The 131,412-nt window shown below is 43.8% G+C and overlaps 1 protein-coding gene and 1 long non-coding RNA gene across 2 annotated transcripts; one reads left to right on the top strand and one right to left on the bottom strand.

The window, feature by feature from the left end:
* Window positions 1–19,847: 19,847 nt before the first annotated feature.
* TOP1 (DNA topoisomerase I) lies at window positions 19,848–39,351 on the bottom strand. Its single transcript, XM_072112161.1, has 21 exons — window positions 39,124–39,351; window positions 38,906–38,930; window positions 29,766–29,853; window positions 29,271–29,547; window positions 29,125–29,177; window positions 27,783–27,875; window positions 27,617–27,692; window positions 27,443–27,540; window positions 27,234–27,349; window positions 26,228–26,349; window positions 26,026–26,148; window positions 25,450–25,637; window positions 25,219–25,363; window positions 24,961–25,104; window positions 24,514–24,699; window positions 24,356–24,424; window positions 24,129–24,243; window positions 23,268–23,395; window positions 23,082–23,176; window positions 22,535–22,684; window positions 19,848–21,371 (listed from the first exon to the last, which is right to left on the bottom strand). The coding sequence occupies exons 1-21, from the start codon at window positions 39,154–39,156 to the stop codon at window positions 21,269–21,271; spliced, it is 2,427 nt and encodes an 808-aa protein (XP_071968262.1). The 5' UTR covers window positions 39,157–39,351; the 3' UTR covers window positions 19,848–21,268.
* A 46-nt stretch (window positions 39,352–39,397) lies between these two features.
* LOC140064865 (uncharacterized) lies at window positions 39,398–127,810 on the top strand. The gene is made up of 3 exons (XR_011847821.1): window positions 39,398–39,507; window positions 84,651–84,745; window positions 126,502–127,810. It is a non-coding gene; the product is annotated as an uncharacterized lncRNA (long non-coding RNA).
* Window positions 127,811–131,412: the final 3,602 nt, after the last annotated feature.

Genomic DNA, 131,412 nt, shown 5'->3' with positions numbered 1-131,412 from the left:
AAAAGGAACACTCCAACGCACCAATGCAGACTCCGCTGATCAGCTGTACAGAACAACTGCGCCCTTTTACACTTTTAATCCTCCTGTCCTGTGTTTCTCTTGTTTGTGCAGAAATTCCATTTGCATCTGGTTACTTGGCCTAAATCTCTGCAAGATCAGTGCGAGAAAAACTAGCTCCGTTCGCTTACGGAGCAAACCTCAAAGCCTCCATTTATCAGTGCTGCTACGCTATAGAATCGTATATATTCTTGCACTGCGACTACGCCACCTTCACGACACGTGGGCATGGAGGGGGCTTTAAGGGGCGGAGCTACTGGCAGAGTGGTTTGGCGCAGGGGAGTGTTCCTACCCGTGCCCTCGCAATTTATAGAAATCTGTGAACATTCACCACTAAATGTTTGGAGATTTTTATTCAAAACTATGCCAAGTTGGACCTGGCATAGTTTTGTCCATACATCCCCCATAGACGGCATTGGACACACGATGCGGCACCGTACCGAAGCTGGGAGAAAGATAGGACATGTCCTATCTTTCCCCGTAATACGGCGCTGTGCCCCATGTTTCTCTATGGAGAGGGGTGGGGATGAGCAGCGCTCCTCCTCTTCCCCGGCGCCGACGTGTGCCCCCCGTGCTACGGTATGGCGGGCACACATTAGCCTTAAACTGCTTTTACACTACCCGTGTAGGGCTATGGCGCCCTACGGAGATACGGTGACCACATACGTGTGGCACAATACCATACCATGTACGGGGAAAAGAATGTTTCCCTGTAGGTACAGGTGGGCACCATACATGGCTGCTCACGCCTCCTCCTCTCCAGCTCGGTGCTGTGTGCTCACCTGGGCCACGGCCGGGCCAACACATGGCAGTGTGAAAGTAGCCTTATGATGTATCCGCCGTTGTGGCGTGGGGCAGGGCTTTCTCCGTGCACCAGTGTATGATAAATCTCCCCCAAGGAATGAGTTTCATGAACTGTACTTGCTGGTAGCCATCGGGCTTAATATTAGGTAAAGGACCCATGAGAAGATGTGGCAGCCACTGCCTCATGCCTGCCCACATTTGTTGCATTTGGCATCATGAGTCGTGGATGTTCCCATGGGATTTTATATACATGTAGTCTCCCTATTACTGCAAACATTATGATCGCTTGTTTCACCCATATAATACAGAATAAACCGTGTCCAGGGAAGTTATTAATAGTGGTAACCTTATCTGATGAGACCACTTGTATCCTGACCCTCTCATGGTGGCAGAAATTGGGGAAACTGATGCCACCGTCAGTATTTGGTCAGTATTTTGTTTGCCAAAACCAGGAATGGGTCCAAAACAGGGAACAGATGTAAATATTTCCATTACATTTTGGGGGTCATTTACTAAGGGCCCGAATCGCTTTTTTTCGTCGGGTTTTCCCAAAAATTATCGATTTGCAGCAAATTGCCCTGGGTTTTTGGCGCGCGCGATCGGATTGTGCCGCATTGGCGTCGGCATGCATGCGAGGGAAATCGGGGGGAGTGGCCATCGGAAAACCCGACAGATTCGGAAAAACCGTGGAATTTTTTTAAAAAATGTGTCGCTTGACACACGTTTACCTGCACTCAACAACGGATGGTGAACTCCAGTGAACTCCGATGGACTTCACCGCAGCAGCGACACCTGGTGGACATCGGGCGCACGACCTTAATGAATTGCATGAAGACCCGAATCCTCGACGGAGAACGCGCCGCTGGATCGCGAATGGACCGGGTAAGTAAATCTGCCCCATTGTTTGTGTAGGTTTCACTTCTGGTTTTGGCTTACAAATACTGATCGTCAAGGCCGGAATAAGGTTGGTGGGGGCCTCTGGGCACAAAATCTGGTGAAGGCCCCCACTGAATGTAGTACATTCTCCTTCTCACTATACACTAGTCATGTGACCCTGGGATTGTGATGTAACTGACGTGAGAGGGACTCCTGCTCAGTATTCACTAGTCATACAAGGCTTAGTGGTGAATTGGTGGGCACTAGCTCCAGAAGCCCAACGGATAATCCGTCTCTGCTGACAGTTTGAAAGTGGCCTGAGAGTTCGACATGTTCAATGTGAGCATGTTCATCCATTTCTCACGGTACTGAGATTGAGCCATTTGGTAGTGGTGTCCTGAATATTGAGAAACCATACATAGAAGTGTATGAAGCGGGGGAAGAGGGTTTCTCTATAACTTGCTATAGCTAACACCTTCATTTCATTAGACAAAACTGACTTCTTTACATTTCAATTGGTGGTGCTAAATGGAAATGAATCCCCAGATTGTAACCCCTCACTGGGAGTTTCTGTTCATTCTCGGTACACCCTATAATATACTCTCTGCTGCCTGAGGCAAGCTATAGAATGGCTCCCCTTTTCCCCATCTAGTTGTAAAATATCACATTTTTTTTTAAGTTAGTTCTCCATGTCTCAAGCCTATGCTGATGTTGGATTATTATCATTATTTGTCAGGTCCTGCTTTGTAGCATGTGACTGTGCCTCCTATGCTGTACCCTATCATGCTGCAGACTCAACTAGCCTCTCACTATGAAAATAAGTAGAGGAAATGTAACATACAATATTAAAAAATAATCAATCTTAAAGTACATCTATCATCAAAATGAAGCTTTTAAAATTATGCTAATGAGCCACAAGGGCTCTGGGGTGGCATTACCAGAGCCCCTCTGTGCTGCATCTTCACAGGTGTATATGTGTGTATATGTTGTATCCATAAATGGTGTGCATATACTGTATGTATGTTTATGCTGCATTTCTGTATATGGTGTGTGAGTATACAAAGGTATATTTTTTTAAGGGGGAAGTCAGAAGTCTGCTATGTGGCTCTGTATCTCCTAGTTACACCCCAGCACAAGTTAGATACTCTTTTAAAGGCAATTTTGAAGGAATTTTACATACATTTTTTCCATTTTGCCATATATATACATATAGTACCTTCCAGTCTTACTTTTTGCACATTGTAATTTCATTTTCTCCAATTTATTTTCGTGCACCGATTATAAGGTGATCCTGGAGCAAGATAGCTTGTAGTACATCTATAAGGCACAGTCATTTCCTAACCACAGACCACAGCGCGGGGGGAGTCAAAATCTTAAACACAAACTCATAAAATAGATTTTAGGAAATAAATAAGCTCTTCTGTCCTGAAGTAGTTCAGTGGTTCCTATAAGGGCATGACATTGGGTAATGGAGATAGTTTAACTAAAGATGATTCCCTACAAAACATAATCCCCAGTCACTAGTAACCAGCAGCCTGGCAGGGGCGTAACAGGTGCAGAGGTTGCGATCGCACCCGGGCCCAAGAGGTTTAGGGGGCCCTTATGGTGTCACTTTCCCATATGAGAAGACTATTACTATAAACCATACATTATAGTCGGGGGCCCGGCATAGACTTTGCCCATCAGCTTCTAGTTACGCCACTGCTGTCGGGTTTACCAATAAACCTGTGTGGCTTTAGGATATCCATAAGAACAATGCTGCTGGTTAATGTTTAATGAGTGATCGGCTATGTCTTCATGATCTTCTCTTTATGGCCTTTCAAATGAATTTTAGACCATATGGGTGCTCAAAGTTCATAATTCCTGCTCCCATAGTGATGCAACGTCGACTTGTTTGCAAGCCATACTGTAATATAGACAGCAGCAAATACAATATATCTCTGTCATTGAGACCTCTGGCAGTGCCAGGGCAGTGTGCCACTCAGCATGGACTGATGTGTCACCATATTTATGACAAATGTCAGATGGTCACGGATGGATTGAATATAAATACAAGATTTGTGGTCAATGGGGATGAGGTGTGGGGGCTACAGTTCACTGCAGGCATCTCATAATAAACTGTATACAGTAAGCTCCCCCTAGTGGTGACTGCAGACAGCCAGCATGTTATCTTTCTATATCTATGTAGAAGATTTAAAGTTCTGTATCAGCAGGAACAGAGTCAGTGTGAGTTTTTGATCTATACATTTTGAAGGATATTGGACAAAAGACTGCAATAGCATCATCACACCTTATCCCCAAACTCACTGCTGTGCTTAGTCCAGCTACAACCTATCTCATCAACCCAGGGGCATACCACCCCTAAAGCGATGTGTAATGTGTAATACTTGGGGGAGGTTTTGCTGTGATTTGTAGCAAAAACACAATGTAACCTGTACAGTTCATCTACTGCATTTCCCTGTTGGGCCTGTGATGCCTTCATCATCATCATCACATGATCCACAGGGAAATATAGCGTACAAGAGGCAGTCTGTGGAAGTAAAGAGACACAGTGAGGGTGGAAGAAGAAAAAAAGGGGTCTCACTGAGGGGAAACATGGGGGGTTGTGTCAGGAGAGGGTGAAACATGGGGTCTGTGTGAGGAGAGGGGGATACATGGGGGCTGTGTGAGGAGAGGGGGAAACATTGGGGTCTTTGTGAGGAGAGGGGGGAACTTTGAGGGGCTGTGTGAGGAGAGGAGGGAACATGGGGGTTGTGTGAGGAGAGGGGAAAAATGGGCCTGTGTGAGGATAGGGGGGAACATGGGGGTCTGTGTGAGGAGAAGGGGAAACATGGGGGCTGTGTGAGGAGAGGGGGGAATATGGAGGGGCTGTGTGAGGAGAGGGGGAAACATGGAGGGCTGTGTGAGGAGAGGGGGAAACATGGAGGGACTGTGTGAGGAGAGGGGGATACATGGGGTCTGTGTGAGGAGAGGGGGATACATGAGGGGCTGTGTGAGGAGAGGGGGAACATGGAGGGGCTGTGTGGGGAGAGGGGAAAACATGGGGTCTGTGTGAGGAGAGGGGGAAACATGGGGTCTGTGTGAGGAGAGGGGGAAACATGGAGGGGCTGTGTGAGGAGAGGGTGAAACATGGGGTCTGTGTGAGGAGAGGAGGACACAGGGGGGGCTGTGTGAGGGAGGGGGAAACATGGGGTCTGTGTGAGGAGAGGAGGACACATGGGGGGCTGTGTGAGGAGAGGGGGAAACATGGGTTCTGTGTGAGGAGAGGGGGAAACATGGAGGGGCTGTGTGAGGAGAGGGTGAAACATGGGGTCTATGTGAGGAGAGGGGGATACACGGGGGCTGTGTGAGGAGAGGGGGAAACATTGGGGTCTTTGTGAGGAGAGGGGGAAACTTTGAGGGGCTGTGTGAGGAGAGGAGGGAACATGGGGGCTGTGTGAGGAGAGGGGAAACATGGGCCTGTGTGAGGATAGGGGGGGACATGGGGGCTGTGTGAGGAGAGGGGGGAACATGGAGGGGCTGTGTGAGGAGAGGGGGAAACATGGGGGCTGTGTGAGGAGAGGGGGGAACATGGTGGGGCTTTGTGAGGACAGGGGGAAACACAGGGGCCTGTGTGAGGAGAGGGGGAAACATGGAGGGACTGTGTGAGGAGAGGAGGATACATGGGGTCTGTGTGAGGAGAGGGGGAACATGGGGGCTGTGTGAGGAGAGGGGGGAACATGGTGGGGCTTTGTGAGGACAGGGGGAAACATGGAGGGCTGTGTGAGGAGAGGGGAAAACATGGAGGGACTGTGTGAGGAGAGGGGGATACATGGGGTCTGTGTGAGGAGAGGGGGATACATGAGGGGCTGTGTGAGGAGAGGGGGAACATGGAGGGGCTGTGTGGGGAGAGGGGAAAACATGGGGTCTGTGTGAGGAGAGGGGGAAACATGGGGTCTGTGTGAGGAGAGGGGGACACATGGGGGTCTGTGTGAGGAGAGGGGGAAACATGGGGTCTGTGTGAGGAGAGGGGGAAACATGGGGTCTGTGTGAGGAGAGGAGGACACATGGGGGGCTGTGTGAGGAGAGGGGGAAACATAGGGTCTTTGTGAGGAGAGGGGGAAACATGGGGTCTGTGTGAGGAGAGGAGGACACATGGGGTCTGTGTGAGGAGAGGGGGAAACATGGAGGGGCTGTGTGAGGAGAGGGTGAAACATGGGGTCTATGTGAGGAGAGGGGGATACATGGGGGCTGTGTGGAGAGAGGGGGAAACATTGGGGTCTTTGTGAGGAGAGGGGGAAACATGGAGGGGCTGTGTGAGGAGAGGGTGAAACATGGGGTCTGTGTGAGCATAGGGGGGAACATGGGGGCTGTGTGAGGAGAGGGGGAAACATGGGGGCTGTGTGAGGAGAGGGGGGAACATGGTGGGGCTTTGTGAGGACAGGGAGAAACACAGGGGCCTGTGTGAGGAGAGGGGGAAACATGGAGGGACTGTGTGAGGAGAGGAGGATACATGGGGTCTGTGTGAGGAGAGGGGGATACATGAGGGGCTGTGTGAGGAGAGGGGGAACATGGGGGCTGTGTGGGGAGAGGGGAAAACATGGGGTCTGTGTGAGGAGAGGGGGAAACATGGGGTCTGTGTGAGGAGAGGGGGACACATGGGGGTCTGTGTGAGGAGAGGGGGAAACATGGGGTCTGTGTGAGGAGAGGGGGAAACATGGGGTCTGTGTGAGGAGAGGAGGACACATGGGGGGCTGTGTGAGGAGAGGGGGAAACATAGGGTCTTTGTGAGGAGAGGGGGAAACATGGGGTCTGTGTGAGGAAAGGAGGACACATGGGGTCTGTGTGAGGAGAGGGGGAAACATGGAGGGGCTGTGTGAGGAGAGGGTGAAACATGGGGTCTATGTGAGGAGAGGGGGATACATGGGGGCTGTGTGAGGAGAGGGGGAAACATTGGGGTCTTTGTGAGGAGAGGGGGAAACATGGAGGGGCTGTGTGAGGAGAGGGTGAAACATGGGGTCTGTGTGAGGATAGGGGGGAACATGGGGGCTGTGTGAGGAGAGGGGGGAACATGGAGGGGCTGTGTGAGGAGAGGGGGAAACATGGGGGCTGTGTGAGGAGAGGGGGGAACATGGTGGGGCTTTGTGAGGACAGGGGGAAACACAGGGTCCTGTGTGAGGAGAGGGGGAAACATGGAGGGACTGTGTGAGGAGAGGAGGATACATGGGGTCTGTGTGAGGAGAGGGGGATACATGAGGGGCTGTGTGAGGAGAGTGGGAACATGGGGGCTGTGTGAGGAGAGGGGGGAACATGGTGGGGCTTTGTGAGGACAGGGGGAAACATGGAGGGCTGTGTGAGGAGAGGGGGAAACATGGAGGGACTGTGTGAGGAGAGGGGGACACATGGGGTCTGTGTGAGGAGAGGGGGATACATGAGGGGCTGTGTGAGGAGAGGGGGAACATGGAGGGGCTGTGTGGGGCGAGGGGAAAACATGGGGTCTGTGTGAGGAGAGGGGGAAATATGGGGGGCTGTGTGAGGAGGGGAGGACACATGGGGGGCTGTGTGAGGAGAGGGGGAAACATGGGGTCTGTGTGAGGAGAGGGGGAAACATGGGGTCTGTGTGAGGAGAGGGGGAAACATGGAGGGGCTGTGTGGGGAGAGGGTGAAACATGGGGTCTGTGTGAGGAGAGGGAGATACATGGGGGCTGTGTGAGGAGAGGGGGAAACATTGGGGCCTTTGTGAGGAGAGGGGGAAACTTTGAGGGGCTGTGTGAGGAGAGGAGGGAACATGGGGGCTGTGTAAGGAGAGGGGAAACAAGGGCCTGTGTGAGGAGAGGGGGAAACATGGGGTCTGTGTGAGGAGAGGGGGAAACATGGGGTCTGTGTGAGGAGAGGGGGAAACATGGAGGGGCTGTGTGAGGAGAGGGTGAAACATGGGGTCTGTGTGAGGAGAGGGAGATACATGGGGGCTGTGTGAGGAGAGGGGGAAACATTGGGGTCTTTGTGAGGAGAGGGGGAAACTTTGAGGGGCTGTGTGAGGAGAGGAGGGAACATGGGGGCTGTGTGAGGAGAGGGGAAACATGGTCCTGTGTGAGGATAGGGGGGAACATGGGGGCTGTGTGAGGAGAGGGGGGAACATGGAGGGGCTGTGTGAGGAGAGGGGGGAACATGATCGGGCTTTGTGAGGACAGGGGGAAACATGAAGGGGCTGTGTGAGGAGAGGGGGGGCGTGGGGGCTGTGTGAGGAGAGCAGGGAACATGGGGGCTGTGTGAGGAGAGGGAGGAACATGGGGGCTGTGTGTGGAGAGGAGGGAACATAGGGGGCTGTGTGGGGAGAGGGGGAAACATGGGGGCTGTGTGGGAAGAGAGGGGGAAATATGGAGGGGCTGTGTGAGGAGAGGAGGGAACATGGGGGTTGTGTGAGGAGAGGGGGGGACATGTAGGAATTGTGTGAGGAAAGGGGGAAACATGGGGTCTGTGTGAGGAGAGGGGGAAACATGGGGGCTGTGTGAGGAGAGGGGGGAACATGGTGGGGCTTTGTGAGGACAGGGGGAAACACAGGGTCCTGTGTGAGGAGAGGGGGAAACATGGAGGGACTGTGTGAGGAGAGGAGGATACATGGGGTCTGTGTGAGGAGAGGGGGATACATGAGGGGCTGTGTGAGGAGAGTGGGAACATGGGGGCTGTGTGAGGAGAGGGGGGAACATGGTGGGGCTTTGTGAGGACAGGGGGAAACATGGAGGGCTGTGTGAGGAGAGGGGGAAACATGGAGGGACTGTGTGAGGAGAGGGGGACACATGGGGTCTGTGTGAGGAGAGGGGGATACATGAGGGGCTGTGTGAGGAGAGGGGGAACATGGAGGGGCTGTGTGGGGCGAGGGGAAAACATGGGGTCTGTGTGAGGAGAGGGGGAAACATGGGGGGCTGTGTGAGGAGGGGAGGACACATGGGGGGCTGTGTGAGGAGAGGGGGAAACATGGGGTCTGTGTGAGGAGAGGGGGAAACATGGGGTCTGTGTGAGGAGAGGGGGAAACATGGAGGGGCTGTGTGAGGAGAGGGTGAAACATGGGGTCTGTGTGAGGAGAGGGAGATACATGGGGGCTGTGTGAGGAGAGGGGGAAACATTGGGGTCTTTGTGAGGAGAGGGGGAAACTTTGAGGGGCTGTGTGAGGAGAGGAGGGAACATGGGGGCTGTGTGAGGAGAGGGGAAACAAGGGCCTGTGTGAGGAGAGGGGGAAACATGGGGTCTGTGTGAGGAGAGGGGGAAACATGGGGTCTGTGTGAGGAGAGGGGGAAACATGGAGGGGCTGTGTGAGGAGAGGGTGAAACATGGGGTCTGTGTGAGGAGAGGGAGATACATGGGGGCTGTGTGAGGAGAGGGGGAAACATTGGGGTCTTTGTGAGGAGAGGGGGAAACTTTGAGGGGCTGTGTGAGGAGAGGAGGGAACATGGGGGCTGTGTGAGGAGAGGGGAAACATGGTCCTGTGTGAGGATAGGGGGGAACATGGGGGCTGTGTGAGGAGAGGGGGGAACATGGAGGGGCTGTGTGAGGAGAGGGGGGAACATGATCGGGCTTTGTGAGGACAGGGGGAAACATGAAGGGGCTGTGTGAGGAGAGGGGGAAACATGAAGGGGCTGTGTGAGGAGAGGGGGGGCGTGGGGGCTGTGTCAGGAGAGGAGGGAACATGGGGGCTGTGTGAGGAGAGGGAGGAACATGGGGGCTGTGTGTGGAGAGGAGGGAACATAGGGGGCTGTGTGGGGAGAGGGGGAAACATGGGGGCTGTGTGGGAAGAGAGGGGGAAATATGGAGGGGCTGTGTGAGGAGAGGAGGGAACATGGGGGTTGTGTGAGGAGAGGGGGGGACATGTAGGAATTGTGTGAGGAAAGGGGGAAACATGGGGTCTGTGTGAGGAGAGGGGGAAACATGGGGTCTGTGTGAGGAGAGGGGGATACATGGGGTCTGTGTGAGGAGAGGTGGAAACATGGGGTCTGTGTGAGGAGAGGGGGATACATGGGGTCTGTGTGAAGAGAGGGGCATACATTGGGGGGCTGTGTGAGGAGAGGGGGAAACATGGAGGGGCTCTGTGAGGAAAAGGGAAACATGGAGAATGTGTGGAGAGGGGGAAACATGGGGGTCTGTGTGAGGAGATGGGGGACATGGGGGCTGTGTGAGGAGAGGGGGAAGCATGGAGGGACTGTGTGAGGAGAGGGGGGGACATGTAGGGACTGTGTGAGGAAAGGGGGAAACATGGGGTCTGTGTGAGGAGAGGGTGATACATGAGGGGCTGTGTGAGGAGAGGAGGACACAGGGGGGGCTGTGTGAGGAGAGGGGGAAACATGGGGTCTGTGTGAGGAGAGGGGGAAACATGGGGTCTGTGTGAGGAGAGGGGGATACATGGGGTCTGTGTGAGGAGAGGGGGATACATGGGGTCTGTGTGAGGAGAGGTGAAAACATGGGGTCTGTGTGAAGAGAGGGGGAAACATGGAGGGGCTGTGTGAAGAGAGGGGCATACATTGGGGGGCTGTGTGAGGAGAGGGGGAAACATGGAGGGGCTCTGTGAGGAAAAGGGAAACATGGGGAATGTGTGGAGAGGGGGAAACATGGGGGTCTGTGTGAGGAGATGGGGGACATGGGGGCTGTGTGAGGAGAGGGGGAAACATGGCGGCTGTGTGAGGAGAGGGGAAAACATGGAGGGGTTGTGTGGGAAGAGAGGGGACAAGAACTAATTGTAACCGTGTCCCAAATGAATGCAGCAGCAGGACGGACATAGTATATAACTATATCACCAGTAAAGGTAGAGGGGCTTCTGTCTATAGTCCGCCCAGGGGAGGCTAGGTTCACCTCTGCAGGAACCTTTTGCTTTTTCACACTCACCCAAAGGAGACATCTCTAGACACCTTTTACCTGCTAAACTAACACTCTATTTGAATACATTAAATTGCTTCAAAATCCTGGAACAACATGTCCACCTGGAAATATTCTCCTGTCTTTACTTCAACTTACTCTTTGTCGAGCTACAATCTGGTTTCCGACTACGTCACTCCACTGAGACTGTCCTAACCAAAGTCTCCAATGATCGACTGTCTGACTCTACTTTGCTCTCGTCTTTGATCTGTCCTTTGCCTTTGATATGCCTGACCATTTACTCTTCGTACAAAGAGTATCCTCTCCTCTTCTCCATCTAAGCCTCTGGCTCAGGACCTCTTCTCCATCAAAAACTCTGGCTTAGAACCTCTCCTCTTCTCCATCCAAACCTCTGGTGTAGGACCTCTCCTCTTATCCATCTAAGCCTCTGGCCTAGGACCTCTTCTCTTCTCCATTGAAACCTCTGGGCTATGACCTCTGCTCTACTCTATTGAACCCCTGGCCTAGGACATCTCCTCCTCTCCATCAAGACCTCTGGCCCAGAAAAGCTTATTAAGTCACATGGCTTTCAATACCACTCCTATGCTGACACACAAATCTATATGTCTTACCCAGACATGAACTCTCTACTAGTCAGAATTCCACAGTCTTTATCACCCATATCCTCCTTTATCTCCTCCCGCTTTAATATGGACAAAACTGAAGTTAAAATCCTTCAGATCCCTAACCAACCAACCTAACCAACAGTTACTCCACGTCTCCACACTCTCCACCAAAAGTTCCCTGCCTTGGAGTAACCTTTGACTCTGACCTATTCTTTTATCCATCCTTCAAGACCCTAAATACCTCCTGCCACTTCGACCCAAAGAACTTCTCCCACATCTGATCCATTCTCAACTCATCCATGTCCTCAACATCTCCCACTTGGACTTCTGCAACGTTCTTCTCTGTGGTCTCCAAGTGTCTCATCTGCCTCTCCTCTATATAAGTCTGTCTACTGGTTGCCAATTGTACACAAATTCAGTTGTTGGATATTAAAATTTAACATGGCCCTTGCTATAAGAGCCCCCTACTACAGACAGGAGGTCCCACCGAAATCATGTTGCAGTAGTCGCTTTTTGGGGAGAAGCTGCATCTGTCTAATACAAAGTGCAGGAAGTTTCTTAGAGCTTGTAACTTCCTGCAGTGCCGGAGAACCTTTCAAGGTATTGCCTTGGTTTTGTTATGCTGTGGTTTTGACAACTGGGACAGGGGCTATGTACAGAGACGCAGTATATGATATAATGTACTGTGTGCATGTCACTGCTCTATGTAAACGTCCGAAGTGACAAGTTCAAGAGAAGCTGGGATTGTCTTCCTATGTTACATCAAATGCTTAGAAGAAAAAAATATTTATGTCCTGTGTATAGAGATGGACAATTTATGCTGCACGCTACGTAAAGATATTGATCACGTATGACTATTCTTTCCTTCTTGCTATACCATTTGTCAGAACAAAACCTCTCAAAGGGAATACTACCGTTTCAGGAAACAAATCTTATTGTTTGCATGATGTAAACCAATATACAGTACTTTCCGTATCAGTTCCTTTTCTAGATCTCTGCTTGCTGTCATTCTGTAAGAAGCTATAATGTTTATTTCCTGTCGATAGAAACCTGTCCCTGGTCATGTGATGTCACACAGGTGCATAGCTTGTTATATATCCCTGGTCATGTGATGTCACACAGGTGCACGGCTCCTTAGTATTACACAGTTCTGATTTCTCTGTTATATAATGAGCCGTGCACCTGTGTGACATCACATGGCCTGGGATATAACTAACTGTGCACCTGTGTGACATCACTGGACCAGGAATATAAGGAACCGTGCACCAGTGTGATATCACATGACCAGGGATATAAGGAGCCGTGCACCTGTGTGACATCACATGACCAGGGATATAAGGAGCCGTGCACCCGTGTGACATCACATGACCAGGGGCCTGTTTCTATCCACTGGAAGTAAACAATGAATGACAGCAAGCAGAGATACAGAAAGTAGATTAGAAAACTGTATAACTTTTCATTTTACAAACAAGATTCATTTGCTGAAATGGGAACACCCTTTTAAAGGACACCTGTCACATGAAATAACAGTCCACAACAAATCAGCCCAAACCATCTCCTCAGCCCCTTTCTAAGTATATGCATTATATGCATATGTGTGTTCTATAACTTTTGCTTTAACCCGGGACCCATAGTATGCTAGTTAGATATTATGGGGCTCATTTACTAAGGGTCCGAACATCGCACTTTCGTCGGGTTTCCCAAATATTTCCGATTTGCGCTGAATTGCCCCGGGAATTTGGCGCACGCAATCAGATTGTGGCGCATCGGCGCCAGCTTTCGCGCGATATGGGGGGGACGTGGCCATCGGACAACCCGACTGATTCGGAAAAAACGCAGAATTTAAAAAAGAATTTGTGTTGCAAGATCAGCACTCACATGCACCGGGACGAAGAAGGTGAACTACGGCAGACCTCGGCGCAGCAGCGACACCTGGTGGATATTGGACGCACGACCTTAGTGAATCCCAGCAGACCCAAATCAGCGTCGGACAATGCGCCGCAGGATCGCGACTGGACCGGGTAAGTAAATCGTAACCTCGGCGTAGTCATGAGGTGCTCTTTGCACGCCCTTCTCCACCCTCAACCCTGATCTCAGTTCTCGTGTCTGCGTGTTGGACGTTGCGTCCGTCTTTATTGATGCACATGCGCCACCACCTTGTAGAGTCTCCTGTGACATAACTTACAAACCACAACGGGCAGTGCATGCGCAGCCATTGGGAGAGGAGCTAGCTGAATGCCAGATCAAATGGGAGGGTAGGGGAGAAGAGGGACCCATAGTAGCTTATTAGCATACTTTGGGTCCCAGGTTGGAGCTTAAGTTATAGAACACACATATAAACATAATGCTTATGCTTAGAAAGGGGCGGAGGAGATGGTTTTGGAAAGGTGCTTTGTTGTGGGCTGTTATGTGATGGCTTGTTTTTTGCGGGACATGTACTTTGCACAAGTATCATTCTAGAGTACATATGTTTTTTTTAATCACTTTTTATTGCATTTTTTGTAAGAATAAATAGGTAAAAATGATAATTTTTGGTGGGTTTTCAACTTTTTTTTAACGGCATTCATCGTTCGGGTTCAATAATGATTTACTTTTATTCTACGGGTTTTTACGGACGCGGTGATACTATATATGTGGGGTTTTTGTTATGATTTAGACTTTTTTGGGGGGGTTATATGTCTCTTTATATGTTATGGGGCTCATGGACATTTTTATTGATTTATTACTTTATTTTTTATTGAATACATTTTTTTTTTTTTTTTTTACTTTTTAACTTTTTCCACCATGGGACATGAACAAGCAATCATCTGATTTCTTGTTCATGATAATATCCTGCATTACTCATGTATTGCAGGGTATTAGCAGTGTCAGCCTATGCACATGTAAGATGACGTCACAGACACCATCTTACCGGCAGTGCCTGCAGGCAGTGCTGGGGACCAGATCGGACCCCAGCACTTCCATTGCAGCGATCGGCGCCCCCCGAAAACGGTGACATCTGCCAGTATATGTCCAGTTTTACTGGTGTATATGTTGAGCATACCAAAAGAACATGATATGAATGTAGCCTAAGAGATGATAGTAGTCTCCATCCCACTCGTCTACACATGCTTTTGCAGCCAGATCTTGTTGCAGTGAGCTCTGCAGATTTTTGTGGCAGATAACCTTTAAAAGAAGCATCAGAAAAGCGAGTGTATGAGCTTGGCGGCGAGTGTGCATTGATCCCAAGTGTGTGCAGTGTCTTAAGTGTGACTTAGGTTTAAGGGACTTAAGTTTGAGGGGCTTTAGCAGGTAACTGCTGTGTTTTGTGTTACTTTGACTGTAGATTCTTCTTTCTGTGCATATTTCTATTGTAATCCCCATTAGAATAATGGACTCCATAAGTGGCATTGCTACACGGTGTACATCCTGTGCCATGTATGCTTTCCTTGAACAGCCGTTCGAGGGGGAATACTGCTGTGTGGGGTGTGTGAAAATTGCTCACCTGGAAGCCCAGATTCTGGATCTAAATGAGCAAGTTTCAAGGCTGCGGGCAATTGATAATATGGAACGAAGTTTGCTGCTCCTGGAGCACAAACTCTCTGGGGAAGATGGGTGTGGGGAGGGAAGTATGGAGGTGCAGAGTGAGGGGGCAGCTAGTTGGGTAACATGTAGAAGGCGGGGTAGAGGGAGTTGCAGGGATTCTAGTCCTGATCTGGCGCACCCCAATAAGTTTGCCAGGCTGGCGGATGAGGGGGATATCAGCTCTGGGGTAGCAATGCTGCAGAAAGACGTGGCCGCTAGCAACCAGGGGAATGTCTGCTCCAGTAAGAAGGGTAATGGGAGCACAGGCAAGGTCAGACAGGTGCTGGTAGTGGGGGATCCGATTATTAGGGGAACACACAGGGCAATCTGTCACAAAGACCGTGCATACCGAACAGTGTGTTGTTTGCCGGGTGCTCGGGTTCGGCATGTTGCGGATCGGGTTGACGGATTACTGGGAGGGGCTGGTGAGGAACCAGCGGTCATGGTCCACATTGGCACTAATGACAAAGTAACAGGTAGGTGGAAGGTCCTTAAAAATGATTTCAGAGATTTAGGCCATAAGCTCAGGGCAAGGACCTCAAAGGTAATTTTCTCCGAAATACTACCTGTACCACATGCCACACCAGAAAGGCAGCGGGAGATCAGGGAGGTAAATAAGTGGCTCTAAAGTTGGTGTAGGAAGGAGGGGTATGGGTTCATGGAGAACTGGGCTGACTTTTCTGTGGGCTACAGGCTCTACAGTAGGGATGGGCTGCACCTCAATGGGGAGGGGGCCGCTGTTTTAGGGGAAAAAATGGCTAGAAGGTTGGAGGAGTGTTTAAACTAGAGACCTGGGGGGAGGGCAACTACACTTGTGCAGGGCAAATAGACGGTGTACATAGAGAGCTGGGAAGAGCCATAGTCCATGGGGGAGGAAGGGGGGCTGGAATGAGATTGGGGAATAAGGACAAAAGGAATACGGACAGGGAAAACCATATAAAGTGTATGTACACAAATGCCAGAAGCCTCACAAACAAAATGGAGGAACTGGAACTCTTGATGTTGGAGCGGAAATATGATATAGTGGGTATCAGCGAGACATGGCTGGACAGTAGCTATGACTGGGCTGTTACTATAGATGGTTGTAGTCTTTTTAGAAAGGATCGTATAAATAAAAAAGGGGGAGGGGTTTGTTTATATGTGAATTCTCGCCTCAAGCCCGTCCTGCGAGATGACATTAGTAACGCAAATGTGGAGTCCCTATGGGTGGAGATAAGGGGAGGGAAAAAGAATAATAAAATATTACTAGGGGTCTGTTATAAGGCTCCAAATATAATGGAGGCAGCAGAGGAAATGCTGATAAGTGAAATGGATGCGGCTTCAAAGCATGGTGAAGTACTTATCATGGGGGACTTCAATTACCCAGATATTGACTGGGGGGCAGAAACCTGCAGGTCCTTCAAAGGCAGCAGGTTCTTGTCAACAACAAAAGACAATTACCTGTCGCAACTAGTCCTGGAGCCAACAAGAGGGGGGGCACTGCTGGACCTTATCCTTACCAACAGACCTGATAGGGTATCAAAAATACAGGTTGGGGGGAACCTGGGGAATAGTGATCATAATATCATTGATTTTGTATTACGCTTTACTAAGAGCGTTAGTGAAGGGGCAACCAACACTCTAAACTTCAGGAGGGCAAATTTTCAGCAACTAAGGGAAGACCTTAAAGGCATAGACTGGGATAATGTTCTCAAAGACAAAAGTCCCCCCCAAAAATGAGACTCTCATATATTCTGAAAAAGTCCTGTGAGAAACACATACCTTATGGGAAAAAGCATAAAAGGAGCAAGAAAAAGCCTATGTGGCTAACTAGTCTTGTAAGGAAAGCAATAAGCGAGAAAGATAAAGCGTTTAAGGTGCTAAAACGTGAAGGTAGCGATGAGGCATTACAGGATTATAGAGAGAAAAATAAATCCTGTAAAAAGCAGATAAAGGCCGCAAAAATAGAGACAGAGAAATATTGCCAGGGAGAGCAAAAATAATCCCAAATTATTTTTCAAGTATATAAATGATAAGAAACTAAAAACAGAGAGTGTGGGTCCCCTTAGAAATAACATGGGGGTCATGGTGGAAGGAGATGAGGAAAGGGCCAGTCTACTGAATGTCGTCTTCTCAACTGTCTTTACCCAGGAAAATTCCCTGGTGGAAGACACAATGAGGAATAATGTTAATTCTTTTTATAATGTCAACAGTTTAACCCAGGAAGAGGTACGGCACCGCCTCGCAACCACGAAGATAGATAAATCACCGGGGCCAGATGGCATACACCCCCGGGTTCTGCATGAATTATGTACGGTGATAGACAAACCTTTATTTTTAATATTTGAAGATTCACTGAGGACTGATTATGTTCCACAGGAATGGCGCATAGCAAATGTGGTACCAATATACAAAAAAGGATCAAATAGTGATCCTGGAAACTACAGACCCGTGAGTCTAACTGCTGTGGTGGGGAAAATATTTGAGGGGTTTGTTAGAGATGCTATCCTGGAGTATCTCACTGTGTACAACCTTATAACCGACCGTCAGCATGGGTTTATGAGAGATCGGTCCTGTCAGACTAATCTGATTGCTTTCTACGAGGAGGTAAGTTCAAGACTGGATCTGGGGGACGCTGTGGATGTTGTATATCTGGACTTTTCAAAGGCATTTGACACCGTGCCGCATAAAAGGTTGGTATATAAAATGAGACTGCTGGGAATAGGAGAAAATCTGTGTATTTGGGTAAGTAATTGGCTTAGTGATAGAAAACAGAGGGTGGTCATTAATGGCACATTCTCAGATTGGGTTGATGTTACCAGTGGAGTGCCACAGGGGTCAGTATTGGGACCACTTCTTTTTAATATTTTTATTAATGACCTTGTAGTGGGTTTACACAGTCAAGTTTCAATATTTGCAGATGATACTAAGCTGTGTAAAGTAATAAATACTGAGGTCGATAGTTTAGCATTACAGAGGGATTTGTGGAAGCTTGAGGGATGGGCAGAGAAATGGTTGATGAGGTTTAACGTAGATAAATGTAAAGTTATGCACTTGGGCCATGGTAACAAAAAGTATAATTATGTTCTAAACTGTCAATTACTTAGTAAAACTGAAGCTGAAAAGGACTTGGGGGTATTGGTGGATGGTAAACTTAATTTTAGTGACCAGAGCCAGGCGGCTGCTGCTAAAGCAAAAAAAAATAATGGGATGTATCAAGAGAGGAATAGATTCTCATGATAAAGACATAGTTTTGCCCTTATACAAATCCCTGGTCAGACCACACATGGAATATTGTGTACAGTTTTGGGCACCAGTGTATAAAAAGGATATAGTAGAGCTGGAACGGGTGCAGAGGAGAGCAACCAGGATTATTATGGGAACAGGGGATTAGAATACACTGACAGATTAAAAAATTTGGGATTATTCAGTTTAGAAAAAAGACGACTGAGGGGAGACCTCATTACAATGTACAAATACCTGAACGGACAGTACAAGGATCTCTCCAAAGATCTCTTTATACCTAGGCCTGTGACCAGGACAAGGGGGCATCCTCTACGCCTAGAGGAGAGGCGATTTTACCATCAACATAGACAAAGGTTCTTTACTGTACGAGCAGTGAGACTATGGAACTCTCTGCCGCAGGAGGTTGTTATGGTGGACTCTATGTACATGTTCAAGAGAGGCCTGGATGACTTTCTGGAGGGAAAAAATATCACGGGTTATGGGGATAAAACATTTATTTAATTCTTAAAGGTTGGACTTGATGGACTTGCGTCTCCTTCCAGCCTTATATACTATGATACTATGCTACAGAGAAAACAATCACTTTATAGCGGAGGGTTAGGGAGGACTCTCACCATCTACTCTAGGTGTCATGTTCCTCTCCAGGTTTTGGCTTCAGACCTAAAGACTGACATCTGAATGGATCCTTTATTTCAAAATCCTACACCAAATCAAATAATGTTATATCACAGCTCAGCTCCTATCTACGAAAGAACATCCTCATCGCACAAGACAATGAATACTGGAATAATGGATATGGGGGCTAAGGACATCTTATTATGTTCAAAGGGATCCTGTAGTAAAATACGATTCACTTAAAGGGGTTGGACCAAGATCTCAAGAACTGCTAGGGGTGAGCTCCACTTCTGTGTTAGAAGCCAGCATTGTATCAGATGTGCAGAAGAGCTGTATACCAACTGCTGGCCTATTAGCGCCCTCTTGTGGCTGCATAGGGTTTTACCCAACTCCATACTGGAAGACATTTCATTTCTTAATATGCAGAGATATTAAAAGGAACCTGTGACAAGATTTTACCCCTTAAAACTACCAGCTCTGAGGTTGGTGAAACGTCCTTTCTGGAATTCCATCTTATGTGAAGTTTAAGCAGTTTGCTCATTGTCACATGCCTTTACAGCAAAGACTCACATTTGGCCTGGAGAGGAGGCAAATTTAAAGGCAGCATGGAAAAAGTCACTCCAGATAACCACCCCCTCCTCCCATCTTTAGGGGGCACCTGAATTGATGTGGTTTGTGATCCACAGAACTGGATATAGGAAGTTTTTTTTAATTTAGCTATATGTATCTGTGGTTCTGTATCTTTAATGCAAGTTCCCAAAAAATCCAAGATTCTAAAAAAAGAATATGCTCTAACACATACTGGCAGGATATTATACAATTTAATGCAGAGGCCATGTATAGGGTACATCCAGCAGAGGCCAGCTGTGGAAGCCATACAGTGACATCTGCCTCTGGCCTCCACTGAACATATACTTAGTTTTCAATCATGAAGCAAAGTTATATTGCATAGTCTGCATTCCTTTCTCTTTATTCTGTGTTGTCCTATGAAACTTTGGCCTTTCAGATTAGGCCAAGCCTGTCCTGGTGGAGTTTCTGCTATAGTCTATCAGACTAAAGTGAACACAAAGTGGTGCGTGGGGTCAAAACTAAAAATACACTGCCACTATCTGTCTAAGGACACTCAGCTTCTACAACAGGAAAGCTTCTGGTCTATATGCTGAGGGTTTCCAGTAAATAAGAGGTTAACATCCTAAATGGTGCACCCCTCGCCTGTACATATTGCTCCCATTCCACACAAATAACGACAGAGGCCAATGCAAGTTGTAGGGTTTTATTTTAAATAACCTACACAAGTTAATGGCAATTCATGATAAAAATAGAAGATAGGGAGGGGGATAAAAGGTCCAAAAAGAAAAGGGGACTCTTCTGAACACTTTGCTTTCATTTTAAAAAATAAAAAGCAATCTAAGCAAAACAAATAAAAAGTCACAATTCCATTTACAGGGCATTATTATTCATTTTTTTTTTTTAAAGCAAATCTGCACAAAAACACTCACCACTCTCTCACAATTGATGTTACAAACATGAGGAAGTCCATAGTGTAGTTGCATTCAAGTAAAAATTTTTTTTTTTTTATAACACATCAAAATTCCTTCCAGGCAACGATGATCATACAGAGTCAAGTCTTGCTGTTAACCCCTCAGGTCCTGAAAACAGGCTCCCAAAAAAATGAAATTCAGAGCCGAAATGCAAATCCATCATCGGTTCATTATATATATATTAGAAAAAAAAAAAGTTACAACAAGTTTGGTCTTCATTGCACTTCTAAAAAGTTACTCTTCACATTAAATACAATTTGTCGTAAAATTTTGCTGAAATTAAAATTCAGATGTCCCTATAATTGTACAGCTTTTTTTTTTTTTTAAAAGATTAAAAAAAAGGATTAAATATGTGAAATAAAAATGTTACAATAGATAAGACTGGGCAGGAAAAAAAAAAAATTCACATTTATAAAAAAAAAAAAAAAATTAAGAAAAATTCCCCCTTTCAGAATCACATTTCATGTTCATCTCCAATCCAAGCTCAGGGATTGGCTGGAAATGTAGGTTCACTTTTACTGGGAAAAATGAGGAGCCTGAGCACCCCCACACAGCTGCCTCAGCCCCCCCTCTCTTCAGTGTAACTAGGGTAAGGGGATATGTTCAGATGAAAGGGAAGGGTAAAGTTTATATTTCCTATTAAAAATAGAAGTTGAAAAGAAAAAAAAAAAAAAAAAAAAATCTTGAACTGTAAAAACACACAGGATAAAATTTTCTTAATTCTATAATACAGACTTTTTTGAAAAGCGGATTTTTTTTTTTATGCCTGGTGAAAACCTCCCATCTTAAAAACGCAACAAAAAAAATTTAAAACCTAAAAAGGTCATCACAATTTCAGATATCCCACTTTGTACATATGTATATACTCCTTGTCCATGGGACAATACAGAAGGCAGCACGGGGATACTATCCAATGTTTGTAGAGTAGGCCGAAAGCCTTTGTGGGGTTTTTTTTTTACATTTTTTTTTTCTCTTTTCCCCCTTAATCTGCTGCATATCCCCTTCCCGTCTTAAAAATTAAAAGTTGATAAAAGGTAAGGCTCAAGAAGCTCTCTAGAAGACCCCCTTTCTGAGGCGACATCCAGGCTTAAAATAAAATTAACAAATTATAAAAACAAACATTGTCTCTCGCACTCGTTAAAACTCGTAGTCGTCTTCCGCCATGTCGATGGCCCACGCAAACTTCTCCCGCTGAGTTTTGTTGTAGATTTTTTCTATAGGAATACCAAACTTCTTACACCTGACAGGCAATACAAATAAAGTTAGTTCAAGAAAAAAAAAAAAAAAAAAAAAAAAAAAAACACAACTCATCAACCCCACAGACTCATGAATTGATGTTCAGCCAGGGTAAGGATTTGCAATCTATAAACCAGGGGTGGAGGTCTTTTAGAATAAACACACTAATAAATTATTAAAAAGGAACATCCCAGTCAAAGCAAATTTGTTGAATTCATGGTTTAGGACTCCTTTTCATTGTATTCCTAGAAACCCCTTGAACCATGACCCTCCCCCGACAGGCCCCACACAAGGTAAGGTACAATTCAATGAAAAAGACTGGACACTTCCTCTGTATGGTAGTTGTGCATCACTATTCCACCACTCCACCTTTATACAATTTAGGCCGATGACACTGACCAAGCACAATGCCGGGTAGGGGACTCCTTACCTCATATTTCATTAGGATGTAAGGAGTCCCCACAGAACAGCAGCGAGGTAGTGCGATCATGATTACAGTTCAGCTTTGCCGACACCACAAATCAAGGACTTCATGCATCATATTACATATTGTGATGTGTCTGTGGAGTCGGTCCGAACCCCTGCCCATTGTGCAGAGAAAATTCAGGCTCCCTGGAGCTATGCGATGAGTCTGCATGAGGCTCTAGTGTATCCGCTGAACCTCACTTCAGTTGCCCACAATCCAGCGCATGTGTAGTGAAGCCTCCTTCATATGCATCACAGACTCAAAGACCCATTTAATAGAATCCAAAAGAATCTTGCCACCCGGTTTTCTAAGTTATAGCATACAGCAGACAAGTTAACATATTGGGGCCCAAATTCATAGCTTGTAAGGGCACAAATGCTGTATTGGGGTCTCATTTTGTCTCAATACCATTAACTTGTCTCCCATTCATAGTAGTTTGACCCCTAGGGGTGCAGTGTTCCCCTATGAAGTGTTAAAAGTGTAAGTGTCTACATGAGAAAACTCATCACTAGGTTTACTTAGCATCTTGAGACACTGCAGAAAACACAAGGCGACTGCTTGTCTGCAGCCCCGCTATAGAGCCCCATCTGAATATTTACCAGAAACGCCCTTTAAATGGAGCAACCACTATCGTTCTTGTCATCACTCATCTCCTTGAAAGCATGCATGTAATTTACAATGTATAAGGATAATATTCTTACCAGGCTACAGAGATTCTCGGGTCCAAGTAATTGAGCTTGGAGGTTCCCAGAGCAATCTGTTTGTTCTCTTCTCTGTCAGTCGCTTGAACCTCCAGCTTCATCAGCTGCTCCTCTATCCTTTCCACGGCTTTCTTCTTGCTTTCCACAAGCCTGCGCACAAGAAAAAAAAATAATTTTAACCACAAAACGTAGTAACAAACCTTCAAGATCTGTGTTTTACAGCGCATAGCCTGGGTTTTGGCATTTGGACCATTCTGCTCGACTATATGTAAGAGTTGATCAAGACCAAGGGACCAAAAGAATGAAAGAGCCCCTGAGGCCAGTTTTCATCCTTTACCCTGTTGGTAGATTCCCTTTTAAATGGGTTGTTTACTTTTAGCAAATTATTTCTATGGTTTATATAAAAGTTACACAAATTTTCTAGTACACTAATGAGCAATGCACCCAAAGGATAGAAACAACCCACGCATCAATTCACCAAATTGGAAGCGCTGAAAATACTTTTACTTTATGACACCAACTGTAAAAAGGTGAACTCTAAACATACTTTTTGGTCCTCTCGTCACGCTTGACCTTAGCGTCTGCCTTGGCGCTCTTCAGTTCACGGCGTGCGTCTGCCAGCTGATCTTTCTTGGCATCGATCTACAAAACCAAATTAAAAATCCAGTGTTGGTACCGTGTCAAGATGTCAATAGGTTAGTCGGTGGCCATACTGCATCTAGAAGGCTCCTACCTTGGCTTGTAAATTCATCATGGATTTTTCAAAGGTCTTAGGAGGAGCGCGCTGATGGTTACACAAGATGGCCACAGCCCTGTTCGCACGATTGTAAGACAATATTTTGGCAGCAATATTATCGTCCGCTGCAAAGGGGAAAAAAAAAAGTTGCGTAGGTGAACAGTAACTCTTGAGATAGTATAAGAATGCCAAAGTCATATATAATGACTGCCCATGGCCAAGTTTAATGAAGTGCTTAAAATCAACTGTTATAATTATGCTAAAGAGTCTGAAAGGGGGGCTGAAAGTGGGGTGTTACCAGAGCCCATCTGTGTTGTAGCTTTACAGGCTGCTTTATGCACCCCCCCTCCGGCACACTAAGCTTGTGAAACTAAGGCACAGAGGGGCACTAGTGACACCCCTCAGAGTCCTGCTGGCTCACTAGCATAATTTTAAAAGTAATGGAACAGTGCATGGATCTAAGAGTGTCCCGCGTTGAGCTGGCTTGAATTTGATGGTAGATTTCCTTTAAAGGAAACCGGTCAGCAGATTTGACAGCTCTTCAGTCATACTAGCGAGGTAGGAGCAATAGGACTAAAAATATATTTTATTCCAGGAATGAAGCTTCTCCAAGTGCAAAGGAACATATCCTCGCACTGCTGTGCTCTTAGTCCTCCACAGAAGATCTGCTCCACAGCCATTCACCTGCAGCATTTAACCAGAAGAATGCTGGATCCATTACTCAGCAGAGAAGGAGGGTCATGCAGCAGTAAAAGGCAGAGGACACACAAAGCTACAATGCTGGAATAGAAATCTAATTTTAGTCCTGCAGACACATTCCCTTTAAGACAAATGGTTACAGTAAATCTCTGCCCTTACGGTTGGTAAGTTCTTTTAGCTGCTGCTGCAGGGTGATGGAAGCGTTGTATGTCCTGAACACTTTGGCTGTCAGTCCTTCCATGAGATCTTGTAGATGCTTATTTAAGATACTTGTCTGGTGTCAGAAGAATAAAAAAAAACTAAAATTAGTTCCATTTTAAAAGGGGCAGATGTTCTCATACCAAAACCCAGGATGACTATTGAATGAAATCCATTGAGAAACTTACATTAAGCCTATCGAACAAGTCATCTTCTGGCTGTTTGTTTTCCATGAAAAGTTGCAGATTCTTGAAGACCTGATACAGGACAGACATAGGTGTGAATAGGGCTGTAGCACATCACGCACGCTCCTTTTATGCGGCAAATGTTGGCGAGCAGTACATACCCTCTTCTCCACAGGCACCGTATTGTAGTAGCGGATGGAATCTTTACCGAGGAAGTCGAACTCCACCACGTACTCCTGGCCGTCCTTTTCTGGGTAAAGCTTTATGTGCTCTACTCTCAGTGAGCAGCAACCTACAGTGTCAGCAGTCTCCCCCTCTTCCTTTTCATTACCAGCTCTCAGAGCCAGCTAGAAATACACAAAGTGAGGGTCATTCACAGAGCAAACTTTAGCTGCAGAACGTTATACAGTTCATGTCAAGCACACAAGTTACCGATAACTAGCTAATCAGTGAGGGTCAGGACTTCCAGCTCTCGTCATTCTCACTAATGGGTGGAGCAGCAATGCTTTGGACGACCCCTTTAAGCCTAAATTCCACCCTCTATTGTAATTTTATGAAGTTTTTCAGAAACAGAATATGATGCATTGTCCCAGCACCGCCGGCCTCACCTTGTCAATGAAATACAGTGCAACAGATCTCTGCCTGGCCTTCATCTCCTTGGATTTCCAGTCTTCCCGGTATGTGTTACGAATCTTTTCAACACATTTCTTAAGCCTACGGGCCGTCTCGTATTTCTGCCAGTCCTTCTCACCCTGATTACGGAAAAACACATTGAGTTATATAGGGTCAGGAAGACAAATTTTTGTTACAACAAGGAAGGGTTTTATGTGACATGCCTACAGCACCTGCACGGATCAAGTCTTTACCTTAATGCGGGAACTGGAGTTGAGCATGATGTATTTGATGGATCCTTGAATGTTCTCCGTCCAGGACACTAACCAGGTGACCTTGTTGTCATGTCGAACTTCTTTCCACTTGTGACCCGGAGGAGCAGTGGGAATTTTGGAATCTCTAAATAAGAAATTTAGTGAGTTAGCCAAAGCTAGAGACTATTTAATGGCGCATTATTCAGTCCATATGACAAACCAGTGACATACTTGCTGCAGTTTATGATGATGTCCTCTGGCATGATTCTCTTCTTTAGCTTGCCCATTTTTGGATGGTTTCCTCTACCTCTGAACAAACCAGGAGGTTCTATCCTGAAGTTGGCAATCCTTTCTTTATGGTTGTCCATAATACAAAAGCCATATTCCTGAACCAATCGCTCATTCTCCTCTTTAATTTTCTACATAAGATTTGTGGGGAAAAAAAAAAAAAATTATGCAAGTGTAGTCCAGCTTTCTGTGTGTCTGGTTTTGCAGTGTGGCTTGGATATGTCAGGGAGCAATAGACCAGGTGCAATCTATTACAATTTAGTGTAGGAGTGACTTATAGGGCAACTGCAAAGCTGGAGGCACACTACTATCAAGGACCGGATTTCAAGAAGCAAACCAAGAGGATAGGACTACGTGCATCAGTGATATGCTACAAGGAGTCACTTCTTCCCACTGCAAAGCAGGACTATATCACACAGTTGGCCCTTAACCTGTTCAGCTGTTATGGTAGGACAAGTGGCAGTACACAAGGGATAGGGGCTTGGGGGAAAAAGCCATGCAAAGAAATGGTGACAATACCAGTTTCTCCTCCTTGGTCATTTGCTTCCTGGCCTCGGACTGGGCTTTGAAGTATTGGCTCATCTCATTAAAGTCACACTTGTTCAGGTTGGTAATGATATTGCGTTCGTCACTTGTCATTTCCTAGAAAAATGTGGTGTGTAAATAGTTAAAAGCTGGAACAGGTTTATAAAATTAAAAAAAAAAATTTTTTTTACTATACCTTCTTCCAGTCTTTATAGAAGTTTTTCCTGAAGATGTCCTTTGTAGTGTATTCATGATCTAACATTTTTGCAAAGAACGTGGCCACCTCCTCAGCTTTAGGACTGAGCTTCATGGCTTTACCTGTGGTCCAATAAAAGAATTTACTCCTTTGATTAAAAAAAGTCATAATTTTATGTACATTTACTTTTATTTTTAGCTAAACAGAATAACTCAGGAGCAATGTATGATGTTTGTAGAGTAACTATAATAAGGTGTATATTGATAACCATGTCCTTAAAGGACACCTGTCATCAGGTCTGTCACTAGTCCTGCCACCTCTACCTGTTTGAGCAGCTCAGAAGGATCCATCCCAGCCTTTATCTAGTCAATTCATACATTATTCATTGTAAAATCATCTATTCTTTATTATGTAAATGAGGCTGGTCACATGGTCAGAGGCAGTGATGTCACTCCTGTTCCCCCTCCCCTCTCCCTGCTCATGTCTGTGTAATGTATAGTAAAGCATTGCTAATGTGTGTGCTGCATCTGCTGACATGCTGCATCCTCCTAATATACATGTGAGGCACAGATATCAGCTACACAAGTACCTGACATGTTCTGCTATAACATGGCTGCCTGGAGCTGTTATATCTCTCCTATACACACACAGGCTGCAGGGGCGCTAGCACCAGGAAGCACATGGAGCAGCCATTGCATGGAGCAGCTGTCAGTCAAGCACTGGGGGTATGGCTGTGCCTCCCACTCATGAATAAGCTGGACAGCTTGAATATGCTAATGACTCATTGGACATCTCACAGGTCATTTGCATACAGCTTTAGGAGCTTATTGCTCAAGTCTTTAGGCATGTAAAGGGACAATGAAAAGAGGCAATGCTCTCTAATGGCAGTTTATGAAAATATATTTAGTTTAAAAGAGTATGAAACATTTAGAAATCAACCAAAACCATGAAGTTTGGAAACGACTAATAGATGCTGTATAAAATCTTGTCAGAGATCAGCCTTTACCGTCATAATAGAATTTCACATTGCTCGGGAGAGGTTCGTAGGGGGGTGCAAATACAGGGCCCTGGTGTTCCAGAAATTTCCATTTAACACCATCGGAGTGACGCTCCTCTTCCCACCTATGGGTGAAGAACATCTGGGTATAAAGCACTGGCAAGTAACAAGAGAAGACCACCCAAGTGTATACAATGTAGAAGTAGGTCCCATGTTACCATTTCCATTTCTCCTCCTCCTCTTTCTTCACTTTTTTCTTTCTGCCTCCTACTTCCGGTACTTTGCCCTTGGTCTTTGTTTTCTTGGGTTTGACATCCTAGAAGGAACATCACATCAATGTAACAGACCGTAATCACCAATCCTTGAAAATGTTCATCCAAAGGGAGACTTACTTCCTCTTCTTCTGGTTTTCGTTTTTTGGCTTTTTTAACATCTTCAGTTTTTATTTTTTTGGGCTTGTAGTCAGAGCTGCAAAAGGGAGACAAGTGGTTTAGGGGACACTTTAGGAAGGTCTATACCTGCTCTACAGAGGAGCAATGAGCACAAGACGCCACATACTCTTCATCATCCCTGGATCTCTTCAGGGCCTTGTTCTGCTCCTTTGGAGATAGTGTGTATCCATCGTCGTCTGGCTCATCCTTAATATGGGGACTGGGAAAGAAAACCGCTAAGAATTAGTTACGGAGGTAAAGTAACTGGTCTATAGGATCAGAACAAAATGTATAATGTAAGTTACATTTATTCTCCATTCGTGTGGGGGACATTTATTATACACCTCACAGGATACATCAGGAGGCTCCACCTAATGGGCTGGAGGGGCAGAAAATGGAATGCCTGGGCCTGCCTGATGAAATGGGCTATTCCCTTTAAGTCCTGAATGTTAGCAAGCTATAGATAATTTGGGGACAGGAACACCTGGTGGTGGCTCACTACAAGGGGGAAATAATTGCAATTGCTGGTGGTTCCCTAAGAAATGTGGTTATTTCATGGCTTCTACACTAGAAAACAGCCATACAAGAACACACACACACAGCCATACAAGAACACACACAGCCATACAAGAACACACACACACAGCCATACAAGAACACACACACACAGCCATACAAGAACACACACACACAGCCATACAAGAACACACACACACAGCCATACAAGAACACACACACACAGCCATACAAGAACACACACACACAGCCATACAAGAACACACACACACAGCCATACAAGAGTCTGACAGAAAGCCTTTACTAGCACAGTGGCTGTACATGGGTGCGGTGACCTGTTCTTCCATGTGAAGTGCTATATACCCAATGAGACCAAGTTTAACATGAGCACAACTGAGTTATAGCAGCATACACACACATTAACAGCTCCCGGATCAGATGGTGGGTTACTCATGACCGCCGTCGAAAAATTCTGTAGATGCCAACAAATAAACCCATGTGTTTTATTCATGTACAGCCCCTTCAACAGGCATTCTACAGACCCAAATAAAAGTAACTACAGGCGGTCCCCTACTTAACAATCCCTAGTTACAAACGGCCCTGTGGTAATTGATAATTTACTGTACTTTAGCCCCAGGCTACAATGAACAGCTATAACAGTTATCACAGGCGTCTGCAATGAACCTTTATTGTAGATCCTGGTTCTGACGACAATCCAACATTTTAAAAATCCAAGTGTCAGAGACCAAAAACAATTCAGCTGGGGTTACAATTCTAGAATATACAGTTCCGACTTACATACAAATTCAACTTAAGAACCCATCTTGTACGTAACCCAGGGACTGCCTGTACTCAATGAGGAGATGCTCCCACAGCATTGTACACTGGATACATATCATACGGAGCCCATGACCCCTCTAGATACATCACATTGCGCCCACAATTCAACCTACCTGGAGAAGCCATTTTCTTTTTTAATTTTGACACCGTCACTGGAAGATTTTAGCTGCAAGGCAAAAAGTCACGAGGATTTAATGAAGTTAATGGTGAATACTTTGGTTATAATAATTCTATCTACACTCCAGTTACATTCCGCTACCTTTTCCTCCTTCCTCTTCTCTTTATCTCGGTGTTTCTCTTTATGCTTATCTCCATCTCTAGGTTTCTCGCCGTCCTTCCGCTTCTCTACATCTTTGTCCCGGAGCTTTTCTCCATCTTTGTGCTTCTCCCCGTCCTTCTCCCGATGTTTCTCCCCATCTTTTACCTTATGCTTCTCACCGTCCTTCTCTCGGCGTTTTTCCCCATCCTTCTCCCGGTGCTTCTCGCCATCTTTGTGTTTGTCCTTGTGTTTCTTTTCAGAAGGATCTCTGTGTTCACTGAGGGCAAGAGAGGCATCAGTAAATATCTGCACAAAGGTTTATATTGTACAATAAATAGGTGTCCGCACACCTGTATATGATATACAGGCCAATGTGTATGGGGCCTTCACAAAATGTAACATTTAATTTAACATTGACACATTGAATTTCGTGTGAAATTTTGTGTGAAACAAGACTTAAAGGTCCGAAACTTCAGGCCGACATCATTCACCAACCTGTTGTTGTGCTTGGACTTTTCGCGATCTTTGTCTTTCTTGTGTTCTTTGTGACGATGCTCCTTGTCCTTCTTATGTTTATGGGAATCTGAAAGAAGAAGAAGAAAAAAAAAAAAAAAAAATGATAAAACTTCAGAGATCTACTTATGGCGGCAGCAAAGATAATCAATATCTGCCAAGGTTGTAAAGGTCTCAGTATCATTGCCCACATGGAGGATGATGGAAGCGGCTACTCTGTGCGTAGTTCCCAGATATATACTTACCACAGATGCGGATCGAGCTTCCCGCTACACTCATGGGATCGCTACAATATGATGGTGTCGATATAAGGTTTGGCACAGGAGTTCTACGTAATGAATCCTCTGATCCATCCAGGAATGTAGTGATAAGAGCAAATAATAAAACCACTATAAAAACTTCTATACAAGTCAGTGAGAGGCTAAACTCTTGAGGTTGGGGCCAGTTAACACTTCGGTTATGTTCCATTAGTTGTGATGAGTTTCTATGGAGACTACATAGAGATAAGGAACAATGGGAAAGAGTTGCACGAGTCGTTTGTCCTTAAATATAATAAGGTTTAAATTGGCCCTTTCATTATTTCCCAAACTGATCCGTTTTGTGCGGTGTAGGCGTCAGCCAAATGTTCTGATGACAGAACACTGGACCGAGCCTAAGGGATCATAAACAAGTGAACTCTGAACAGCCAAGTACTATAAAAACCAGAAGGCCCAAATCACTTCCATATGAGACAGACTTGTAAGTGCAATTCAGGACAACCCCTTCTGGTTCATAAAATAATCTACACAATTCGCTGCATCGACATCCCCCCCCCCCCCCAGCTTCTATGACTGCCATTTTCTTATTACTACATGATATGAAACATTTATAGACTAAACTTAAGACACTTCCTGCATTTTGTCCAGTCTGCAGATCACTCGCGTTTTAGAAGTTATGTCCAAATGTAAGATGTTTCCAGGAAGAAAAACTGTACTTTGTACACAGCCCATTATATACACGTCATGTGTAAGTGATAAGAGGTGGCGCGCTGCACCGGCACTATTTATAGCCGCCTGTATATGTCCGCAGAGATCGCTAGTTTACCTAGTGTCACAACGTAACAAGAGCGGGACAACACCAAGTGTCAGGTTATATCCTCCCCAGGGCATGGATTTCTACAGTCCTAATGGTTACACGCTCAGGGCCGGCACTGGCTTTACATTCCACTTGTTATGCTACATTATATAGATAAAACTCCAATATTGAATATTGTCTGAGCCATTAATAATAAAATCTACCATCAAAACCCAGCATAAACCAGGGATATTACTCAGATCCAGGCACCATCACTGTGGGAACTGTCATATATTTGTTATCCATGGCCTCCTACCTTCTAAAAATCAACTTTTACAATGATGCTAATGAACCTGAAGGGGAGTGGGGTGTTACCATTGCCCCTCCATGGTGTAGAATACTCTTTACAGGAGCACTTCTCCCATCACACTGTGTGCGTAAGAGGGGTTTGGGGAGGGAGACATTGTAGCTGCAGCACGAGGGGCTCCGGTATCAACCCCAGGGCCCTTCAGGTTTAATAGCATAATAAATAAAAGTGGTTATGCATGGCCCTTTCCTTCCAAAATCAAGTTTAAGATTACCACAGTCAGTATGCCTGGATCCAAGAGTAAGTGCCCCGGGTTGATCTTTGATCACTTAGTTAAGGCAGATTCTCAGACACAATGAAAAGGTTACTGAGGTGTGAGCTTCATACAACTACTGCAGTTGATATATATATATATATGACAAATGTATCAATCCGTACATATTCATAATCCAGTAGTAGACTTTTCCATTATCCAACAGAGCAACAAAATAAGTTACAATTCTAACCAAGTATATGTGCATTATTTGTAGTCTGAGGTGTAAGAAAAAAGTTTTTTTTTTCATGCTTTATTTATGATGCGATGAGTTAGGGTGAAATCACCCTTTAAAAGGGGTTGTACCAAATTTGACCTGATCGGAGGGGGTTACAAGATATGATCAGAACCGATTACAAGGACGGAAGTTTTGTTCTCGCTAAGGGACAGAACGGCAGGTTGGGATGTCTCCTATTATACGATCATACCATTATATGGGAGCGCTGGAAATTCCTGAGCTAAGCGCTCACATTCAGCATCTGAGTGCAGGAGATATCCAAGCGCTATGCTCCACAATTTCCAACACTCCTGAGCATTCACCCTGCTATATGAAACCTGGACCATCCCACATAAGTAGTTGTGGAAGTTACCACATTGCTGACGTATCTGAAGCTCACAAACATACAGAAGACTAACCTGCAATAGTCACTTATGTGTAGACACAACTTCAAGCATCTTACTATACATATTACATACAGGAGACATCAGCACCTCCAGAGCACAATACCTGGAAATACTATCACTCCGCTCATCCCATTATCAGGCTCAGCCCGGCCGCCAGTACCAGAACCTAATGTCCCATATACTTATGTGGTTCTACATGAGCGGTCAGCAAATATCCAACAAGCTGCTTTCAATAGTTTCCATTCAACTCCAAGTATAACGGTGAACATTTCATTCTTCTACAATCTTATTCCGTTCTGTAGAATTAGTTTCCCCAATACTAGACCTGGCACCCGGGAAGGACATTTGTGTGCGACTTACACCCAGACGGCAGATAGCAGATCACTTCCATACGGTTTCCTGCAACGTTAGAGACTACACAGAAGGCTGTAGGGGCGAGATCTGGGGACTTTAGTTCATAAGTTATTCATTGGAAGACTATGGGACATGCACTGGGGGCGGCCAATGACAAACACATAACTACTCGCCAGACCAGGGAAACAAAAGCTCAGAGGAATCCTGGTACGACATGTGTAGACGGTTACATAGAAGGGTCAGGCTGGGTCGCAGGGTCACTTCCTAGACTGACCAGGGGTCTTATGAGGCAATGGGCAGCATTAGAGCTCCATGAAGAGGATAGTTTGGGACAAAGACATGTATTATACTCATGAGAAATATGGAAATGCTGAGCTCTGCAGTTTCTGAGAATCCAATATTTCTGGATGGATTCCCCTTCCCACCAACAGCTTGTTCTTGGCAAATTTAATTTTGTGACTCCAGCAAAATATCTGGAAGTGTTTTATTTCCTGCGTATATTGCTATGGGGTAACCCTGCAGCATAATATGACATGTCCGGTCTGGAAGATCTGCAGCAGAGGTCACTCTGTACTAATCAGTAAGATCTTACCCTTAATGTTCATCCCTACAATGCAGGGTGTACAAAGACTTAGATTGCACGAAGCCAAACTTGTAGTTAAAGGGCTTGTCCACTTTCAGCAAATGACAGATACGGTTTGTGTAATGAAAAGCTTACAATTTTCCAATATACTTTGTATCAATCCCTCGTGGTTTTTCTAGATCTCTGCTTGCTGTCATTCTGTAGGAAGCTTTTAGGTTTACTTCCAGTGGATAGAAATCAGTCCAAGGTCATGCGATGGGCGTGCAGGTGCACGAGCAGATAGTATCACATAGTAATCAGAGCCGTGTGATACTAATGGCTCGTGAGCCTGCGTGTCCATCACATGATCACGGACAGGTCTATGCACTGGAAGCAAACAGAAGACTTCTAGATTTCTGCTTGCTGTCACTATAGAAAACGTTTAGAAATTGGTACAGCAGTTCCATTGGAAAGTTTTATAACTCCCTTGCACAAACCATACAAGTTATTTACTGGGAGTGGACAACCCCTTTAACCACTGTACTACAGAAAACATCTGAGTGATACCCTGTCCTATGTCCAGCATTGTGTCCCAGCTCACAATTATACAGGAACTTTCATAAAGAACTCGGCAGGTGCTCACTATCCACCATTCCTTTACAATATGTATACAGGACTAGTTATTCTTCCATGCAGAACCTTCCCCTAGTCTCTAGTAACTCAGTTAAGGTCCCAAACACATGGAAAACTGTCCATTTCAACCATAAGTAATGTCCATCAGGTGAAGGCAAGTAACACTTGCTTTGTCCCCACCAGGGGAAGAGGCAGCGTTCATCTGAAAGTAAAGATCTTTACTACAAAGAACGTTCCTGGAAAGTGTGTTCCCTCTTCTCCCGATGCCACCCGCATCCAGGACGGTCTGAACAGCTCAAGACTTGCAGAACTGTTCCAGATGTGGCGATAGCTGAAATGTTGCAGATGTTTTACGTTCGTGATGCAAGTTCAAGTTTTTGACAACAATTTAATTACATTTGACATCCCAAAGGAACAGATTAGTAAATGCAATCACAGCTTCTACATACAACCAGCGCCGACTCAACGATCCAACAACTGAGAAAAAGTAACCGGAGCATAAACAGTTACCCCACAACTTTCTAGGTAATTCTAGTTACATGCGACTCCAGTCATTGTGACAGTAATGATATAAACGGGGCCAGATCTACACCCACTGTCAGTCTACAGGTTAATCCTTTCTTTCCGTGTATCACAAATTCTCCATACATGACAGATGGCAACAACATCAAAGAGCTAAACACTCATGGACTTCTAGGAACACGTGCACACTCCCGGAAGGGCCATATGTTACTAGTCACAGACTACTTGGGCCACCGCTGCTCACGTGTCGGTGTGAATGTGACATACATTCATCTACAACACTGACAAAGCCCACAAAAAAAACTACTATGAAGTTTCAGAAGACCTCATGGTGCCAGCGTACATGGGAGTCATAGCACAGCACAGGGACAATGACTGCATAGAAATATTTGGGCGCTCCTGACAGAGAAGCTCAATACAAACATGTTCAGCTCCGGGCAATGGCAGCTCCTAACCAGTTATATGGCTTTTCCTAAAAACTTGGTGTCTCTTCACACCCACAAGATACACAAATTTTTTTTTTATCCTGAATGACTCCAGTATAGTCAATGGGATCCTAGCACTTCAGTCATTTAGTACAATGAAAAGGACTTTAAAAAAAAAAACACCGCTAAAATTTAGGGACAGTGATGACTAATATTATCTAATCAATTTTAATTTCATCAGGGTCCCACATGGACAGTTCGAGTGGTAGTCAGAACATCATAGATAGTAGCCACCAGGCGGCAAGGGGCAAGTACAGCGCTCAGGATCTTCCCCAAAATTATCACAATAAAGGCAAAGTCAAAACTGTATACTTTATAATTGTAGATCCAGACAAAAAGTTTTTTCCCCTCAGTGACAATTGGAGTTTCAAAATTTTTAGCTGTAATTAGACCTAGGATTATCTATAAAGCTTCATTACAGACACCTTACAGCTGATTATTGCAGCCTGAGACTATAGTAACATCCAGAGACTTCACCAGAGGTCACAGTGGGCAGAGGGGTCCGTCTGTAAGTCAAGTGTCTAAGTAGGGGACCGCCTGTACTCTCAAATCACGATATAAACCAAGTTATAACAAAATATTATTGGGAGGACACAAACTTCTAATACAAAGACTCTTTCTTTGGGGGTGTCTCATCACCCACCCCTCAGATTTCTACCTACATCAGCTCATTACTTCCTAGATCCAATGTATTCCGACTTATCTCACTCATTTAGGAGAAACCACATTGTTTTACTATAGAGCCTCCAATAGTCAGGATTATAATAGAATATAATTTCTTAAACCAGAATTTGGAGGGGCAGATTATATGCGCAAATACAACCTACTGAGCCTTCTCATTCACTGTAGAGTCTAGAATAGTGGTGACAAGCCTACGACATTATTTCCCTTACATCTCCATAACTCAATAATCTTATATTACATCAGAAGCCCCATGGCCAGCCCCTCCCCATGTGCCATTCCTTTAATGTCATGTGACCAGGGTGATGTCATCCAAGGTCCTGTTACATTTGCTGTGGCTCTGATCAAATGAAATCACAGCAGCCTCCATGGACTTCCACTCCTCGCCATGGAAGCTGCTGTGATTTCATGTGATGAGATACAGACATGAGGGTAGATGTTGCAAATGTAACAGGACCTTAGATGACATCACCCTGGTCACATGACATGAAGCGTTCTCAACGTTCCACACAGCAGCGTGTCCTAGTAGAGAGTCCCGTCTATGGGGAACAAGTAACCACTGTATATGCAGGGCCTCACTGGATACGCATCAGACGATTTGTATACAAGTTTACAGATTCTTTAGTATTGCAGCCCTGGAAGGGGACCATTTAGGGTCAAGGGCAATAATGCTTGAAAAAAAAAATAAAAAAAAATTTTAATTAAAGTTTTTATTTTGGGTGGGTTCATTTGCGTGGCAGGTTCTCTTTAAGGCTTCCCTCTGCAGCCCTGGGTAACCCAGGATGCACTTCCTTGGCTCCCTAGCGATTCTTCCTGATCTAGGGGAACCTGGAGAGAAGCTTCGATAATCCAAATTTACTCAAGACACCAATAGGAGTGAAAGCCGTGGCACAGCAGGGGGGTAATAAGTTTGAGTCTAAGGCTGTGTGGGCATTTTGTGATAAGAGGGCCTGGGCTGTAGTTTGGGCACTGCCTCTGTATTTAATCATTTGGTTTAATAGTGCACCGGATTATCTCAATGTTATGTAATGAATGTGTATCCCCAGTAGGGATGATATAGTCTATATGCAGCACCGAAACTACCTGCCGAGTATTCACACCCCCGGTATATTCTGTATTTGGTAATCTGGTATCGTAGCATTCTAGATTATCGGCAATTTTATGGTAATGAATATATACCTGGAGGAGAAGGTACTCATACAACACACAACATATACACACACACCTACCGTATTTTCCGGGCCATTAGGCGCACCGGACTATAAGGCGCATTAGTAGTCAGCGCCTTATATATGGAATAATTCCATATATAAGGCGCAGGGTCGGGGGCGTGGCAGAGCGGAGACCGGAGAAGGGGGTCCCTTCAGGTGCAGGATGGCAGTGGACCCTACTTACATAGGTCCCCGCTACCGGAGACAGCAGATCTCCAGCGGGAACTGCAGACCACGCGGCAGAAGTTGGTTCGCGCTATGGCGCCTGTTCCCGCTGGAGATCTGCTGTCTCCGGTAGCGGGGACCTATGTAAGTAGGGTCCGCTGCCCTCCATACATAGGGCGCACCGGACTATAAGGCGCACTTTGGATTTCTAAGGAAATCCTAAGTTTTTTTGTGCGCCTTATAGTCCGGAAAATACGGTAACCTATATACAGCAAACACAACCTGTCTCATTCACTGTATAGTCTAGATTATACGATGATCAGTATTGAAGTGCTCTGGATTATATCAATGATATTATAATGGGTATGTATATGTATTGTCTGGTTATAATCTGGTTTAGACACTGCAGGATTATATCAATGATACTAATGAGCATGTATACAGAGAGGAGCAGGTATGCCTATAACCTATATACCAGGAATACACAGAACGAATCTATATACAGCACCAGCTCTCCCTGCTGCATCTTCTCATCCACAGTTTAGTCAGGATTACTTGATAATCTATATAGTGGTGGCCTGAATTATAGCAATGATATTACAAAGTGTATGCATACCGGGAGGTGTGGGTACAGTTACACTCAACCTATATACCAGGTAGACACACACTATATAATTATTTACATAGCACCAAATATACAGCACCTTCTCATCTACTGTATAGTTGGGATTATTTGATAATCTGGATTATTTCTGATATTATAATGAATGTATATCTCAGAAGGAGCAGATCTATATTTTATATATATCCTATATACCAGGTATACACAGAACTACCTTATATACAGCACCAGCACTACCTGCTGCATCTTCTCATCTACTATATAGTGGGGATTAGATGATAATCTGGTATAGACACTGGATTATACCTGATATTATGAATATTATTTCAGGAGCAGGAGGTATATGCATACCTATATACCATGTATACATAGAGCTACCCTGTATACAGCACCAGCACTGCCTGCTGCGTCATCTCACCCACTGTATAGTGGGGATTATATGTAATCCAGTCTGTCTATACCAGATTATCATCTGATATGATGATGAATATAATATATCATCTCAGGAAGAGCAGGTATATGTATAACCCATATACCAGGTGTACATAGTACTACCCTATATACAGCACTACCTGTTACTTCATCTCACCCACTGTATAGTGTGGATTATATGATAATCTGGCACAGCAGTGTGCTGGATTACATCCACGTTACTGTAATGACAGTATACATTATATACACATTACACCCGGCGTGACTACAGCATTTATCATTGTAGTTACATCCTCTCATCGTAAAGTATAATTAGGGATCATCGTCACGTAACCGAAAAACTATCCCCTTATTTTGACAGTAAATATATTATCAGTTCCTGGAAAAGCTGGGTGACAACCACATGAGAAAGCCGAGAGCACATTGCAGTTGAGGAGTTTGGAGAAGCCGCATGGCAGTCACACATCACTCAGCTTTCCCTGGAGACTGATAAGTCTACTTCATAGATGATGTGACGCTACACCAGGGCACAGTTCACACTTGTATATCACCCGGGTGTAATACTGAGAGGACGGGACTTGTAGTTGCACAACAGCTGGAGTCACAGTCGTAGCAGAAATTTCCAGAACTACAAGTCATTTGAGGTGAAAACCCCCCCGCGATAAATGGTGGCCCCCTGTGGTATAAATGGGGGGCCACACGACAAGTTGTGAGGTGTTAGCAGTGCGGAGGAGCCGCAGCCATGTCCCCCGCAGCCCAGGCCCGAGCCTCCCTCACACACACTGAAAAAGAAAATGGCGCAGAGACTAAGTCCCCACCGACTGATCGACGACTTTCACACCGGGAAAACACAAGGGAAACGCGGCCTGAGCCGCCCGGGGAGGCGGGAAACGGGGAGCTGGGCTCGGACTGAAGCCGAATCTGCCGTCACATGGCAGCTATCACCCGGGATGGGCGAGATGTGAGGGGCTGGAGGTGAACAAAGGAGCCGGTGAGCGAGGAGACGGGACTTAGTCTCTGGACGCCATGTCTGCCCTTTCTAGAGGAGGAAGGAGAGAAGGAGGAGGGGGAGGGAAAGGAGACACTACAAGGGGCCCCACACCCCACCAGGGCACACACATGACACCCCAACACACCCGGGGGAACACAGCTACTTACCGTTCGCCCGAAAATTTGCGTCAATCTAAAAAAAAAAAAAAGGAAAGAGGGGAACAAGACACAAGATCAGGGGGGTGAGCTGGTAAATTAGGGGGATTTTAGGATAAATAGGGTAATGGGGTATATAGGGAAGGGGGGCGCCATGGCCATAGACTACTATGGAGGTGGATAAAGTTTATGGAGCCGGTGCTGGCGGCCATGTGCAGGACACTACTTACCTGTGAGTCGTTCTGGCTGTTATCCCCGCTCATGGTGACTGAGGACAGGCGGGGGGCACTGAATGAATGAATGGGGGGGCAGCTGCTGGCGGGCGGAGGGGCTGCTGAGCGGTGTGCGCTGCGGGGAGGGAGCCGGCTACAGCCACGAGCAGCACAGGCGGAATGAGACACACTGGCCGGAGACACTCCGACGATTGTGTAACGACTAAGTCCCGATTTGGCCGCACTGCGCAGGCGCTGGGAATTTAAAAGGCCGGGGCGGAGTGTGGAGCGGCCAGGGCACGCCTCTTCCGCGCTCCAGGTCTTGTCTCCCGGTTACTCGTGTGACCGCGTCCTCACATCACGGAGAGCGGGGGGCGAGGTCACCGTGTGAAGTATCAGCAGGTGCCCATCTATCAAGACTACATATCAATCCCGGCTCTTTATAATTTACCAAGCACAGCGCCCTACACTGTATAGTGGCTCTGCTTGCTAGTGCAGCCAAGCCAAATCTACCACGGGGAATCTCTCAGGAAGTAGATTCCACATGGTAGATTTCCTTTAAGTGGATTCTGGCACCAGATTGTAGCCTATTAAACTACAACCCCCGTAGGTAGGTCAAGAAATGTCCTTTCTGGAATCCTCTCTTTTATGCAAAATCTCACCTGTTTACCTGTAAAGTAATCCCCAACCCCCTCATGTAAAAATGATCAGAGAAGAGTCATGTTTGCCAGAAGTGAGTTAAATTTGGAGGTTACCCAGGGAGTGTTACTTCAGACTCCCATATCTGGAGTTGTTTAGTATCTAGAAAGATGATGCTGGTGTCATATTAAAGATAAAAATCTTATTTCCTCTTCTAGATCACATCAGGCTTGTGAGCTAAAGAACTGGAGATAATTAAAGGACATCTACCACCAGGATGAAGGATTGTAAACCAAGCACACTGACATAATGGTGTGTTCCCCCCTCTAGCAGGATCTGCTCTTCTTTTACCTTCTTCTGTCCTTGTTTTTACAGAAAAAAAAGCTTTAAAAAGTATGCAAATGAGCCTGAGGGGCTTTGGGCTCCGTAGCTGTTAATTGAGCCCAGAGCTAGTTTGCATAATTTTAAGCCTTTTTTTTGTTGTAAAGAAACAAGGGCATAAAAAGCTAAAAGGAGCAGAGGGGACACGCCAGTATGTCAGTGTGCTTGGTTTACAAACCGTCATCCTGGTGGTAGATGTCCTTTGACGGGAACCTACCACCACGGATCTACCTATAAAGATAGATCGGGTGGTAGGTGGATCTATAGGACGTGAGGATAGCCCTTTTAAGGGCTAATCCTCACGCCCTTGCAATATTTTGCTAACTTTTATTTCGCTAATATGTAAATTTTGTAAAGAGGCTACTGTGGCGTGGAGTAACCGGAGCTGAGGCTACACGGCGCGGCTACTCCACACCCCAGTAGCCTCTTTGTTCCTCCTACCAGAAGTCTTTGAGGCACAGCTACTCATTCCGAGAAACCTGCCGTCTGCGCATGTGCAGAACCGCAGACTGGCGGCTGCCCAGCTCCGGCTTCGGAGCAGTGACCGCGCAGCCACGGGCCTGCTGTTCTGCTTATGCGCAGATGGCAGGTTTCTCGGACGAGGGCGCACAGCTACGAGGAGCTGTGCGTCAAAGACTTCTGGTAGGAGGAACAAAGAGGCTACTGGGGTGTGGAGTAGCCGCGCCGTGTAGCCTCAACTCCGGTTACTCCACGGCACAGTAGTCTCTTTACAAAATTTACATATTAGCGAAATAAAAGTAAGTAAAATATTGCGGAGACGTGAGGATTAGCACTTAAACGGGTTATCCTCACGTCCTATATGAACCTCCCACCCGATCTACCTTTATAGGTAGATCCGTGGCGGTAGGTTCCCTTTAAGAAAAAAAAAAAAAAGGGCTGAAATTGGATCTTTATCCTAATCTTGCATTTCCAAATATGTCTTTTACTGCTCCAATCTCCGGTTCTGTAGTTCACAGAACCACAAGCCTGATGTGATCTAAAACAAGAGAGTCTTATCTTTAATATGACACCAAGTGCCAGATGTATCACTTGTTTTTTCTGTTGTTTTTGCGCCTTTTCATACTCTTACTGTTTTTGTGCCACTTTTGCTACTAAAGACCAAACTAGCCGCGCAGCAAAAATAACCGTGTTTCCCTCAATTATCCTACCAATCCAGATGTTTTGCTGCACCTAATAATCATTCATCATTAGCAACTTGTTCATTTAGGCACATAAAGGGGTGCACATAAACGGGGGCATAAACGGGGGCCGTACATGCAGCTTCAAATTTGCGGCCGCATGTACATCCCCATAGACAGCAATAGCGGGACGGCGGGGATCCGGGCCGCACACCGTAAAAAGATAGAGCTTGGTCTATCTTTTGGCGAGTGTGCGGCTGTGTTCCGCTGTTTTCTATGTAGGGAGGAGGGGTCACCTCCTCCTCCTCTCCAGCACACGGCAGTATGCCCGCACGGCGGGCATACCACGTGTGAATGAACCCTAACTGCAGAAAACTGATACAACTGGCCCCGTTGATTCTCCACTTGCAGCCTTTAATCTGACTCTTCTCTGCTCATTTTAACATGATTTTGGATGACATTTTTTATATGTAAATGGGTGAAATTTCACATAAAAGAGGGAATTCTGAAAGGAACATTTCATCCCCTACCTACCAGTGCTTCCAAGCACACTTATTTGCTGTGCTGTGCCTCCCAAAACAGGATGTCTTCCTCTTTTTGTAAAAATCATCTTTTTTAAATTATGCAAATGAGCCTCAGGGGCTTCTGTCTACATCATAATAGCCCCTTCTGGCTCCGTCGTCCACTAATTATTCACATCTCCATTCAGAGTTTCTGACTGGCCAGAAACAACGGGCAGAAACACTGAATTGAGGTCTGAATAATTAGCAGACGACAGAGCGAGACGGAGCTCTGTTGATGTAGACAGGAGCCCCTGAGGCTCATTTGTATAATTTTTAAAGACATTTTTCTCAAAATTTCTCTGCATCTGGCAAAGCTTTCATGAGCCCAGGCAGGGCTGCTGCCTGAGGCAAGCTATATAGAACTTCGCCGCCTCCACCTCATCCAGAAATAATATATCAGATTATTTACTTTTAGTAAGTGGGTTCTCCATGCAGTGTCTCACACCTGTGTTAGGAGACACTATTTTAGGTGTCAGATCCTGGTGTATAGCAGGTGAGTGCGTTCCAGTTGGTGTTGCCTGAAGCAAAAGACTCAAGTTGCCTCTTCTCCTACCACAACTTATAGCCAGAAAGTGTGATATCTGGTCTTGGCATCTTGAGACAATGAGGGAAACACTTAAAATGTTAGAGAGGAAGATGTTGGGGAAGTTTCTAGTGATGATCTAGTGATGATGGAGATGCATCCTGGGGATTTCCCACTAGTAATGAAAGACACAATTTTATCTTTGTGATATAATTCATAGGGAATCTGGAGCTGAGGGGATGACACAACGTAATATCACCTGATTCCTTTAGACACAAAGACAAAAGGGGAGATTTATTAGATATATCTGAGGCAAAACTGTTCTAGTTGCCCATGGAAACCAATCAGAGCTCAGCTTTCATTTTATAAACAGCTGTGGGAAAATGAAAGCTGAGCTCTGATTGGTTTCCATGGGCAACTAGAACTGTTTTGCTTTCAGACACTTCTGATAACTCTCCTCCAAAGTAACTATCCATTCTTAGGCTATGGATTGGATTTTTAGGTGGCTACAACAAACCTAGTATATTATCTGCAGCTTCACATTGCAAAACAGCCGACTTTTGACTCAACACCTGTTTTATTAATTTTTCTTATTGGTTCGCACTACAGATAACTTGTGTCTGACCCGATGGTTCTAAGTTCTTTGAGAACCTAGGCTGTAAGCACCAGGACTATTTATTGGACAATTACAGTAAACATCGAAGCACATTCACTAAGAGCCGTGCGCCATTTTTCTTTCGGACTTTGCACATTCTTTCTAGTCCAATCTGCTTGCACAGGAATTTAAGAAGTGTCCGCATCACATTTGTGTTGCACGCAAACCTTTTGTGGCACGGCTGGACTAGTCATCATACAACACATGCCCCATGTTAAAGGTGCACCAAAAAATAAGTGGTGCACTCTGTCGGAGCAGGGCAGGGGACACCAGATTCATGCAGAACCTGGGCCAGTAATCCTGAATCTGGCGCCCCCTGCACTATACACAGGCAAACTGCACCTAGTACACATTTACTTAGTAAATGCCCCATAGTCTTATTTAGGTAACATATCGCATATTACTTAGAATTGGATACTATTTGGTATAACTAGTTGTGCTTTGTATGACAACACATCATATAGGCAGATGCAACGCAATCTACTGAATCGGACCCCATTCATAGTACTTACAGGCATTTTTGCTTCCTCATCAGGATCCTTGATTCTTTGTAGTTTTCACAACTTACATTGTCATAATATTGTCCATATATTGTAGTGGCTGATGCTGGATTATACAGACGGTACATCTTTAACCCATGGGGTCCACGTTTATTACATCCATTAGTTGGCTTAGATTGCACCAGAAAACTAAAACTAAATTCTCATGGATGTATGCCTGTCTGCCACTGGCCGTGTCCAGGCCAGCATATGGTAGCGCACTGGAGAGGAGGAAGGGTGACCCCTCTCCTCTCCATAGAAAATAATGCCGCACGACTGTTCTAACAGTCCTATCTTTTTTGCAGCCATGGTACTTTGTGTTCACCGTAACGAGCACGGGTGCCATAGCCGTCTATGAGGGCGTTTGTCGGGCAGCAAATTTTCTCCCGTGGTCGTGTGAATGCACCCTATGCAGGGCCGAGTGAGGCATTTTGGTGCCCTAGGCAGACAAGTAGAATTGACCACCCCAAAATGCGGCAAAATAAGGGCTGCTCCTAATGAGAAAAATGGTTTACTGTAATTGTCCAATAAATAGTCCTGGTGCTTACAGCCTCAAAGAACTTAGAACCATCGGGCCAGACACAAGTTATCTGTAGTGCGAACCAATAAGAAAAATTAATAAAACAGGTGTTGAGTCAAAGGTCAGCTATTTTGCAATGTGAAGCTGCAGATAATATACTAGGGTTGTTGTAGCCACCTAAAAATCCAATCCATAGCCTAAATTTAATCCCTCCATTAAAATTAATAACAAAGGCCAACTGGTATGGATACATCTACCATAAGGTCTCCCAGATGTGAATATAGAGTAAAATAGAAAAATATGTCCCTGCAGTGAAAATACCTGTGATGGTTATACCAAAAAGAATGTTGGAAACACATAAATATATTCCAGCAGTGAATATACCAAACACATAGATATCAATGGCTGTCCCGCAAATATAAATATTCACCAGCAATGAATAAATGGTACAAAGGGTATTAATATCCTGCATCCAAAAATGTATTTACTACACACATGAATATATACCAGCATTAGATGTACTACACACATCAATATATATCAGCATTACATGTACTGCACTTCTGGGCTGCACTTCGTCACAGACATCACTTACTGTTAGGCTGCTGCTATCTCCTTCTATGTCTTTGTTGGTCCGGTCCATCCCTCTCTTCTTCCTGTAGTCTCCTCCTTGTTGCCAATCTTTCTCCATCAGGTAGAGAACGTCATGGAAATTTTCCCAGGCCGTGACTTATCTCTGCAGAATTTGCCACACGGGTGATTGTGGCCTCTGAAAAAAAACACACTCTGTCCCTAAAAAAATCACAGTCAATATAATATCCCCTAGATAACAGCTAAGTGCCCCCTCCATATACAGATAATACACTGCCACTCGACTTACATACGACCCCTAGTTACAAACGGACCTCTGGATATTGGTAATTTATTGTACTTTAGTCCTAGGCTACAATAAACAGCTGTAACAGTTATCACAGGCGTCTGTAATGAAGATTTATTGTTAATATTGATTCTTATGACAACTCAACATTTTTAAAATCCAATTTCACAGAAACCAAAAAAATTCTGTCTGGGATTACAATGATAAAATATACAGTTCCGACTTACATGCAAATTCAACTTAAGAACAAACCTACAGACCCTATCTTGTATGTAACCCGGGGACTGCCTGTACTATAATATATACTACCGTATAATTTCCCCCTCATTAATACGGTAGCCCCAGCACACTTCCCCAGTATATAGGTAGCCCATGCCCTCAGTATATAGCCACCAATATATATCCAACCAGCCCCATAGTGTATAGCCAGTCACCTGCCCTGCCTGGGTCCTAGAGGATGGCGGCTCTGTATCTTAAAGATACGCATATCGCTGGTCGCTACGGGGGCCCATGACAGCGCCTACCTCTCGTCCCTATGACATGGTTTAGGAGGAATTCTGCCCACATTCTTGCCCATATCTGGTCTACCATGACTCCCTGTGGTTCCCAACACTGTTGAGATATTGGGAGGTGGAAGTGTCTAATGAAATGCACTATTCTCAGAGTCATACACATACACACAGCTGTCAGCTATTGCATATCCTAGACCGGTTTATTGCTCTTCCTGCATGTAGGAATTATCCAGACAGGAGAGATACTAAACTCCTGGCAATATTCCGGAAGTCATTGAAAGGTTACAGATTGTTTTACAGCAGACTATAGACTGCCATAAAGAGAGCACTCTGCAGCTGAATATCCAGATCTAAGCTCAGCCATTGGTAATAAATCCTGAGCCATTGGTAATAAATCCTAACTTCCTGAGACTTCTTATATTTTTGCTTCTAATTCTGGCCCCCTGGGGGTGTTTCATACTCCTATGCATATGCAGCCATAGAAGAACGTATCCATGTAAGAGTGGAGACAGCATATTGTACAAACTCTCAGCCACATCCTACAACTCTCCAACACTGCAGGTGTCACAGCCTGCGTGATGTATCAGAAGTACTGTTTCTCCTGAAAATGACCATTTCATTTGATGAATTATAAACCAAACATACCTTGAGAATGCTGTATCTACACTGATGCAGAAACATATCTTGTTTAATCACTGAACTGAGTGATTTTGCTGAAAAAACTATTAGAAAATTCAGGATAATGAGACTCTGTAGCTCCTTTGCCTGGATCAGTGCTTCTTCTCTTACACTGCTCAGGAGAATGATGTAATCACTGACAGGCAGAAGTAATCAATCGCTGCACCATCTTCCAGCTGCTGTTTATAAGTGATCCAGCTCAGGTTGATTAGTCCTCTCTAGACAGTGCAGACAGCTTGTGTAATGTGTTTATGTACTGCAAGAAGCATTCATTCCAGCTTTCCCAAGGTCCTGAATGTTATAATTGTTTTTTCAGCAAAACCATCCAACTCAGGGATTAAACAAGATATGTGCCTGCATCAGTGTAGCTACAGCATTCTCAATGTATGTTTGGTTCATAATGCATTGAATCAAATGGTAGATTTACTTTAAAGAAGTAGTCAGAAGGGTGGAGCCAAAAATATTAAATCCCATCCATTTACATAAGTGTAGCTCATGTTACATTAGATCTCGGGATGCTACACACCCATATACCTGAGACATAACACTTTAGTCTGGAGAAGTGATGTTAGATGCAGAAGAATTCGCTCATGGAATAGCCTAGAATACATGACATAGCTCCTGTGAGTCATGAAGACATCAAGGCATCTGACAGCAATTAGGAGACAGGTTATTTAGGTTCAGCTGGAGTGGCTGAATTTACACTTTCAGGAATTGCGATGCAGTTTTTAGAGTCACAAAGGGAAAAAAAACATAAACAGGACACATTCTCCAATTTTTTTTCAAAATGGAATTAAGACTTATTTCCAGATACAAAAATCCTAATTTATTCTTATTAAAAAAATATATCAGTATTTTTCCAAATATAATTACAGTATATATTTGTGTATAAGCCGAGTTTTTTTTAGCACAAAAAATGTGCTGAAAAACCCCACCTTGGCTTATACACAAGTGTATGAAAAAATAAACTTCCATACTCACCTTGTGATGCTCCTCGTAGCTCCTCTTCCTTCTTCTCCATGTGCGTCCATGTGCTCGGCTTTTACTAAGGTCGTCATATACATGAGTATATATGATATGTCATCATATTCTAGATCTAGAACATCATCACAGATCTTCAAAGCTCTCTGAACAACCTTTTGTTGTGAATTTCGGTGATTCTATAGCCTTTAGAATCATTGGTTCTATGATCAATGGCCCCTCTTGTCTATGTAGCTGCTTGTAGTATATTGCATTTGTCAGCTCCCTCTTCTCTGCAGCTCCCTCCTCCTCCATGCTGCCTTCATTTGACAGGCAGGAGGGGGGAAGGGGCACATTTCAAACTGTTATGAAACTTCTGAACTGTGGTACCTAAAAGCATAGTTCTGGTGTTTTAGGTTTGACAGGCACCCAGACATCCACAGTAAAGTTTCAGCCAGGAGTGGGAGCTGTATATGGAAATGTAAATGATATCTCTCAGTGTCTATGTCACCAAAAGTCCCAAACCTTATGTGGTTTTATAGGGGACATTCTTCTCTTTAAAATGACACAATTACTCTGTTTCAAGGTGACATGGTTAGTCGTTTGTAACAAGGGCTTATTGCCAGAATAAGTCTTGTTGAGAAGAGGCAAGAAAAATCACTCTAGGGATTATTTTCTGGTGGTAAAACACATAGATATATGTAAATGAGTCTATTCAAAATTCACCTAAAATAAAGGTAAAGAGCATTAATCCTTTGCACAGTGTTTCTCCATCTGACTATCCTTGCTATACCCACTTGACCAGGGGCAGATTAAGACTGGGCTGTATGGATATTGTAGCCCCTACAAGTCTGGAATCACTTCCTACATGTGGGACTAGAATCAGCTTCTTGGGGAATGGAGGATGTGTCCCTACTGCTGCTTTCAGTCTTCGTATTCAGGACCTTTGCGAGGACCTACAAAGGTCCTGAAATGACTCTGGTGTACATGTGTATTGACAGCAGGAACAGATGTACAAGGATTCATCAGTAAAGATCTCACTATAATATTTGGAAGGTAGTTTGGGTGGCTCCAAACCTGTCTCCTAATTGCTGTCAAATACCTTGATGTCTTCATGACTCACAGGAGCTATGTCATGTATTCTAGGCTATTCCATGAGCAAATTCTTCTACATCTAACATCACTTCTCCAGACTAAAGTGTTATGCCTCAGGTATATGGGTGTGTAGCATCCCGAGATCTAAAGTAACAAGAGCTACCTAGAAGGCTTGTGTCCCAGGCTACCACCCTAACCACCTGTATTATAATCCACTTCTGCACTTGACTGCTCTTTTTGGCCAGGGCTGGCGTCAGCACTTGGTATACCCAGGCAAGTGCTGGGGCCCAGAGCTGCGGGTGGGCCCCACATAAGGCTTTACATAAGGAATCCATGGGGATGAGGGGAACTGTATCAAATGAATCGATAGGGTACATGCCCTATGAGGGGGCTGTATATAAAATAACCATGAGGAGCTGTATATAAAATAACCATGAGGGGGCTGTATATAAAATACCCATGAGGGGGCTGTATATAAAATAACCATGAGGGGGCTGTATATAAAATAACCATGAGGGGGGTTATATATATAATACGCATTAGAGATGATAAACTAGGGAATATTTTAGGGAACAGGAGACTGTTTTAGTTTCGGAATTTTTAATGCCGACATGTAAGTTCACTGCAAAGTGGCCCACTGAGGCTCTGTCACCCAGGGGCCTACTGAAACCTGGAGCCGACCCTGTTTTTGGCAATGGGTGCTTTGTTCCAGTCCTTGCCTTTAGAAAGAGCTGTAAACCTTACAGTCTGATCCCAGTCAGTTTCCTTTCCCCTTGGGCTGTATAAGGAGTTACTCCCATCCTCTGTATTTCTGAACTTCCTATAGGACAGTGATGGCGAACCTTTTAGAGACAGAGTGCCCGAACTACAACCAAAATCCACTTATGGCACCGTTAAGTGCCAACATGGCATTTTAAGCAATGACTTACTGCTACCTGTTCTTCCACTTCTTTCAATTGTATCGGCCGCCTGAGGCCACCAATACAGTTGAAAGAAGAAGGGCAAATTCAGACTTTCATTATAGCTTCTCTACAAGTTGCCTGGGACAGCAGGAAGATTTGATGGGTTTGGTCCTGTTTGGTTCCCCACCACTGCTATACATGCACAATAGGTGCAAGTCCTACACCTGACCCACTTCCTGCAGCCAGAGAGTTGATGCATGGGCGGCCGGAATCCATTCCGGAATCCATGTCTATGGAAGCGCCTACAATAGCAGAGCATATCTAATATATAAAGCTGAGTGTATGTGTGTGTATGTCCTCTAAAGGAATCTGTAACGTCCCGTTTACAGTCACCAAATTTTTCACAGCCACTCTCTGTGACTCAGGGAACATCTTAGACCAGGTTTTGAGCCAAAATTTTCACCCCGCGCTTTCCAAAATCCACTTATTAACCACCATATACAGGAGCCATTGTCTACTGCTGCTGCTGTGGCAGTTGGAAGCTGAGCCATGATTGGCTTCTGTTCTGCCACAGGTCATTAATATGAGCTCTGAGCTGTGATTGGTTACAATGAGTATAAGACGCTTATGTGCGGGGTAATATGGATAGAGACAGAGATAGGGGAAGATTTACCAGAAATGTTTAAGGTTAAACTGTTCCTGTTTCCCATGGAAACCAATCAGAGATCACCTGTAATTTTATAAACAGCTGTGGGAAAATGAAACTTGAGCTCAGAGACTGCCAGCCACACAGACAGACAGTCACTGAAAGAGACTGCCGGCCACACAGACAGACAGTCACTGAAAGAGACTGCCGGCCACACAGACAGACAGACAGACACTGAAAGAGACTGACGGCCACACAGACAGTCACTGAAAGAGACTGAAATAGACAGTATGAGTCTATAGATACATATAAAATATTTTTTGTTAACCCATTCTATTTTGTTGTAGCTATGAGCTACAGCTAGTAGCCTATACAGCACAATTTTTAGCCCTCTGTTATAGGCTGGTCTAATATTCAGTAGAAATCACCTGTCAGGCTCACTTTAGGGAAGTAAGTGTAAAACCAGAAGTAGCAGCCAGTACCAGGCTCCGGCTATTCCAGCAAATACAGAAATGGGATGTCACAAAAAGGGTAGAGAATAGAGAACATTGTCCTCAGTTTCATGTTCACATTATTTCTGGATAGGAGTCAATGAATAGTTCTTAATAAATAAACCTCATCAACTTGCGAGGGGTTTTATTTTTCAAAAAGATGGTTTAATTTTTTTTTAATGTTATGTTAATCCCTATACAATGTACTGATTAGGAGGACCGACCCAGGGACCACCAAAATCAGGGACCACTTCTTCCCTCTAATGAAAGGAGCAATAGTTTAACCCCTTAACGATCTGCGCCGTAGCTCTACGGCGCAGAGGTATAGGGAATGTATGAAGAGGGCTCACGGGCTGAGTCCTCTTCATACAAAGGTGGGGGTTTTTGCATTTTGCAGAAAACCCCCACCGCTAATAACTGCGGTCGGCGGTGTTTAAAGAACGGCGGCGCGCGGGCGCCGCCATCTTCAATGCGATCGCCGCGCCCCCGAATGTCATCAGGGGGCGGCGATCGGTTGCCATGGTAGCCTCGGGTCTTCTGTTGACACGAGGCTACATGGCTTCTGCAGATTCGTTACAATGAGCCAGGGGCTCATTGTAATGAATGTGCTGCAAAAATGCCATATATTGCAATACAGAAGTATTGCAGTATATGGTAGGAGCGATCTGACCATCTAGGGTTAATGTACCCTAGATGGTCTAAAAAATAGTGAAAAAAAAAGAGAAAAAAAGTTTAAAAAATAAAAAAAAATTATAAAATATTCAAAATTCAAATCACCCCCTTTCCCTAGAACGGATATAAAACATAATAAACAGTAAAAATCACAAACATATTAGGTATCGCCGCGTCCCAAAATGCCCAATCTATCAAAATATAAAATATAAAAACGGTTACGGCCGGCGGTGACCTCTGAGGCGGGAAATGGCGCCCAAATGTCCGAAATGCGACTTTTACACCTTTTTAAATAACATAAAAAATGAAATAAAAAGTGATCAAAATATCGCACAGACCTCAGAATGGTAGCAATGAAAACGTTGCCTCATTTCACAAAAAATTACCCCTCACACATCTCCGTGCGCCAAAGTATGAAAAAGTTATTAGCGTCAGAAGATGGCAAAAAAATTTTTTTCAGCTTCACAGTACACGGCATGTTAAAATAAATACCATTACGGGAAAGTAAAATTTGTTACGCACAAAATAAGCCCTCACACAGGTCTGTACACGTAAAAATGAAAAAGTTATGGATTTTTGAAGTTGGAGAGCGAGAAATGAGCCGAAAAACCCTGCGTCCTTAAGGGGTTAAGCAGTTGCCCTGCTACTCCATTCATTCTTTATGGCACTGGTAGAGATAACCCAGTTCTGTACTCGTCTATTCTTGTCAGTCCCATGGACAGTGACCGGAGTGGCAATGCTTGACCTATCCCTACATTTAGTTGGGAAACGAGACCCCCTCCCCCTTCCCATGATCATTTGGATCTATAGAGCAGTTAAATTATTATCAAGAATTGGATCTTTATCTGCAGCTCACATTTCCAACATGCTTTTTTGCCATTTTGATGGATATTATTTTTAACCTTTATACCTTAATAAAGAGTTTTCATTATTTAACCATAGACTAAACCTTTATACCTGGGTAGACAGTGCTAGAAGCTTTCTCTTTTGTCAGCAGCTCACATTTCCAACTATGATTTTAACTGTCTCTATCTCAGGTTCTGTATTTTACAGAACCACAAGCCTGTTGCAATCTGAAAGATGGGATTCTTATCTTTAATATGACACCAAACATGTTTTATGTGCTACTGAACTGAAGACAGGGGCGTCTTAAAGGGCACCTACCACCACAAATCTACCTATAAAGGTAGATTGGGTGGTAGGTGGATCAATGGGACGTGAGGATAGCCCTTTTAAGGGCTAATCCTCACGTCCCTGCACTTTTTTGATAACTTTAATTTGATATTTATTCAAATTTACTTATGCGGCTACCGGGGCGTGGAGTAGCCGCATATGAGATTACACGAGGCGGCTACTCCACGCCCCGGTAGCCACTTTACCCCTCCTACTCACCCATCTTCGGCGCGCAGCTCCGCGTAGCTGCGCACCCTCGTCCGGCGATCCTGCCGTCTGCGCATGCGCAGAAGAGCAGGCCCGCGCCTGTTTCGGAGTTGTGACCGCGCAAGCGCGGGCCTGCTCTTCTGCGCAGACGGCAGGATCGCCGGACGAGGGCGCGCAGCTACGCGGAGCTGCACGCCGAAGATGGGTGAGTAGGAGGGGAAAAGAGGCTACTGGGGTGTGGAGTAGACGCCTCGTGTAACCTCAGATGCGGCTACTCCACGCCCCAGTAGCCGCATAAGTAAATTTGAATATATATGTAATAAAAGTTATCAAAAAAGTGTGGGGACGTGAGGATTAGCCCTTAAAAGGGCTATCCTCACGTCCCATTGATCCACCTACCACCCAATCTACCTTTATAGGTAGATTTGTGGTGGTAGGTGCCCTTTAAGTGATTCTACCCCTGCAATCTCTAAACTTGACTCTTCTCTTCTCATTTTCACATGACTTTTGAGGTGATTATTGGTTAACGGGTGAGATTTCGCATAAATTAAGGAATTTTAGAAAGGATACTTGACTTGAGAGGTGGATCTGGTAGTTTTATGATGTAAAATATGGTGACAGGCTCCCTTTAAGGGTTAGGATGTATTCACACACCCTCCACCATGTAAGAGATGGGGAAGAAGCATTCATGGTCTGGATCTTTTCCAAATACTGCCCCCTGCAGACTGAGAAAAATATGCCCCCTGCTTTGTAGATTACCTTCTAATAAATTGTATAAATATATCCAGGCTTGTGTGTAAAGCCAGGCCTATAACAAGGCGATATCCACTACAACAAGAGGTTAGGTCTATCGTGGGACTAATGACTCTTCCGCTGCTGCTGGATGTTGTGATGGTTAATTACACATGATAGAGCAAATAACCAGCTTTAGATTCCTTGATATGGGTAAATGATCAAGGGATTTCTTCTGACTGCCATATTTGGTGTCAGTTTGAGAATCACCAGCTACTCCCCTGGGCCTTTGTTTTTGCCTTCCTTTTTGCTGCAGGATTAGAAGTCTAATTGAATAGATTCCTCTTTTAACCACAAACGTATAACTATGCAAGGATTGGCAGACACTAAAAAGAAACTGCTCTGTATCCCCTGGTATCAAAGTAGGGATCATGAGTGGATAGAATATGCGAATGCTCGTCTCACCCGACTCATCCATAGACATGCATGCTCGGCACAGCCTGTATCCTGCTTCAAAATTGCTCAAGGGGCAGTTGCTTAAAGTGTAACCCATTTCATGGTGATTTTTGGGTCCGACCTGGCGTTTAATTGCACTTAAGTGTGTGCCAGGAATTAGCGCAGGTTTTGGCAGTGCAAGAATGCCCTGCACCAGCCCAAAACGTAGCATGGAGGTAGCATAATTGGTAAAATAGGCACAATTTCTGGCTATAGGCCAACTGAGATGTTGCCTTATAAACCAATACAGCCGACTCGACTCTATATTCCCCACAATCTGATCAGAAATGTTTCATTTATAAACAGTGCCACCTTGTGGTCATTTATGCTTTTGTTTTCCAGTGTAAAATTTAAAGGGGTTGTCCGGAATACTTCAAACAAACTATGAAACACATATACTATGGACCTTGCGCCAGCTTTCTGTTGGACTTTGCACGTTCTTTTAGATGCAAACTGTTTGCACATGTATTTAAGAAGTGTCCGTGCCAGATATGTGTCGCACGTGACCCTCTTGTGTCGCGGCTGCGCTATTTTTCACTGCAATGGGCTTAGTCGGAACGTGCCTCAGATGTCTGAGGAATATAATTGATTGTCACGGGGACCCCTGCTACACATGTTCCGGGTCGCATGCGCACCTTTGTGTCTCTCTAGTGTCCCCGGAGAGCAGCAGATTCTCTTACCTTGCTGCACTACAGCAATGATCTCCTCGATTCGGCGCGCATATCCCCGCCTCCTAGGGCACACGCACGCCGGCCGTCTAAGATTTAAAGGGCCAGTGCACCAATGATTGGTGCTGGTCGACCATCTTCCCAGACAAAAACTCTGATTCCGTGCTGCTTGTCCTGACCACGACTCCGTGTCTGTCTTTTGATTCTGTACCTTGCTTTTCTCACCACCGCGGACAAAGTCGCGCCTGTGGCACGTCCTGGTGGTACCACGGGGCAGCAAGTCCAATCCGCTTTGCGGCGGGCTCTGGTGAAAACCGGGTGCCACTTAGACTCTGGTCCCAGGTGTTGGCTTACGTCATCGTCCGCGATGGTCCAGGGGGTCCACTACCCCTGGTTCCTGACAGTGATGTAAGTTGGGTAATTTTCACCATAGGGCAATGGGTGCAGCTGTACCGGTCTTGCTGACAGCAGGGATCCCCATGACAATCCCATCTATAACTCTATCTGCATCCATCCTCAGAAAAACAGATACTTTGTTGGGTGCAATGGCAACAGTATGTGTGTGTATATGTACAGTTCGAGCATATATATGTATATATATATACTACCACTTATATCCTGCACAACAAAGTTCTTCTGCAGAACTACTTATCCTATTCTGTATATTTTGGCAGAGCACCGTAAAACAAATCCTATTCTGCACAGCACAGTTCTGTCCTCAGATATATAGTAACGCATAGTACTACTACTCCCATTCTGTATGTATGAGAACTGGACATATCACAGTACTGCAATTCATATATATATTGGCACAGTTTTTTAATGATAAAATGGGCCGTGGGATCACAATATTCCCCCCCCCCCCCCGATGGCGACCAAGTGCCAGCCACCAATGGTGGCAGTATCAAACTGGACCAGTGGACCAAGTTGGCCCTAACACTGGATAGTGTCAAATGGCTGCTGGGCACAGCATAGACCTTGTCATCCTTTTGCCCTGAGTTGACTGTGTTCAGGCGTGAGTGGAAGTGATGACATTATGTTGTTCTTCTGCCCCAGGACACAGTCAACTGAGGGCAAAGACCTAATTAGGCCTGTGCCCTGAGTATCTGGCTACGGGGACTGTACAGACTCCAGCAAGAGCAGCAGAGATGGGTATTTGGGTAAATTGGGTACTAATATTGGCTACCATGGGGGCACTGTTAATATTTTGGCTACAGTGTGGACCCTGTGACTTTATGGCTGTTGTGGGGCTCCTGTGATTCAATTGGCTACTGTCAGGGCATATATTGGCTACCGTGTGGGCACTGTTACTATATTGGCTAATGTGGGGGAACTGTTTCTATTTAGTCTGCTTAGGGGCTGCTGTTACTATATTGGCTACAGTGGGGTCACTGTAACAATATTGGCTACTGTGGCGGGCACTGTTACTATATTAGTTCCTCTGTGCTCCCTGTCACTATATTGGCTATTGTGGGGGCACTGTTACTATATTGGCTACTGTGGGGGAATTGTTACAAAATTGCTAACTTTGTGGGTGGCACTATTACTATATTGGCTACTGCATGGGCACAGTTACTCTATTGGCAACTTTATTGGCCAATATTATTATTTTGGCTACTGTATGGGCACTGTTATAACTATATTGGCTACTGCGGGGTTGCTGTTATTATATTGACTACTCTGGTGCCATTGGTACTATATTGGCCACTGTGGGGCACTGTTACTATTTTTGGCACTGTGGGGCACTGTACTGTAGATCTCTATGGGAGCAAAAGAATAGTATAAAGTATGTGTTAAAAATGTGGAGGAGATGAGCTACTTAATCGCACCTCCTGAAGGTATCTGAGACACATAGGGCAGCGGCATGGGCTCCGTATGCAGCTGATTGCTCTGTGTTCCACTACAGGTCTCAACTCTAAATGCATCCAGAGGACGCAGATAGAGTTGATATCGGGAATGTAGCATAATATCACCCAAATATCACAGAATATCACCTGCATGATAAGACAGCTATGGAAAAGACTAAGCTCTAATTCATGCGCAGTACTCCCTGTGCCTGATGTCTTGAATTAGTCTACAATCATGCGCCGGTCAAAGAAGAACGAGCAGGCGCAGATCGATGAATGAACGCAAATTTCTCTAGGATAGAAGTCATACACGGGCTGAACCAATGGATATTATTCAATAATGATGTGAGTGTTACGATTGGTGCAGGTCCACTCCCTGTAGGATGACACTGACACACATAAGGTGATGTCAGGAGGAAAAATGATAAAAGACCTAATACCGGCAGTTGTGTAATTTTTAGCGTAGTTAGAGAATGAGATTTGAGGTGCAAATATAGAGAGATAGTAGTAGGATATAGTACAGGAAAAGAGGTGTGTGTGTTTCCCGCAAGGGGTATCTCCTTTGAATTCCGCCCTCCCTGAATGATTGAGTAAATAGGGAGAGTAAGTGATTCTATGGGGCAGAGTTATCAGAAGTGTCTGAGAGCAAAACTGTTCATGGCAACCAATCAGAGCTCGGCTTTCATTTTCCCATAGATGTTTATCAAATTAAAACTGAGCTCTGATTGGTTTCTATGGGCAACTGGAACAGTTTCACCTCAGACACTTCTGATAAATCTCCATCGTTATGAGTCTATGAGTGAATATATAGCGAAAATAATACTTAGCTCGTAGGGAAATAAGGTTACAAGATTGGTCAAAAAAATGGAATTGTCTATCTCTTGAAAAAATAAAGAGACTAGTCGAAATATTAAGACTGTCACACCCCTGGATATATCCTCAAACACTACTTTTGTTACTAGGTGACGGAACTACTGAATCACTGACACCTAGGCCTTGCACTCTATCTCGACTCTCTAAGGCCGAATTCACATGAATGTATAGGGAAGGTATATGCCGGGCGCCATGGAGAGGAGGAGGGGTGACCCCTCCCCTCTCCATAGCAATGCACGGTGTACGGGCCGTGCACACGGGGAATGATAGGACATGTCTTATCTTCTCCCCGTGTACGGAGCGGTACGGTGCCCCACGTGTGTGGCACTGCTTCGCACAGTGCGGCCATGGCCGTGTATGGGGGATGTATGTATGGCTGCAGGCATGCAGCCGTAGATACATCCCCCATACATTTTTGTGAATTCGGCCTAACTGATAGTTATAAAGTTATGTTCTATGGTATAAGAGCACTTGAACTTGTTAATAATAAAAGTGAATATTAATTAGTGAATAAAGGGGTAGTCTACCCCTTTAGGCATTTTTTGGTTTGATATCGGGAATGTCACCCGGAAAGTAGAAAAATTTCCTGTCAATCCGGGGACATTCAGGACACAGGCCAAAAGGGGTGCTTACCCTAGATATTTTATTTGCCCCTTATTTTTTGTAGCCCCCCTCAAGCTCCTCCTTATATTCCATTTGGATGAGCCCTTAGTCTGATGCATGTTTTTTGGTTATATTTTAATTAAATTTTTGGCGCCTTTTTCCGGCAGTTCACCAGAGTACGCAGCAGTAATCCTGGTTTGTGCCTAATCTGACTTCATTTCTCCTGATCACAGATCATTGCACCTGATTTAACACTGATTGAGCCTCATATTTTGCCTTTTTTAAAATTTGTGCCTAAAACACCTAAAAAAACCCTGCACTTGACAAAGAGCGGAGACTACAAAGGCAAATAGGGCACACAAAAAAAGTCAAGCAAAGGGTGCAAATCACAGCAAAACAAAAGGAAGATGTGATAAATGAGCCCCACTTTCTCTTTTCTGTCATAGTTTAATAGGTCATTTTTTGGATCAGGTTTTGAGGTGGGTAATGACTTGGGATATATCATGCGGTGTAGACCCAGTCTAATGGTTTCAGTACTCTGATGCTATAGCTCAGTGGTGGCGAACCTATGGCACTGGTGCCAGAGATGGCACTCGGAGGTCTCTCTGTGGGCACACGGCTGTCTCCCAGGCACAGAGTTTGGCAGACATGGCATCTTCCTGCAGTCTCAGGTAGTCCAAGTAGTGCCCTGCTATTGTAAAGTGACCCATCCTGTGCTGCTTGGTCCTGTCCAAAGAGTGAAAAGGTGTCAGATTGGAGCTCAAAGATAAGTTTGTTACTGCCTAAATTGCCGTGTTGGCGCTTTGGGAAAAGCTAGTGGTTTTTGAGTCTCACTTTGGGCACTCGATCTCTAAAAGGTTCACCATCACTGCTATAGCTTATAAATGCACACTAGGTGGCAGTATTGCGCAAATTGTGTAGAAAGGAACAAAACCTTTCATGATAACTGCTCACATTCGGAGCTGGAATTTTTGGGCCCTCCCTACCTGCTCAGCACTTATACACAGTTTCCCATCCTACATTATATCACATGCAAAACTATATACTTTAACCATTTTTCCGGCAAAATAATTTGACACACCCAATAAAATGTTAGTCGGTATCTACAGTACTGATCAGATGCAGGAATGGCGTTTAGCAACTCAACTGTGACAATTCTGCTCCAATGTAACTAATGGGACTAAAAATAAAGGAAAAAATAAAAAAGTTAAAAAAACTAAAAAGTTAATTCAAATCACCCCCCTTTGTCTAGAATATATAGATAGATATAAAAATATATAAAATCATAACCATGTTAGGTATCACCACGTCAAAAAAATGCGAGATTTAACAAACTATAATTAACGGTTATAACTGGTGATTAACCCTGTAATGGAATGGCCCAAATGTCTGAAACAGCATTTTTTTTTTTGCAACACATAAAAATATTTATTAAGTGATCAAAAGGTTGTACAGTAAGCAAAAAGGTGTTGAATATTATGGTGATATATAAATAAAGAGTATTATTATAACAGTGAAACGCTTAAAAAACGGGCTCACAAGAAAATGGTGCCAATGCTCTTTTTTTTTTTTTATCAATTGCACTACATTTAGAATTTTTTCCAGTACCAAGTTTCAAGGCTATGCTAATGTTAGCTATCTCCAGTAGGTGGCAGCAGAGAGACAGCCTTGTCACTCTTGGAGAAGATATAGGGGCACATTTACCATACGCTGGGGCCCCCCGGTGGGCACCTGCATTGCCCTGTGCCCGTGGGGCACTTCTATGCCAGGTCTTACGTGGTGTAGAATTGCATCCTACCCTAAGCCTGGACAGTCCACTGCGGCATCAGCCGTGTCCCACTGCGAAACCATTCAGGCCAATTCCTGGACATATGCTGGGAATTGCACCAATTTTAGGGCTTGTATGTTAAAATTATTGCACACAAGTCCTGATAAATGTGCCCCATAATCTGTATACTCATGCTGGTAGGCCCTAAAAAGAGCTATAATGCCACAAAGACATAGGTACAGGTCAAGGGTGGGCTCTGGGCAGTTAGAATATTATAGCCCCTACAAGTCTGGAATCACTTCCTACATCTGGTACTAGAATCGGCTTCTTGGGGAATGGAGCATGTGCCCCTTCTGCCGGCTTTCAATCTGTTTTTTCAGGACCTTTGGAGGACCTTCAAAGGTCCTGAAATGGTTCTTGTGCATATGTGTATTGAGAGCAGGAACAGATGTATGAGGATTTCATGGGTGAATACTCTCCTCCATGGGTGAATACTAGGTGGCCATAGGCCCCCTAGAAGGAAAAAAGTTTGTCTGACTGGAGCTCCTGATTCTGCATACTGTCTCTTTTTGCAGATATATTTCCAAAAACCTTCAAATGAAAGCTCAGCTTGTTTGAGGTTTAGCACAACCAAAGGATCTTCCTCAAGAATAAGCCACTATTCAGACACAGAATGCTTTCCCTCCGATTTCACTAGTGTTCACAGCAAATTACTAGGTAATAGAGGAGTTGGGCCCTAAGCTAACGCCCAAACCGCCTATATTATAATCCTTTCCCCAGTACTGGTGACATAAATGTAAACTCTGCTGCTAACTTTTTTTTGGTATTGGTATATGTCTATACATGAGTAAATGTGTCCTGCCCCTCATTAATGCAGTTCATACCATGCATGACCAGCAGATGGCGCTATGGGGCTTTGAAAGCGACGTTTGCACCCAACTAAAACAACCATAGACGGGACAACCTAAGTTTATCGTGGCCTTAAAATGTATAGTCTGCCATTAAAGTAGCTGGAAATGTGAGTTATATCCTTCACTTAAAGAAATGGCGTGAAATCCCTTAAAATGTGTAATCTTTCTGTGTGGTTTATCGAATATAGTCTTACTCTTAATACATTTTCTTTCTTTCTTATTTTAGCAGCGGCATAAGGTAAAACCTATTTTTTTTTTTTAAGGTACTGCTGCGAATGTTTTTTTTTTTTTTTTTAAAGAAAATTATTTTTTGCCTAATTGGAAAAATTTGCATTTTGAAACGATAAAGATAGAGAACGGTTGAATTTGAAATGATAGAGACGGATGCGTCGTCCTAATTATAAAATATTGATGATTACAACTAATTAAATGGGACCCTGTACTAACGCAGCCTCTCGTCAATTCTCCTGCGGTCACATTAGTCCAGGCGCACACCTTTCCCGCTTCCATGTGACCCTCCCAGCTCTGCCCTGTAGTAATTAAAATATGTCCACAGCAAATGATGGATCAGTCTCTGGCTCCTCTCTGGAGGGGCCAGGGACATGTGCCCTGGTTTATTGCCTGCTGCAGGGTTTCATTGCAAAGGAGTGTGGGGCGAGGGCTTGGGGAATAGAATAACCTTTCTGCCACATGGATCTATGAGACTTTACGTAGAGTCTATAATACTCAATCAACAAACAAACAGTAGAAATAATATGTTACACTCATTAAATAAAAACAGCGATCATCATCATCGCCAAAAAGAGTCACAATATTTATAGGGCACATAAGTAAAGTAATAAGGTAACAAGAACATGAATATTCTGCTCATTCCCATTAGTATCTATAAGGGATGAGAACTCTGGCTGCTTCTTGTTCGTGTGAATTATTTCCCTCTGTTTACATGGTTCACAATAAAAAAGAATAATAATAATAGTAGCAACAAAAAAATGTTAGTTATTAATGAATGCAATAAACTTTTTTTTTTTTTTAGACACGTCAGCTCGAAAAATCCTGCAATAATATAATATATACTGTAAAAATAATGATATACACAATAATAATACATAGAATAATAATAATATATACAATGATACAATATATACAATACTACAATATATAGAATAATAATAGTAATATATACAAAATGCAATATATACAATAATAATAAATTCAATAATACAATATATAGAATAATAATAATATATACAAAATGCAATATATAGAATAATAATTAATACAATAATACAATATATAGAATAATAATAATGTATACAATATATACAAAATGGATTGACTTTGAATTAAATTCCATTATAAATTCAATAATGTTCTAATTTAGTCACAAAAAGGTTGTGTTATCTATGTATGTAAATCTGTATATTTTAAAAAAAATTTTTCATTGCATTTTGTCAATCTTTTTTGCCTTCTGGTTTCCTGCTCTAAAGATTTCCTTCTTTTGTAAACCACGTGTATTGCCTTAGTCCCCCCCCCCCCCATCTTGTACTCATGGAATATTAAGAAAAAAAGAAAGAAAGAAATGGTAACAATTACTTTCAAGTTAGAGAGTTGTTGTTTTAAAGAAAACCTATAGGTGGCGCTAATACCAGAGGCCGTTCTTAGGGGGAATAATGGAGATGTATGGGCCTTTAAAGTTTTTGATTCTTTTTTTATATTTTTTTTTAGGCTCAGATTCGACTGAACTGGCGGTGTAAAATAAAAAATCATGCTGTACAGACCTCAGATAAAATGTATAACATATTTATATAAGTATTATATAGTGTAAATAGACAGCATTTATATATAATGAAATCCCCACTTATCTAGACTAGAATTCTTATGTCTGCTATTATGTTCCACTATATAATATGTATTAGACTTTTTCTTTAAAAAGATGACTTTTTATTTATAAATTTCATGATATTCCAAATGAGTATCTATCTATCTATCTATCTATCTATCTATCTATCTCATATCTATCTATCTATCTATCTATCTATCTATCTCATATCTATCTCCTATCTATCTATCTCATATCTATCTATCTATCTAACTATCTATCTCATATCTATCTATGTATCTATCTATCTATCTATCTATCTATCTATCTATCTATCTATCTCCTATCTATCTATCTACAGTATCTATCAATTATCTATGTACCTATCTTTATAAATATACATTTTAATAAAAATATATATGTATAGAACAACTCAAAACCCACAGACCTGTAAATATATCATCTTAAAAGAGCTGCTAACAGATATTATACATTTTTCCTATAAAAAACATTCTAAAGTCTTGTTTTATTCTGAAATAAATGTCATTTTTATTTCCATTTTATTTCATTGCATAGAATCCATAAAAATAACACATTACCAGCAATATATTGTCTTGCGAAATGTTCTCTATAATAGTATCATTATTACGATGTTTCATATTTGGATACAACGTTGTTTTTACACAGTGATACTTTTTTTTATTAACACTTTAAATACCATATATACTTGAGTATAAGCCTAGTGCTGAAAACCCAAACTCGGCTTATACTCGAGTAAAAAAATTGGTTTTACCCGTTTTTTGTGGTAAAATTAGGGTCCTCGGCTTATATTTGGGTCGGGCTTATACTCACGTATATACGGTAAATCTTTTATTTCTATAGCGCCATCATATTCTGCAGCGCTGTACATATCATGGGGGACATATGCAGACAACATCAGACATTACAGCGCAAAAACCTGGTCAGATGATACATTAGGAATAAGGGCCCTGCTCGCAAGAGCTTACAATCTATTACACAATAAAACTTTGTCCTTATATTAACATGATTTATTAAATATAATTATGTACATTTTAATTGAGCATTATTTTTGGTGTATTTATTAGAAATTTTAGGAAACAAAAAAATTGTAAAAATATAATGTAATATTTTTTTAGATTTTTATTTGTTTATTATTTTTTAATATGGCGATTTACATGTCCATCTTATAAATGAATATAATTTATGATACACAATTCTGTTGACTTCTTTTAATTTGTTAATCATTTTATGGAAATATTGGATGTTTCATCATATTGTTTACATACAGTAGTTTTTGATATCCTCTCTGCCAGGATAAAATATCCTTCCATCCCCCCCCCACGAGTGATGCGACTGCAAATTATTTAAATGAAAATAAAATAAATCTGTATTTCCCAGATCCTCATTAAATCTGATATCACTTTGGAGAATGTTCTATACACCCCTATAAAATCCCCAGATCAATAAAAGACATTTAAAGGTTTTATATTCCTTGATCCTGGGCCTGAGCTGATTATCTCTCTGCTCCGAGCCAAATGCCTCTTAACTCTTCAGCGCGGTGTGATGGCCTCCGCTCGCCCGATCACATCCAGACAGAAGGAAGTTTACGCCTCTGAACATAATTCTAAATGGCGCTTGTTGTAGAAGCCCAAAGGGATACGTACAGGATATGGGTGACGTTACTAAGTGACATCACCGCTGTTCCCCCTACAAATCCTGTTCCCATACATCCGTACAAATGTAGCAGAGCTGAATTTGTCGTTTAACTCTTTACTGTGCATTGGGATAACTTATTTGTATACATTTACTATCCACAAAACATGGCTGCAAAAAACAGCGCCACCCCTGACCGTGGTCAGTGCCGGTATTGCAGCTTAGCTCTATAGAGCGGAATGGAAATGACCTGCAGTACCACACACTACCTATGGTCAGGAAAGGAGCTGTTTTTGCAAGAAAAAAAGTTCTTAAAGGTTGGACTTGCCTCTTTTTCCAGCCTTATATACTATCATATATACTATGTTTTTTAACCTCCGGACCGCCCCTATAAAATATATATTTCACATTATGATATATATATATATTATATGTGTAGTTATATAGATTTAAAGAGTTAAACGCTGATCCATCCAGAAAGGATGGATCATGTAGATATAATGATACAGTATATAATATTAGCACCTAAGGTCCACACATTGTACTGTCCTATATTAGCACCATATAATAATGTCATCATATAGTTGAATGTATCCGTATCTGCCCCTAAAATGTCTTAGTGACTAAATAATATTTGCATACGGTGCCTAAATGATACCACTAATAGGTTCCTGCAAAATAACCAGAGACGAAGGCTATAAGGTAGATGGGGGAGTGGGGTGTGCGGGGTGGAGGGTGATGGCCTCTTTATGACTGAGGCCCCTTCTCTCTATGTTAAAATCTGTCTCCAGCCCCTCCGGATCTCAGCTTTAGAGCTTCTTGTGTATATCTATATATCCAGGCAGTGTCAGAAATACTGTAGACGCAATGAACCATTACACTGCATATAACTAATAGTAGGCACATACAGAATACATATCTCACTTGCCCAAATCTTCACTTTTCTTTATTTACAGTGGGTACAGAAAGTATTTAGACCCCTTTAAATTTTTCACCCTTTGTTTCATTGCAGCCAATTGGTAAGATCAAATAAGTCCTTTGCTCAGTAATGTGCACTCTGCTCCCATGTTGACAGAACAAAATAGAAATGTAGATATTTTTACTAACAAGAAAAACTGAAATAACTCATAAGTATTCAGACCCTTTGCTGTTACAATTACATTTAACTCACATGCTGTCCATTTACCGTACTTCTTATCCTACTTGAGATGTTTTTACTCCTTCATTGGAGTCCAGCTGTGTTTAATTAAACTTGTCTGTATAAGATCTCACAGCTCACAGTGCATGTCAGAGCACATGAGAATCATGAGGTCTGAGGAACTGCCCAAGGAGCTCAGGCACAGACGCATCCTCTACACCTATAGGAGAGGCAGTTTTACAATTCACCATAGACACGGGGCATCCTCTACACCTAGAAGAAAGGAGGTTCTACAATCACCATAGACAGGGGGCATCCTCTACACCTAGAGGAGAGGAGGTTCTACCATCACCATAGACAGGGGGCATCCTCTACACCTAGAGGAGAGGCAGTCCTAGCATCACCATAGACAGGGGGCATCCTCTACACCTAGAGGAGAGGTGGTCCTACGATCACCATAGACAGGGGGCATCCTCTACATCTAGAGGAGAGGCGGTTCTACCATCACCATAGACAGGGGGCATCCTCTACACCTAGAGGAAAGGAGGTTCTACCATCACCATAGACAGGGGGTATCCTCTACACCTAGAGGAGAGGTGGTCCTACCATCACCATAGACAGGGGGCGTCCTCTACACCTAGAGGAGAGGCGGTTCTACCATCACCATAGACAGGGGGCATCCTTTACACCTAGAGGAAAGGAGGTTCTACCATCACCATAGACAGGGGGTATCCTCTATACCTAGAGGAGAGGCAGTTCTACCATCACCATAGACAGGGGGCATCCTCTACACCTAGAGGAGAGGAGGTTCTACCATCACCATAGACAGGAGGCATCCTCTACACCTAGATGAGAGGCAGTCCAACCATCACCATAGAAAGGGGGCATCCTCTACACCTAGAGGAGAGGCAGTTCTACCATCACCATAGAAAGGGGGCATCCTCTACACCTAGAGGAGAGGCAGTTCTACCATCACCATAGAAAGGGGGTATCCTCTACGCCTAGAGGAGAGGCGGTTCTACCAAACCAATAGACAGGAATTCTTTACTGTAATCATTATAATGATTCATGGGTAATGGCTGTTATCCTGCATTCAGCATAGATCCTGAAAAGTGTGCTGCATGCAGAATGAAATGGATGGGCTGAAAGGGCACGCTTACACTGACAGAGCCGGTGAGTTACTTTCACAGCATTGAGGCAGGTAGGTGGGCACATGTGTGCAGCATGGTGGCATTGGCGCTGTATATTGCTCACAGATGTGAGCTGACTGTTGGACATTGCTGGTAGGGTCCCCTAATGAGTAACGTGGTGGGGGCCCCAAAGTGCATGCCCAAGGAGTCTATCCCATAATCAAGCCCTAGTCCCGCATTAGATATTTCCTATTCATTATGAATGAAGACATATTGGGCAGGATTTATCAGAGTTTGTACGAACAGGAATTGCACATTATCCCCCCAATATGGCCGTGAACGGTGCGTGCCTGGCAGCACAGTGGATGTCCCTACTCGGTACCTACATACTATCTACTAGCCTGCACCAGGAGCTGGAACTGCACCGGTGCCATTTGATTTGTGGATTTTGTTATACAATTGTGCCTTAAATAGACAGCTTTTCCATAAAACATCTGTTGCTGGAGCGTTATACCTAATGCTATCGCATTGATTCATTTTTTATCACTTAGATTGCAATACCAGAAGCAGCCTATGGACATAGATGGCGCTATTCCCAGATAGATATCTCCTTTAAGAGCTATAACTCTAAAACCAAGGCTGCGATTTGGGGTTGTGTTTATAATTTCACTGATCTGGTGAAATTGTTCTCAGGTTTCCAATGACATAAAATCATTCCGGTCCAAACGATAGAGGGGGTTTTAAAGGGGTTTTCCAGGTTTAGAATAACACAGCTAGTTATTCCAGGAACACTGCCCCGCCTGTTTCCAGGTTTTATGTGGTATTGCAATTCTGAGCGGTAACACAAAATGTGAACAGGATCAATTTTCTCCACAAAAACGTACAAAATCCAAAAAGACAAAAACCAAATCATAACAAAATCAAGAAAACAACCGTCTCTTAACATCACTCAATAGGGGACATTTATCAGAAATGTCTGAGGTAAAATTGTTCTAGTTGTCCATGGAAACCAATCAGAGTTCAGCTTTAATTTTATAAACACCTGTGGGGAAATAAAAGCTGAGCTCTGATTGGTTGCCATGGGCTGTAGTTTCACTTCTGATAAATCTTCCCCAATGACTATAACCACGGCTACTAACATGTACATTTCGACACTATTACTTCTCCCTTATTGATATAATTTTGGTCCAATGGTGGATTGATGATCCATATCATCTAGAGGAAATTAAGGATTATTTTCTAATTCATTGCGTTACATATTCAGTTACGATAAAATTGAAGATTAAGCTAAAATTTACTCCTATATGCTTATTGGGATCACAGAGTTGATTTGTTTCTGAAACAGTGCCACGTGTCTTCACAGGTTGTGTGGGGTATTACAGTGCGCTGATTACCCTCTGATAATAACGAGGCTGCACCTGTGTGACTATGGTCAGATTTCCGTCCACTGGAAGCAAACAGAGAAGCTTTCTATAGAAGGACAGCAAGCAGAGATCTAGAAAATGAAAAAAGTTGTATAACTTTTAATCATACAGACAATAATATTAAATGGGAACACCCCTTTAAATGTCTCTGAGCATTTAAAGGGCGTTTCCACTCTTTTTTTTTTTGGCTTATCATCAATATTTGATTGGTAGAAAGGGAACCACTGTCACCTGTCCCTGACTGACACTGATAATTGTTTTATACCGTTCATAGATTGTAAGCTCTTGTGAGCAGGGCCCTCATTCCTCATTATCTCATCCGACCATGTTATTACTCTATAATGTCTTATTTTGGCTGTAAATGTCCCCTATTACCTGTAAAGTGCGACATAATGTGATGGCGCTATATAAAGATTTATTATTATATTTCTAATTCATATAACACAATGGATGGAGCCAGTAGCAGATTTCCACCTCTATGTAGTTGCCATTCTGAGGTACTGCAGGTGCAGCTTCCAATGAAGAGAACTGGAGCAGAGTTTGCAGTATCTCAGAAAGTGGTAGAAAACTGCTTTAAAGGAACACTCCAGTCTAATTCATTGTACAGGCGGTCCCCTACTTAAGAACACTCGACTTACATACGACCCCTAGTTACAAACGGTCTACTGGATATTGGTAATTTATTGTGCTTTAGTCCTAGGCTACAATGATCAGCTGTAACAGTTATCACAGGCGTCTGTAATGAAGCTTTAGTGTTAATCCTGGTTCTTATGACAACCCAACATTTTTAAAATCCAATTGTCACAGAAACCAAAAAAGTTCTGGCTGGGATTACAATGATAAAATATACAGTTCCGACTTACATACAAATTCAACTTAAGAACAAACCTACAGACCCTATCTTGTATGTAACCCGGGGACTGCCTGTATAATACATGGGGGGTCATTTATCTTAGCTCTGTTTGTTCAGGCTTGTTTTTCCGTCTGCTTATTTGGTAATTTATCAATCTCACTTTTTCCTAGTGTTAAATGTTTTTTTTTTAAGATCTCTTTTTGAGACATTTGTTACAAATGCCGCAAAAATGTCGTACAAATGTCGCAAATCATTTCTTTCCATTTTCTACGGTTTCCTTAAGTATGGTTTCGTCTCGAGTTTTTTTGCACCAAAAAATGTTGCAAATATTTGACAGTTTGAAATGATAAATGTCATTTGCGACATTTAACCCATCTGGAATAGAAGATACAAGCAGTCCCTTACTTAAGAACACCCGACTTACAGACGACCCCTAGTTACAAACAGACCTCTGGATGATGGTAATTTATTGTACTTTATCCTTAGGCTACAATAAACAGTTATAACAGTTATCAGAGGTGTCTAATATTAAGCTTTATTGTTAATCCTGATTCTTATGACAATCCAACATTTTTAAAATCTAATTGTCACAGAGACCAAAAAAAAATTTGTCTGGATTTACAATTATAAAATATACAATTCTGACTTACATACAAATTTAACATAAGAACATACCTACATTGCCTATCTTGTATGTAACCCGGGGACTGCCTGTAAATACTTACTGATGTAAAACAAAGGTCCGGTGGACTGTTCAAAATGTCCCCAGAAAGGCGCAAAAATTGCAAAGCACCAAAAAATGTCTCAAAAAAGAAAGAAAAGAAAGGAAGCAAAATAATATTACATGACCCCCCATAGTGTCGGAGCATGACTCTTTCTCATTGTATTCCTAGAACAGTGATGGCGAACATTTTAGAGATCGAGTGCACAAAATGAGACCCAAAAAACAAAAATTTTTCCCAAAGTGCCAACACGGCAATTAAGGCAGTAACAAACTTATTGCTACCAGAATCTTTGAGCTCCAATCCGACCCTGTCCTCACCTTTTCACTCTTCGGACAGGACCAAGCAGCACAGGATGGGTCACTTTAAAATAGCAGGGTGCTACTTGGACTACTTGAGACTGCAGGAAGATGCCATGTCTGCCAAACTCTGTGCCGTGTGCCCACAGAGAGGTCTCCGAGTGCCATCTCTGGCACCAGTGCCATAGGTTCGTCACCTCTGACCTAGAACCTCCTAAACGCAATATTTAGGTCCAAACATAGCGGGTTCAGGTCCCACAAACCCAGAGTTTCACCAGAAGTTAGGGTTTGCTATTCGGTGGTGGTGAGCGGTACTGGCATTCATTGCGTGTGTTAACTCTTTAAATGCAGACGGCAGCATTTTACACCGTGTAAATAGTGGGCAGTATCGGTTGGTTTGGGTCGGGGATCCGAGTAGCTTCCTAGAGATCTCAGTAGGAGGGAAATATGGAGGTTTACAGCAGTCAGGCCTCAATTTATGGGTCTTGTATTGGGCTACAAATGTACAAAATACTAAAAACCAGACAAGTATTTTTGGCAAAAAAAGATTTTTGTGTCATCCTCCAGCAATGACAGAGTTAATCAGGCCACAGTCCATTAAAGGACATTGTGGATAACGTAGAGTTAATTTTTTTTTCCATGGATGGCAGCAAATCGCTCCAGGGCAATCTTTCAGCATTAATTCTCCCCCCTCCCCCATCCCAAATAAATTCCCTTTGGTTACACTCTTTTTTTTTTTTTAATGTTTCTTTTAATTAGGTACAATTACTTCCCAAGAATTGCTTTTTATTTGCCAGCCTGGGATTGAGATGATAAAGTTGCTATCGGGCCAAACAGTAATGTGTGACATGCCTCATTTAGTGGGTATACGAACGTATATTGAACTAGAAAATTATGCAGAGTGAGAGCTATTCATTCATTTTATGATGCCCTCACTTCTCGCTGAACTCCTTGCATGGTGCCGCGCGCGGGGAGCGGGGTGCTGTTAAACCTTACCCAGGCCCCCTTGTCGTAACTTATTTACAATTACAGGACTTTATTAACGGGGGAATGAAAAGTTTTATACAAAGGGAGAACATCACTCCCAAGTCCAGACCGACTGTAAGACTGTATGGAATTAGTAAGACTTGGGGGAGCGAATCATTCAATGAATGTCAAAAGTTTCAGTTCAAAACCCCTCTAGCCCCCTCTAGTCCCAAAGATAAAAATAGGAAGGTCCTATCTCTTTTTGTTACATTTCTACGAATTTTGATTAGGGTGAGGTTTAGGCTTAGCTCTAACCCTAATGGAAAAAATTATAGAAAATAAACCAAAAGTGATGGAACTTTTTTAGAGGACTAGACAGGGTTATATACCAATTTCCAGGACAATGGGACCAACATTCCTTTGTTTACTCCAAATCATTAAGATTTTAGATTTGATGCAGAAAAATTGTCCGATCTACAAATTAATGAATAGGTTTTCTACGAATTTTGGTTAGGGTAAGGGTTGGGTTTACCTCTAGCGTTACGGCTAACCCTAACCCTAATGAAAAAAATTGTAGAAAATAAACCAAAAGTGATGGGACTTTTTCATTGATTGAGAGGAGTAGACAGGGTTGTATACCAATTTCCACGACAATGGGAACAACATTGGTAAAAGTTTAGATTCCATTTGGTGCTGTACAAATCTACGAATTGATGGATACATTCGCTCATCTCTAGCAGCCTCCATACATAAAAACCTAAACCATGTGTTTTTATGCATAGCATCAGATTTGTGTTCCCCTATTCATCGTATTATCACGTACAACTCTGTAGACTCCTGTAGACTCCTTCTGCAAACTGCAGAATACATAGTAAATAGAGATGAGCGAGCACTAAAATGCTCGGGTACTCGTTATTCGAGACGAACTTTTCCCGATGCTCGAGTGCTCGTCTCGAATAACGAACCCCATTGAAGTCAATGGGAGACTCGAGCATTTTTCAAGGGGACCAAGGCTCTGCACAGGGAAGCTTGGCCAAACACCTGGGAACCTCAGAAAAGGATGGAAACACCACGGAAATGGACAGGAAACAGCAGGGGCAGCATGCATGGATGCCTCTGAGGCTGCTTAATCGCACCATTATGCCAACATTATGGGCAACAGCATGGCCATGACAGAGTGACAGAATGAAGCTAGATAGCATCTAAAACATGCAATAATTGACCCTGACACTATAGGGGACGGCATGCAGAGGCAGCGGCAGCAGGCTAGAGAGTGGCATGGCGACATACCCTAAATGGACTCAGGCTTCAAACCAATGGGTGGCAGAGAGGAACCAAAGGAGGTGAGCAAGAAGCGCTCAAATAATATCGGTACATGATAAAAGTTTGCCAGTATATTTTGTGGATTACACAGCAGGGTGGCGACAAAGTTAACATGGAAGCCATGAAAACAACCCAAAATTCTGCCTGACACAGCTCGTTTGATAAGGGGACCATGTATGGAGGCAGTGAACTAGTAGTAGATTAAAGGTTCTGCAGTTAAAACTATGTTAGTTGGATCTTGGCATGGAGTTGGCGCTCCGCTGCCAGGCGAGCTTTCGCCAATCCAAGCCCCTGTCTCTAGGCTACTCCCCAAACAGCACTTCTAAGAACCTTTTGTATAAGATCAAGTGTAGTAGCGTTCTTATAAGTTTAGGATATGGCGGGTGAGGGGAATGTAAACAGATGCGCAAGAAGCGCTGAAATAATATTGGTAAATGATAAAAGTTTATTAGTATATTTTGTGGATAACACAGCTGGGTGGCGACAAAGTTAACAACTTTGATGTGGAATCCATGAAAACAACCCAAATTTCTGCCTGACACACCTCGTTTGATAAAGGGACGATGTATGGAGGCAGCTATATGGACGACTTTTGGAGGTAGCAATGGAGACAACGTGTGGAGGCTGCTATGGAGACAATTTAATTTGGATAGTGCCTGTATGTGGCAGTCCCAAAAATTTTTCAAACCAGAGGAGCAGGTAGGTGGCCCTCCAGAAAAATAGAATAGATTGAGTGCCTGTATGTGGCAGTCCCAAAAAGTTTTCAAACCAGAGGAGCAGGTAGGTGGCCCTCCAGAAAAATTGAATAGATTGAGTGCCTGTATGTGGCAGTCCCAAAAAGTTTTCAAACCAGAGGAGCAGGTAGGTGGCCCTCCAGAAAAATTGAATAGATTGAGTGCCTGTATGTGGCAGTCCCAAAAAGTTTTCAAACCAGAGGAGCAGGTAGGTGGCCCTCCAGAAAAATTGAATAGATTGAGTGCCTGTATGTGGCAGTCCCAAAAAGTTTTCAAACCAGAGGAGCAGGTAGGTGGCCCTCCAGAAAAATTGAATAGATTGAGTGCCTGTATGTGGCAGTCCCAAAAAGTTTTCAAACCAGAGGAGCAAGTAGGTGGCCCTCCAGAAAAATAGAATAGATTGAGTGCCTGTATGTGGCAGTCCCAAAAAGTTTTCAAACCAGAGGAGCAGGTAGGTGGCCCTCCAGAAAAATGGAATCGATTGAGTGCCTGTATGTGGCAGTCCCAAAAAGTTTTCAAACCAGAGGAGCAGGTAGGTGGCCCTCCAGAAAAATAGAATAGATTGAGTGCCTGTATGTGGCACTCCCAAAAATTGTTTAAAACAGAGGAACGGGTCGGTGGCCCTCCAGAAAAATTGAATAGATTGAGTGCCTGTATGTGGCACTCCCAAAAATTGTTTAAAACAGAGGACCGGGTCGGTGGCCCTCCAGAAAAATTAAATGCATAAAGTACTATAGCAAGAGCCAGTGGGCCCTGTCAAAAAATAGCCAGTTTCCTCTGCTTTACTGTACAAAGAGGAGGAGAAGGAGGAAAATGAGGAGGAGGAGGAGTGGATCAATTATTCAGGTTGAGCTTCCTTCACCTGGTGGAGATTGGAAATTATGAGAAATCCAGGCTTTATTCATCTTAATAAGCGTCAGCCTGTCAGCGCTGTCAGTCGACAGGCGTGTACGCTTATCGGTGATGATGCCACCAGCTGCACTGAAAACCCGCTCGGACAAGACGCTAGCGGCAGGGCAGGCAAGAACCTCCAAGGCGTACAGCGCCAGTTCGTGCCACATGTCCAGCTTTGAAACCCAGTAGTTGTAGGGAGCTGTGTGATCATTTAGGACGATGGTATGGTCAGCTACGTACTCCCTCACCATCTTTCTGTAAAGATCAGCCCTACTCTGCCGAGACTGGGGACAGGTGACAGTGTCTTGCTGGGGTGACATAAAGCTGGCAAAAGCCTTGTAAAGCGTACCCTTGCCAGTGCTGGACAAGCTGCCTGCTCGCCTACTCTCCCTCGCTACTTGTCCCGCAGAACTACGCACTCTGCCGCTAGCGCTGTCAGAAGGGAAATACTGTTTCAGCTTGTGCACCAGGGCCTGCTGGTATTCATGCATTCTCACACTCCTTTCCTCTGCAGGGATGAGAGTGGAAAGATTTTGCTTGTACCGTGGGTCCAGGAGAGTGAACACCCAGTAATCGGTGCTGGAATAAATTCTTTGAACGCGAGGGTCACGGGATAGGCAGCCATATGCGCCAGAGTACCAACGCGTAAGAATTCACTCCCCTCACTGGCCTGACTGTCCATTTCCTCCTCCTCCAACTCCTCCAACTCCTCTTCTTCTGCCCATACACGCTGAACAGTAAAGGACTCAACAATGGTCCCCTCTTGTGTCTCGCCAACATTCTCCTCCTCTTCCTCCTCATCCTCCTCCACCTCCACCTCCTCCGATATGCGCTGAGAAACAGACCTAAGGGTGCTTTGGCTATCAACAAGGGAATCTTCTTCCCCCGTCTCTTGTGACGAGCGCAAAGCTTCCGACTTCATGCTGATCAGAGAGTTTTTCAACAGGCCAAGCAGCGGGATGGTGAGGCTGATGATGGCGGCATCGCCACTGACCATCTGTGTTGACTCCTCAAAGTTACTCAGCACCTGACAGATATCAGACATCCACGTCCACTCCTCATTGTAGACTTGAGGAAGCTGACTGACCTGACTACCAGTTCTGGTGGAAGTTGACATCTGGCAGTCTACAATGGCTCGGCGCTGCTGGTAAACTCTGGATAACATGGTCAGTGTTGAATTCCACCTCGTGGGCACGTCGCACAACAGTCGGTGAGCGGGCAGTTGGAGGCGGCGCTGCGCTGCCCTGAGAGTGGCAGCATCTGTGCTGGACTTCCTGAAATGCGCACAGATGCGGCGCACCTTCGTGAGCAAATCTGACAGATTGGGGTATGTCTTGAGGAAACGCTGAACTATCAGATTTAACACATGGGCCAGGCATGGCACATGTGTCAGTCTGCCGAGTTGCAGAGCCGCCACCAGGTTACGGCCGTTGTCACACACAACCATGCCTGGCTTCAGGTTCAGCGGTGCCAGCCACAGATCAGTCTGCGCCGTGATGCCCTGTAATAGCTCTTGGGCGGTGTGCCTTTTATCGCCTAGGCTCAGCAGTTTGAGCACCGCCTGCTGTCGCTTAGCAACGGCACTGCTGCTGTGCCTAGAGCTACCGACTGATGGCGCCGTGCCCACGGATGGTAGTTCGGAGGAGGAGGTGGAGGAGGGGTGGGAGGAGGAGGAGGCATAGTAGGCCTGAAACACCTGGACCGAGGTAGGCCCCGCAATCCTCGGCGTCGGCAGTATATGACCAGCCCCAGGGTCAGACTCGGTCCCAGCCTCCACCAAGTTAACCCAATGTGCCGTCAGCGATATATAGTGGCCCTGCCCGGCAGCACTCGTCCACGTGTCCGTGGTCAGGTGGACCTTGTCAGAAACGGCGTTGGTCAGGGCACGGGTGATGTTGTCTGACACGTGCTGGTGCAGGGCTGGGACGGCACATCGGGAAAAGTAGTGGCGGCTGGGGACCGAATACCGAGGGGCGGCCGCCGCCATGAGGTTGCGAAAGGCCTCGGTCTCTACTAGCCTATAGGGCAGCATCTCCAGGCTAAGCAATCTGGAGATGTGCACATTAAGGGCTTGGGCGTGCGGGTGGGTTGCACTATATTTGCGTTTCCGCTCCAGCGTCTGGGGTATGGAGAGCTGAACGCTGGTGGATGCTGTGGAGGATCGTGGAGGCGACGATGGGGTTTTTGTGGCAGGGTCCTGGGCAGGGGGCTGACTATCAGCTGACACAGGGGAAGGAGCAGTGGTGTGCACGGCCGGAGGTGAACGGGCTTGTTGCCACTGAGTGGGGTGTTTAGCATTCATATGCCTGCGCATACTGGTGGTAGTTAAGCTAGTAGTGGTGGAACCCCTGCTGAGCCTGGTTTGGCAAATGTTGCACACCACAGTCCGTCGGTCATCCGGTGTTTCCTTAAAGAACCTCCAGACTTCTGAAGATCTAGCCCTCGCCGCAAGAGCCCTCGCCACGGGAGCTTCACTAGTTGACACATTTGGCGCTGATGCACCAGCTCTGGCCCTGCCTCTCCGTCTGGCCCCACCACTGCCTCTTCCAACCTGTTCTGGTCGAGGACTCTCCTCCGTCTCAGAAGCACTGTGTTCACCCGGCCTCTCAACCCAGCTTGGGTCTGTCACCTCATCATCCTCCGATCCCTCAGTCTGCTCCCCCCTCGGACTTCCTGCCCTGACAACAACTTCCCCACTGTCTGACAACCGTGTCTCCTCATCGTCGGACACCTCTTTACACACTTCCACTACGTCAAGAAGGTCATCATCACCCACAGACTGTGACTGGTGGAAAACCTGGGCATCGGAAAATTGCTCAGCAGCAACCGGACAAGTGGTTTGTGACTGTGGGAAGGGTCCAGAAAACAGTTCCTCAGAGTATGCCGGTTCAAATGCCAAATTTTCCTGGGAGGGGGCAGACTGGGGGGGAGGAGGCTGAGGTGCAGGAGCTGGAGGAGTGGCGATTTCGGTGACATGGGTGGACTGCGTGGAAGACTGACTGGTGGACAAATTGCTCGAAGCATTGTCAGCAATCCACGACATCACCTGTTCGCACTGTTCTGGCCTCAACAGTGCTCTACCACGAGTCCCAGTAACTTCAGACATGAACCTAGGGAGTGTAGCTCTGCGGTGTTCCCCTGCTCCCTCATAAGCAGGTGGTGTCTCACCCCGGCCAGGACCACGGCCTCTGACCCCTGCAGTAGTTGGACGCCCACGTCCCCGCCCTCGTCCTCTACCCCTAGCCCTCGGGTTAAACATTTTTAAAATGAGAGTTATAGCTTTAATTTTTTTTTAACTTTTTTTTGTGTTTTTTTTTTTTTTTGTGTTTTTGAGTTTTTAAAACCAAACAATGCTATCCTATTGCTATGGCTATTTTCTAGCCAAGTATGAAAGCACACTACTATGCCAGATGAGATGACGCTGAGTTATTAAACAAAATAAACGTAAAATAAAAAAGGACAAATGGCAGACTGTGCCTAATTGAAATCCAACCCCTACTAAATTTTCCCACTTCGGTCTTTGCAATGGATATGTGCGTCACTAAGCGCAAAACACAGCGGTCGCAAGTCTCACTACAAATTGCTGACAATTGGCTAGTAGATGCACTGCAGCAAGTACAGCCACCAGCAGATCAACCAGAAATCAAATATATAACGCTACTGTAGGCGTAAGCCGTTTGGATTCTCCTATGGCTATTTTCTAGCCAAGTATGAAAGCACACTACTATGCCAGATGAGATGACGCTGAGTTATTAAACAAAATAAACGTAAAATAAAAAAGGACAAATGGCAGACTGTGCCTAATTGAAATCCAACCCCTACTAAATTTTCCCACTTCGGTCTTTGCAATGGATATGTGCGTCACTAAGCGCAAAACACAGCGGTCGCAAGTCTCACTACAAATTGCTCACAATTGGCTAGTAGATGCACTGCAGCAAGTACAGCCACCAGCAGATCAACCAGAAATCAAATATATAACGCTACTGTAGGCGTAAGCCGTTTGGATTCTCCTATGGCTATTTTCTAGCCAAGTATGAAAGCACACTACTATGCCAGATGAGATGACGCTGAGTTATTAAACAAAATAAACGTAAAATAAAAAAGGACAAATGGCAGACTGTGCCTAATTGAAATCCAACCCCTACTAAATTTTCCCACTTCGGTCTTTGCAATGGATATGTGCGTCACTAAGCGCAAAACACAGCGGTCGCAAGTCTCACTACAAATTGCTGACAATTGGCTAGTAGATGCACTGCAGCAAGTACAGCCACCAGCAGATCAACCAGAAATCAAATATATAACGCTACTGTAGGCGTAAGCCGTTTGGATTCTCCTATGGCTATTTTCTAGCCAAGTATGAAAGCACACTACTATGCCAGATGAGATGACGCTGAGTTATTAAACAAAATAAACGTAAAATAAAAAAGGACAAATGGCAGACTGTGCCTAATTGAAATCCAACCCCTACTAAATTTTCCCACTTTGGTGTTTGAGGTGGATATGTGTGCCACTAAGAGCTAAACACAACGGTAGCAAGTCCCCCTGCTAATTCCTCACAAAATGGTACTAGATGCAAATAAAAAAAAAAAAAAGTAGAACGTTATTGTAGCCCTAAGAAGGGCTGTTGGGTTCTTGTAGAATCACTCCTGCCTAACAGTAAGCTAATAGAACACCCTAACGCTTTCCCTGACCAGCAGCAGCTCTCTCCCTAGCGGCATCCAGACACAGAATGATCCGAGCAGCGCGGGCAGCGGCTAGTCTATCCCAGGGTCACCTGATCTGGCCAGCCAACCACTGCTATCGACGTGTAAGGGTACCACGTCATGCTGGGTGGAGTGCAGAGTCTCCTGGCTTGTGATTGGCTCTGTTTCTGGCCGCCAAAAAGCAAAACGGCGGGAGCTGCCATTTTCTCGAGCGGGCGAAGTATTCGTCCGAGCAACGAGCAGTTTCGAGTACGCTAATGCTCGAACGAGCATCAAGCTCGGACGAGCATGTTCGCTCATCTCTAATAGTAAACCATTTCCTACCTTAGACTATTCCTGTTCCTGAGGATGTTTCTCCAACCATAAGCTCCCCATATAATCATCTGTAATTTATGGAGGGGCCACCAGATGAGATGATTCTGAGGTCCTACCTTCCATGAATCCCTAGGAAATAGACTTTTCTGTCCTTCATATTGGGTTGTCCTTCATATTGGGTTGTCTTTTGCTGTACCACTCAAATCCAGTATTGGGTTAGAGCCAGGGCCCACCGGAGGATCCTCTGTTGCTCTGGTGGGCCAGTCCGACACTGATGCAGGAACTAGGCACAAAGGGAGTGATTTATCTTTAGTCTGGACCTTTGTGCCTTTTATTTTTTTGTGCCATTTCTAAACTTTTTCCTCCTCTTGCTCCGAAATGCAGAAATGCATTTTTCAAAATCTGGATTCTAAAGATATATCAGGAGCAACACTGAAAAACACAGTGGGAAAGTTGCAAATTTTGGCGCAAATCCATCAAAATATTGCAATTACAAATTAAAGTATATCTCAAATTTAAGTCAAAAAAAGAAGAAAAGACTAAGATAAATGACCCCCAAAGTGTTTCCTCTTCATATACTGCCACTCCAACAGAAACTAAACATGTCATAGGCCCCTTGAGTAGATTACTTGTAACTAATAGCCAAGTTTTTCAAGTCCTGGGCCCAGTAGAGACTCCTCTCACAATAGGATCATCTACACCACAAGAAAGTACCATGAGCATTGTTCTGATGAGTAAACATCCCAATATTGTATTTTTTTAGAATTGATTTCAGACCAATTCATAGAACTGTACATACATAAAGAGATGTCCTATACTGCTAACTCCTTTCTAAGGGAATATATCAATAACAATGCAATTATTCCCCCAAATTATGCTATAGTTAAACATAAAACTCCCAATGATTCCTTAATCTTTACAGAGGGTCCTAGGCATTTAATGCATTCTGTCTGAAGAGGACTGGACAATCATCTGATGTATATGGGGGTCTATGTAATATTTCAAAATGGCCGACCACTTTGTTCCAAAGGGGCAATAACCAGCTGCCAATGGTGTTGGTCAATGTCTTACTCAACTCTGCTGATCAAGAATACCAAACGGGCAAATGGGGCAAGTGTATTGGATTGGTCAACCAAATGGGGTGTAGCCGAAGCGATTACAGAGCATATCATTGCACTTGGGTGCCTCAGGGAGCCGATATGAAGAGACCAGCGCTATTGTACATGTACAATTGTTAGGGGGTCTTATACATATTTTGCATTGGTGCTCTACAGTTACTCATCAGGGCCAACAATAGGTTTTGTTTTGTTAAAGGAAATCTACCACCAGGATGACGGATTGTAAACCAAGCACACTGACATACTGGTGTGTGCCCCATCTGGCAGGATCTGCTCTTCTTTAAGCTTCTTATGACCTGGGTTCTAATTCTGCAGATGAGCCTGAGGGGCTCCAGTCTCCATTAACACCTCTCAGGCTATTTTGCGTAATTTTAAAAAACTTTTTTATTTTTTGTAAAAACCGGGGCATAAGAAGCTAAAAGAAGAGCGGATCCTGCCAGATGGGGCACACACCAGTATGTCAGTGTGTTTGTTTTACAATCCTTCATCCTGGTGGTAGATGTCCTTTAAGGTTTATGTAAGAATATAGGAAAATACAATGCTATTTTTTGCTGTCAAAAATGAAAGATATCCTCTCAGATTTCAATGGACCCCATTAAAGTCAAGAGGGATCGTCTGATGAAGATGGCAGCCATGACACTAGTGTAACCAGAGCCCTATTAGCACCCTTAGTTATTGTATTACAGATGTGCGTCTGGTTTTATACGTGATCAATCCTGATTTATAATGATACGAAGGACCTGCTAAGTCTCATTGCCAGAAAACCCAAAGAATTTCTTAACTGATTAGTACAATTAGAAATAGATAATCCCACTGGGTAGAAGTCATTAGGTCTGATTATTATGGAACATGAGCCAATTAAGCATCTTACATGGTAGGAACTGCTCCGATAACCTGTCTATCCGGACAACCATGAGCGAAATTGTCGATTCATTAAAAGAAACTTACTAGGAAATTAATTTAGATTAGCATCTGTCCACTCATTTCAATGGCTTCTCGGTCTCCTAGCAAGGTAAGAGACCCCTCACAGCAGTCAAGTATCCATGTTAATGGGATTGTGTGTCATTGTGCTCAGCGTCTATAGCTGTGCCGGGTACATGGCAGCTTTGTGATATCTTTATGTACTAGTCAGCAATCTGATTCACTGACTGCTGGTTAATATTTCATCCACTTCTCCATAGGATGATTGGCATGTGATGAGCAGGACAGGAAGACGGCTTGTCACCCTATAGAAGAGAGGGAAATGGCCAATGACATCAAAGGAGGACAATGGTCTTAGCTAAAATCTGATGGATTAGAGGATCTATCTGACTGTTTCTTGTCTGTGCCGATTGTCAATAACCGTATTTACCTGCCATATGCCTGTCTATCAGTATTTACAATGCAAACGTCCAAATGAATGCCTATTATGCCCCACCATAGCTAATGGGTGAGAATGGGAACCAAGAATTGGAATATTGCTGCGTAAGGAGCAATCCCTGATCTAGGTATTCCTTCATGTGTGATTAAATTGAGAATAGTGCTAAATCTCTTCCCATGCTGAATATAGACCTGGTGAATATAGCAATTAACAAGTCATATGTATGGCTGCAGGAGAAGTACTGAACACAGAAGTTATATTTAGTAGTAAATTCATCTGTAGATTCAGAAAAGATTTGTTTTTCTATGATATGTTTAGTAAAAAAAAAAAATGTAAATGTTGGTGGATTATCAATACAAAGTCACATCATCTCTATACTTAAAGGGATGGGTGATGGAAACCTACAGTGTAGGTTTTGTTATTCGTAGGTTCAGTGATACCAATGCATTTCAATGAGAAGATGAAATAAGATCAACTGTGCATGAAAATTGGGATGGGATTCACCGCACTTGTGACAACGGCTTACTGGAACTGACCAAGGAGCAGAGTCGAAGTAACTGTGTTTGGGTTTGCTGAGTTCGGATGAACTTTGAACAAAATTTTGGTTTGGGAACCCAAATCTGTGGGGTCTGTTTGTTAAACCCCAAATGTGTATTATTCATTTTTACCAATGAATAACTTTTGCATAGATGAGGGGTTGAGTACTGAAGCGGTAGAGGAGAATTTTGTTGAAGCATAAGTTAAATTTGTAAATGGTAGTTAGTGGAGGTCATGCCTGGCAAAGCCACTACCAAGCCATTGCTATAAGTAGGACTTTCTTGGTCAAACCAATAGAATGATGACAAGACCATTGGCTGATGATGGGGGCATATGGCTCTACTGACTTAGGTTATAATGGGGTATGTTTTAATATGGTTGAGGGTCTCCGAAGTAAGATCCTTCTTTGATGTCTATGATGAATTGCTATGGTTTTGAGTGGAGATAAGCAGACCTGAACCGCAGTGTTTGGGTCCATGCCGAATAGTGCAGGTTCAGGCCCCAGAACTTCAAATTTCAGCCAGAAGTTTGGGTTTGGTGGTTGGACTCACCCCCTACCAGTAAGACCGATCGCGGGTGTTAACTTTTTAAATGATGCTGGCCAAACCAAACCAAACCCAAAAAAGATTGATTAAAATTATTGCAAACACCTGAAGTGAATATGGGATATTACATGTTTCTTATTCAAGGCCACCATGCAGCATAACCATAGAGCCACGTTACACTGTTACAAGTCTTTTTAAAAAAAATACGGATGAGTGGACCAAGTCAGGTTTGGGTTCAGCCGAACTAGGCCATGAAATAGAAGCATGTTACATGACATGTTCAAATGTTGGCAATACTTTGAATCAATACATTTTGTTTGGCAACTTAGATCTTCTCCATCGTGTATGATACAGAATAGACTAAAAAAAAACCCTATTAAATTCCGTTAATTAACCAGTTAAGCAAAAAAATTTAAAAATATTTATTCACCTCCAAATTTAGAAATCATAGTAAATCCCTGGTTCCTTCTTTGGAAATCTAGTTCCCCTAACAAATATTTTTCAAGAACAGCAACTAGGCCCATATGAACTTGTACGATGAGTCAACCTTATCAACCATCTTTTGACGGTAGTACGATAGTCTCTCTGCTCTTACAGTAAAGAAACTTTACCTAAGATCACGGTGATATCTTTACACTATGGAAAGATCATAGGAAAGTTCTTGGTAATGTCCATATATAAGTTAAAATGTATGATGTTCATCAAAATCATTTAAAAAATTTCAACCCTTCAAGACCAGTTTCTTGTTGGTATTCAAGGCCACACAAAATTTCCATTCCACTGTTTTTAAAATAGTGATTGTTATATGGTTAGAAAAAAAATACCGAACTAAGAACACTCATTACAGTAGTGTCTGCTTTATTTCTGAAACAGCGCCACTCTTGCCTAAAGGCTATGCCTAGTATTACAGTCTGGTGCTTTTGTCCAAGAAAATTCTATTCCTGGAAAACCTCTCTTAGCTTATCCAGATATTTGTAGACTTTTCTGAATATAGAGATACCAATAGAGTTATGTTGAGCAGAAGTAATGTTCCACTCTCATTGTCTCTATGATTAGAAATCCTAATATTGCTATCCAGTACTATTAGGAGATCAGCCCTTTGAGTAGGATCATTTTATCTCTTGGCGTCTCATCACAGATGCAACCACTTCGACTCTGCTTCCAAACATAACTCTGCTGCTACTAATCCACTACTAGTTCAACATCTGAAGAAGTGTCCAACAAGGATTATGTCTACGGTGGCACGTTTTGTGTGCCTACAAATCTAACTACCACTCCAAAATATATATCTTTCTTCTCTCTGCTACTAAATGCATGGATCTACATGATGACATTCATCATTGGGCTCCAAAAGCGACACTTTCATAATTTTTTGCCTTTGGTCACTTGACATATATACACTTAAGGAACTTGTGTGGGTGGTCCACTTCACTTGACAGACATGCTTCACTATTTCAACTGGTTACATACATAGATCTGGTGGACCTGTTACATTCCGGTTAGAGTAAAATAGATCCTAGTGGATACAATTTATGGTAAATGAAGAGAAGAGTTGGCAGAGTGATGGTGCCCAATGGTGTGTCAGCCATGGGGGCTTACAGGATTTTTCTATAAAGATGTAACAATCTAATTTTTAGAATGTGCCACCATGGTTCTTGATGTCAAAGGGTTACAACCTTAGTTTTACTCTGCCTACCACAGTTTACAAATTTAAATAAAAGCCACAAAACCATTTTAAACAGACCCGAAAGTAGAGTGAGATAACTGGTAGCAATGGAGGTTTTGAAGGACCTTTCGGTCATATGATAGAATCCAGTGGCAAAACTTTTCATGAACTGTTCTAACAGTGATGATTCCAAATTAGAGGTCATTAATAGGGATGTGCTGACCATTTCAGGTTTGTGTTAGCTGAATTCAGCCAAAGCCCGATCTTGAAAGTTTGGGTTTGGATAACTAAACGTGAATGCTCACCCCCACCATTAACACCTAGTACTGGCATTGTGGGTGTTATCCACAGGGGGTTGAGTTGGAATGCCAAACTTCTTGGTGAAACCCAAATTTGGGTCCGGATTACGTGGGGATTATATGCGGGTTTGGATTCGCTCATCCCTAATTACTACTTCCATTTACAAATTTCTAGCCCTCACAAGTCCTATTTAAAGACTAAAGGTCCTCATGCACCTAAGAGAAAAGATTCCCCATTATGGAGGAGAGATAGTCTATGTGGATATGTTGGGATAAAGAAGGATGAGCCTGTGGAATTAAATGCCGAACCAGAAGGATAACCACAGAGATCTCAGGCAGGGGCTCCCTCCCCTCTCTCTAATGAAAACACATGCATGCTCGGCATACCAGTGTATGGAGGTGTTAGAAGGAGTAACTGTATTCTGCCTGACAGCTATTATTGGTTTTCTTAATGCTGAAATTTTTGGGAAATAAAAATTAAAAAAAAAATCGATTATGACAGCAGGGACGTCACAAAGACGATGTATAAACGAGGGCTAAAGAATTCCCAGGCAATGAGTTTCCCTTCTATATTTATATGATACTGAATGGAAATAAGAGGCAGATTTAACACTTTGATGCGTGGATAATGTGACACGGGCTTCAGATTTTCAGAATGATCAATGTGAGTGGCCAATGTGAGTGATGAGGAAGCCAGGGGAGTGATGGATAGAGACTAGTCCAGTGTGGATGTGATGCGGTTACTGTATAACCCAGCACAGAATGTCCCTACATGTTTAGGAAGTCATCTCTTGTCTCTCATGTCACCGACTGTCCTGCATCCACAAAGCAGTGCCACCTGTCTCCATTGTCGGCTCACTGATCTCCTACAATCCGTTTCCTCATACTACTATTTTTAGATTCTCTCTTTAACATTTTTATTGCTACTTGTGATTCTTACTGTGTAAATTTTAACAGAGCCGCTGCTGGAAGATGGATTGGAGGAAGTTTCCTGTCCTGTCCTATTGCTAGAGATCTTCACCGGATACATTGTGGATGGATGACTTCTGTAGGTAGGTGGTCAGAAGTTTTTGCCTATTTTTTTACAGTCAGGTAGGAAAATATGTTAATAAATGAGATCCCTCCAATATGGGCCAGGCTGTATATACTGTCCTATCCCAAAAATAAGACAAGGTGTAATATTATTAAAGTTTCTATGAACAAAATTCTACATTCATCCTTGATAAAAAAAAAATTAACATTTAATGAAACGTTAATGAAACCCCCACATACGGGTCTGCTGATAAAAATCCAGCGGTGTGGGCACAAATTCTGCTCAGCTTAGTTCTATGTCAGTGCCGGCCCCTTGTAGAATCCAAACCTGTCGCAGGCTATAGCTAGTGCCTATGCCTCTTCGTGGTTTGGCACCGGCCCCTCTCCCAGCGCAACCAGCAAAGAAGGCAGAGTAATAATGATACAGTAACAATAATCTTTATTAATATAATTATTTACAAATCATAAGGGACATATACAAATAACATAAGACATTACACAGAACAAACAGTCATATGGAACAATAGGAGTGAGGGCCCTGCACCCAAGAGTAGATGCAATTCCCGTCTTCCCGTCGCTGTTTATTGCGACTAAATCATGGCTTGTACTCCAGTATTCAGGCATGCAAGCCACGATAAACCCCCTCATAATCATATCATCATCTTCTGGAGTGTCATAATAATTCCCCAAACCCTCAGTTCCATTGTGGATTTCTGGTGACTCTATTGACTTTAGAATCATTGGACCCAATTTTTCATGTCCAGTAGGGGAAATTCCTTAAATTAGCCTCTCTTCTACACGTAGCTTCTTCTGTTACCATTACATTTGTCAGTTCCCTTCTTCTCCTCCTCTTTCTCTATGCTGCACAGTTCTCGTGTCATTTTAAAGAATCTTTAATATCGCACAGGGATGCGTTTCTAAGTTGCACGCGAACTGTGATTTCAACAGTTAAAATGATAGTCGGGAACGGGATCTGTATATCGCACTCCTGTGGATATACCTGGTTCTGGGGCAACTAGAAGCACAATCCAACACAGAAACACAATTAAGCAATTTTTTTTAATTACACCAGAGCTATATTTCTAGATAACACTGTTTAGAAGATATAGCCTTTTTTTAAGCTAGGGCTTATATTTCAACCCTACTCCGAAAAAGCTGAAAGATCATGCGCTAGGGCTTATTTAGGTTAGTTAGTTAGGTTAGGTCCTGTTTTCGGAGAAAGACCGATTTGTGAATAACATAAAAGGGTGGGGTGAGGGACCCTATGGATCGGCCTCTTACATGTCCTCCAAGACAAGATGGAGTATGTTATTTTCTCTCTTACCTTGCAGTGTAGACATGAATCCGACCATAGAAAACATCTGAATGAGAATTGTTCCCAGTGTCTATACCTGAGATATAGCCATTAGATTGTAAACCTGATAAGGGACAAGGATAGCAATCATTGTACAGCGCTACGAAATATGTTGGCACTTCATAAACAACAGAAAGCAATGGTCATCTATGTCTTTATCTGGATACAGAATCTAATTGTCCCAATAATCAGTTTACGCCAACCAGTGTCTCCGCGTCCCTGTCCTGCTTCCTCTCTTTGTAGAAGGGGTTAAAACTCCCTTTGTTTCGAGTGCCTATGTGATGCTTTATTTGCGCACATCGTCGCCTTATTCTTAAAGCACCTGGCTCTCTCTTCCCTTTGTGTCATTTTGGAAATAGAAAATACAAGCACAGCACTTTTCCATCGCTTGTCCCAAGCTGCCCCCAAACTGGAGGTCTGTGATTCCCCCCCAAATTCTTCCCTCTCCTCTAATTATTAACTTACAAACTCCAGCTCCTTTTCCCAAATTCACACAGCAACACAGTACATCTCAGATAAATTGTGGCATATCTGATGGTACAAGGGGGGGATAAGCGGCGCTCACATCCCTGATTATAATATTCTTGGCCGTACCTCATTGCAATGAAATGACCAAGACAAAATAAAGAACATTGAACGCAATTGAGGTGATGGGGCTTCTTGTGCTTCAGAGTTTCATTATTAGTACTAATAATATATTTGTTTAATTTTTTTTATGGTTATTTATGAATTTTTTTGTGATTCGGAGCAATTTGCTTAATTCTCAACATTTTAGGTCATTGTAGATCATATAATATTTTATAGAAATATAACATGATCCATTGTGTAATACAAGGCCTCATAGATATGTCCATAATATGGTACCTACCGACGCCTATGGTACTCATTGGAAGTGGTCATTTAGGAAATGAATTGAAAATAATATGGCTGCCTACCGTTTGTAAAGACCATTCCAAAAATTGGAAAATGTGGAAAATTTGTGACATATTTTGTGGAGTTTTATGAATTTAGCTGTTTCTGAGCGAGGTGTGCTGTGCTCAGGGTGGCCCTAAAACTATGCTGGGTTCACTTAGCGCCGTTTCCTTCTTTACTGAAGAAATATAGGTACAAAGCAATAAAATCCAATCAAATGCTGACTTCTTAAATCCCCATATCAACGTCACAGCCTCTTCTTCTGGTTGTACAGATAGACTGGCAGTCTTCTTCTTCAAGCTCTGTTCCCTAACTGCAGACACTAAGGACTGGGACTATTCTCTTTCTACCAAGGGATGAGTGGTTCAGCACAAAAAAATGACAACGTAGCAGGGGGCATCCTCTACACCTAAAGGAGAGGCAGCTCTACCATCACCATAGACAGGGGGCATCCTCTACACCTAGAGGAGAGGAGGTTCTACCATCACGATAGACAGGGGGCTTCCTCTAACCTAAAGGAGAGGCGGTTCTACCATCACCATAGACAGGGGGCTTCCTCTAACCTAAAGGAGAGGCGGTTCTATCATCACCATAGACAGGAGGCATCCTCTACACCTAGAGGAGAGGTGGTTCTACCATCACCATAGACAGGGGACATCCTCTACACCTAGAGGAGAGGTGGTTCTACCATCACCATAGACAGGGGGCATCCTCTACACCTAGAGGAGAGGTGGTTCTACCATCACCATAGACAGGGGGCATCCTCTACACCTAGAGGAGAGGAGGTTCTACCATCACCATAGACAGGGGGTATCCTCTACACCTAAAGGAGAGGCAGTTCTACCATCATCATAGACAGGGGGCATCCTCTACACCTAGAGGAGAGAAGGTTCTACCATCACCATAGACAGGGGGCATCCTCTACACCTAAAGGAGAGGCAGTTCTACCATCATCATAGACAGGGGGCATCCTCTACACCGAGAGGAGAGGAGGTTCTACCATCACCATAGACAGGGGACATCCTCTACACCTAGAGGAGAGGAGGTTCTACCATCACCATAGAAAGGGGGGCATCCTCTACACCTAGAGGAGAGGAGGTTCTACCATCACCATAGACAGGGGGCATCCTCTACACCTAGAGGAGAGGAGGTTCTACCATCACCATAGACAGAGGGCATCCTCTACACCTAGAGGAGATGAGGGTCTACCATCACCATAGACAGGGGGCATCCTCTACACCTAGAGGAGAGGCGGTTCTACCACCACCATAGACAGGAGGCATCCTCTACACCTAGAGGAGAGGTGGTTCTACCATCACCATAGACGGGGGGCATCTTCTACACCTAGAGGAGAAGAGGCTTTACCATCACCATAGACAGGGGGCATCCTCTACACCTAGAGGAGAGGAGGCTCTACCATCACCATAGACAGGGGACATTCTCTACACCTAGAGGAGAGGAGGTTCTACCATCACCATAGACAGGGGGCATCCTCTACACCTAGAGGAGAGGAGGTTCTACCATCACCATAGACAGGGGACATCCTCTACACCTAGAGGAGAGGAGGTTCTACCATCACCATAGACAGGGGGCATCCTCTACACCTAGAGGAATAGGTGGTTCTACCATCAGAGTTTTTATTGGCTCATGGTGAGTAGCCCTGTTGCCAATTTTTCAGCAGCTGAAGCTCAGATGGGGTTGAATGTTGCAGAGAGTGTGTTTGGTTTGTGGTTCCTATGCTATCTCTGTCTCATTCTTTTAACTGCATCATCAAGACACAAAACTTGGACAAGAGTGATTTGTCCGATACAACTCTTAGGGGGATTCACAATCATTTTGAGACCCCATCAGTTCCAGAATCTGTGTCCGCCATTAGGGAAATAGTAGTACAAGGCGTTGGGGGCCAAGCTAAGGGCTATCTTTCTCCATGGCCCATTTTTCTTTTCTCTCACTTCTTACCAGTGCCCCCCAAACTCTACTTCCTAGTACTCTTTGTTAGTACAGAATCCAAATATTCCTGATTTAGTCCTTATGGGGCACCTAATCACATGTTAGGGTGCTCTTTAGTTGTTGATGCTATGTATCACACCCATAGAAGTAGAATACAATTACATTCATACATCCTTCCCATATGTACACCAATATTCCCTAAAGATCTCCAGATGTGAGGACATGTGAGCGGTCACGTTGCTTTATCCATCTCCAGATCATCTACTCTACCATATACCTTATGTACGGTACATATGGATATGTGTAAGCAGAGCAAAATCTTGTTTTCTTGTATAAAGGATAAAATCAGGGGATTCCATATGACAAATGCGGAGCCTACAACATATATGACAGGTTAATTTATCTGTACAGTTCTCTGACCTAATTATGAATGTAGATTGTATGGAGCCGGGTACATGCGAGCGGGCACACTACATGCTTAGCATCCTCGCCTTGGTAATAGAAACTTTTTGGAAGGGGTGTTAAGTGGAGGAAACATCAGTCTTCATCCAGCTCCACTCAGCATCCACCCTCCCTCCAATCAATCACCAGGGGACGGAGGGGGGGATGAAGCGGGAACTCTGGGGGCCGAGCCCACTGGTCTCTCCAGGGCCATTTATCACGTTCTGGGGGAAATAATGGAGCGTTAATAGACTGCGCATCATAGAACCTTCTTTTAATTTCTTTCTTTTTTTCCCATTTCCCAACTAATTTTTACGAAATGAACCTGATCTGCAGAGAGGGGAATGCTGGGTGATTCCTGGCAGTCTTGGCTATTTGTCAATGTCTGTGGAGCAAACGGCACCAGATTTATGGTGGAAGGAGAAAGAAAACACTGTTATGTGGAAATTACATACACATACATACCTATATATTGTATATACTGTCCATACACTCTAATTCTTTACATATATATATCTTTACATATATATATATATAGATTGCAATATCTATCCATCTATCTATCTATCTATCTATCTCCTATCTATCTATCTATCTATCTATCTCATATCTATCTATCTATCTATCTATCTATCTATCTATGTGGCTGTTTGAATAAATCCATTTGATCCTCACATGCTGCAAATTTCTTATCTTGACAACTTATATTTTGTCTCTCTCGCTCTTATGTCAGACTATGGGGCGATTTATCAAAAAACTACAGAGAAGTGTCCCGTGTAACAGCATAGAAGAGAAGTGAGTGGGGGAGAGACAGTACAGAGAAGTGTCCCCATGTAGCAGAATAGAAGAGAAGTGAGGGGGGGGGGGAGACAGTACAGAGAAGTGTCCCCATGTAGCAGAATAGAAGAGAAGTGTCCTGTGTAGCAGGATGACCACACTGGTGTCTGTGGAGGATACTGGCCAGAATTACAGGGGGGCAACAGAAGATCGGCACTGAGGGATCCCCTCCAGGAGAAGCCACTGCTGAGGAGGTCACTGGGTGCTGGGTGTCACACACCTGGGTGCTTCTCATCTGGGTGAGGGTTATTCTCATCCTGGGTTGCGGGAGAGAAGCAGAGAGGAGCTTGTAGCAGGATCACATGTAAGTGCCCGGTTCTAACATTGCACCTAAAATAAAATGCAGTCGCAAAATCATCCTGTGACCCACAAGTGATTAATAAGAGGCTTGAACTCAACTCGTCTGAGATGGTTGTAGCTTTTGATAATTCTGACGCAACAATGCGCCTCATATAGGTGCAAAAACGAAACTAAAGCGCCTCAACTGTGATACATCTGGTCCACTATATAAAGAGAGTGCATGTTTTCCTCACTGAAATTAAATCAGAATAAACCTTTCCACGTGCTATTTGACGTATACAAAACGCCTGAGGGTGCGTCCACACATTGAAGTTAAAACCGCATCAATAAAACCCATCAGTTTTGAGTCGTTTTTAGGTGTAGTTTCTTATTTTAACAGTTTCTTACTTACTGAACATGTTTCCCGATCAAAATCAAATTCACCTGTCCAGTTCATGTCTTTAATAATAATAATTCTTTATTTATATAGCGCCTACAGATTCTGCAGCGATGCACAGAACTTGCCAAAGGTCCCTGTCCCCATGGGGCTCACAATCTAATCAACCTACCAGTATGTTTTGGAGTGTGGAAGGAAACCAGAGGACCCAGAAGAAGCCCACGCAAACACAGAAAGAACATACAAACTCTTTGCAGATGTTGATCTGGATGGGACTTGAGTCCAGGACCCCAGCACTGCAAGGCTGTAGTGCTTACCACTGAGCCACCGTGCTGCCCCTATTCACATGTGAAGTTAACATAACTGCACTCAAAACCACCTCAAAACTGATTGCGATGCAGTTTTAATTGCAACATGTGACCGTACCCTAAAGAAATCGGCCAACATATCAGGAAGAGAATTGTGGGAGCGACGATTCTTGGGAAAATGGTGCCTAGTGGAATGTAAGGGTATCGGTGCTGACACTGATCATGGATGTTACCGTTTGGGGTGTGAGTTTGGGTTCGATACCCGAACCTGAACAGAGTTTTCAGGTTCTGAATGGGTGCGCTCATCTCTAGTTATAACCCTTCTTGTCTGAATCCTGAGATACATATTTAAAGGGCACCTACCACCACAAATCTACCTATAAAGGTAGATCGGGTGGTAGGTGGATCAATAGGACGTGAGGATAGCCCTTTTAAGGGCTAATCCTCACGTCCACACACGGTTTCGATAACTTTCATTATCTTTATATTCAAATTTCCTTATGCGGCTACTGGGGCGGGGAGTAGCCGCATCTGAGGTTACATGAGGCGGCTACTCCGCGCCCCGGTAGCCTCTTTTCTCCTCCTACCGAAAATCTTCGGCGCGCAGCTACGAGGAGCCCGCGCCTGCACGGTCACTTCTCCGAAGCCGGAGCTGCACAGCCGGAGCTGCAGACAGCAGATTCGTCGGACGAGGGCGCGCAGACGTCCTATTGATCCACCTACCACCCGATCTACCTTTATAGGTAGATTCGTGGTGGTAGGTTCCCTTTAAAGAATTCAGGATTCTGAAAAAGCTGTGTCCCCCAGCTCTAATACATGGACTGTATAAGTTTTCATCCATTTGTACCGGAAAGAAGAAACAAATGGCATAAAAATTGGCGTTTTGGTTACTTGGGCTGTAATAAGGGCCACATTTATCATGGCTGAAAACAGGCCTACAACCCGGGACTTAGTTGCAAATCCCGACCAAGAGCTGGGAATTGCGACTTCTCTGCCCTTTTCATCGGTTGGGCCTCCTGATAGATCCGGTGCATGTCCCATGGTGTCTACATTACAATTAGTAAATAGGAGTAAATGCAGATATGGACCTGTTTGCTATATTTGTTGACACCAGATATAGATATGAATACATATGGTGACACCAGATATAGATATGAATACATATGGTGACACCAGATATAGATATGAATACATATGGTGACACCTGATATAGATATGAATACATATGGTGACACCTGTTATAGATATGAATACATATGGTGACACCAGATATAGATATGAATACATATGGTGACACCAGATATAGATATGAATACATATGGTGACACCAGATATAGATATGAATACATATGGTGACACCAGATATAGATATGAATACATATGGTGACACCTGTTATAGATATGAATACATATGGTGACACCTGTTATAGATATGAATACATATGGTGACACCAGATATAGATATGAATACATATGGTGACACCAGATATAGATATGAATACATATGGTGACACCAGATATAGATATGAATACATATGGTGACACCAGATATAGATATGAATACATATGGTGACACCTGATATAGATATGAATACATATGGTGACACCTAATATGGGCATATATGTTGACACCTTATATAGAGATTGGTATATATGGTGACACCAGGTATAGGTACATATGGTAATGCCATCATAGCTATGGGTACATATGATGACACGAGATAAAGAAATAGATAGAAATAGATAAACAGATATAGACAAAGGTACTTTTGGTGACACCAGATTTATGTATATATGGGTACATATGGTTGAACAGTATGGGTCATAAAACAGCAAACTAAATGACTTTAAATCTTTAAAACCAAATGTATTGCTAAAAAAAAAGGTGAAGAAATTCCTCCCAGGGCCCTAAGGGTTAACCCTTCTCCTCCATGTGACAGCCCCGCACATTAATTAGCCATCTCGGAAGGACTAGCACAGCTAATTATTCCTGTTTCTTCCCGGGCATCCCAGCCAATTCCTGGCATTTAGTGTGACAGTGAGAGCGGGTAACATTTTGAGAGCTGACATCTGGAAAGATAAATGATGCTGTTTGGTCCTTAAACAAACTATATTTATGTCACATCACAAGTTCCCCGGATTTAGTTAGAAAACGAATAGGAAATTAAATGCTTCTGTCTTTTTTATTGCTTCTTCATTACCTGTGATACTCCCAGAGTTTGAAGAGTTTTATTTGATTATTTCCATTATCCATATATTCTGTGGGGTGAGTAAGAATATCGGATATTGGGGCTCATTTACTTACCCGTCCTGAGGAGTTCACATAAAGTGCATTGTCTGACGATCATGCATTGTGCTGCGATTCACTAAGATCGTGCGCCCGATATCCTGCATGTGTCGCTTCCCCGCTCAGGTCCGACAGAGTCCACCTTCTTCTTCCTGGTGCATGTTAGCGCTAGATCTTGCGACACAATTTATAAGTTAAATCCCGCGCTCAGTCCGAATCGTCTGTCGGCACGCCTCCAATTTGTGTTGTACGGAAGCCGGCGCAGCTGTGCCAAAATCCGATCGTGTGCAAGACAATCCCCTGTTAAATATTTGTCACAGCCGTGCAAAACCCAAAAATGTTGCTCTAAGAGACCATAGAAATACATGGGGCTGTGTTATCGCTTCTGAAGTAATGGCCAACGCAGGGTCAACAACCGCAGTGTTGGGCACGTGCACTTACTATAACAGATATTTAACTTTATACAAGTGACTAGTGGTGATCCTTAGTGCAGATACTATGTAAAATATGTTTTTATAGTCAATACAATGCATTATACTGACAGATACCAGAGTTGGAACAAGCAATGCTCTCCACTATCATGGGGCCCCTATAGAAATATTTGACAAGGCATAGGCTGAAGAAAGCAGGGCTTTACTTATAGATCTGAGTGTTAAAATGTCACAGCTGAAATGCCAACAGAATAGTGGCAAGAGTCCCCATTGTAACTACAATGAACTTTACAGAGATAATACACACAGTGATGTCACAGTACAGGGATAATACACACAGTGATGTCACAGTACAGGGATAATACACACAGTGATGTCACAGTACAGGGATAATACACACAGTGATGTCACAGTACAGGGATAATACACACAGTGATGTCACAGTACAGAGATAATACACACAGTGATGTCACAGTACAGGGATAATACACAGTGATGTCACAGTACAGAGATAATACACACAGTGATGTCACAGTACAGGGATAATACACACAGTGAAGTCACAGTACAGGAGATAATACACACAGTGATGTCACAGTACAGAAATAATACACACATTGATGTCACAGTACAGAGATAATACACACAGTGATGTCACAGTACAGGGATAATACATACAGTGATGTCACAGTATAGGGATAATACACACAGTGATGTCACAATACAGGGATAATACGCACAGTGATGTCACAGTACAGGAATAATACACAGAGTGATGTCACAATACAGGTATAATACGCACAGTGATGTCACAGTACAGGAATAATACACAGAGTGATGTCACAGTACAGGGATAATACACAGAGTGATGTCACAGTAAAGGGATAATACGCACAGTGATGTCACAGTACAGGAATAATACGCACAGCGATGTCACTGTACAGAGATAATACACAGAGTGATGTCACAGTACAGGGATAATACACACAGTGATGTCACAGTACAGGGATAATGCACACAGTGATGTCACAGTACAGGGATAATACACACAGTGATGTCACAGTACAGAAATAATACCCACAGTGATGTCACAGTACAGGGATAATACACACAGTGATGTCACAGTACAGGGATAATACACACAGTGATGTCACAGTACAGGAATAATACACAGAGTGATGTCACAGTACAGGGATAATACACAGAGTGATGTCACAGTACAGAAATAATACCCACAGTGATGTCACAGTACAGGGATAATACACACAGTGAAGTCACAGTACAGAGATAATACACACAGCGATGTCACAGTACAGGGATAATACACACAGTGATGTCACAGGACAGGGATAATACACACAGTGATGTCACAGGACAGGGATAATACACACAGTGATGTCACAGTGCAGAGAAAATACAAACAGTGATGTCACAGTACAGGGATAATACACACAGTGATGTCACAGTACAGGGATAATACACACAGTGATGTCACAGTGCAGAGAAAATACAAACAGTGATGTCACAGTACAGGGATAATACACACAGTGATGTCACAGTACAGGGATAATACACACAGTGATGTCACAGTACAGGGATGATACACACAGTGATGTCACAGTACAGGGATGATACACACAGTGATGTCACAGTACAGGGATAACACACACAGTGATGTCACAGTACATGGATAATACACACAGTGATGTCACAGTACAGAGATAATACACACAGTGATGTCACAGTACAGGGATAATACACACAGTGATGTCACAGTACAGGGATAATACACACAGTGATGTGACAGTACAAGGATAATACACACAGTGATGTCACATTACAGGGATAATACACACAGTGATGTCACAGTACAGGGATAATACACACAGTGATGTCACAGTACAGGGATAATACACACAGTGATGTCACAGTACAGGGATGATACACAGTGATGTCACAGTACAGGGATAATACACACAGTGATGTCACAGTACAGAGATAATACACACAGTGATGTCACAGTACAGGGATAATACACACAGTGATGTCACAGTACAGAAATAATACACACATTGATGTCACAGTACAGAGATAATACACACAGTGATGTCACAGTACAGGGATAATACATACAGTGATGTCACAGTATAGGGATAATACACACAGTGATGTCACAGTACAGGGATAATACGCACAGTGATGTCACAGTACAGGAATAATACACAGAGTGATGTCACAGTACAGGGATAATACACAGAGTGATGTCACAGTAAAGGGATAATACGCACAGTGATGTCACAGTACAGGGATAACACACACAGTGATGTCACAGTACATGGATAATACACACAGTGATGTCACAGTACAGAGATAATACACACAGTGATGTCACAGTACAGGGATAATACACACAGTGATGTCACTGTACAGAGATAATACACAGAGTGATGTCACAGTACAGGGATAATACACACAGTGATGTCACAGTACAGGGATAATGCACACAGTGATGTCACAGTACAGGGATAATACACACAGTGATGTCACAGTACAGAAATAATACCCACAGTGGTGTCACAGTACAGGGATAATACACAGAGTGATGTCACAGTACAGGGATAATACACACAGTGATGTCACAGTACAGGAATAATACACAGAGTGATGTCACAGTACAGGGATAATACACAGAGTGATGTCACAGTACAGAAATAATACCCACAGTGATGTCACAGTACAGGGATAATACACACAGTGAAGTCACAGTACAGAGATAATACACAAAGCGATGTCACAGTACAGGGATAATACACACAGTGATGTCACAGTGCAGAGAAAATACAAACAGTGATGTCACAGTACAGGGATAATACACACAGTGATGTCACAGTACAGGGATAATACACACAGTGATGTCACAGTACAGGGATAATACACACAGTGATGTCACAGTACAGGGATAATACACACAGTGATGTCACAGTACAGGGATAATACACACAGTGATGTCACAGTACAAGGATAATACACACAGTGATGTCACAGTACAGGGATAATACACACAGTGATGTCACAGTACAGGGATAATACACACAGTGATGTCACAGTATAGGGATAATTCTTACAATGATGTCACTGAACAGAAGTAGACATTGATATTAAATATCGCAGGTATATGAAAAACAGTAACATCTCAATAAAGCTGTGGGATTTTAGATATAGATGAGGGTATCAGTGGGGGACTCTTAACTACCAGACATTTACGGCATATTCAGTAAATCTACCAGAAATGTCTTTCATGGGAAAGTGAAAAGTCATCATAAGTCATATTAACCAGTCACTGATTCCACAGAAATCACGGAGAGACAGTGATATCACTGCACATGGACGATAATCACTATCACTAATCGTCTCAGTGGGATAATGTAACCTGCCCCGGAAACACTCCTCTGTTCTGGCCCATATCTGTGTATACAGTGATATCAGTGGTGTCCCAGAGAGAGGGAGGAGGGGGATGAAGACCCTCGTCCTTCCCTTTCCCCCTTTGGGGTGATGCAGCATTGCCTGACACCGCTCTCCCCCTGTCCCACCTTGCTCTTGGTTCCTTCCTCTCTGGTTAGCCAGGAGTGGAAGTTTGCATTTGGGGGCCCCATGATATAACTTTGTTTAAGCCCCCCAAAAAGTCAAATCCACCCCTGCATCTAAATCCACCCCCATATTTGAGAATTGCCCCCAGCAGCCGGTGCCGAGCTCTCCATCAGCTTAGAATGCAGTTTGTTACATCAATGATACTTTATTTCTGAATCATATTGAAGAGTTTCCAAGTTGTTTCTGTTACATATTAATGTAGAATCGGATGATACATGATATTCCGGGTAACAAGTATAGCAAAGGACATGACCTGAGTCAGATCATTCCTCAGAAAACACTGATTGCGAAACCCCCCAAAAGTAAAATGATCACAATTCTTTGTTATGATGACTTTCTCTTCAAGAAAAAGCAGAACTGATCTGTTTTTAGGAATCACCTCATGGTATCAATGATGCCCTCAGAACACCCTGTATGCTTAGACTTTAAGGTGTTTTCAATAGGTCATCAATGCGGGTGCCACACTCAGCACCCTGGCTGTTTTACACTGTTTTATAGTAGGGTGTTCCCACGAAAGAAGTGCAACATCCCCCACTGGGGCCTAGCCTTTTCTTGGGGCCTGGAGGCAGCCAGGGCCCAGAATACCGGAGTGGCTGGTGGTTGCGACCTAGGGCGCGCTGATGTCACGGTGCTTGGTGTGGGGAGCGGAGGGCTGTCCTACAGCCTGGCAGGTCTCCAGCAGGTGGTGTGTGCAAGAAATATCGAGGGAGAGGCTGTTGTACTGGTTCTCCCTGGGGCAACCTCTGAGTGTCTGTAAGATAGGTTCCTGGGTAATGGATGGGGAGCCCGTGGTGGTAGACAGCCGTATCCAGGGATCAGACGGAGGCAACGTTGTGCAAATCAACTAACAGTTCTTTATTGAACAGCAGTCAATGGCCAAAATGGGTAACAGCAGATTCTTTATGCTGGAAAAGTCATGGAGAGCCGGTCCGCAGGAAAGGTGCACGCAGCCTGATAGTAGATGCAGACTGGGCTGGTGCAGATGGAACTGAGTCCAAGTGGTGGAAGCTGCAGTTCTGGGCTTAAGTCTCATGACTTGCCCTGGGTGCCAGGCAGTAGGCCTGAGGCACTAGTAGTTCCTGGGATTAATGGCTGTGGCAGCACTGAAGATGTGCTGCTCACTCTCCTTGGGATCAGACCATGTGCCAGTACTGAACCTGAAGACTGAACCGTGTGCTCACACCCAGCAGGGGATTTTATACTCCCCCTGGTCAGGTGGTAGCACCTCTCCAATCACCTTCCAGCTTTCATAACAGACACTGGTGTCATTACATACACCAGTTAACTGTTGCATTGCCAGGCAGTATATACAGCTGCAATTACAAGTTCCACGTTCTAGAAACATCCTGGAGGGTTCATGGCTCCCCCTAACAGCTCTAACATGGCTGCTATTAGCAACTACCAGCCTGCCTATAAGTTGTAGATGTATAGATAATAGCTGGAATACTCAATTTCAGCAAACACCTCCAGAATGACTTGGAACATCTATTACTAGCTGGTAATATTTGGTATATGTGTTTTCATCCTTACGACCTTCTCCATTGACTCGATTGATGAGACGTGGAAGTAGAGTCTGCTTTTTTTGCGCCTGATCATGGCTCATATGAACAGAACTTACATCACTGTAATGAGGTCACATGATCCTGTGAACCTCTGAACTAAAGTGTAAAGTGCTCACAGCATCATGTCAGTGCTTTACGGCAGAGCTGCAATAGATCCGCAGCCCACAGTATCCTATATCATAATAGTAGTGTACTTTAATTTCATAAAAACCATGGTCACAAATGGGAATGCGAGTAACACAAATATTATACCTCTTATCCCGACTAAGATGTTATGAAAGGGCCTGGGAAAGTCTTAAAGAAAAGCCCAAGAGGAAACATAATGTAACCCCCCCCCCCCCCTCCGCACTTACTTCTTGCAGTGAAGGATATTTACTACTTAAAGGAAGCAGGTAGAGGGAGGGGGAAGTGCTGAGGGAAGCTACTGCATGGAGGGGCTCTGGTAACACCTCCCAGAGCCCTTCAGGCTCATTAGTATAATTTTATAGGCTGATTTTAGAAGGAAGGATGCAATAGATAACAAATATAAGAAGATTATCACAGTCACGGTGTCTGGACATATGAGTAAGTGTCCCTGGTTTATCATGTTGGATTCTGATGGTAGATTTCCTTTAAATAAAATTCCTTCTTGTTATAGATTTCCCTTCTTTCTCTTCCTCTTGGCTTTACTATCAATTCCATGATGCCTCAGCACAGATTTGCATGGCCATTTAGACATAGCCATCTTTGGGATTCTACTCTCCATCTATACTCACTATATCAGAAGTATACAGTCAGGGAGGCTGAGCTGTGAGCTCTTTATGTGTCAGGAACCTGAATAGTTATTAGTTATTGTTGTTGTATTATTGTTATTAGATGTTGTGATAGGAATTTCTGCCTCCTCGTGGGGAGACTGTGGGGAAAATTCCTTTATACAGGAAGATTTAATGTCCGTGATGGGTGACTGATATAAGCCAATGTATTCGCTGGTCGAAAAATTTCGGTACAAATGTTACATTTTTCAGGCATCAAATCTTCCGAATCTTCTCTGGTTTGTTTTTGCCATTGTTTTTTAATTGGTGACTGGCTACTACTGTCATTCATATAAAGACGCATGGGACGCAGTGATGATGGAGCACATGGAAAACTTTACTTTTTACCTTATCTCAAGGCGAAGGAAAGTTGCATAATTAAATAGCTACATGTTAATAATGCAAACATATGTCTAAACAAAATACCATTGCAGTCCTTACACCTACCCCTTATGGTTTTTATGTACCTTTTCTGTTACCCCCTCCCCCACTTTCTAAGGTAACAATTGAAATGACTATTGTGTCGCCTCCTCTTTTGTCTAAATTCCATTGTGATTATAAAAACTCGGCTAAGAGAGGGAACAAAAGAACAATGTGTTGTACATGAGTGCTCTCTATCACTTGCAAGCTTGTAATTACATCTCATTACCATGTTTCTCACTGAACTCCTAGTTTTCACTGTATTAGAGGCAGATTTTAAATGCAGTCCCTAAAACAAAGTCGTAAAGTTGTAACACAAACTTATTTGAAGAGAAATAGCTGGAGAAATATCTTTCAATAGTTTCAAATTTCTTAATATTGGTAAAAGATTAAATAGTTGTGTTGCTGTTCTTTGGTACAAGGAAAAAGGGGTGGAGCCGTGACAACGTTTTCTTAGTTTTCTATAGAAAAAAAGGAAGATGGAATGTATATTACTGGACATAGAGGGGGTTATTTATCATAGAATGACAGCCCCGACGCTGCTGCGGCGCAGCCGGATACATCAAGATGCTCCACAGCATTCGGCGAGTGCGCAGGTGCCGGGACTGTAAAACGCCCCTTGCCCCTTGTTGACCACGCCCACCCTGTGACTGACCACACCCACCCTCTGGCTGTCTGTGCCCCCCCTTGCTTCACAACCCTTGCATGAAAGTGGTGGATTAGGTAAAATAATTGCAAGTTCTAGCAATAAGTGGCATTTGTGATTATTTCAGGGATCCTATGCCCCTGGCGTGGTGCAGAAGCCCTGATAAATTGGATGCCTAGTCCAATCATCCCCTTCAAAAATGATCAAGGCAATGATCATACACTGTGCTAAAACCAAAGAATGAGGACAGTGAAAGAGCCCCCTACAGACATGGAGGCTGGGTAATTATCCTCTAGACCATGTAGACCCAGATGTGGCCCTAGATGGAAGGAATTGCTCATTATCTTATGTATAGTAGGGACCTATCATAATGGTGGTCGCTGTGATGGATCGGGATCGAATATCAGGTATCATGCATTAGATTGTCAGCCATAACCCCCGCAATCAGGATAATGGGGTTCTTATATCACACTCTTAAAAAGTAACTTAACCTTTAATGAAAATGTTTTATTATTTCTGAAATGGATAGGAAAGGTAATAAAAGTAAACTTTGTGATCGACTTTGTTACATAAAGAAGCTTCTCTGTGGATTTTTTTCTGCTCTTTCTCCTGTAGTGGGCAGTGTATTTTAAAGCCTTCTGAGCTCCATTCACTTCTGACAGATAAGAAGATTAAAGATTAACTTTTTCTATACTTTGAGAATATTTCCCTTGATTATTCAGCTCACTGTGGAGACTGGACTATCCAGGAGTGAAGTCATCAGACAATGTATCAGGTTTCTTTATCTCTCTGCTGTCAGTGGATACGGGACAGAAAGCTGATTTATATAAACTGCTAATTACAGGAAGGACTTCTGATGCCCAGTGTTTCCTCTATGATTTCCTGTTGTGACCCCGGTTCTGTTATTGACTCTGTTCCCGTGCTGCCTGCCCTGATCAATCTCTATGTCCCGACTCTGATCCTGTGCTGCCTGTCCTGACCTCGCCTTGGCCACCACTGAGGACAAAGTCGTGCCTGTGTAACGACCTGGTTGTACCACACCAGCAGCAAGTCCAACCCGCTTTGCGGTGTGCTTTGGTGAAAACCGGGTACCACTTATATTCCGCTCCCAGGTGTCGGCTTACGTCATCATCCGCTGTGGTCCAGTGGGTCCACTACCCCTGGTGCCTGACAATTCCTACTTGCACCCTCATTCCTTAACTGTGTTTGTCATGTCCTGGTAACATCTCTTGGTAAAAGCCCTGAAATACATTGGGGCACATGTATTATCGCATCTGTGCCAAAAAAATGCCGGTATTTTAATGTTTTTGGCACAGAACTGTTGTGGATCATTTATAATGAGTTTGCGCCAGAAAGAACAGATGTTTTCGACTATCCCGACACCTCCGTCTTTTTTGGCACAAGTGGGCGTGGCCTAACGTTTCCACATTATCCTCCACATTTATGTGTATTTTGTCTGCATTTTTAGGCGCAATTTTTGGCGCACAATAGAAAAAAAAAAATTGGTCTGAGAGCAAAATTAAGGCGCAGTCCATGCACCACTTTAATACATCGGGCTGTGCTTTACGGAGACTGATCTCCGATGCCGACAGTCGTCCTTGTGGCACAATTAGTAAATCCCCCCCATTATCTTAGTTATATGCAAATTACCTCTGAGGATTCTGGGGCATGGGGTAGCCTTGCTGAGCACCGGGAGCAAAGGCCACATCCAGTAGCCTTTACTGTTCCATGTACCTGCTCGTCCTCGCAGCGCTACTCATCTGGCTTGGCACTGCTCCGGATGCATTGAAGATACACGCGTGCGCTCTACGTAAACTGCAGTTTGGGGGCAGGTGCAGGTGGGACTTGCAGCACTTTGAGGAAGCATATGTAGGCGGCACAGCAAAGGCTACTGGGCCATGGAGGAGCCTTAGTTCCCGGCACTCAACAAGGCCACCCCTTGCCCCAGTAGACTTTAAAGTAATTCAAATATGACATAGATAAAGTTTCATAGCAGGACATGACAAATACAGTTTAGGGATGAGGTTGTAAGTGAGAACCCACCATCAGATCTACTTTTGTATGTAGATTCCTGATGATAGATTTGTTTTTGCATAAAATCCATTTATCCCCAATAACATGGGTGGGGTTGAACGACTGACACTGATGGTATATACACAGGGACCCTCAGGGATCTAGAAAAATAGGAGACTATAATTTCCCTTCAACGGTCAAATATGATTTTGAGGATAGCTGTCCTATAAGTCATCCTGGAAGTCATATATAAAGGGAACAGAGCAAAAACAAGATAAATTTGTACCTCCTCATATCTCATAACGATAGTAAAGCTGTCCGAGGACGCACCTTATGACCTGTGAACCTATTGGTCATGGACTTTTCAGTAGATAAATACTACTCATTGTAAGATTATGATGAATCTTCTCCGATGATTTATCATGTGTTACTATCGATCATTAGCATGTCTATGGTTAGCGGGGATCACTCAAGCAGGCTGTACATGGAGCTCAGCAGGGAAGACTCCTCATCGTTCTTCTTAGCTTTCTTCTCTGGAATGCTCAGATTAGCGAGAGCCTTGAGTATCCACCGCTTTCCAATAACAGTATCCAGGACACATGGATCTGAAGGTCTCGGAGGTCCATTATCTTTTCATCATGTCTACGCTCATCATCAGGTTACTCACTATCATCCCACAGCTCAGCGCGGTCAGATATAGATAGTCTGCCATAAGTTCATCACGTCATTTGTCAATACCACGGTAATCTGTAGCATCAATAACGTGACAATGTCTTTGACGTCTACATATCAGCTATTGACTTTCTTGTTCGTGTCCAAACGACGGCAGCAATGCTCTGGGGGGTTTGTAATAAACCGCACATTAATTCCTCTTGACCCATAGAGCGGTGATGTATGCCGCTGACAGCTCTGTGGGTGTATGAGGGGGAGGACAGCATAATGTCACCTGCTTCTCAACTTCAGTATTCATGTACTCAACACAGGAGCCAATCTGTCCTCACAGGGTCCAGCCAGCACATCAATAACAAGCTAGTTAAACTTCTACCGGCCCCCCGTGTGAGGCTTTAACTGGACTCTCCAGACTGAGCAAGACCCAAACATCTTGTCCCCATCTGTTTCCTGGTGACAGCTACATTGAAAAGCAAAAGAATGGACAGAGGAACGAGGGAGTGGGTGGATTAAAGAGGAGGACAGAGGCTAAATGAGCAAGACAGAGCTGTCTGTATGAGGGCAATTATACTGTTAAATGGAATTAGAGGCATCTGTAGGCTAAATCTTTATCCTTTAGGGAATAATGAGCATGAAATGGAAATGTGTTGGGAGTTTATATGTCCCTGATATGGTTTTATAAGGATTACGTTAGATGACCAATTGTAGCAATAGATATTATGTAAATCATGCAAAATGCTGCAAAAATGATCATATCCATTAGTGGGAAAATATATTGTTTAATAGTCACTATGATCAGTGGGAAAATGTATCTAACATTTATCCTACAACAATGATTGCTATTATTGTGCATGTAAATAATTGATTTGAAGAGGGAGAGTTATCGGGAGCAGAATTTATTTTGTGGGGCTGAGAATCGATGATCGTGGTGGTGGTTGATCGGTGGTGGTTGTGTAAGTTGTACATAGAACTAGGGATGAGCTGGTTTGGCAATAGGGTTTGGCTGCCATGGCTGGTTGCTAGGGTCACCAATTTTCCGGATTGGCTGTTCTAGGTCAGGTGGCTGACTCCAAATGCCAAACCCGACCATTGGATCCGCTCATCTCTACTTATTACCCAGGGCTTTTTATGTTGAATCAGTTTACCCAAGACTCTTTATAACATGTCAAGATGTAAATTCTCATAAATTACTGCAAAAAGGTGACAGCAACTTTGGCTTGATACGTCACGGACCCTTCTGAATAAACTATTTTGAAGGCCCAGTCCTGACATATCCAGAATTTGTTCACTTTGGCTTAAAGGAAAATTACCATATCAAATCTAGTTACCCAAGTGGTAGTGGTAGGTTCCCCAAGATGCTGACAGTGATATTAATTAGTACAATTATCAGCTTCTTCAGTAAAGAGTACCCTAAAGTGCTACTGGGGGCGTCACCCTAACCTTTGCGAGCTGTGGGGGCTTTGGATTATACATCCGAAACACTACTGGGATGACCCTTTGCATGGATGCGACGTCTGAAGCTGGCACATGTGCAGTGACAGTGACAGGACGAAACTCATTGTTTTTTAAGTTATATCCTTGTTCGTGATGTGATGTGTGGATGATTTTTTATACTTTATGAAATAAACTACAAGTTTTAAATGGATTTCCATGAACGTGGGCGTCCCAGCAGTGCTCTAGGGGCCAGAAACAGGCATAGACCCCAGATCTCACAGTGGCTAGGGTGACGCCTCCAGTAGCACTTGGGAGTAATCTGCATATTACAAAAAGTCTTTGTGTTTTCCCTAAAGGAGCTCCTGATTATACGATTCAATATCACTGTCCCCTGTGGTATCTACCACTGGATCTACTTGGGTAACTAGATGGTAGGTTTCCTTTTAATCCTAAAAAATACCATTGTGTTGGAGGAAACCAGATACACACATAAGAAGAACACATAAACCTCCTGGAGATGTTGTCCTTGGTCGGATCAGCATCCAGTATCGGTTTCTGCACTGAAACTTAATCATTTTTCATCTGAAATGCAAAAACAAATAAACATGGAACAAAAACGAATGAAAAAAAAATTGGGGACGGTAAAAACACACCCTGTATTTACGATGAGGATGCATCATGATCTTTTTCATTTTTCTTTAGATGATTATACAAAAATTTCTTTTTTTCCTCTGATTTATCTTTAGGAAAATATTGATCTGATTGATCAGTGCAAACACCTCGAAGGTCATTTATCTTTATTTTTCTTTTTCTTTTTTGGCGCATTACACTTTTTGCGTCTTTTTGGGGACACATTGAAATTTGTTTAGCGCCAGCAAGACACATTTATCTCCTATTACAGATGTGCTAAATGTCGCCAAAAAAATTCCAGAGGAAACCATTCTCAAGGAAAACTTAGAAAATGTAAAAAAAAGACTTGAGACATTTGTGTGACATTTTTTAGACATGTCTCAAAAAGAGATCTGAATACAAAAATGCATTTAACACAAAGAAAAAGTGAGATTGATAAATTACCAAAGTAACAGACGGAAAAAAGACAAAAGGCAAAAACTAGCTAAAACAAACAGATAAATGTATAAATGCCCCCCGCCCCTCTCTTGTATCATCTACACCAGCTTTTAATAATGATGTACAATGTAGCAGACACCCAAAAAGACTATTGAAGTCCATTTATTTCTGATGGGTCCATGTTCATGGACTTTGTATGCCTCATTAGCATATGGATTAAATTGGGAATATCTCAGAAAAGGGATAATAGAAAGAAATAATAAAGGTATAGATTGGATCTTCTACTTTGTCTGATATTTCCCAGCATCTTGTTTCTGGATGTTACTAAAGGAATCTCCAGAGTGGGAGCTAGCATGACGTGACAGATCAAATCTCCGTACGAATGTGCTCTGATACGTAGTTGCTGGTGTTAAACATCACAGAGCAAAGTGTCACCTCTTATATAAGTTCTGGTAGATTCTGTGCTTCCTGCTCATGTGATAATATATTCAGAAGCATCTGCTCTGTGTACACTCCGCTAAGTGTCTGAAGACTTACCCTCCCTGACACTGATACATATGCCTACCTATAATAAACTAGGCTTGCTACACGTTGATATGTAGAGATATGTGTTTCCCATAGCGTGTGAGCTGGAAAACTGGTCAGATTTAGACAATTCTTCTAATATAACAATGCTGGCCATACACCTTTGACAGCTATTCCTCTAGACAACCCATACACATGCATGCTCAGCAAGCATGGTCACACATGCATTCATTCTTAATGGTGGTGGGTGGGGGAACTTATTAGGTGCTAAACATGCCTGATAAAAAGTTTACACATGCTGAATTTTACATTATTTGTTGAGGAATAATTAGGTCACCTCTAGAGATGAGCGAACATGCTCGTCCGAGCTTGATGCTCGGTCGAGCATTAGGGTACTCGAAACTGCTCGTTACTCGGACGAATACTTCGCCCGCTCGAGAAAATGGCAGCTCCCGCCGTTTTGCTTTTTGGCGGCCAGAAACAGAGCCAATCACAAGCCAGGAGACTCTGCACTCCACCCAGCATGACGTGGTACCCTTACACGTCGATAGCAGTGGTTGGCTGGCCAGATCAGGTGACCCTGGGATAGACTAGCCGCTGGCCGCGCTGCTCGGATCATTCTGTCTCTGGATGCCGCTAGGGAGAGAGCTGCTGCTGGTCAGGGAAAGCGTTAGGGTGTTCTATTAGCTTACTGTTAGGCAGGAGTGATTCTCAAAGAACCCAACAGCCCTTCTTAGGGCTACAATAACGTTCTACTTTTTTTATTTTAATTTGCATCTTTTACCATTTTGTGAGGAATTAGCAGGGGGACTTGCTACCGTTGTGTTTAGCTCTTAGTGGCACACATATCCATAGCAAAGACCGAAGTGGGAAAATTCAGTAGGGGTTGGATTTCTATTAGGCAATAACTCAGTGTCATCTCATCTGGCATAGTAGTGTGCTTCCTTTGATACTTGGCTAGAAAATAGCCATAGGAGAATACAAACAGCTTCTTGAAGCCTACAGTAGCGTTCTATATATTTGATTTCTGGTTGATCTGCTGGTGGCTGTAGTTTCTGCAGTGCATGTACTTGCCAATTCTGAGCAATTTGTAGTGAGACTTGCGACCGCTGTGTTCTGCGCTTAGTGGCGCACATATCCATAGCAAAGGCTGAAGTGGGAAAATTCAGTAGGGGTTGGATTTCTATTAGGCACTAACTCAGTGTCATCTCATCTGGCATAGTAGTGTGCTTCCTTTGATACTTGGCTAGAAAATAGCCATAGGAGAATACAAACAGCTTCTTGAAGCCTACAGTAGCGTTCTATATATTTGATTTCTGGTTGATCTGCTGGTGGCTTTAGTTTCTGCAGTGCATGTACTTGCCAATTCTGAGCAATTTGTAGTGAGACTTGCGACCGCTGTGTTCTGCGCTTAGTGGCGCACATATCCATAGCAAAGGCTGAAGTGGCAAAATTCAGTAGGGGTTGGATTTCTATTAGGCAATAACTCAGTGTCATCTCATCTGGCATAGTAGTGTGCTTCCTTTGATACTTGGCTAGAAAATAGCCATAGGAGAATACAAACAGCTTCTTGAAGCCTACAGTAGCGTTCTATATATTTGATTTCTGGTTGATCTGCTGGTGGCTTTAGTTTCTGCAGTGCATGTACTTGCCAATTCTGAGCAATTTGTAGTGAGACTTGCGACCGCTGTGTTCTGCGCTTAGTGGCGCACATATCCATAGCAAAGGCTGAAGTGGGAAAATTCAGTAGGGGTTGGATTTCTATTAGGCACTAACTCAGTGTCATCTCATCTGGCATAGTAGTGTGCTTCCTTTGATACTTGGCTAGAAAATAGCCATAGGAGAATACAAACAGCTTCTTGAAGCCTACAGTAGCGTTCTATATATTTGATTTCTGGTTGATCTGCTGGTGGCTTTAGTTTCTGCAGTGCATGTACTTGCCAATTCTGAGCAATTTGTAGTGAGACTTGCGACCGCTGTGTTCTGCGCTTAGTGGCGCACATATCCATAGCAAAGGCTGAAGTGGCAAAATTCAGTAGGGGTTGGATTTCTATTAGGCAATAACTCAGTGTCATCTCATCTGGCATAGTAGTGTGCTTCCTTTGATACTTGGCTAGAAAATAGCCATAGGAGAATACAAACAGCTTCTTGAAGCCTACAGTAGCGTTCTATATATTTGATTTCTGGTTGATCTGCTGGTGGCTTTAGTTTCTGCAGTGCATGTACTTGCCAATTCGGAGCAATTTGTAGTGAGACTTGCGACCGCTGTGTTCTGCGCTTAGTGGCGCACATATCCATAGCAAAGGCTGAAGTGGGAAAATTCAGTAGGGGTTGGATTTCTATTAGGCACTAACTCAGTGTCATCTCATCTGGCATAGTAGTGTGCTTCCTTTGATACTTGGCTAGAAAATAGCCATAGGAGAATACAAATAGCTTCTTGAAGCCTACAGTAGCGTTCTATATATTTGATTTCTGGTTGATCTGCTGGTGGCTGTAGTTTCTGCAGTGCATGTACTTGCCAATTCTGAGCAATTTGTAGTGAGACTTGCGACCGCTGTGTTCTGCGCTTAGTGGCGCACATATCCATAGCAAAGGCTGAAGTGGGAAAATTCAGTAGGGGTTGGATTTCTATTAGGCACTAACTCAGTGTCATCTCATCTGGCATAGTAGTGTGCTTCCTTTGATACTTGGCTAGAAAATAGCCATAGCAATAGGATAGGATTGTTTGGTTCTAAAAACTCAAAAAAAAACAAAAAACACAAAAAAAAACAAAAAACACAAAAAAACACAAAAAAAAACAAAAAAAAGTAAAAAAAAAAAAAAAGTTATAACTCTCATTTTAAAAATGTTTAACCCCAGGGCTAGGGGTAGAGGACGAGGGCGGGGACGTGGGCGTCCAACTACTGCAGGGGTCAGAGGCCGTGGTCCTGGGCGGGGTGAGACACCACCTGCTGATGAGGGAGCAGGGGAACGCCGCAGAGCTACACTCCCTAGGTTCATGTCTGAAGTTACTGGGACTCGTGGTAGAGCACTGTTGAGGCCAGAACAGTGCGAACAGGTGATGTCGTGGATTGCTGACAATGCTTCGAGCAATTTGTCCACCACCAGTCAGTCTTCCACGCAGTCCACCCATGTCACCGAAATCCCCACTCCTCCAGCTCCTGCACCTCAGCCTCCTCCCCCCCAGTCTGCCCCCTCCCAGGAAAATTTGCCATTTGAACCGGCATACTCTGAGGAACTGTTTTCTGGACCCTTCCCACAGTCACAAACCACTTGTCCGGTTGCTGCTGAGCAATTTTCCGATGCCCAGGTTTTCCACCAGTCACAGTCTGTGGGTGATGATGACCTTCTTGACGTAGTGGAAGTGTGTAAAGAGGTGTCCGACGATGAGGAGACACGGTTGTCAGACAGTGGGGAAGTTGTTGTCAGGGCAGGAAGTCCGAGGGGGGAGCAGACTGAGGGATCGGAGGATGATGAGGTGACAGACCCAAGCTGGGTTGAGAGGCCGGGTGAACACAGTGCTTCTGAGACGGAGGAGAGTCCTCGACCTGAACAGGTTGGAAGAGGCAGTGGTGGGGCCAGACGGAGAGGCAGGGCCAGAGCTGGTGCATCAGCGCCACTGTCAACTAGTGAAGCTCCCGTGGTGAGGGCTCTTGCGGCGAGGGCTAGATCTTCAGAAGTGTGGAGGTTCTTTAAGGAAACACCGGATGACCGACGGACTGTGGTGTGCAACATTTGCCAAACCAGGCTCAGCAGGGGTTCCACCACTACTAGCTTAACTACCACCAGTATGCGCAGGCATATGAATGCTAAGCACCCCACTCAGTGGCAACAAGCCCGTTCACCTCCGGCCGTGCACACCACTGCTCCTTCCCCTGTGTCAGCTGCTAGTCAGCCCCCTGCCCAGGACCCTGGCCCAAAAACCCCATCGTCGCCTCCACGATCCTCCACAGCATCCACCAGCGTTCAGCTCTCCATACCCCAGACGCTGGAGCGGAAACGCAAATATAGTGCAACCCACCCGCACGCCCAAGCCCTTAATGTGCACATCTCCAGATTGCTTAGCCTGGAGATGCTGCCCTATAGGCTAGTAGAGACCGAGGCCTTTCGCAACCTCATGGCGGCGGCCGCCCCTCGGTATTCGGTCCCCAGCCGCCACTACTTTTCCCGATGTGCCGTCCCAGCCCTGCACCAGCACGTGTCAGACAACATCATCCGTGCCCTGACCAACGCCGTTTCTGACAAGGTCCACCTGACCACGGACACGTGGACGAGTGCTGCCGGGCAGGGCCACTATATATCGCTGACGGCACATTGGGTTAACTTGGTGGAGGCTGGGACCGAGACTGACCCTGGGGCTGCTCATATACTGCCGACGCCGAGGATTGCGGGGCCTACCTCGGTCCAGGTGTTTCAGGCCTACTATGCCTCCTCCTCCTCCCACCCCTCCTCCACCTCCTCCTCCGAACTACCATCCGTGGGCACGGCGCCATCAGTCGGTAGCTCTAGGCACAGCAGCAGTGCCGTCGCTAAGCGACAGCAGGCGGTGCTCAAACTGCTGAGCCTAGGCGACAAAAGGCACACCGCCCAAGAGCTATTACAGGGCATCACGGCGCAGACTGATCTGTGGCTGGCACCGCTGAACCTCAAGCCGGGAATGGTTGTGTGTGACAACGGCCGTAACCTGGTGGCGGCTCTGCAACTCGGCAGACTGACACATGTGCCATGCCTGGCCCATGTGTTAAATCTGATAGTGCAGCGTTTCCTCAAGACATACCCCAATCTGTCTGATTTGCTCACGAAGGTGCGCCGCATCTGTGCGCATTTCAGGAAGTCCAGCCCAGATGCTGCCACTCTCAGGGCAGCGCAGCGCCGCCTCCAACTGCCCGCTCACCGACTGTTGTGCGACGTGCCCACGAGGTGGAATTCAACACTGACCATGTTATCCAGAGTTTACCAGCAGCGCAGAGCGATTGTAGACTGCCAGATGTCAACTTCCACCAGAACTGGTAGTCAGGTCAGTCAGCTTCCTCAAGTCTACAATGAGGAGTGGACGTGGATGTCTGATATCTGTCAGGTGCTGAGTAACTTTGAGGAGTCAACACAGATGGTCAGTGGCGATGCCGCCATCATCAGCCTCACCATCCCGCTGCTTGGCCTGTTGAAAAACTCTCTGGTCAGCATGAAGTCGGAAGCTTTGCGCTCGTCACAAGAGACGGGGGAAGAATATTCCCTTGTTGATAGCCAAAGCACCCTGAGGTCTGTTTCTCAGCGCATATCGGAGGAGGTGGAGGTGGAGGAGGATGAGGAGGAAGAGGAGGAGAATGTTGGCGAGACACAAGAGGGGACCATTGTTGAGTCCTTCACTGTTCAGCGTGTATGGGCAGAAGAAGAGGAGTTGGAGGAGTTGGAGGAGGAGGAAATGGACAGTCAGGCCAGTGAGGGGAGTGAATTCTTACGCGTTGGTACTCTGGCGCATATGGCAGATTTCATGCTAGGCTGCCTATCCCGTGACCCTCGCGTTCAAAGAATTTATTCCAGCACCGATTACTGGGTGTTCACTCTCCTGGACCCACGGTACAAGCAAAATCTTGCCACTCTCATCCCTGCAGAGGAAAGGAGTGTGAGAATGCATGAATACCAGCAGGCCCTGGTGCACAAGCTGAAACAGTATTTCCCTTCTGACAGCGCTAGCGGCAGAGTGCGTAGTTCTGCGGGACAAGTAGCGAGGGAGAGTAGGCGAGCAGGCAGCTTGTCCAGCACTGGCAAGGGTACGCTTTACAAGGCTTTTGCCAGCTTTATGTCACCCCAGCAAGACACTGTCACCTGTCCCCAGTCTCGGCAGAGTAGGGCTGATCTTTACAGAAAGATGGTGAGGGAGTACGTAGCTGACCATACCATCGTCCTAAATGATCACACAGCTCCCTACAACTACTGGGTTTCAAAGCTGGACATGTGGCACGAACTGGCGCTGTACGCCTTGGAGGTTCTTGCCTGCCCTGCCGCTAGCGTCTTGTCCGAGCGGGTTTTCAGTGCAGCTGGTGGCATCATCACCGATAAGCGTACACGCCTGTCGACTGACAGCGCTGACAGGCTGACGCTTATTAAAATGAATAAAGGCTGGATTTCTCAGAATTTCCAATCTCCACCAGGTGAAGGAAGCTCAACCTGAATAATTGATCCACTCCTCCTCCTCCTCCTCATTTTCCTCCTTCTCCTCCTCTTTGTACAGTAAAGCAGAGGAAAATGGCTATTTTTTGACAGGGCCCACTGGCTCTTGCTATACTTCATGCATTTAATTTTTCTGGAGGGCCACCTACCCGGTCCTCTGTTTGAAACAATTTTTGTGAGTGCCACATACAGGCACTCAATCTATTCCATTTTTCTGGAGGGCCACCTACCCGGTCCTCTGGTTTGAACAATTTTTGGGACTGCCACATACAGGCACTCAATCTATTCCATTTTACTGGAGGGCCACCTACCTGCTCCTCTGGTTTGAAGAATTTTTGGGACTGCCACATACAGGCACTCAATCTATTCCATTTTACTGGAGGGCCACCTACCTGCTCCTCTGGTTTGAAGAATTTTTGGGACTGCCACATACAGGCACTCAATCTATTCCATTTTACTGGAGGGCCACCTACCTGCTCCTCTGGTTTGAACAATTTTTGGGACTGCCACATACAGGCACTCAATCTATTCCATTTTACTGGAGGGCCACCTACCTGCTCCTCTGGTTTGAAGAATTTTTGGGACTGCCACATACAGGCACTCAATCTATTCCATTTTACTGGAGGGCCACCTACCTGCTCCTCTGGTTTGAAAAATGTTTGGGACTGCCACATACAGGCACTATCCAAATTAAATTGTCTCCATAGCAGCCTCCACACGTTGTCTCCATTGCTACCTCCAAAAGTCGTCCATATAGCTGCCTCCATACATCGTCCCTTTATCAAACGAGGTGTGTCAGGCAGAAATTTGGGTTGTTTTCATGGATTCCACATCAAAGTTGTTAACTTTGTCGCCACCCTGCTGTGTTATCCACAAAATATACTTGCAAACTTTTACCATTTAGGGATATTATTTCAGCGCTTCTTGCGCATCTGTTTACATTCCCCTCACCCGCCATATCCTAAACTTATAAGAACGCTACTACACTTGATCTTATACAAAAGTGCTGTTTGGGGAGTAGCCTAGAGACAGGGGCTTGGATTTGCGAAAGCTCGCCTGGCAGCGGAGCGCCAGCTCCATGCGCATCATGCGCTTCTTGCGCATCTGTTTACATTCCCCTCACCCGGCATATCCTAAACTTATAAGAACGCTACTACACTTGATCTTATACAAAAGTGCTGTTTGGGGAGTAGCCTAGAGACAGGGGCTTGGATTGGCGAAAGCTCGTCTGGCAGCGGAGCGCCAGCTCCATGCCAAGATCCAACTAACATAGTTTTAACTGCAGCACCTTTAATCTACTACTAGTTCACTGCCTCCATACATGGTCCCCTTATCAAACGAGCTGTGTCAGGCAGAATTTTGGGTTGTTTTCATGGCTTCCATGTTAACTTTGTCGCCACCCTGCTGTGTAATCCACAAAATATACTGGCAAACTTTTATCATGTACCGATATTATTTGAGCACTTCTTGCTCACCTCCTTTGGTTCCTCTCTGCCACCCATTGGTTTGAAGCCTGAGTCCATTTAGGGTATGTCGCCATGACACTCTCTAGCCTGCTGCCGCTGCCTCTGCATGCCGTCCCCTATAGTGTCAGGGTCAATTATTGCATGTTTTAGATACTATCTAGCTTCATTCTGTCACTCTGTCATGGCCATGCTGTTGCCCATAATTTTGGCATAATGGTGCGTTTAAGCAGCCTCAGAGGCATCCATGCATGCTGCCCCTGCTGTTTCCTGTCCATTTCCGTGGTGTTTCCATCCTTTTCTGAGGTTCCCAGGTGTTTGGCCAAGCTTCCCTGTGCAGAGCCTTGGTCCCCTTGAAAAATGCTCGAGTCTCCCATTGACTTCAATGGGGTTCGTTATTCGAGACGAGCACTCGAGCATCGGGAAAAGTTCGTCTCGAATAACGAGTACCCGAGCATTTTAGTGTTCGCTCATCTCTAGTCACCTCCATACAAATCTGAAATTTATGGGTTTGGCTGATGTTGATTAAAGGTGTAAGCCCCAATAATTGATATAAGCTGGAATAACTTTCAGTAAAATGTTCCCTTGTGCAAGAAAAGTTCATAGATTTTTTTTCATGGAAGTGATTTTTTTGATAAAAAGCAGAAATAATACAATTGCAAATATTATTATTCTACTTAATAATTCTTTATTTATACAGCGCACACAGATTACGTCCCTGTCCCCATGGGGCTCACAATCTAAACAACCTAACAGTATGTTTTGGAGTGTTTGACAATAGTTTAATTAACCCTCTGCCTGTTGGACTACTAGCTAACGAAACAAGTTTACCAGATAAAACATATTATAAAGTTACTTGATTTATGTAACATATTGATCCCAAGAAAGGAAAAAAAACCCTACAAGACTGATGCCAATTGGTATCATTTGAGATTCAGGTTGTATGTTGTTCATCGCTTCAGCTTCATTTCTGCATCTCCACAGCTTCACCTGTGTAACCGCATCTACAACTGCCCTACAGCTTCCAGTTATTTCCAGGAATATTTTATCATACTTATTTATACTGCAATACTACTGGTGCCAGGATTATCAAACATAGGCTTAGCTTAGCCACCACATAAGATAATAATACTATCAGTACACGTATATTACATCTCTTTCTTGAATACAACATATACCTTCTCCTAAGGTGGACTTCTTCTTACTTATGCCTGGTTTATTCTAGTCTATCTTGGCTCTATCACCTAGGAAAAAGTCATTATAATGTTGGTTAAATCTACTAAAACCAGCTGATAATGTGCATGATCTAGTGTCACACTGGGCCAGCACAATACCAGAAAAGCCTCTAATGGGCCCACGCCCTAACCCAATACTGGATCCCAGGAATACAGCAGAAGACAGCCCAGTTTGAATGCTAGAAGGGTCTACTTTCAATCGGATGAGAATTGTGGGCTCATAGAACAACTTTATCTTGTGTGCCCAAGAAGTCCCAGCCTGACACTGCCGATATCTAATCTCTATAGGTTAGTGCAGTGATGGAGAACTTTTTAGTGCCGAAACTACAAGCAAAAACCACATATTTGTCACAAAGTGCCAAATGGCAATTTAAAGTAATTAAAGTAACTTACAGATTTCAAACATATTGGTGTCCTGAGGACACCAACACGGTAGAAAGAAGGAGAAATTCATATTATTATTGTAGTATCCCTCTAAGGTTCCCTTAACAGGCCGAATCACAGGCCTGGAAAAGGGTCTTCAATGATAATCCAGCTCTGTCCTCACCTCCTCTCTCCTCCTGTACTTTAAGTCACTTAAAAATAATGCTGAATGTGGTGAACTTTGTGCTGGGTGATGGCCTGGGTGCCCACAGAGAGGGCTCCGAGTGCCACCTCTGGCACCCGTGCCATAGGTTCGCCACCACTGGGTTAGGGTAAGTGTTTTGAACCATCTGTAAGGGTTAGGTAGGTTGTTTTTTTTTTTTTCAGTTTTCTTGTAACCTATGTATGTAACCTAATGTTGAGACATACACAAGCTAGCGGATAAGTCACTGTAACATTTCAGTCTATTAGAGTAGATTAAGCCACTTCTCTATAGATAAAACGCTACTTGGTCTATCTAACCGCTTCGCTTCTGCTGCGCCTTTCACACGTACAAATAATTCTGCTGCTGTCGCTTCTGACTGGTCGGCAGATAAGTCAAAAATTGCTCACAAATGCAACCTGCCTGCCCTCCGCTGCTGCCTTCCCCAGAGGCCCCGTGCGCCTCTATAACTCTGAATTAGGGAGACAGTTCTCGCTACTTGATACATGAGGCTCCAGGGACAGAAAAATGAAGGTTATGCACTCAGTGCGATATCAAATAGAGTCGAGAGTTAACGGCGGTCATTTAGCTGCAGAAAGGAGTGAGGCAATGATTAACCCCTGCAGTGACCTGTATATGCCATACTTTGTATGATACAAAGATATACTCCTTTGGATATACAGTATTACTGTACATGACATGATGCTGGGGCTTACAGATTTTTTTCTGAAACCATAGAATACAGTGATACCGAAAGACCATCTCCAGAAGAAGACCATCAGCTTATCCAGACGGATCTTCTACCATCTTGTATATATACTAACCACCTTATTTTTAGAAGACCAACCTCCTAGAAGATCTATTTCCACTTGATTTTCCAAGACATAGATATTGATGATCAATGCTTTATTTGATGGTGTGATGCCTAGCGACGCCCCGATCAGTTGTTTAAGAGAGACTACAGATTTTGCTGTCTCTTCATTGCTTGCAGTACATTTGGGACCACATTTGATATCTCGTTGTCCAAAGAGTCCACGTAGCGGCCAATGCTGGTCATGTGACTAACCAACACTACCGGCCAAGAGCAGGTGCTGAAGACTGGAAGTACCAGCGCTACATGGAAAGCAAGAGGTAAAGCTATATTCCTAGAAAGCATAGATTCTCCTACGAACAGTTGGTCATGGCGGCACTAGATATTGGATCCCCTCTAATCTAATTTTGAAAATCATAAATTTTTTTAACCCTGAAAAAAACACCTTTCAACCAATTTTAGGTGGAAGCTAAGGAGGTTTTGTTGTCTATGTATGACACAAACATAGAGGAGAGGAGGTGATGGTCAGGAGACCTCCACCCACAACAGACAGTAAACCAGTCCCAACGAAATTGGCAGTTTTGAACAATTTTAATCTATGTACAGCCAATTGTAATCTGTAACCTTTGACCATCAATTATAGAACTTAGTTTGAAGAAAATTTAGTCAATTTTATTATCTCAAAATGAACACAATGGGGCTTATCTACTAAGGGTCCCGCGGACCGTACTTTAGTGGGATATTCCGACGTTTTCGGATTTGCGCCGCTGGGACAGGCATTGAGAAGGGGATTTTGGCGCACACAATCGGATTTTGGCGCAGCGGGGCCGGCTTTCGTGCGACACAAATCGGGGGGCATGCCTTCTCACGATCGACTGATTTGGACAATCTACGGGATTTAACTTTAAAATTGTGTCACAAGACAATGCACTTACATACACCGGGAGGAAGAAGGTGAACTCCGGCGGACCTGAGCGGAGAAGCGACACATTCAAGAAATCAGGCGCACAATCTTATTGAATCGCGGCACAGTGCATTGTCGTTGGACAATGCACTTTCGGGAACTCCTCCGGACAGGGTAAGTAAATGTGCCCAGTGGGTCATATTACTATATTTCCTTCTATCAAACAAACAATCATGCTCCATGTAATAGATAAGACCCAGTCCCATACATCTAACTAAACATAGTACTAAATCTCCATAGTTGACATGAATATCATCCATTAGTAAGGAGCTATTAGGTATGAGAGTGGATGCATCTTCACCTTTTTGTCCACTCTTCCACCCCATGCTGGGCCTGCATCCTGCGGAGAGTTAAACTTTAACTGATCCCTACTACTCTCACAGTAGACTGAGAATCCTGCAGTCACTTCACTACCCCCCCCATCCCCTCGCCAGCCTAATACCATTCTTCTCTTGATCAATAAGAGGTGTCCTCAAAAAATCCCACAATCAGTTTTCTTATGTCCTCCACCTCCTAGTTAAGATAGATTAGACAGTGTAATAAGACAGATTACACTTTAGCTAGTACTCGGCCCTCTGTTTTACAATGAGTTAACATACTGCTAACAGACACAAGATTCTGCTTCACGTCCTTCCAATTACCTCGGAAATTTGAAAAATAGTGTCTGGAAAAAGGAGCTTTCAGGTTCATATTCTGCAAATTTGTACATATCAATGGTTTAGACGGAGAACCTTCAGAACAATAACCAGTAATACACAAAAATAAAGATAATAAATTAAGAATTTGTTATTCTTAAAAAAAGTTTTATTTCACATTTGGAAGATGGAGACAACCCCAGCCGCTAGACAACAACAAATACTAGAAATCTGTAGAATAACTGAGCTCAGGAGCACAGCACAGCAGAGACAGCAGAGAGCAAAAGATGCCTTCTTATAGCAAAGTAACATTGATGGTTAAGTTATAATGTAGAATTGTGCTCTACATTGTTCTCTGTTCCTTCCCTTGTCCGGTCTGGAACAAAGAATATAGAATATATACAAAGAAAACAGAATATAGTAAAAAAAACTATAGCAAATATGGATGAGAATCATTATAATTACACTAATCTGTATCATGTATGTGGTAGGGGATGCCACAGCATGTACCTTCTGCTCCCCACATGATATGTTCATTGTTGAAGCCTAGGACATAGCGCTGTGTCTGTGGCCATCATGCAATGTGGATGCTAATCAGCGATATTTGGGCATTATAGATCCGGAATGGTTAATCATTTTCAGGGGTCTATGGCCCTTTTAAATTCTTCTCCTCAATTTGCCAGCGGGCTCATTCTGAAGGATTTCGTCTTAGCCGGGCACAATTAAAAACAAAAGCAATCAAAAAATAAAGCATAAAATACATGAATCGAAGAACATTAGGGTGAATTAATGGGCTACACGAATAAAGCCGCTCAATGAGGATCTCCTCCTCTGTTTTATTTCACAGCTCCCAAGGGAGGAGAGAGGAGCCGAAAGCAGGAGAGAAAGGGAGAGACGGGAGAGAGACGAGGCTTGGCACAACTTAGGGCAAACAATGGCATAAGCTCTAGGACCGTGTGCAGACTATTGCATATATGTGACATTTCTATGCAGTGCAGTTTTTTTTATGTAGATCAGATTTTAATAAACCATCTTATTTATCTCACCGAGATAGGGCTATAGTGGTAGCGGTGCAGTAGAAGCAGTAGTACCTGTGCATCGGTGTCTGTGAGACACAAGTATAGAACTTCTGATAATCTGACAGCTCACAGACAGACTGTAAAGGCATGGACACATATGTATGTATTTGTTACGTTTACTTAAAGGAAATGTACAGTGACTGTGTAATCTTCTAATATTTGTTATCCATGGCCTCCTTCCTTCTAAACTCAACTTTTAAAATTATGCTAATGAACCAGAAGGGCTCTGGGGGGCCTTATCAAAGCCCCCCCCATGCTGTAGCTTCACACTCTGTTACACTCTGCATGAACACTCCGCCCTCCCACCTTGTGAGATTACATCAGGCGGGGCTAACGGGAAGTACTGAGGCAGCAGGTGAGACAGTGTAACAGCTTGTGAAGCTGCATCATGGAGGGGCTCTGGTAATACCTACTGGAGCCCTTTAGGCTAATTATCATAATATAAAAAGTTGTTTTTAGAAAGAAGGAGGCAATGGATAACAAATATAAGAAGATTATCACAGTCACGGTGCCTTAATCTGTGAGTAATGTCCCTGGTTTATCATGATGGATTTTGAATGTAGATTCATTTTAAACTATTGTAACGCTTACACATATCCGGAAATCAAATTGATATGTTCAATTCAGAGCAAAAAAGTTTGTTGAAAAGCTAGTGATTATTTAGGGGAACACTACCAGCAAAACTGATACGCTATGTAATGTCTATTTTTGGGGGGACCATTATTTGTATGACAATGGGAAAAATCCAAAGTCTCGCCCCTATCTGCATCAGAACACCCACTTTTGAGTTTGTATGAATGCTTTCCCTTTCTGGGCTAGGACAAACCAATAAAAAATGAAAGATCATCTGCACTTGGCTGCTATGGATGATACACATATCGTCGCATCATCTTAACTTGTCCCATGTCTAGAAGTTATCCCCTATTGAGTGACTATATGACTGCCTTAGATAGCTGAGTAGTGTAGATTTGTACCGTGTTAGCCATAGAGAGCAGAAGAAGAGTGAAGAAATCAGACGATACCTTTTTGAAGCCAACTGAGTATATTTGATGGTGAGGTTTCGAAAATAGTAGTTCTCTTCGTCAGACATAATGTTATGCAAAAAAACAGAAAATTCATAGCATTTAATACACACCCAGGAGTGATCATCAGAGGATATTAAAAAAACTTATCGGAATGATATATACAGAGACATCTTAGATAGATGAGTACAGCGTTCAGTTATCTCCGGCACTACCAATAGAATAGGTAGGCAGGGCACATGCTTGGTCTCCTGTTCCACCCATTAGTGAGAATGGGACCCCATTCTCCAGAACGTAGGATTCTGTTCTTGTGATCACTGGGGGTCCCAGCAGTCGGATACACACTGATCATCTTGTTATCCCCTATAGATACACACCGATCACCTTGTTATGCCCTATAGATATTGTATTGTATGCCCTATTGTATTACCACTGGTGTATGAATAAATACTGATCACCACGGAGTGCTGCTCTCCCGCTGTCTTCTTTGGAACAATATGAAATAATTTAATAAATAATTTACTAAACAACGATGTTGCTGCTTGAACCAGCCATCAGCCGCCATCTTATTTACAGGGTCCTAGGTGAAGAAGACTGCAGAGAAGCCTGGAGCTTGGTATATATCTGCTGTTTGCCAGATAACAGATGGGAGCTAGGACATAGGATGAATTAGTAAAGGGAGAGTTGACATTTCATGCAGTTAATGAGTGTTATAGGCTTGCCTAAAGAGATGGGTTTTAAGAGCACGTTTGAAGCTTTGGAGGGTGGGTATTAGTCTCAGAGTCTGAGGAAGGGCATTCCAGAGAATTGGTGCAACTCGGGAGAAGTCCTGGAGACGTGCATGGGAGGTTCGAATTAAGGTAGAGATTAATCTAATGTCACTGGCAGACCGATGAGCACGGGAAGGGTGATAGACTGAGATGAGAGAAGAGAGATAGGGAGGTGCAGCATTATTCAGAGCTTTGTGGATGAGGGTTATTATTTTAAAGTGAATACGGAAGGAGACAGGTAGCCAGTGCAGTGATTGCACAAACTGCAGGCATCTGTGTAGCGTTTGGCCTGAAAGACGAGCCTGGCTGCTGCATTAAGAATAGACTGAAGAGGAGAGAGTTTAGAGAGTGGAAGACCAATTAGTAGGGAGTTACAGTAGTCTAGTCGAGAGTGAATAAGTGCAACAATTAGCATTTTAGAAGTTTCAAATGTCAGAAACGGACGGATTCTGGAGATGTTTCTGAGATGCATCCGGCAAGAGCGAGCAAGAGATTGAATATATGGTAAAAAGGAGAGGTCAGAGTCCAGCACAACCCCAAGACAGCGGGCCTGCTGCCTCGGTGCTATAGTGATCCCACAGACCGAGATGGAGAGATCAGGGGTGGTTAGGTTAGTAGATGGTGGAAAGACAAGAAGTTCAGTCTTAGAAAGATCAAGTTTCAAGAAGAGAGAGGACATGGTGTTAGAGACAGCAGAGAGACAGTCACTAGTGTTCTGGATTAAGGCAGGGGTGATGTTACGTGCTGAGGTATACAGCTGGGTGCCATCAGCATAAAGATGATACTGGAAACCAAATCTGCTGATGGTTTGTCCAATGGGGGCAGTATAGAGAGAGAAGAGAAGAGGATAGATACACACCGATCACCTTGTTATCCCCTATAGATACACACCGATCACCTTGTTATCCCCTATAGATACACACCGATCACCTTGTTATCCCCTATAGATACACACCGATCACCTTGTTATCCCCTATAGATATGCACAGATCACCTTGTCATCCCCTATCCTGTCTATAGGAGATAACTTCTAAACCTTGGACAACCTTTTTAAGACCCCAAATTTTCATTGTGAAACATCCCATTTTCGTTAAGCCACGCACCCTTGTCACACAAGGCAAAAAAGGTGCCAAGGGTTATGTAAAGCTGGTACGTCAGTTTTTTATGCAAATTAAGCCGTAATTCTGGTGCATGAAGCTAATCACATCTCTCCTAGTTTTGTAACATACATTTCTAACAATTCCATTCCATTCTGGCGGGCGGAGGATCCTCTCTGCGCTTGCTTAGGTTTCGTATGGGTGCTGCACTTCCCACTCTTACATGCTGACAAGTCAATTGGCTCCCTATTGCCCTGAGTGTTATATTAGATTGTGATCCCCGCAGGGGCCTGACATGTCACGCCATATGTCCAGCAGTGTGGAATATGTATAAGTAGACGTGGCTGCCCTGCGATGTACATGAGCACACTGCTTCCATGTGCGATGGGTGAGTGTGAGTGACCCTGTGTCTACTCTGTAATCATAGTGTAACATTATTGCTGAGTGTGGGGGTCACAGTATTCTCTGAAGCCGTTTTTGCCCCCCGGCTACTACAGCAAAGGTCACAAGCTCTGATTCTAAAGGTCACTGCCAAACCAATACACCAGATATTTGAGCTACTGGAGCATATATATAACTTCCAGGGCCCTCAGGGAGTCTGTAAACTGTGTAAAGACGGGTCAATTAAAATTTATATAGGTAGTTAAAAAAATATACAAAAATCACACATTGTTTTACAAGTTTTACTTTTAAGTGTTTTTTTTTCTTATTTAAAATAAGAAATTCCTAAAAAGAAACACACACCCACACAGAAGGAGAGATTTGTCAGCAGTGTCTGAGAGCAGATGGGCAACCAGAACAGTTATATCTCAGACACTTCTGATAAATCTCCAATGTATCGGAAAATTATATTCTGTCTAAAGTTATTATTTATTTTTACCCTAATGTACCCGGCCAGTGTTTTGGGAGTAGGTCCAGTGTAGTAACTAACCAAATATATGGGTATATATGGGTATATATATGTAGTAACTAACCGAATATGGGTGATATTACCTGTATGTGACTTATCCCTATAGGCTAGTGGTGGCTAACCTATGGCACGGGTGCTAGAGGTGGTAATCAGAGCCCTCTCTGTGGGCACCTAGGCCATCACACCAGCACAAAGTTCACAGAGAATCCACATTTTTCCTCCTTGTTTCTAGTGTATTGTTGTCTACAGGATGCCAATACGATTGAAAACTGTGACATAACAGGGAGCAATAAATTACTGCTTAATTCTTAACACTTTAGGAAAGTGGGTTTTGGTTGTATTTTGGGCACAAATAGGTTATCCATCACTTCTATACACCATTCATTTCTGCTGCCAAACACTACAACTCAATGCAGTTGAATTCATTACAATGTTGTTTTAATTTTGTGTTATTAAGTTATTTATTAAGTTTTTATTAAGCTTTATTTGATTTTGCTTTTAGGAGACCATTTCCATTTGTCTAAACCTAATGTCTAGGATTGATATCGGCAAGGAAATATCACATGACACTTACTGAGCACATTGGGCCCCATTACCAAAAGTCCAAGTCTATGGACTTATATCTGTATCTCTAGTTATCTTCTATATAACATACATCAATATTAGAATCAAATATGAATCAAACCCGGAAGCCAAGTTATGAGGAAGGTCCAGCCAAAATGCAGAACTAGTTTCAGGATCTTCAGCTTTTTTGGGTGGTGGGTAGCGATGATGTTTTGGTTTCCCATAACAGGAGCTAAACTTTGCATCCAAGGCCGGCTTCATGGTGGCATATCCACGATATCTCCCATGTTCCAGACTCATATCATCATAGTTTTACCATCCATAATTCAAAAAATTGGACATATAAGAGTTTATAGGGTATCTCTCACATGTTTCTAGGAGGAATAACAGAGGAACGTAGGGAAAGTTATTCCAGATATTACAATAATTTTCTTATGGAGATGTGAGGAGAGGTGAGAGTTCCTCTTCATACTTTAATGATGTGAAACGTGAAGACAACAAACTGTATTACCGTAATCTATAGAAGATAATTGATCTATATTTGTACTTTCCGCAGAGCGTGAATCCCCCTCCCCCCGCAGCAGATGACTGTGTGGTTTAATAGGAATATTTCTGCACACTATGCAGGGTTCTCTGCTTAGCTGATATGTAAATAAAGTGCCGGGCCAGATTGGAAGTCGTCCACTGGGTGCGTTATTAAAGATTGCAGCGAGCATACATCACCCGTTCAGTGGCTGTGATGCAGGACCCATGCTGGGTATTTGGCAATCCAGCCTTGCTCAGCCTCATTGAGAACAGCGGTGGGCCGTCAGAAGCTCTACTTCTGCATGAAATATTTGTGTGCTGGTGGGGAAAGTCTGTTTTTTCGCTGCGCTAACATGAGTTGTGTATGTTACGCGGTTCTGCTCAATAGCTCAGTGTCACATGGCCAAGTTTTATTTCTGACCCGTCACCGTGACCCATTTATTCAGTAGGGCGTAATCTCATCGGTATCTACCTGGTCTAATACGGTATCTACATTAAAGCATAAATCAAGATATTAGATCATTTAATATTGCCAAACCACCTGGGGTGCAATAGTAGAGTAGTTTTTTTTTAGATAAAATTAAAAAAGAAATGTTTTGTAACGTTTTATTGCTTTATTTTAAAATCCCGGTTGCCCCCTCAATTGAAAGAAGAAGTGTTGTAGTCATAGATATATATATATGGGTGGTCATGTGGGTGTTTGTTTCGCCTTCCCAATCTTTACTAAAGGATTTCCCAGTTTCTGTTAAAGTAAATGTACTTACCTTGCCCTGACTCCTGGTTTCTAAAAACAGGCCCCCGGGCTCTATATTATAGATGACACATGGTAGTCATGTGCCAGCATAGCCATAAGTGTCTACACACATGGTATCACGCCGAACCACTTATGACCACTGAGGTCCATCTGTCAGCAGAAACAGTGGCCCAGGGTAAGCGAGTTGTAGGAAGGTGAGTACACTTACCTTGGGTAAGGGAGTCGCAATAAGGTAGGTACACCTTGTGTTTTACCCACACACTGCTCCATCCCTGAGTTTTCTGAGCCCAGAGAAACTGGAAAATCCTATTAAAAGGATGTTAACATGGGGATCAGATATTGATGAAGTTGATGTTGACGTTTGTGCCTACATTTATATGAAATGAAATCTCCCATCAAAATCCATCAGGATAAATATCCATAGCCTCTTTCCTTCTAAACTCAACTTTTACAATTATACTAATGAGCCTGAAGGGCTCTGAGGCCCCTCCGTGTTGTAGCTTCATATACGCTCTCTCACCCTCACCCAATGCTCCCTCAGCACTCCTCCTCCCTCTGCCTGATGAAATTTCACACAGTAGGAGGGGGTAAGTGCTACTGCACAGTGTAACAACCTTACTGTCTCATTTGCATAATTTTAAAAGTGGATTTTAGAAGAAAAGAGGCCATGGATAACAAATATAAGATTACCACAGTCACGGTACCTGGATCTATGACTAATGTACCTTGTTTATCATGTGTAATTTAATGGTAGATTTCCTTTAAGGTAGGTTGGATGACTAGTTGATCAATGAAAGCTCTGCAGATGTATTATATAGGATTTGGTGCCATATTACGTAGCTTTGCAGATAGCGGAGTATATACCGCCACATGGCTGGCTATAATGGCTCCATCACACGTGTCATTTATAATACTGGCGTCTGTATGGCGGAGGGGCCCAGGTGCGTCTACTTACACTGCACCCCCTAGAGCTACACCTCAGGTGGCTAGTACATGGAGCGTGTCCAGTATATATCTCATTACCTATTGATCCTGTATGTGAATGAAACCTAAAAATATAAATGCTCATTACATATTGTCCATATTTATGAAATCCCTTTAATTCTGCAAATCTTTTAAAAGACATCAAGAACAATAAGCTTCTCATGACCCTATGACCTCAACACTGTGTCCATACAATGAATATATGACTTCAATGATGTATATTTCAGAACTATTTACATTTTTATTTATTCCTAGATGAAGAAATGAAAATTAATGGTGAATTTTATCAGTAGTCAAGAGGAGATCCACAAATACACGGAGGTGATGGTCAGTTCTGCGGTGAACAATGGGACAGGTGTTTCTCCATGTAACATTGCTGAGCCAGAATGGTCTGTGGTGAGGAGTCAGTGGCGTGATCGATGAGGTGGGGACTCGCCTGGTCTCTGGTGTGTTGGCATTGCTTCTTGTCTCTTATAGTTCATTATACATCGGACATGTGCCTCCTCTCTACCTCCAGCATCTGGGAAAGAGAAAACGCTGAGTTCCTGTATAAATATATCTCCTGCCTAATGCAATGACTGCTGTATAACTGGTATTATTCTGCACAGTTTTTACTTAACTTTTATCTCTAATTATTAGTGGTATATACAGTATGTAGACATATGGGACTTACCTTTAAGAGGGCGATACACTGGGCTTTACAACCCGCAGAAATCAGATGCAATTATCTTATTATGTAATATTATATTTAGTAATTCCTTGTGTTTGTGTGATGGGAGATGAAACAATTTACTGGAAAACTATAACTGACCTTTCATTGTGTAATTATGACAAGCATTTATGGATGTAATGAGTCTCTTAAAACTTTTTTTCATTTTTTAGTGGATTTAGAAGGTGACTCTTTTTGACTTTGACCTTCCCTTGAATTTGTGCTGCCTGCTCGGACCTCAGCTTGATTTTGACCCTTCTTTGTTTGAGCCTCTGTTGCTTCACAAACTTCCTTGCTCCCTGGAAGGGTTTAAAGGGTGAAAACCGACATGGTCGCTTGGATAACAGCCTTAAAAGTTGCCCAAAGACAAACAGTGGGTGCATATCCAAGTAGCCAGAGTCATGTATTTTAATGCATAGATAACAAGTTGTTGTGTTAGGGGTATAAGTTGAAAGCTATCAGGTAAAGACAGAGCATAAATTGTGTTATTGTTGGTTTTTATTAATCATGGAAATACATTTTTGTAAAATGAAATCCACCATAATGCTACTGCTCAAAGCATTTGGTTACATCTACCGATAGATTCAGGCAGGTCTAGTAGAGGAACCATCCATCTTGGAAAACATAGATCATAATAATAATAATGATAATACTTTATCTATATAGCGCACACAGATTACCAGATTGCAGAGCTTGCCAAATTGGTCATTACATAATTACTCATGGGCACTGCAGGGGGCTTCACAGTGTTGGCTAAGAAAGAAGCTTACAATTTATTAAGCCTATGTTGTAAAAAATGAAGTGAGGGTCCCACATCCAGGATCTACATCAAGAAGCCACAGAAGAAAGTGGATACAAGAGTGCAGATTCTTCTAAAATGCACTTTTATTATCGACTTGATAAAGTGGTTAATAGGATGGACTGATGACTTTTTCTTACCTTATTTACTATTATACAAAGTCAAGGAGGCTGGCGAGCTCTGGCATAAAGTCATGCTCCCCCGCCTCCTCTCATCCCCTCACAACGTCATTCTCTTCTGGTGCAGAGTTTTCATGTATGACCAGTGCTCCTGTGAGCTCGGCACTGGTTCTGTATGTCACTGGTTGGCTACACAGGTGCCCAGCGCCAAGACGCATAGTGGGAGCGCTCATCAGCTTGCCGGCCTTGCTCATCCATGATGTGCACATGTGAAGCCAGCTGGGGAAATTCTGCACACACAGATCACGCAGCGCTGCACAGAGTTTACCAAATCATTCCCTGTCATCAATGGGGTGCACAATCTAACCAAAACTTGGCACCTGTATTACGTCATGTAGGGTGCCGGGTTAGGAGTGTGAGGAGACGTTCATTTTATGCCCGAGCTGCCCAGTCTCCCTGACTTTATCAAGGGGGTTAACAAAAGTGCGTTTTAGAAGAATAGTGCCATCAAATAACTACATAAAGCCACTAATGAAGAATAAACACTGAGAAATTTAAAGGAATTTATTAGCTTGAATATTTTTAATAAACAGGACCCTGAAGCTGGCTTTGAGCACAATCATAAGCACATATATAGTTTGTCTATACCTTTGCACAGAGTGCACTGGAGATACGACAAAGCTTCCTTTGTGGCTCTGCTGAAAAACTTACTCAGCTACACCCCATAGAATTGATTGAAAGTGTCTTCTCCTTTTCCTGCTTTGTAATGCTCCTGGAGGTGTAAGTTTGGTTCAGTTTCTTTTCTATTCGATATTGGAATCCCCCTTTATAGTCTTGGACCACACATTGGAATGAGTTATGCAAGAGTCCATAGACCCTTAGCTGTGAACCATATGTCTTTGAACTAATCAGCTAATACCAACCCACACATAATCTCCGTTCCTCACAGGACCTTCACACTAACATCCGTCTCCGGGACTTCTCCCGTGCTTCCCCCACCCTCTGGAACTCTCTACCAAAATTTGTCAGACTGTCCCCCACCTTCCAATCCTTGAAATGTAACCTGAAAACCCATCTGTTCAAGATCACCTACAGTACAAAAGAACTGCAGTGCTCCCTCACCTCGTGTCTCCATCTACCCTCCCATATGGATTGTGAGTCCTTCCACTTGTCTCCTGGTCTCTGTAACTTTGTACTTGCATTTGTTCTTGTCTTAATGTAATTTATGTGAACCCCTTATGGAATTAATGGTGCTCTATAAAAATAATAAAATATTAACAACCGTACTTTTATTGGGCCAAAATCTATTTCACCTTACTACTTCATCCAAACATCACTGCAATTTTAATGGGGAGAGGAGGTTACACCTTGCAGAGGTCTATTGGGGAACAAATACATGGGGGGTTTGTAGGGGGAAAGGGTTGGCTGTTGACAGGTTCCCTTTAAGAATTCTGAATGCTCAACCAATATTTAGTCAATACAATGCAAATATCAACATGGTTACTGGCTGAAAAAGTTTTAGGAGACCTTTAATAGTCACCTTCCATCCTTAAATATGTGTTATATACAGTATGTCAGGTCTAGATCTACTTTGCCTTGCTCCTGTCCTCCCGCCATCACCCGCACTTCTGGAGGCTTTACACCATGATTAATGTTGTCTCTATATGGCCTTTGGTAGAAACCTTCTCTTTTTCCCTTCTCGCCTCTTACTTGGAACCTGCAAATTAATTTAATATTCCCGTATACTCTGAGTCGCGAGCAATGAAACAAGGTTTGCAGGCAGATGAAGCGTGAACCATTTGTGGCATGTATTTAATCTCCGGACAATAGATAGAGATGTTAGTGAACGGTACACTAACTTCTATTTACGCTGCCTATTAAACGCAGCCAGTCTGAAGTCAGATGGGGAGTGTTACAGAGGCCTAGGGGGAACGGCGAGTAAGCACTACATTAACGACTGCAAATGAATGAGAAAGGAGGGAAGAGACAGCGATACAACACCAGGCGGCCGCTGACAACATGGAAACCCAATCCGCAAATCTAATTCTGGTAATGGAAACCAGGTCTGTCTTATCCATCTAAGTGATCCTTCCATCATACCTGCCATTGCTACATTCACTAGATAGTTAACTCATCATTCAAAATTTCTCCCTTTTTTGCATGGTAATTGCCAATTTTTGTATATTGTTATACAATAACCGAGTATCTATCAATTTATATTGATGACCTTTTATCCATATAAATAGACCCAAATTCTAAGTAGGAAATAAGAGACAAAGTCATCAAACATCATACATCATGAACTATTGGGGTAAAGACCCAATTTTCCTCTGTAAGTGATATATTAGTTAGTTGGATTCAAAACTAGTTGAAGAGGACCTGTCAACCCGTGTCTGATATGGGACTTCTGAAAAAGGAGACACTAATCTCAATTGGGCTGATGGCTCCCATACATATGAGAGAAAAACTAGCAGAACAGGACCAGGTGACTGTCTTACTTGTGCTCTGGAATGGGCATGTTGACTTTTATCATGCCTGATCCCCCATGCCTTTATTCCCCCAATAGACCTCTGCAAGATGTCGCTGGCTGGGGCTTACACTCCTCTCCCTATTAAAATTGCAGTGATGTTTGGATGAGCGATGAAGGAGTGAGGCGAAATAGCTTTTGCCACAATAAAAGTTTGGTTGACAGTCTAGGGCAGTGATGGCGAACCTATGGCACGGGTGCCAGAGGTGGCACTCAGAACCCTTTCTCTGGGCACCCATGCCATCACCAGAGATGACTCCAGGTATGTTCCTGCAGTCCCAGACAGCCCAGGACTTGCTGTGCACAGAGATTTTATAAAGTGACAGCTCTACCTGGGACTACTGGAGGAGGGGGAAGGTGCGGACAGATCTGGATTATCATTGTAGCTCCTGCTCCAGCCCTGACAATTCTTCCTGTTTATGGGACCCTGGAGGGAAGCTACAATGATCATCCAAATTTCTCCTATTTTCTGCTTTATTGGTGTCCTCAGGGGCTGGTATGAATGAAAGCCGTGACAGAGCAGGGAGTATAAATCACGAATTAAATATCTATGTTGGCACTTTGCGATAAATAAGTTGGTATTGATTGTAGTTTGGGCACTCGGTCTCTAAAAGGTTCGCCATCGCTGGTTTAGGGTCTATGGACCCTTCAGCAGCTCATTCCGATGGGTGGTCCAACACTTTAAACTGCTTCTTATATCTAATGGAAAAGAAACTGGACTGAACTTACAACTCCGGAAGCATCACAATACACCAGAAAGCAGGAAAAGGAGAAGAGACTTTCAATCAATTCCATGGGGTGTAGCTGGGTAAGGTTTTCAGCAGAGCCAGAAAGGGAGTCTCTGACACGCCACCTTTGCTCTCTATGTGAAGTGATAAGACCAACTATAAAATACGTCTGTGCTTATGATTGTATTTGAAGCATCAGGTCTATCAAGTCTAGTTTAATAGTGATTTTCATGCTGACAAACTCCCTTTACATTGTATTTTTTCACTAGTAGCCCTAGTAGCAA

Source organism: Engystomops pustulosus, chromosome 6, assembly GCF_040894005.1.
Source record: "Engystomops pustulosus chromosome 6, aEngPut4.maternal, whole genome shotgun sequence".
Lineage (NCBI taxonomy): Eukaryota > Metazoa > Chordata > Amphibia > Anura > Leptodactylidae > Engystomops > Engystomops pustulosus.
This window is presented reverse-complemented; position numbering and strand designations above follow the sequence as displayed.

What these genes read in the sequence shown, in the direction of transcription:
- TOP1 (XM_072112161.1), bottom strand. Translation starts at nt 39,156, where the DNA reads ATGAGCGGGGATAACAGCCAGAACGACTCACAG. An exon ending in GAGGAGGAGAAATGGAAATG is followed by an intron (nt 27,350 to 27,442) that starts GTAACATGGGAC and finishes CTTCACCCATAG; the next exon opens with GTGGGAAGAGGAGCGTCACT. An exon ending in ACTTGTTCGATAGGCTTAAT is followed by an intron (nt 24,244 to 24,355) that starts GTAAGTTTCTCA and finishes TTCTGACACCAG; the next exon opens with ACAAGTATCTTAAATAAGCA.